We start from the raw sequence: 117,697 nt of genomic DNA, 5'->3' as shown, positions 1-117,697 counted from the left end.
TTTCGGGAAAATAATGATGGTGACCTAAATTTTGGTAGTCCGAAAATATGGTGTTTTTTTCGAAAAACCAGACTTTCGTACCATTTAAATGTATGTCTCGTAAGGTATTTGTTAAGATTAATAATGCCTGAACGAAAAATATGTCTGAGACTGGCCGCTAGGCCTAAAGCTGCCAAGGTGCACGGCCACAAAAATCAGGTATAGCGACGTAACGTCGCTATAATGTCGTAACCGTCACCAAAATTAGGTCTCACGCAGGATGAGGAATTAGTTATATCACATCGTGACCCCCACAGTCGTTTCACCCCTGTAGAGTTTCAACGATACAGGCGGGTCATACAACGTATGACAAGGAATTAGGTCTCAAGCAGGCGCGGCTTTTCATGTATTTATATAATACAATTATATCACGTGCCTGCGTATATATTTCTTCGTTCGACCTAGTTACATCTTGATTCTTGGTGACAGTTACAAACAAGTATGCCTAAACCTACAAGTTCAGTTCAGTTTGTGCACGACTGCACTATTGATAATAAAAATCATGGAGAAGCGAGCCAGCAAGTTTTGTAATTCCTAATTATATGTAACTAGAAAGCCCGTGGTAACAGGGACGAAGCTAGTAGTATTCTTTGAAAGAAAGTTTTAATCGCATCAAAAAATATCCAGCTCAACCGAAGATACAGCCGATTTAAATATAAAACACTTTAAACACAACATAATTACCACAAAACCGATCAAAATGACGTTAAAACATTAACAATCTTTGCACGTGCATGTGTGCATTAAAACACCGTTGCTATTATATGGAACCTTTTGGTTGTTACCTAAATTCCTATTTTTCATATAATTTGCACGTGGGCGGTCGTACAGACATACAGACAGAAACAATTCTTTGAATTATAGTAGAGACTAGAAAACCCGTGGTCACAGGGAGGAAACTAATAGTATTTTTTGTTAATCATAATGAGTTTAAATCGCGTCAAAATATCCTACACAACCGAAGATACAGCCGATTAAAATGTTGCTCGCACTAAATACAACGTAATATCAACAAAACCGATAAAAATGCCGTTTTAATAATCTTTGCACGTGCACGTGCGTGTAACGAAACCGTTACCATGGTTACTTTTCAACCTTTTGCTTTTTGCCGAATTTGCACGTGGGCGGTCGTACAGACATACAGACAGAAACAATTCTTTGAATTATAGTAGAGATGTTTGTTATTGTTGTAATACTGTCAATTAGACAATATCACAAACCGGCCAGTACAGTTCCTAGACTGACGTAAAATTCTTCCCCTCTATAATTTCTTTTGTTTCAGCTGTTATTTCAACATGTTTTCCCCTAATCCTATCCAGAGTGCAGAGATTTGGACTGTCTGTTGTCTCCACAGTCCACCCCCTTGTAGTTGTAATTGTATTAGTTAAGGACGCTTTTATACAGAACTAAACAGACTTCTTCATTCTTCACACTTAACGGGTGATACTCGTCAGGGAACCATTTTAACATGTTGGTTTTAACTGCCAGGGGCCCTTTCACTTGAAGTCCAGATTTTAGAAAAACCTCAAAGTTCACGTTTGATTGAAGTGATTAAGCACACTAGCATATTAAATTTTATAATTTATGATTGCTGATGATGTTGACTTCAATGATGAAGAGGAGACAACTTGAGAGCTATTTTGCCCCAGGCAACAGCTATACTCGAGAAATGGAACCTCTTTGTCAATGAAGACAAAACGGACTTCACTCATGTTTATTTAGCTAGTACGGGTGAAGTCGACAGTGATGGAAAATTAGTGTCGAGGAATGAAGCATGGAGGAAAAGTATCACTCTAGGGTCCGTCTTGTGTAGCAAAGCTGATATTCAGCGTCGCATAAACCTGGGATATGCTGCCTTTAACAATTACAAGAAGGCCTGGAGTGATAAACTGCCCCTAAACAAACGTCTAATACTGTATAATGCTTTAGTCGTATCGGTTCTTATGTACAACTCATCCTGTTGGGCCGTCCCCAAGATATTCCTTGAAAAACTAGATGTTGTTCACCGCAGACATCTTCGCACTATTTTGAATATAAAGTACCCAGGAGTCATCTCCAACAAAAACTTGTATAAACGCTGCAATGCTGAACCATTGTCAGAAAAAGTGGCCCGTAGTCGGTGGAGATTGTTAGGACATGTTTTGCGGGGTCCTATTGACGGACCAGCGTTTTCTTCCCTCATTTTTGCCATCAATACACTGGACTTACCAGGGAGAAGAGGAAGACCCCAAAGCAATCTATTCTCGCTGATTGTGCATGATTTATGTAAAAGAAATCTTTATTTGAATAATATCTTTGACCTGCATTATCTCCGTAATTTGAGTTATGACAAGAGATATTGGCGGAAATTGCAATGAAGTTTTTAATTTTTAGTTTTTGTTTTAGGGAAAGATTAGACTAGGGCGTTGTTTTTTAACTATCCCTTGTTTAGAACTTTGATTTAATAATTTATGATTATTTTATTCATACCCATCCATTAAGAAATAAGACGCCAATTTCTCAGTATTATGCTGTCCGAGGTACAGGATGTGAACTTTCCCCCGGACAAAAATATCGACAAACCTCTTTCCCAGACCGCAGTTCTGTGCTTTTTACGGTAGAAACTAAGTAAAAACACAATATTTCTGACAAGTAAATAATATAACTTAAAGAGTAATAATGGTCACTTGTAAATACAAGACGGTTGTGAGCTTTACAACTCGGTGCAAAACGGTCCAGCCGGGGATAAGTCCTGGAATCAGGACTCACTTCTCGACGGAGATTAGTCCCGGAGTCGGGACTCACTTATTGCTCTAATAATCTAGTTCTTGATATTATAGTCGATTACTGGGATTGAGGTGTTCTTACTAATTTTACAGCTCAAGGCAATACTTGATATTAGCCCGGATAGGTCAGGCACAACTCTTTAACATCCAATCTGGAAGTTTAGATAAGAATGACGGAGTTACTGCCGTCTTCAAATACCAAGCCTCGCCCAACAGAATACTCGTCAACATTACAATTTCCGGGGTGAGCTTTGTCCTAAGCAGGGAACTAATCAGAGAAAACATAATGGCGGCAAATTCAAACTGCACAGTTATGCGACGAGATCACCACTATTTATAGAGATGACCTCACTTACAAGTGCAATGGTTTCCGGACTGAGCGAAAGATAAATTAACGGGAGAACAGCTCGACAAGAGCACTGCTCGGCATGTTCAGGGTCACAGAGCAACTCCGGCCGGACTTGCACCAAGAGGATACTACTAAAATTATTCGGCATTCCAAAAGCTATAATTACTATTATAATGATCAATATATCTATATTAAACAATTTAAATGCTTAAGACATCGGTTTTACGGCATGATATATAATATTTGTAACAGCAAAAACTCCACGATTTCAAAGGGTTTGACTTTTCTGAGCAAATAGTTTGCAACACACATGATTTAGATCAGATGCTAGATATCCAGACAAAAAGTCCTCTAGCGGTGGTAGAGTTTTTGCTGTTGATACTTAAAGAGAATATAATATTTCTAACCCCATTTTTCGGAAAAGAAAATGGTGATTAGACCACTCTTAATCTCTCTATGTAGGTAACAGTATGAGGGCGTACTCTATCTGAAATTTCCACATTGACAAGTATTCTTAGGAAATTTCAAACCGACACAGTTTGCAGGATGAGAATGCTTTCTCTCTCTCGCTCCTCGCATTCAGATATCCTGATACATATCTAGATACATATCTAGATATGTATCAGCCATAATCACATCTTGTCCGGAACTCGATCAAACTGTGTCAGCTGGTACAAAATAAACAGGATAAACTGCTAAACATGTAGTTTGAGAGAATCTCTACCTATGGAACGTACATCGTGATCAGTTCATGAAACTAGAGCCAGACTCAACCCTCGAACTAAAACGGATCAGCACGCGGATACATTTCCTTGTGTTTGACATGAGATATGTTGTGTAATAGTACTTGACTTTCTTTCGAGGGTTGCGTCGGTGGGCTCGATTTTAGGATAAAATAAGGAAGGTAATTTTGAATTCTAGGTGACAACATGACATCAAGATAGGTAGTAAAAGTGTTAGGGATTGTCATGTTACGGTCTAAAAAGATTGAAAGGATTTCAGAACACCCATTCCCGGAACTTGGTAAAGTTTGCCATTAATTTTAGATTAAATCTAGGTGTGGTCTTTATGTTGATGTGATATCAGGAATTTATGATCAAATGATCGTTTCTTATGCAATGGCTATATTTAGGTATTAGTACTTTAACAAAAATTATGTGAATACATGATTGTACTTAAGAATGCATTAATACGTGATTCTAGTAATGGATGTTCTGAAAGGAAACTTGATGAAAATGCCCCACCTGCACAAGATTGCTTTTAACGGTATCGATTATTTAAAGATCTTAAAGATCTTAAAGAAATCGGTATATCTGAGAAATGTTTACTTTAAAGCGAGTACCCAGCTTGCCAGAAAGATGGTCAAGCTGAAACCTAGCGGTATGCACTTGTTGTGCAGCTTCAAAGAAAATGACATTTCATCAAATCACATCTTAGCCGAAATCATAAACGTTCTTCACCAGGGTCAAATAAAAGATATAAATAGAACTTGACCCGCCTACACTTCACTTTTCCACGGGAAAAACAACCATGTTATTGCTAAGCTTTCCACGGGAAATCCCCTTATAAGTTAAAACTTACGACACAGACACTACCGAGTAATGTCCCTGCTTGAAAGCCCGGTCCCTGCACAGCACCAGCTTGAGGCAAACAGCTGCAATTCTCGAGACCGGGGCTCATATAAAAGAGATTGTGAGCCCCGTGGAGCTCAAGACTTGGTACTCAGTATTGCAAAAGCTGAACTGCGCAGGAAATCGAGGTCAAAACCAGGGATTGACGAGGGATTTGCAAGCACACACGTTTCAGAAAATTCAGAGTTTTGTTCGTGTAGGAAGAAATGTTGCATGTTATTTTGGGAAGGTTCGTTGAAAATCCCTCGTCGATTAGGAACTTTAAAATATAGCTTTAAAGTGACGCTGCGGTGATCGGTGTAGCTAACATTCATTACATTCGAAAATTCAAATCCATATCATACGGTTCAAAATCATCCTTCATAGCGATCAATATAACTTGTTTAGGGATAAATGACTAATAAAAATCTCTGATAAATTTTTACTCTTGACAATGATATAGTTGTTTCAAAAGCATAAGATATGGACTGAATTAGAAAGAGACCTATGCTCTAATCTTCACGCTGAGAAAGAAGTCAGCTTAAAATAAATTGCGGGATCAAAACAGTGTAAATTTTCAAACAAAACGGGCGATCACCGGAAAATAGCAAACAAACTCAAAATACTCGTCTATTCACGATAAGAAAATAATCATCTTTCATCCATGCATAATTTTGTCAAATATATCAATAAGTACACTTATAAATATTTTTAAAGAGTAAAAATGTCGAGGAAATTTAACCTCCTAGATAAAGCGGTTTAAATCATAACATTTTACAATGAATCCATCTTATAAACAAAAGATCCCACAACCATAACTAAAAGTTCATTCTTTTCAAAATAAAAACAATAGTCCGCCAGCTGTGAAAAGACAGCATTGAAACACAGACCATACGAAAGGAATAAATACTGGATAAAACTTACTCTTTCACGCAAGATACGATCTCACCTAAGACCTGAGTCTTGCACGATTTGCTCTCAGCAGGGTTAATACTCTCCCTCAGCAGGATCTTTGTAGAATACTGGGGAGGTAGGCCCGGATGGCTCGTCAGTTATCGGGAACGTGCTGTACCCACCGGCACCGTTCTCTTCGTACCTACAAAACTCGTCTAAAATATCTCGAACTTGCTTCCAACCGCTTCTTGGGATGGTTATATTCTGTCTAAAGTTGTTCTTCGCCTGTAAATGTTATCAAAATTAATGAACAATCGATTGACAACTATTCTGGGCAAGAAAATACATGGGAACGATAATAACAAAACACGTTGCTGAAAAGTCTGTATTACCTCCGTCAGTCTTAAGAATACACCCCGATCATTTCTTCCAACATCAAAGTAAAACTTCTTCTGTTCGACTTTACACTCTCTGGATTGGGGCAAGGAGTTCTGTGCACCTTCTCCATCATCACCACCAAACTCTTCAATCACCTGTACAGTGCCGTGTAAGACGGAGCGATATTTGTAACTTTGGGCTGATTTGATAGCGTTTTTGAGGGGTGTTACGATTAAAATTGTATCCTATACTCGATAGGCAGAATTAGAAGTGCTGGATATTATCGGTAATCTAGAAAGATCATCAACAAAATTGGAACTGGTTAATCAAATTAGTAGATTACAACTGACCTCATTGATAGCGTTCCTCAGTTCAATGAGAAGAATAGCAGGGAAGGCAACATGTTGCCGAGTATATCTGACCACCTGACTAACCCTCAAAAATCTGCCTCGACTGTTCTCCTTCAGATCCAGGAAGTACCTCTTGTCGTCTTTCTTCATAAACTCACTGTCAGTGAGCCGTGTGTTAGTTGCTAGATCGGGTGAGGCGACAAAGTAATCGAAACTTGTGGAGCCAAAACGTGATATTCGTGACATCCTCAGTATTGTAAAACGTGATTTTCTTTGTAAATAACAACTTTACTAATCAGAACAATGAATATCCGTAATGTTGATGTGGTTTATAATGGCCATGACCCGTACGGAGTGGTACGTATGCAGTGTATGAAAGTTTACAATTGTTTAGGCACGTGAATTACTATCATCTATACTGACTCAAGTTGGTAATTTTGAATTTTCTATGTGGTTTAGAAAATACCATATTTTCTGGAAATCTAGAACCATCGAACTCCGTTTAAAACAAATTGCCACCTCACCTTTTCAACTTTCCATCTCGAGTTGTAATAGCCGGGGTTGGGCCTGAAATGAGAATATGTGTGTCAGAACTAATAACAAAGTGGTTGCAACTTGCAGTAACCAGAAAGTACACATTGCAAAGCAGACAACAAACTATACACATTCAGCGTGTAAACTGAAGGGATCCTTCATACAACACTTATTGCTGCGCGCGGCGCTAAAATGACTAAAAACGGTCCGAGAAATCGCATTTTACCATAAAAACATTACCGCGGCCGCCGTACATGCACATGAGATTCGTGGCGCGCACTGGTACAGAAACATGTAAAGTTCTCACCGCAGAGTTGCCTGTGACTATAAGTTGGTGTAAATTTGACCATAAAACTCGATAAAACTATAGAAATTGCAAGTAGTGCTGCACTTGTTTCCACACATTTCGGCAAATTAATGATTATACCACAAAGATACATTTTAGGGCGGGAAGATGGCTGATGGTGGCGTAGGTGTTAAAACACACGTTATCTATAACGGAAATGTCTGAGAGAGAGCGAGAAGTGAGAACTCCCTAAATGTATGGCCCCCATTCTCACCGTCAACACTTACCTATCCTAAAGACTTCTCACTCTCACAAGTTGTCACTTAAAATGACACGCCCATACTTCTACGAGGGCTGCTTTTCTTCGTTACAGCGGTCAGCAGTCAGCAGTCAGCAGTGTCATGAGCATAACTTTGATCACAAATCACATTAATACCTCTTTAAATGGAGAGAAATGTTGCTTTTATTTTATTGCATTCAAAAACGCCTATTAGCCTTGACTTGTCAATCTTGATGCAAGATATGTCGACATAGATCCTGATACAGTTAATACACAGATGAATTTCAGGGGCTTCGACACTCGACATATCCAAACAGTCGGTATAACTCAAAGCGGGGAGGCACATTTCTGCAGGAAGCGAGTCCGGCAACAGCTTGGAACCTAGGCTTGTTAGGCTTGGAAACTAGGAAATACAAATACCGAAATTCTGTAGGATCTACATCTTAGGTCGGCAATATAATTATAATACCACAGAAAATCGATTGGTCGAATAAGACCTAAAATATACGCTAAACGAATCGAAATTATCCCACATCGTACATTGAGCTGGCCACTGTAAATTGTTGTCGAGCGGCTCATAATCGATTGCGATAGGCTAGGCTGCACATCCTCTAAAGTTGGAACAGAATGAAATTACCGTTTGAGCGTTTGGAGATAATTCTAACGCTCTCATAGTGAAAATGAGCTTTTAAACCGTCTTAAAGAAAAAAAAATCGTTCAGTCTACTGCTTTAGTCAGTATAATTGGTATACAATTAACACGATCCATCATCTATAAGATTGACGGACCACATAAAGGAACTCCTCGCAGCAATCCCTTGTTATTTACTGCTTCCAAGTAAAGTTGGCATCAAAATTCTTAATGGTATCAAAAATAAAATGTAATTTTAACATAACCTTTTAGTTTGTAAATCTAGGTCGGTACGTTTTCTATCTGTAAAATGGGTAGTTTTGCACCGTGATACTGCTCATCATTGAATAGATTGGGCGACTCCTGTCCTACTCCGAAGATAGGTTTTTCGGACAATCGCTGTCGGACAGGAGTCGTGTTACCCATTAAATATGGATCTCTAGAAATATAAGCCTTGAATTTATAAGCCAGGTCTGACTAGAGGATCACCAGGGCGATTAATAATACCAATCACAGCTTTTAGATAAACTTGGTGGGTAAACTGCACAGGTTTCCACATTGTGATTCAGGAAATTGCGGTACCATCTGCCTAATACACTGATATTATTATACCACCTGAGGTACAATCTTTATTCTTTATGTTACATAATATTCTCCCCTTTATCTTTATGTTACATAATATTCTTCCCTTTATAATTTTCTAAAATATGTGATGTTTTACAGGGAGACATAATCTTTAATTTTACATATTGTATTATATATTATATAATTTTACATATTGTATATGTATTATATATATATACTGTATTCGCGATACTATTTATTGTTGCTGAGAAGATCCACGTTGAGCGTGATCTACATTTTAATGGCAATATTCAGTATAAACCTGCCCTTACATTCTTGTAATTTTTCAGAAGGTAATCGAGAAAAATCAAAAACCTTCCCTGCATGGCAAACTGTACACGTTATAATTTCAACACCGCAGAAAGTATCATCCTTGTTATTTTTCCAAAACTTCCACTCAATAAACACGAAAACCACTCCACAAAGTCACGAAGAAAGAAAAACAATCTAATCCGGACTTCTTAATCAGAATAATTATAAAACTTCCGGGTAGGAACCACTTGCAGCCACTGGTTAGATTGCCTGGGCTTAATCCCGGAAATCCTGAGGGGGGCTTAACATGCAATAAATAAAGAGCTGATGGGCAGGTAAACAGACCGCTGGACTCCTAATAGGACACTGTTTATAACCTCTACCAGACCTAGACGTCACTTAATTACCCTTATTAGGATAATTATGATGTAGACAAACTAAATTTTTAACTGTTGAAATTGTAAGCAAGGTACGATAGTTTGATAAGAGATCTTTAGAATTGAACGATCGGTGTACAATCAAATTGGAGTAGTGAAGTCGAAAACTTTCATATACATAAATAGATAAAAGTGTTTAAAGCCAGCATATCTAGTATTTACTACTATGACAAATATTAAATTGTCAATTTATTTTAGTTAGTTATTGACCAAGCCCACGTCTCAAAACAGAAACTGTATTATTAGCAGCACTAATATCAGATTCCACTTTTTTAATGCGGCAAGTTTAATGAGCTTCCACTTTTGTTTGTTGAACTAACTTTTGTCTATAGTAACTCATGGTAGGTGATGGTATCTTCCAAATCGCAATCCAAATTCAATATACTAATGAGAAATATGATTTTGAGCAGATTGTACATTATTAGAGAGTAATATGTGGATCTTTTTGACGTTATAAGTAATATAAGTGGAAATTCTTACGAATCATAAATATGTGCCCTTGAATATCACCTACAGGCCAAATTTGGGCAAAATCTTGATACATAACTCAAAGAATGAGAAATTAAGAATGAAGATGCCCACTGAATTAAATACTATGCGCACATGGGACACTTACTTAACTGATTTAATAGTTTATAGAACATAGGTATTTAAATTTGATCAAATAACATATGCTGAGTGTTTTATACAGGGATAATAGTCACATAATATCAGTAGGGGGGGGGGGGGGGGGGGGGCGGGGGTGATGAATTCTACAGATTCAGAAGCTCTGCAAGAAGGAACTAGCGGAGAGTAAGTGAAACTCATAATATATTCAATGTTCAGGTCTCAGGGCACAGGTCACATTACATTTGCTCTCCCAACTGCTGGTAATTGTAGCACCAGAGGTAGAGTTCGGAATAAGGCGGAATAAGGTGACACTGACACGTCACCATTACACATGTGCAGCGCGCACTGCACTTTTCATGTGCAAATCAAAAAATCGGGAAATCAGAAGAGTAATCTTGACCAGAAATGATATTCCGTTGAGTACGCGCGGTGCGCGCGCAAGTTCATTGCTCACCATACTATACCTGTCTTCTAGAACGTTCCATGACCAGATCTCTTATAATGTTGGTGGGACGGAACTTATTTACATTCACATATTATATAAGGTATAACATAATGTAATATATATATATTGAACATAATGTATTATTAGTATATATTTACCATAATATATCATTAATATGATATATTCCACTTAGTCAATGAGACAAAATTTCTCATGATCAAAACGGTAACGCACGCACAAAGACACAAAAGTGGGCACCATATTTCTGGGTCTAGGTGACATTGTCTGGCTGTCATGTGGTGTGTCACGTGCAAAAGTGACCCATTCCCTAGTGCATTGTGTGACCAGTCACGTGACTGAGCCACCATTTGCAATGGTAATTTGTCATGGCCAGGACAGGAAAAGGGAGTCAAAGCTAATGAGCACTAAAACTGACAAGGCAACTGATACCATTTGATGTTAACTTTAATTAATGTGAGTGTGAATTTAATATGAACATAATATATCAACTTTACAGTTGTCAGATAACCGATAAAGTTCACTAGGTTTCAATTATTGACTTGTACATATTATGAGAAAAAAAGGTATGAAAGATAACACGGCTCATCTTCGGTTCATCCATACTGGATAGATGACTTAATTTTTAAATATCATATGATTTTATTTTCTGCACGCTCGTGATACTGAAGTGTTAGGGTTTGGTTTGTGGGTTACATCCCTACAAAAAAAGTTCCAATTTGGGTCCCCTCGAGATGTTTAATTTTAAAAGCGATTTTGTCAAAGCTTTGATCGCGCCGCATGGGCTTGTGGGTAAAAAATATACATTTTTTGCTCGACATTTTGTATATCTTCATATAATTCGCTTTTGGCTGTGGTTTTAGGAATTATTATTCAATATTTTGTTGCAATTTTAAGTTACAGCACATAATTAGGATACAATGTTAAATTCGATGTTACAGCCAATGTTAATTACATCATTAAAAAGCGATGTTTGAGTTTTGGTTTCGGGTTTTGTCACTCATTTTCAGCTAGATGGTGGGCAAGTCCACAATATACCACACCTGTTATATTCTACATTCTACAGGTACATTCCACGAGCCTACCAGTCAAGATAATGTATCTAGGTTGAATGAGTTTTACAGAGAGTAAACCACTTCATCCAAAACACAAGTGGTACTCTCATGTACATTAGGTTTATCTAAACTTTCTGAATCCATATTATGCAGGAGTAATGAGTTAGTGTAATATATAACCAATGTGTCACGTACAGTGTCGAGAATAAAGGAAGGGGTAGGCAGTGATTCACAGTAGGGGTTGAGAGCGCGCGCGACGCTGAGTGAAGCAGGTGACGTGTCAAGTACGCTGCGGCGCGCAATGAGCCAGAGATCAGCAGGACCATCTGAGAAAATTTGCAGTGATAGCCTCTTTTAGGTGGTCTGAGAAATTTTTGAGGAATTCATGTTGCCATAATTTAATCTTAATGGTCGAAATTAAAAGATTTTCATCGAAATTCCCGACCCATCCTCATTGTCTATGCATCACCATATGCAAACCAGTCACCAGTATCCAGACTATGATAAGCTGGGAATTTGCCAAAATTGGACTGGTAAACATCAATTTTTTCAGTTTTTACATGATGATATTTGATAGAGCTGCTGGAGACGAACAAGTAGAAAAACCGGATCAAAATCCGACCTTGCGTTCCGGAAATGCTCTTTAAATAGTCTCGCTAAAAATGTTTTAAAACTGTTATCTGACATACTTACAGTATGTAACTTTTATAGGACGTATGAGATAAAAGAACCACGAAGATTTCATCCGAAATATTGTGTCTTACTGGCAATTCAACTTATTACATTATAATAGTAAAGATGGAACTTTAACAGCTCTAACTTGATTGACCTTAGTTGAGAAAATTATCCACCCCTGAACTTGAGGTTTGGTACAGTGGTTCCTTGAACAATTATCTAAAAAGGTGGAGTAGCGATTCACTATATTCGACTCGATCCTCGAATTATGAGGTTAAAACCATTTCAAAAAGTGCAAAAAATGCTAAATTTACATTTTTGAAATGGTTAACCTTATCTTTACTTTCTGAATCCATATTATATTATGCAGGAGTAATGAATTAGTGTAATATTACTAATATAACCAATGTGTCACGTACAGTGTCGAGAACAAAGGAGGGATTAGGCTGGTGGTGGTTGGGAGCGCGCAATGCTGAGTGAAGTAGGTGACGTGTCAAGTGCGCTGCGGCGCGCAATGTAATAGGTAACCTCCTCACCCTGTAAAGCTATGTGGAAATAAAGTAGAAAATTAATTAAGCTGATGAGAGCAGCATTCTTCAAGATGTACATCACGGTGAGTAAAAAAACATGATCTTCTCAATTTTTGGGGTAAAGAGAAAAAAGTACATACATAAAGCACTTATCTTATTGTATAGTCACAGCTTTATATCTTGGGATAGCTGATACAAAATATCAAGCTGAATGAAGGTTGTGATCATGTTATTCTAGAGGGTTCAAAATTTAATTTTTTTCGAAAAATCGTCCAATTCTTGCATGTTTCCCATTGAGGTTCTGGGGCTATGGCAATTTGGGCATCATGCAAAATAATCGCCTCCTCATGGAGCTGGAAAGCTTCAATGGGGTCTGAAAACTTTTACAAAATGTTCTGATTGGCTTTTAATTTTCCAGCATGAAATTATCTAATTGATTGAGAATGTCAAATACGGAAATTTAAATTCGTGCAAAGATTTTGTAATCGGTCTTCCAGGAATTTGCCTTTTGTGGGAAAAGACTAACTAGTTGGAGAGTTTCAGGAAGATCAGATATTTTTCTCATTTAAATTACTCTATAAAAAAATGTCATGTTTTTTTGGAGCATCCTGTATATAAAAATTCACCAAATTATCATAACTGGGTAACTGGAACAATAACACAGTTAGTTTCGATTAATCGTCAATCATTTGATAGTATAATATAATTATAATTTGATAATGTAATTCAAAGAGATTAATAATAATGTTGAAAACAAAAAGAATTCTACTTTAAATTAAAATCTTGGAGTTAATTAATTAGAATGGTGTGGATGGGACAATGTATTGCATTAGTTTTTTATCTCAAGGTGCGATTTGACTGAGCTAAAGTTTAAAAATTATGGAGTACAATGCCATAATATTATCTTAGGGTCGAAATTAGAAGATTTTCATCGAAATTCCAGACCCATCCTAGCCTTTCGTAGTCCCTGTATCACCATTCCAGTGTCCAGACTCCAACGATAAGCTGGGATATTGCCAAAATTGGACTGGTATTTTTAGTGTGTCCCCGTTGAGGATTAACGTTGGTAAATATTATCGAGTATGTTAATTTTGGAAAATGTCCAGCTGCCACTGCACAGTTCGGTTTTCAACCCATAGTTTCCAGGTTTTTAACTAATGGAAAGTATGAATTTTGTTATGTAGCTCGGAGAGGGGATTTCAAAGTTCTGCTTTCTGGTGCCCTTAAACTAATGGTGCACGTAAAGTGCGCTTTTAAAAGATTGTAAATTTGTACTTGCCACGAAACTCAACATAAGTTATTCCTACACAAAAGTGTTGAGTGCGTACTTTGAAATAAATACTGTGGAAATTAATTTCTGTCCAAGCGCAACTAAATGTCCACGGAAATTCGGGTGCCCTAAAGCTAAATTTTGCTTAAAGTCTATGTACTTCCCACAAGTAAATATTAATTATTTCCATACCAAAGTTAAGTTTGCACATGTTTAACTTTCGTGTAAAACAAATAATGTGAACGAAACTTAATAACCATACCTAAGCTAGATTAAACTTAAACGTTTAAGTTTGCACTTTGCAGTTGCAGTTATTGCCCGGCCTACAGACAGCGTATTGCTCTATCACATGACCAAGATTACGTAGGTAGCGTGTAGAGCACACTAGCCAATAACTGCGCGATATGTGGCCTGATTTAGTAGCCGAATACACTATAAAGCCTAGAACTGTTCAAATAAAACTTAATGCTAAAAATAGTATCATCTGAACACACAGTTATATAATAGCAGTAACTAAGTAACTAAGTAACAAATTAACACAAGGATACAATACAAAATCTGTGCAGTACGCACAATAAAAGGTGGAGTGAGAGGAACAGCTTCACCAAATTGAGTCCAATACCTGGTGCATTTTCAGAGCCACACAGTTATTGCTATTAATGGCCACCGAGATCGAGTTTGAATCTCACAGATTAGAATTTCTGTCGAAAATGTAATCAAGGTTGGAAGAATTTTAACCGTTTTACAGTAAATGTGGTCCACAATAACACTCGAGACACTCATCCCATGCCACGCCGCTACCTGTTTAGTATTTTACAACTTATGTCGGGCTCATTACCAAAGACTCCAATCAAAATTCGCAAAGTATAATCTTCACTGTAGCTTAGTCTTTTCTTGCGAGTGAAGATTTGGAAATTTGAAGAAATAAAAATCAGGTACGTTTTTCTCTTTTAAAGGGAGACAGTTAAACAACCCTAAAATGTCAACTTATAACGTGTGAATAATAACAAAATGTACAGACAGGCCTAATTTATCTTTTGTCACTATACTATTATTTGTGTTTTTTATTTTAAAAATTTAGTTTACTTGAATACAACAATATCAGTTCATAAAGGGTAAAAGTACATCAGAACTACGAATCACACCCTAAATTTTACCGTGCTAACGCACCCATAATGAAAGTGCTAAAAGAAGGTTGTCTAAGCATTAAAGAACTGTATGCGTCATTTCTTAATTTGCACCATATTCTTGGATCAAAATTATAACCTTTTCTGAAAAAAATGGCATCAAAGTTCATCTCTGTGAAAAAAAAAATGTGAAAAGAATTTAGGTCAAATTTTATTTTGTGACGATTTTGGTTGATTTTTGCAGCAAATTTTCGAATTTTCCCAGAACATTAAGGCAAACCTAACACTAGGTCAATAAAATAACATGCTGTAGTTAGATTATTAGTTTATAAACTAACATTGCTCAGAAAGAAATTTACAATGTAATTTTACACATTGTGCAATGATGTTTGTTAATGCATTTTTAGGGTATTTTTATAAAAAATCCATGAACTTTGTGGGTATATTTTCAGTGACCCTGTAGTAAACAAAGCCAACAGCACTCATTGACCTCCACCTATATGATAATTTGACTCCCTTTTTAGCCAAAATTGAATGTAAACAAATACGGTTTATGTATTACTAGTTTATGGAAAAACGAATCGATATGCCCCCATAACATGCATTTTGGTGGTCCAAAATGTCAAATAATTTGTTCCATGGTGGCGATAATAGCTACATTGTTTGCACTGTTAATTCATTACATGCCAACTATTAAACGAATATATGGAGAGTATGTTTCAGCATCGGTAGGCACAAGCCTGATATTGATGGTTAAAAACATTTGTAGGGGGGTAGATTAGAACAGTTTTACAGGTGATGTATTAACAACGGTTATATTAAATAAAATAATGTCCTTGAGTGACTAAAGTTTACTAATTGTGTACCATAGATTCTAAATATGACTGGGTTTAATAACGACTGGCTAACTCCAGTTTTATTGGTGCTTGTTTTCTCAAAGGCCCAGAACTCATGATTAATTGAGCTTTTAGGTGGCAGGCACAGGTGACATTTTGGCTAAATGGTGTGTATATAGTATTATATTTCAATCTCCCGCATAATATAATAAGTAATAAACATTGTAAATTCATCATATCCGCCAAAATATGTATTATATATATTGGATTCCAGTGAGTAGAGTCAAATTTTGGGCTGCTTTTATACGTAGACAAATCTGTAGCATCAGTGAAAAAATCCTTATGATCTGATTCAACTTCAGAATGTGAGGGTTGGATGTAAAATTTTTATTGTAAGTAAGAGTACAAAGGATTAGGTCAAGATAACGTCTAATGCAATTCTAGTTTTAACTTAGTTTTAAAAACTTGACTCAATATTCAACACTTAAGAGGGTGGTTCGTGGCCCGTAGGAGGTTAGACCTAAATATGATCTTAAGTCTCATTATATCATTATTATGTTTTTATGTATAGTTATAGTAAGACGTGGCGAAGAATTTATAACTATTTTTCTTATTCAAAGTGTACATATTAGTGAGAAATGTTTGAAGGTCAAAGTAAAAATACAAGAGTGACGGTTGATCGTCCAATCTATTTAAAAAAAGTAGTACAACTAAAAATGAAGCACAATTAGAACGGGAAGTAAGCTAGAACGCTGTGGCAGACCTCAAGTTTTGCACCTAATTTTAGTCTCTTTTTCATATTTGCACTAAAATTCAATTTGCACACAAAAAAACTGGCCGCTTAAGTTTGAGCTTTTGAAAAAATCTTTTGTTTAACTCTGATACAACAAATAATACAAAGAGTTGGACAATTTAGGGGCCTTATTTTTGTGTTTCGGTTAGATAAGATACATCTGAGAACTACGAAGTCTTAACACTCCATTTTAAATTGAACACGTATAGCTAACGGCTTACCTTCAATAATGCCAAAGCTGTAAACGGAGAAGGTGTTCTTAAAGATTATTATATGGAGCAGCTTTAAGTGTCGTCGGATGGTTCTTAAGTGTGGGGCACCATTATTTCTTGAGCTACACATAAATTATATTCCTGTACAGCAAACAAAAAGTGGCATCAAGTATCGGCAATAAAATACGGGAAATTTATACGTACAACAGATAGCTCCAGTTGGATCATTGGTATTCATAGTAGTTGACGTAGCTGTATAGATTGATTGATTTCTTGCAGCCATAATTTTAATCGATATTTTTCCAGCAACATTAAGGCAATCCTAAACCAAACTTTTAGATGACGGTCAAGTTAAAAAAAAATTGCTCGAGCCTTAAATAATGACGTTATATAACTCATTTATCAGTATAAGACAGTATTTTTAGACAGTTTGTAATTATGTACACAATATGAAGTTCAATGATCGTCCTCTGTTCAATAACGCATGTACTAAGCTAAGGTGCTACCTATTCTGTATAAAAAATCCCAGTGTAAAACTTGGTAGTGCAGTGTAGGTTACTTATACAGTGTAGTCCCTGTGCAGCTAAAGCAATATATGGAACAAGCACTGCCAATTACTCTCCAACACTACCTTTCATGTTTAACCTTTTGGGAGACCATCACGTACATAATTTTTACCAAGAAATGACATTGTATCCAAATGTTACGAGTCCTAATATCATTAGCTAGAGCACTTTATAGCGAAGAAGACGAATCAACTGCCACCGCGCATACACTGCATACATGTAGGTGGATCCACAATGGTCACAATAATTGTTACCTCCGCAGATATATTCCACTACATTGTTACATGACATGTCTGACAAATTTCCATTGTAGCCACCTGCCTGAAAATGTCTGTACAAACGAATATATGGAGAGAGTTTTTACTGTTTCACAATGCGGGGCCACCAGACTGTCACTCATTAGCGGGTGTATTGTTAACAACCTTCCGTACACGCCGCAGGGGGGTGGTATTTGGGAGATACTGGAGGTTTACCAGGTTAAAATATCATCTAACAACAGGGTTACTAGGTTAAAATGAGGCCATCCCGTCTCCTTGCTGTGCCACTCACAAATTTGTAAACATAAATGTGTGCTCCAGCATGAGTTCTATGAAAATATCCCAGATTCTAAGAAGCTAAATAACCGTAACGTGTATCCTAAGCCTAATAACACAGTGACACTAAAATATATCTAGGTGTTAATTTATCAGTGAAATACGGGTTGCCACACCGAAACCTGCGATGTATTTTCAAGCTGTTTCACAGGTAATGGCATGAGAAACAATCATCATCGGTTTGCGATAATAATAATCGGCTAACATTTGTGCTGTGCATACTACGTATTATATTTAAAATGAGGACTGCAGACTAATATAATAAGTAATAACACTGTGATATTCTGCATAATCCGCATAAATATGTAATTATATTATTTTGGATGTGACCAGTGAGTAGAGTCAGTAATGGTCACGTGACTGTATAACGTAGACTGCAATCTGGCAAGACATCACCCGAGAAAATCCTATTAATCTGATAAACTTCAGAAATTAGTTGGGGAGTAAAATTATTTCATTGCCTACAGTATACGAAGTACATCAGGGATTAGTGCGCAACGCGCAGTAAGCGCGTACACCTGGCATGGGGTTGACAGCACAGTGCTTACACTCATGTGCTCAGGAGGAAACTTTAGAGGAGCTGTAATACAATAGTTAGGTTACACATTCAAACTCAGATTCATGATTATCCTAGACCTAGGCTTCTTGACTTTCTAGGATATTCGAAGGGCAATTATAGTCGGGCGGCAGGAGTAGGCGCGTACGCTGGAGAACAAAGAAACCAGATTGCTTTGACCGATGGTCAAGCGCGCACTCATCATCTCATTCCACATTATTCCTTACCTGTGTAATTTAATATTGAACATTTGCCCCATCATTCTGAGGTCATTGTCGACATTAAGTTATAAAATAGCCCAGAAATACTCACCCAAGTTGTTGTAAAACTCGGCAAACATGTTGAGGAAATCCCTGAATTCTTCAACCGAACTAAGCGCAAGAGTAATCTTGTTCTTGGTTCGGGCTTGCGTGTTGACCTGGCGGGAACAAAATTAATTCAGCGACACTTCTCCGTTTTTAAAGGAGTTTATAAATACAAAATGTAAGTAAGATCGTCCTGACACACGGATTGTATAGTTAAGCACAAAATACTACGTGAGTGAATGTCATGATGTGAAGCATCTCTTAATGGTTAGAGTCGATCCAGAAGCAAGCAAGTTTGAGAAGCTTTTAAAGTGGCGTTATATTCATTAGCCTCATAGAATGCTTTTAGGCCAATGATGGTATGTTATGATGTGTCATGCTTGGTTGAACTTGGAGTACACTGGATTCCGTATGTTAAAAAACGCGTACTCAGAGGGAAATTTGAGTGATTAGTAACGCCAGAATATAGCAACATTAGCGGGGCCTTACTACTTCTTAGCCTTGCAACGTTTAGAGTTATCACCTGGTGTGTAACCCATAACATTGGGAAGGTTAGAATGAGGGTTACAGATCGCAAACATTGACCAAATGGAGGAGAGTAATGCCGCAGCTTGTTAATCTTTACATGCTAGCTCAACTTAGCATAATTCATACGTGATGGGGGTGGTTACCATCAAAACAGTGAAAACGGAACTCAGCAAGAACAAACCTCAGTTATCTTGAGGAACCTCCCCCGGTTGTTCTCCTTGACATCTAGGTAGAACCGCTTGTTCTCAGACTTCAAAACCTTCGTTTGCAAGTCTGATAATATAACGTTTTAGAAGAAATGAACGCCATTTTGTCGGCCATATTCGTATCAAGGATAACGACAACATTGCTGATTCGAATAACGAGCAAATGAGTGTTCCATGAGACTGCCAGTCAAATAGAACATTCCCGAAAGTAAAGCTTGGACAAACCCTGTGCGTTGAAGGAATCCTCGGCGCTCATATCTCCCGACCACCCTCAGTATGAGGACGTGAAATACAGACGCGAACCAAAGCAACCAGAGTTCACACGATCGTTATGCAATTCGCATATTACATTAATGCACTCCTTCACCAAATTTATTTAGCGCGCGGTCAGGATTTAAATTCTCAGATACAAAAGTTTCTTAGTGCGCGGCGCGAATTTGAATATAGGATTTTGATTGTGATATTTTTTATTAATTTTAAATGAAAATATTGTAAAACAATATGTATTGAATATCTTAGATAATTATATTTTTATGTATCATTTAATTAATATATGATCACCATTTGCTTGTTATCTTTAGACTGCATCCGTATTCCGCGCGGCTCTACTAAAAAGCGACTGCTTAGGTATTTATGGCTTGCCGCCTCGCTTCATCGATCCTCCGCAAAATATTTTGCGCATTTTCGCAGTGAAACACATGGTTTCGATTTGGTGGCAAGAAATTACACCTATTTGTTTTCTTTGGTTTTACTGTGTTTTATAGTGTTCATGCGCAGATGAGGCTTCAGCCCTTAGTTCGATATGTATCCTGAACTTGAACTGACTACATAAACACGCATTGGTGCGATTAAATGGTGAATGAAACTTTGTAGAAGGCAGATTCGTGTAGATTTGATTGATCGGAACGGATTTCATGATGACAGATGAAGGCACAGAGATCGAATCATCAAAAGATTGCTCCACTCAGACTTTCGGGCTGGATAAAGAATTTTTCTCATTCAACATTCCACCCAAACTGAAAAGGGTGGATGTGAGATGTGGGACAAGTTTGGTTGATGGGTTGAGGGAACATGTCCCGTCACCTCTGGCAACCACAGTCCAAGGACCAGGCCTAATCGGTCATGTATCATCTGGAATTGATCTACCTACAGATACTTCATGTTATCCAAACTATACTTTTGCTCACCCTGATCATGGTATGTTTCACTTTTTGTTTAAGAACTTTAAAGCTGGATTGCTGCTTGGGTTTTCTTGTGTGGAGTGTTGCTATTGTAATTATCCTCAACAGTCATCATGAACTTCTTTTAGGTTGTTACGAAACTGACTCCGACGCTCGCAGTAAATCTTTTATTAAGCAAGAAAATCAAGACTGGCTCGGAAATTGTCAAGGTGAGCAGCTACTATTTTCTATTGATTACCAAAACGTTTATCATTTTAAAAAGTTTACGTATAAAAACCTAAAATTATATTCTGAACTACCAATCTCTATATGTTCAGTGTTTTAAGCTAATTATTTATCTGTCCTCAGCGATAAACAACTTGGCGCTGATAAGAGAGCAGACCAGACTAGATTTGATTCCGTGCCAACAGTTTTCACAGTCTTTTAACTCACCACCGGTTACAATTCAGGTTATATATCTGCCTCATATCAATTTCATATGGTTTTGGCTGTCTCTAAAAATTTGAAATTCTGACCACAAATTTCACATTTAAATCAAGTGCTATGTAGTACTGTCTGTAATAGTAATAGTACTGACAACAATTTTAAATCTAAAAATATGAATTTCTAAACGTGAACGACCAGTTTTGATTTTTTGGAAACGCTCGTAGCTTTCACATAACACAAGTTTCATAAATTCAATAAACTGTAAAAACTTGTTATTTTAAAATTAGCTATTTTCTGTCGGATTTTATTAACTCCTCCCTCCAGGAGATGTATCCGGGACTACAAAAAGTTTTCCTAAAACCAGTGTTCTCCTACGCTTGTCTTATAGCTATGGCTCTTAAACATAGTTCAGACAACAGGCTGCCTGTAAACGAGATCTACAACTACATGCAGTGAGTTTACCTACTGATTTACTGATTATTTGTTACATTTATTTCATTTATTTACTCACGATTCTATTTATTTTTTCCAATTTACCTCCTGAGTCCCTCTTCTGTACGTCTATGCCAGTTAATCCACCAAAACAGATCCCTGAATCCTCTCCTTGCTATAATACGGAACATTTCACTTTGTTTATTTTACCGCCAGTTTCGCCCTGTTGTAGACAATATCAAAACCAAATCAGCTAATTCGATCTCGTCCACACGTACACCTACTACCCCAGGTACAATGGAATTTGTCAGAGAAGTGTGTGAATGTAGCGAGATTGTCATATTTTCAGAATGTGTCCCAGTTTGAGTGTACTTGTTCCCATTACCTTGAGAGTAGGAAGTGGAAGTGAGAATTTGGGCGCTGGCCCCGGCTCGGAACTAAAACAAGCAATTGTTACTCTCCGTAAACTTTGGAACGTTCAGATTTAGCCAACGAAACGTCTCTAGGATGGGAGTAATTGATGTTTTTAAAATATTTGAACTTTTGGAATTTGTCTCATCTGATAAATATTAAATCTTACGGATTTCCCTTATGGGCTATGCTAAGAAGTACCGTAAACTTCAGATGTGATATCTACTTATCAGAACTCCTCAACTCCGGGATAGGCTGTGAAAATTGTTCACGCTTCTTAAATGTCTTTTTTAGAGAACTGCGCTTGTGAAGGGACTCTGCTTAACTTTAAGAGGTAAAAGCTAGATACCTAATCATGATGACCTAACCATATGGTACCCATGTTAATAATTTATCACATGCATAAACCTGTTTACAGACTAGGTGACGCTTAGTAACACGTCAATACATTAGTATTTCAGTTTTAAAGTGGTGTTATTTTAGCGAGTATTCTAAACGAAGCTGTGACGCAATGTTACTCAAAACTATTTGATAAAGCAGAGATCAAGTTCGAAAGTTAGAAACACTCGGTGAACTGCTTGCTCAGAAACTATGCGCTCTTTCGTAATATCAGTAACATGTTTACCATGTTTGATGTTTTCCAAATTATGAAAAAGATCATCTCTACTTTTGCTACCTATGTTAGTTAACTGGCGGACAAGCCACTGAAATATTCTGAAAGATATCTCCCGCAAACATTAATTGTGTGGCCCACTTCTGTAGCTGCTTTCACATGTTATCTTATACCATTATAACTAAATGATTCGCACACAGCACTCCTTACTTTAAAACAGGTGGCAGGTAATTTCACGATATCTCTTTTTGATCTTTGGTTCCTCAAAGTAAATGAACTACTTATGCAATATGAAATTGATATGGCATCTAATTGTGATCTTTCCCGCAAGAAATCTGCAGTTATTCTTGGAGGTTAATGTCAAGTAGACATAAATCCTGGAGAAATGCATTATATCTTAAAGGCTTTGCAGCTCTGATATGATGCGTGATCCTTATTTAAGCCACATTTTTGCTCTTTCTTGACAACCACATGCCGATCTCCACTTAACACTTGGTGAGCAGATGCTAGTTGATTCTACACCTTGTTATCGTATTAACAGTACTTGGTTCACCAGTACTCCTCATTTAACAGGTTCCTCTACAGGATGTTTCTCAGATATATCACTGTAAGCTTTGAATTGGTTTTACAGTTTATTGAAAGCGTTAAAAAACTGTCCGTAGCAGGGAACTCACACAACATAAAAACATCTTATAACATCTTATGCAACAGTGTCCGCCTGTAAATTAATTTTCGCTCCGTAACCACATTGTGTTTACCCGTTTCAGTTAGTTCTATTAGGAAAATTATATAAACTGGAGAAATCATCAGTAGGCCAAGGCAGACTAATATACAAAATATTTTCTTTGTTTTATAACTATTTTTTGTTTCATATCAATTGTAGTTGCCAGATTGATGGTAACTGCCGAGTTGGTCTTACTGAAACTACAGTCCTTCTCTCTCTCGAGGCAACTTAGAAAAAGTTTACAATTGTATGGGAATTATGGGTGGATACAATTCTTAGCTAGCCTGTTTCAAATATATGATGGCCAAGAAACTAACTTTCCTTGTGTTTGCTATGAAACAGATGATACAGTACAATACAAGCTGGAGACTGTTATCGTAATGTTATCGGTATGTTACGTAATTCAAATGCGATTGGTCAGTGATGCCAAATGGCGTTTGCTTCTAAACAAAATGATTATTCTCTAATCAATCAGTAGAACTTTCAATTACCGAAATTTTACAATCTATTTCTTATTTTATTTTCCCTGATACAATTTGCACAAATATTTCGGGGTCAAAATTGTACATACCGGATATACGACCGATCTAGAAATGTTCCCAACCGTTGCCCATTTGTGTGCAAACCATAAATAATCGGATGTCTTTGAAAATGCCAGCTGTGTTATAAAATATCTCACCCTCCAAAACACTCTCTTTAATTAAGAAACTTAAAAAAATTAAAGTATTGATTAAATAAACAGCCAAAAGCGTTGATTGATTTTGATTGAGTGAGAGTAGATTAGGTGACAGCAAAGAAGATTCTCTAACCAACTCTACGATGGTAACTAAATGATGAATCCTCTTCTTGAATAGCGTAGATGTAATAATATAAATGCGATGAGAATGAATGAAAGTACGTATACAGGGTGTGACTTTAAAATGTAATTATTTATCTACAATTTAAAACAAAAATCGAACTGTTTGTCTTATTTGTTAGATTCTAAGAGCCATTAAAAATGTGGTCACGAGTCTTGAAACACCCTGTATATTGTAAAACAGGTTAGCATCGACTCATCAGTTTCGGCCATATCTATACATAGTGCGCAAATATTCTTACGGAAGTATTATCTACTCACAGAAATGTTTGGACTTAACAACCTTTACCACCTCCTTATTAGGAGATAAACATAACATTACAATCGAGCACCGTCATCACACACGTGAACTTCTGTAGCAATCATTCGGAAACCACTTATTATTGGGAAACATTTTAAAAAGGCGTGGCCGTTTTATTCGACTTTTCACACTCACTAGCTATCCTTCAATTTTCTGGATTACAACTGGACGAATGAGGAACACCAAATTCCTTAAAGCAAGAGTGGGCGTCTTTCTTCAGCTTCACCGACTGTTTCATGTTTACAACAAACCTTCACGAGAGGAGCTAACATCAACGTTATCCTGGATCTGAGGAACCCCCTAAAGCTTGCTAGAGTAAGCGTGTAGATATAGAAGTTGGCCAGGGCATTGACAAGGACTATGTATGTTGAGAACCGATAGAAGTCCACCTGCCAAAAGATGTACTGATTTTCAGCCATGAATTCACTGGCTAGCAAATAGACAACTGCTGGAAGAGTAGCTATAGTGTAGACTGCTACTGTAAGGAGCACGGTCACCAGTCCTCGCCACTGAAGTTTTCCCGGCCCTCTTTTAGTGCTTCTCTTGGCTATAACAATTATCATGATACTGCTGACAAGAGTAATCGTGATAGCAATGAGTCCGACTGACCCAACAAAAACAGTACATATGATCCAAACTGCATCTTGATGTGACCGACTGTAGTCACAATTGTAGTCAAGGAAACTGAAGTAAACACCATGCTTCTCCGTTACTACGAGTACCACCGCTGGGAACAAGGAACATAGCCACAGACACAGGGTGGTGAAATGTGCTGATTTAGTAGAAAATGTGCACGCTCTCAGAGGAGATCTGACTATCCGAAACTTTGTGATTGAGAGAACACTGATGAGGAGACAGAAGGTTCCCCCCACAGTAAAGGTGACACAGTACTCAACATAACAGAGGTACTCACCGAAGATCCAACTGTTTGCCACCAAAGAAACGGAGCCAGGCAAGACTCTGAAGATGACGAGTATTATATCAGTAAGTGCTATGTACCGGATGAAGACCACCATGACCTTGTGTAGTTTGATTGCTTTGTATCTGCTAAGGGATCCGATGAGTATGAGAATGTCTCCTATCAATGAGAATAGAAGTATGGTAGAGCAGTATGAAGTGAGGAGCAGTCTTTCTGTTTTGTCATGGATTCCAGAGATGGTGTAGTTGTCGTATTTAATCTGCAGGTTGTTTCGCATTTTGTCTTCTCACTGAATGAAGAGAAATGTTGATAGTAATGGATGATTTGGATATTAATATACATGTTAGAAGTAAGTAATATGAAACAGGTATATAAGTAGCACTGAAACACTTTCTTTAGTTTAAGAAATGATTAAATAGACAGACAGCCAAAAGCAATTAATTTAGCGTGAGTAGGTGGAGAGAGCAAAATAGATTCTCTAGGCAACTCCGAGATGGTAACTAAACGATGAATCCTCTTCTTGAATAGCGTAGCTCTAATAATATAAATGCGATGAGAATGAATGAAAGTACGTTTATATTGTAAATTGTAAAACAGGTTAGCATCAGGTGACTGTATCCCAAGTTTCTGCTGTATCTATGATGCGCAAATATTCTTACGGAAGTATTATCTACTCACAGAAATGTTTGAACTTACCAACTTTTTATCACCTCCTTATTTGGAGATAAACAAGGCATTACAATCGAGCACCATCTGTACCGCACGAACTTCATATATGGGCATCTGTTTGAAGCACGTGTCACAATAATTAATAATAATGGTAGATTGAAGTTTAATGACTCCTATTTTAGGTTATACTCTTCAGTGTTACGTCAGAGATCTTTAAATTGGGTGCAAACCTCAGAACAGGCAGGGTTATTTTGAAATAACGCTTTATGATACATTATAATAAAGTTACAGTGACTCAATAGGTGAAACAATTAGCTCGCTAGTACGAGTAAGAATAAATTTGGGGAGTCGTGAGTGGCCTACCAGTGCTTTATATTATATTGTCCCCGGCCCGCTCAATTTATCACCTGGCAATCAACAATTAAATTAAAATTACACACATTTTGATCGTTCCTAATGTTTGTTTTGTCTTTGTATAAACAAATATATGATTCATTTAAAGTTTTGTGTAGTTTGTGTTTATTGTGAAAGTTGTTCACATAGTCCACTATCGGTGCAACGTTATTGAAAGTTCAAGTCCAAGATATTCAAGAAGTACTTTACCTGTGTATTGCAGCATTTTGTTAAACTTTTCAGATTCCTTCTCTTTGATACACCCATTTTTATTTACCGAGCAACTTGCAAGGTGCAGCACCTTTTTATTCAGAATAAGCTCATTGAAGTCTGACAGTGTTATGCACTTTCGACTCCCTTCATAACTTCAACTCGCTCAATGTCACAACAACAAAAAATACTTCTGTTCCAGCGTTTGTACCAATGCACATGCGCCACATGGACACTATTCACTCGGGTCTCTAAGATTTTCGCTTAGCTCCTTCACATTCTCCTCCTCATCGGATGAATACTCTTCATAAGGGTCATTATCGCTGGGATGATCACTCATGTCGCTATACTTATGGTGTTTTTACACGTCATACCACCTAGGCACCTGTGGTCTGAACTCGTCAGTTTCCTCATGGGATGAGTCGTGGTCTGAACTTGAATCCTTAGAGTTAGAAAACTCAGATGAATCGCTGCCAGTGGATGATATAACGTTTTGTCAAGTGGTTGAACTTGCACCTTGAACAAATGGTTACTTACTTCGTTACTTCCATCACATCCAAACAATACCCCATCTCATCACTAGTATTCAAATAAATCTGTAATTTTCCGCTTTTTATGCTTTTTGAAAAGATTTCGAGCAAAAATAAAAACTTTTTGTAAACATTTTCTTTTAACTATATTTCTCTTGCTGCAGTTCATAACTTGGTGCACCAAATGTCTAACTGTTGTGTTGCACATTGCAACAAAAAGCAAGGTACTCTCAGCGGTGACAGTGATTTCAGGCGTTTTATTCGTTGGTACCGTTTTCCCAAGAAGAAAGCTATGCAAAAGAAGTGGGCTGCCCCGGGTATTACGCCGTATTTCAGATCTTAACCCTGAATCTATGTCCGTATGTAGCGAACATTTTGAGGACGACGACTTCGCGTACAGAAACCTACTTGAGGCCGACATGTTCAGTGATGAGTTCCTAATTGGTCACCATATCAAGCTGAAAGATGATGCTGTACCCAATACCGATAGAAAGACTGGACACTTGCGTGTAGGACGACCTATTGCCACAAAAGCTATAAAACGCACCCATGATGATCACATTTCCCAGAATTTGGCAGCTGAACAAGCTGAACCATCGCCCAGTTCATCGAGGGCAAACAAACGTGTGCGAAGATCTACTATGGATATGGAGGACATTGACAAAATTATTGATCAGAATCAATCGATAGTTGGAAAACTTTAAAATCGGGTATAGACTGTAAACATGAAATTTAAAAAATATTGGTATAACGAAATTTAAAAATATTGGGATTAATTGGCAGTCTCTACTTACTTGGGCTACTTGGGGTTGCTTCATAGATCCTCTATCGGGTCATCAGAACGGCTGACCACCCGTGCAGCGAAGTTGCTGTCTTTTCTGCGCTCCAGTTCAATAACGAATTCCCGTTCTGGCAACAATATCCAGTAACAGGAGGTTCGTCCGGAATAGATGTAACAAACTCCGTCAACAATGACTCTCTAGAAGCACCGCATATTATATTTTAGAGTTTTCAGGACTCTAGATCTCTATTCACTGCTAGCTACGCATTGGTTTTAACATTCAGCTCGCAAAACGTATTGAGATTATATAAAAGTATATAACAGTTCCGTTTTTAAATACATGTTTGCTACAAAGAAGCACTGTGTTTTGCTCTTTCTCTTCTGGCTTATAAAATTGTTATATTATAAAAAAAAATCACCAGGCCAAGCCATCGCCCATCAGACTTACAGAGCATACCATAACCTTTGTAAAATAATTATTTTATTTCATATCATTTGTAGTTGCCCAGACTTATAGTAACTGCCGAGTTGGTCTTACTGAAACTAAAGTCTCTTACGTACTGGGCAACTTATAAAAAGTTATTAAAAGGAAGGTAATTCGAAGTTAGTCTGTTTCAAATATATAATGATTGACAAACTAACTTTCCTTGTGTTTACCATGAACCAGGTGGTATAGCAGTGTGCATAGTATGTTGCTGTGTTTACCATGAACCAGGTGGTATAGCAGTGTGCATAGTATGTTGCTGTGTTTACCATGAACCAGGTGGTATAGCAGTGTGCATAGTATGTTGCTCGCTGGGACTATTGTCGTATATTAAGTTTCGTGTAGAAGTTGTGCCATATGTTAAAACAGCTGATACTGTCCTTATGAATCTCAGGATCATTCTATATTATGTATAATAAATCTGGTATGTGCGATATTAAATAGAATCATCGCTGTTCCAGCGGACTTATTTTAAACAGGGTACAAGATGTTTGTCATATGTTTATTGGAGTTGTGAGGACTCTGAATTGGTTTTATTTTAACTAAAAGCTGCCTGTACCGCACAATTCACAAAACATGTTATGATTTTATAAGAAAGGGTCCGTCGGAAAATTGATTTTTGCTTTCTAAATTGTGTTTTGCCCTCTCTCCAGTCTTCATTGACAGAAAATGTTGTTAACTATTAGAATATTCACTTCTTAAGGGGGGGGGGGGGGGGGGGGGGGACCCCAACCGCCAAACGGTGCCCGCGGGGCAGCCACGCCCATATTTGGTCCAAATTAGGCCCAATTTAGCCAAATACCCTGAGCATGCCCAAAAACCCAGATTTTAGGTGCTCTACTTGTAGCTAGTAGTCCCTTGAACTCGTTTACGAATTTTCATCAAGATTGGGAAAAAATGACTGAGTTATGAGCCAAAAACCATATGACCATATTTGGGCATACGCACCAAATTTGATCGATTTTGGCCCATAAATTGATTAAATATCAATATTTTTGAATGAAACCAACTTTATATGGAAGGTAAGCCTAAACTACACATTCTCTATGATTATCAACTCAGTATCTACCTAACTGTGGATTCTGTGTTCAAATAATCGCAAAAAATGAACAAAATCGCCCATATCTCAGTTCGCAATATTTGCGAAACTGATTTCGCTCAAAACAATAGAACTCAATAGGGTTTCAATATTTTAACATGAAATTTTCAGAATCAACGTAGAATCGCAAGTTTTGTATTGGAATTTTGAGTTAGGCCTTTAAAAAAATTTGGCGGCCAAATTCCAAAATTTGCATTGCAAAATTCAGAGTCCAGGTGTTAGAGTCCCAGAGTCCCCCCCCCCCCCTTAAGCACATGGTCATCAGACATACTTAGCATACCATTGTCTTCAGTCTTTGTTTTATAACTGTATTTTATTTCATATAAATTATAGTTGCCAGACTGAAGTAACTGCCGAGTTGGTCTTAATGAAACTTCAGTCCTTCTCTCTCTCTCGGGGCAACTCATAAAAATTAATAATATAGAATAATTAAAAGTTAGTCTGTTTCAAATATATGATGGTAGACGAACTAACTTTCCTTGTGTTTACTATGAAACAGGTGGCAGCATCATGGTGTTCAAGGTTACATTCATTTAGATTTTATTTGCCCTTATCTTTACATTTTACAGCACTGCGTGTAAGAAGGCGGAAATATAGGATTTTCTGTAGTCACGCGTAAATGAGTCACGCATTTCAACAGCCTATTTAAGGGCAGACTAGTTTAGTACCGGGGTCCCCTTTTAGTATATTTTTATGAAGTCTTGAGTACGTTTAATCAAGCAAGTATCGAGAATTTTGATTTATTGTTAAGTGATATTATTACGACATTACGTTTATTTGACCAGATAATTCAGACCATCTTTTCAATTCTATTTAGACATTTTCAGTGAGACACACTTCTCTCCTACACGTATTTATTGTTGAAGTTTAGTAAGGCACACTCCTTACTGTTGTATCAGACACGCTTCTGATACAACCAATTTGAATAGACACACTTCTCTCCTTTACGTATTTATTGTTGAAGTTTAGTAAGGCACACTCCTTACTGTTGTATCAGACACGCTTCTGATACAACCAATTTGAAGAGACACACTTCTCTCCTACACGTATTTATAGTTGAAGTTTAGTAAGGCACACTCCTTACTGTTGTATCAGACACGCTTCTGATACAACCAATTTGAAGAGACACACTTCTCTCCTACACGTATTTATAGTTGAAGTTTAGTAAGGCACACTCCTTACTGTTGTATCAGACACGCTTCTGATACAACCAATTTGAAGAGACACACTTCTCTCCTACACGTATTTATAGTTGAAGTTTAGTAAGGCACACTCCTTACTGTTGTATCAGACACGCTTCTGATACAACCAATTTGAAGAGACACACTTCTCTCCTACACGTATTTATTGTTGAAGTTTAGTAAGGCACACTCCTTACTGTTGTATCAGACACGCTTCTGATACAACCAATTTGAAGAGACACACTTCTCTCCTACACGTATTTATAGTTGAAGTTTAGTAAGGCACACTCCTTACTGTTGTATCAGACACGCTTCTGATACAACCAATTTGAAGAGACACACTTCTCTCCTACACGTATTTATAGTTGAAGTTTAGTAAGGCACACTCCTTACTGTTGTATCAGACACGCTTCTGATACAACCAATTTGAAGAGACACACTTCTCTCCTACACGTATTTATTGTTGAAGTTTAGTAAGGCACACTCCTTACTGTTGTATCAGACACGCTTCTGATACAACCAATTTGAAGAGACACACTTCTCTCCTACACGTATTTATTGTTGAAGTTTAGTAAGGCACACTCCTTACTGTTGTATCAGACACGCTTCTGATACAACCAATTTGAAGAGACACACTTCTCTCCTACACGTATTTATTGTTGAAGTTTAGTAAGGCACACTCCTTACTGTTGTATCAGACACGTTTCTGATACAACCAAATTGCAGAGACACACTTTTAACAGTTCCGTCTTTAAATACATGTTTACTACAAAGATGCATTGTGTTTTGCTCTTTCTCTTCTGATTTATAAAATTGTCATATTATAAAAAAATGAGAAAAAATTCACCAGGCCAGGGGGTCCTTCCGAAACGGTACTTTGGGAAATACATAAGAAGAGTTTCGGAAACACCGTTACGAATTCTACTTAAGTCGACCATACACAGAGCCACTTAAACGTGTTTTCGGAAAGGACCCCCTGGCCATCGTCATCAGACTTACAGAGCATACCATAACCTTTGTATAATAATTATTTTATTTCATATCATTTGTAGTTGCCCAGACTTATAGTAACTGCCGAGTTGGTCTTACTGAAACTAAAGTCTCTTACGTACTGGGCAACTTATAAAAAGTTAGATTAAGTGAGGTAATTCAAAGTTAGTCTGTTTCAAATATATAATGATTGACGAACTAACTTTCCTTGTGTTTACCATGAACCAGGTGGTATAGCAGTGTGCATAGTATGTTGCTGTGTTTACCATGAACCAGGTGGTATAGCAGTGTGCATAGTATGTTGCTGTGTTTACCATGAACCAGGTGGTATAGCAGTGTGCACAGTATGTTGCTGTGTTTACCATGAACCAGGTGGTATAGCAGTGTGCATAGTATGTTGCTCGCTGGGACTATTGTCTTATATTAGGTTTTGTCTTATACTTGTGTTTACCATGAACCAGGTGGTATAGCAGTGTGCATAGTATGTTGCTCGCTGGGACTATTGTTTTATATTACGTTTCGTGTAGAAGTTATGCCATATGTCTGTTCTTAAAACAGCTGATACTGTCGTAATGATCAGGATAATTCTATATAATGTATGATAAATCTGGTATGTGCGATATTTAATAGAATCATCTGTTCCAGCGGACTTATTTTAAACAGGGCACAAGATGTTTCTCATATGTTTATTGGAGTTGTGAGGACTCTGAATTGGTTTTATTTTTACTAAAAGCTGCCTCTACCGCACTATTAAAAAAAACATGTTATGATTTTATAAGAAAGTGTCCGTCGGTAAATTAATTTTTGCTTTCTAAATTGTGTTTTGCCCTCTCTCCAGTATCCATTGACAGAAAATGTTGTTAACTGTTAGAATATTGACTTCTTTAGCACATGGTCATCATACATACATAGCATACCATTGTCTTCAGTCTTTGTTTTATAGCTATTTTGTTTCATATCAATTATAGTTGCCAGACTGAAAGTAACTGCCGAGTTGGTCTTACTGAAACTACAGTCCTTCTCTCTCTCGAGGCAACTTATAAAAATTTGTTGTATTTGTAGGATAATTCAAAGCTAGTCTGTTTTAAATATATGATGGTAGATGAACTAACTTTCCTTGTGTTTACTATGAACCAGGTGGCCGCATCATGTTTTGTTTGGGGACCGGTTTTTGGTACACCGGCCAATGTTTACAAAATCATAGGATACATAACAATATAATTTTATCTAATATACGTGAATATGGAAATTAAAAATTATGATGTAACCTTATACGTTTATTCATTAAAAAAGACAAAAACTTTAAAAATTAAAACTTGCATTATCATGATTTATTAACATAGTGACAAATAATTTGATTTGATACGACAGATGATCACACACACTGTTTTATAAGCTATTTGTGTCAGATTACCGATCAGTGGGCAGTGCAGAGTCGATGGTATAGTACTCTGTATCAGTATAGTGCTCTTGATTGAAGTTAAAACAAATACGAATAACTGAGCCCATGTCTTATCAGCACCTGCTAGCGCTATCATTTATCAATATCAATCATCAGAATGTTGCTGGCCAGCAACATACTGATGTGGCTGCTTTACTGATGAACTGTTACTTTACTGATGTACAGGATGACTCTATGTAATAATTAAGGGGACATACACCAAAAGCTTTTATGCCCTGGCCCTGCTGTTAACGTCATATTAAGAAAGTATACATAAAAACAATAAGATTTGATACATTAAAAATTATTTTTGAGGACCCGCACTTTCGAAAAAATAAATATTTTCTTTTTTGAAAGTTTTGGAAATTTTGAGAAGTCTGTCACTGTAATACCGATATTTCAGTCATTTTAAACGTTTATTGACTGATTTTTTAACTGAACATTATTTACAATCCGTACAAGAAGCCCTTCAAAGGATTTTATAATTAAAATATAGATGACGAAGTTACAGGCCAAACAAGGTCGAGAGAAGCAAAATTGAAATTTTTGTAAAAATCAAAGTTGTACATTTTACCATTCACCCAGGTCATAAGATATCGCTTCAAAAATTCTTGTGAATGTAGCTGATGATCATATCCAACTTTTTGGGACAGTATTTCTCTCAATTTTGAGTTTTAAGGTATGAAATGTGGCCTCAAACGACTTAGTAAAATTAATCGTAAAAAGGGCCAAACATGGCCGATTTAAAGCTTTAAATGCCTATAACTCAAAAAGTATCAGTTTTTTTGAAATAATTTTTACAGAATCGTAATCAGCTTGAGAGGACAAATCTTTTAAAATAGGTGATTTTAGAAGACAAATTGTCTTAAATAATTTTCTAGCTCGAACACAAGGGTCCCCCCTTGTATAAATTTTGTACAATTGTACACATTTTTTTTCAAATTTTGTGTCTTTAACTATTATAAATTTGGTACTAAAAGATTCGTCTTACCAAGCTGATTACGATCCTGTAAAAATTATTTCAAAAAAACTGATACTTTTTGAGTTATAGGCATTTTAAGCCTTAAATCTGCCATGTTTGGCCCTTTTTACGATTAATTTTACTAAGTCGTTTGAGGCCACATTTCATACCTTAAAACTCAAAATTGAGAGAAATCCTGTTTCAAAAAGTTGGATATGATCATCATCTACACTCACAAGAATTTTTGAAGCGATATCTTATGACCTGGGTGAATGGTAAAATATACAACTTTGATTTTTACAAAAATTTCAATTTTGCTTCTCTCGACCTTGTTTGGCCTGTAACTTCGTCATCTATATTTTAATTATAAAATCCTTTGAAGGGCTTCTTGTACAGATTGTAAATAATATTCATTTAAAAAATCAGTCAATAAACGTTTAAAATGACTGAAATATCGGTATTACAGTGACAGACTTCTCAAAATTTCCAAAACTTTCAAAAAAGAAAATATTTATTTTTTCGAAAGTGCGGGTCCTCAAAAATAATTTTTAATGTATCAAATCTTATTGTTTTTATGTATACTTTCTTAATATGACGTTAACAGCAGGGCCATGGCAGTCTCTACTTACTTGGGTTACTTGGGGTTGCTTCATAGATCCTCTATCGGGTCATCAGAACGGCTGACCACCCGTGCAGCGAAGTTGCTGTCTTTTCTGCGCTCCAGTTCAATAACGAATTATCGTTCTGGCAACAATATCCAGTAACAGGAGGTTCGTCCGGAATAGATGTAACAAACTCCGTCAACAATGACTCTCTAGAAGCACCGCATATTATATTTTAGAGTTTTCAGGACTCTAGATCTCTATTCACTGCTAGCTACGCATTGGTTTTAACATTCAGCTCGCAAAACTTATTGAGATTAAATATAAAAGTATATAACAGTTCCGTTTTTAAATACATGTTTGCTACAAAGAAGCACTGTGTTTTGCTCTTTCTCTTCTGGCTTATAAAATTGTTATATTATAAAAAATGAGAATAAAATCACCAGGCCAGGCCATCAGACATACAGAGCATACCATAACCTTTATATATGTATTAACTGTTTTATTTCATATAAATTATAGTTGCCAGACTGAAAGTAACTGCCGAGTTGGTCTTACTGAAACCACAGTCCTTTTCTCTCTCTCGAGGCAACTTATAAAAATTTGTTGTGTATACGTAGAATAATTCAAAGCTAGTCTGTTTCAAATATATAATGGTCGACAAACTAACTTTCCTTGTGTTTACAATGAACCAGGTGGTGTAGCAGTGTGCATAGTATGTTGCTGTGTTTACCATGAACCAGGTGGTATAGCAGTGTGCATAGTATGTTGCTCGCTGGGACTATTGTCTTATATTACGTTTCTTGTAGAAGTTGTGCCAAATGTTAAAACTGCTGATATAACTGTCCTTATGATCAGGATAATTCTATATAATGTATGATAAATCTGGTATGTGCGATATTAAATAGAATCATCTGTTCCAGCGGACTTATTTTAAACAGGGCACAAGATGTTTTTGCATATGTTTATTGGAGTTGTGAGGACTCTGAATTGGTTTTATTTTAACTAAAAGCTGCCTGTACCGCACAATTCACAAAGCATGTTATGATTTTATAAGAAAGTGTCCGTCGGTAAATTAATTTTTGCTTTCTAAATTGTGTTTTGCCCTCTCTCCAGTCTCCATTGACAGAAAATGTTGTTAACTGTTAGAATATTCACTTGTTTAGCACATGGTCATCAGACATACTTAGCATACCATTGTCTTCAGTCTTTGTTTTATAGCTATTTTGTTTCATATCAATTGTAGTTGCCAGACTGAAAGTAACTGCCGAGTTGGTCTTACTGAAACTACAGTCCTTCTCTCTCTCGAGGCAACTCATAAAAATTTGTTTAAAGTATAATTCAAAGATGGTAGACGAACTAACTTTCCTTGTGTTTTCTATGAACCAGGTGGCCGCATCATGTTTTGTTTGGGGACCGGTTTTTGGTACACCGGCCAATGTTTACAAAATCATATGATACATAACAATATAATTTTATTTAATATACGTGAATATGAAAATTGAAAATTATGATGTAACCTTATACGTTTATTCATTAAAAAAAACAAAAACTTTGAAAATTAAAACTTGCATTATATCATGATTTATTAACATAGTGACAAATAATTTGATTTGATACAACAGATGATCACACGCACTGTTTTATAAGCTACTTGTGTCAGATTACCGATCAGTGGGTAGTGTAGAGTCGATGGTTTAGTACTCTGTATCAGTATAGTGCTCTTGATTGAAGTTAAAACAAATACGAATAACTGAGCCCATGTCTTATCAGCACCTGCTAGCGCTATCATCTATCAATATCAATCATCAGAATGTTGCTGGCCATCAACATTCTGATGTGGCTGCTTTACTGATGAACTGTTACTTTACTGATGTACAGGATGTAATGATTAATGAATTATATAAATCTAGCATATGTAATTTAATTGGATAATATAATCACCATTTAAAACACGAGAATTAGTAGAGATATTTGGTGTAGTACGGAATTTGTTAGATCAAGTAACCAAAGTCTCCTCAGGTGGGAGTTTCCTTACTTCAGAACCGCCCCTGAGGGCTGGAAGGTGAGATTAATAACAAATAATATTGTAACTACATGTTAAGTTCTTGATAATAACTGTAGAGCTTTTGGATCTAACAGAATGTTTCTTCGATGAATTAGTCAACGAAATATTCTCAGAATTCTGTTCGACACAACCTATCGCTGAATAAAGCGTTTTATAAAGTTGTCCGTACGCCGTCACGCCCCACGTCTCTCCGTCCCTTATCAATCACCGGAAAAGGTAACCATTGGTTGTTTGTTGTTTCAGTAACAAATTAACAGGATTATCCCTATCTGATGTAGTGGTATTTCAGAATAAACAAAAACCCAAGTTTGATCAGGAGCTTTCGTCTTCTGTAACATTCTATAAAGTACACTTTTCCTACATTGCCTACATACCGTTTGATTCTCCTGTTACAGGATGTTACTGGCTACTAGACCCTACCAAGGAGAATGGAATGAACGAGGAGATATTGAAGTGGAAGAGAAAACACCCCGAGGCAGTGCGGGCCAGCATGTCAAACCCTGCCAACTACTGGAACCCTCCAAATACAGGTAAAATTGAAAATGTTACTTCAAATGTTAATATTTTGAGTACAGTAAAGTTTTATATTATTATTGGTGTGCTTTTTTAACGTGAGGTTTACAAATTAAATGACAGTGAAATCAGATTTGATTGACTCTATTAAACAACAGATTTCACACCCACAGGACTAGGCTCACCTCCAGCACACCTGAAGAATGTTCTAGTTCCCTCCCGACCCCGGTACAACCCCTACCCCCGCACACTACGACCTGCTATCCCAGTGGGTGGTGACCCGGAGAGTTGTACTGGGATCACGTCTACTCAGCAGTCTCCGGTATCAGTCAGGGATCAGAGTTGTGGAAGTGAGGTGAGTGGAGAGGGTCTGGTTGGCATGGTGCCAAGACACTGTGCGGATATGGTGCCATGTAATGTGCCTGTTGAAGAGAAATGGGTTTCAAATGATGGAGTTCTCTTTCCTCCTCATTTCATTGGCTGATCAGATGATTGTCATTGTGAGAAATCGTAGAACGATATACTGGGGAGGGATTTGTATTTGCTTTATCAGACTTAACGAATAACGATAGATAATATTACGTTGGTTGTTTAACAAAGGAGTATGCTTGGAATCAGACAAGAACTTTTTATATGTTTTTATTGTTTTTATCGCACGCCAATGGACTAGCAGATAAACTATGATGAAGTGAATACATTGCTGGGGTCTTCCTGCATTACATGTTTTCATATAAAATAACCTGCCGATAGTCATATGAAGTAGATGTTATCACATTATGGGCATTATGATAAAGCAAAAAACGGTTCATGAATCGTTTTTATAGTAATCTGTGGGAAGTGGTCGGAAGTAGTATATGGTAAGAGTCAACATAGTATTTAGCTAACGTGGATAATTTATAGTAATAACGTGGATAATTTATTACTATAAATTATCCACGTTATTCCGGGCCAATGTTTTTAATTATATGCTCCTAAAAATGTAATTCGTTTTGCAGCTTATTTTGTATCACTTTCATAAATCCATTTTTAAAATCCAGACCTATATGTATGTTTGATTTATTAACCAGATTTAAAAATAAGTGACTAGAATACTGGTTAATAATCGGGAGCCACAAATAACAGATATGATCCTGTAGTTGCTTCGCTCCATAAGCTACAATTAGAAAACCTTACTTTGTTTGAGATGGCACGGTATCTACTATCTTGATATAATACATGTAACGCCAAATTTGGCACATAGAAACTCATTCAAACTCGCACAGATTATTCGTATTATTACCATATATCTGGAAAGTTTCTATCGGGCAGTTCTAGATAAAATCAAAAATATATTCTGAGTTATTTACTAAAACACTCGATTTTCAACGTTTTGATTTGGAACAGTTTTGACGAAAGTCCTTCTGCAAAATTGGAGTTGGACTTTCTGTTCCATTTGTTCCGCGGAACAATATTTGACGAAAGTCGATTATCTTGAGATCCTACTGATAAATTTTCTTTAAACTTTCCAGATAGTTGTATGGCTATGAGACGGATATTCTGTGCGATTTTGTGCGAATTTCTATGTGCCAAACCTGATATATGACTTCAAACACAAGAAAATATCTCAAAATGGCGGTTTGTAGCGGAACGCAGGCACATATTTCGAGATCCTACTGATAAATTTTCTTTAAACTTTCCAGATAGTTGTATGGCTGTGAGACGGATATTCTGTGCGATTTTGGGCGAATTTCTATGTGCCAAACCTGAGATATGACTTCAAACACAAGAAAATATCTCAAATTGGCGCGTTCTAGCGGAACGCAGGCACATATTTCGAGATCCTACTGATAAATATTCTTTAAACTTTCCAGATAGTTGTATAGCTATGAGACGGATATTCTGTGCGACTTTTGGTGAATTTCTATGTGCCAAACCTGAGATATGACTTCAAACACAAGAAAATATCTCAAAATGGGGGTTTCTAGCGGAACGCAGGCACATATTTCGAGATCCTACTGATAAATTTTTTTAAACTTTCCAGATAGTTGTATCGCTGTGAGACGGATATTCTGTGCGATTTTGGGCGAATTTCTATGTGCCAAACCTGAGATATGACTTCAAACACAAGAAAATATCTCAAATTGGCGCGTTCTAGCGGAACGCAGGCACATATTTCGAAATCCTACTGATAAATTTTCTTTAAACTTTCCAGATAGTTGTATGGCTATGAGACGGATATCCTGTGCGATTTTGGGCGAATTTCTATGTGCCAAACCTGAGATATGACTTCAAACACAAGAAAATATCTCAAATTGGCGCGTTCTAGCGGAACGCAGGCACATATTTCGAGATCCTACTGATAAATTTTCTTTAAACTTTCCAGATAGTTGTATGGCTATGAGACGGATATTCTGTGCGATTTTGGGCGAATTTCTATGTGCCAAACCTGAGATATGACTTCAAACACAAGAAAATATCTCAAATTGGCGCGTTCTAGCGGAACGCAGGCACATATTTCGAGATCCTACTGATAAATATTCTTTAAATTTTCCAGATAGTTGTATGGCTGTGAGACGGATATTCTGTGCGATTTTGTGCGAATTTCTATGTGCCAAACCTGATATATGACTTCAAACACAAGAAAATATCTCAAAATGGCGGTTTGTAGCGGAACGCAGGCACATATTTCGAGATCCTACTGATAAATTTTCTTTAAACTTTCCAGATAGTTGTATGGCTGTGAGACGGATATTCTGTGCGATTTTGGGCGAATTTCTATGTGCCAAACCTGAGATATGACTTCAAACACAAGAAAATATCTCAAATTGGCGCGTTCTAGCGGAACGCAGGCACATATTTCGAGATCCTACTGATAAATATTCTTTAAACTTTCCAGATAGTTGTATAGCTATGAGACGGATATTCTGTGCGACTTTTGGTGAATTTCTATGTGCCAAACCTGAGATATGACTTCAAACACAAGAAAATATCTCAAAATGGCGGTTTCTAGCGGAACGCAGGCACATATTTCGAGATTCTACTGATACATTTTTTAAAAACTTTCCAGATAGTTGTATGGCTGTGAGACGGATATTCTGTGCGATTTTGGGCGAATTTCTATGTGCCAAACCTGAGATATGACTTCAAACACAAGAAAATATCTCAAATTGGCGCGTTCTAGCGGAACGCAGGCACATATTTCGAGATCCTACTGATAAATTTTCTTTAAACTTTCCAGATAGTTGTATGGCTATGAGACGGATATTCTGTGCGATTTTGGGCGAATTTCTATGTGCCAAACCTGAGATATGACTTCAAACACAAGAAAATATCTCAAATTGGCGCGTTCTAGCGGAACGCAGGCACATATTTCGAGATCCTACTGATAAATTTTCTTTAAACTTTCCAGATAGTTGTATGGCTATGAGACGGATATTCTGTGCGATTTTGGGCGAATTTCTATGTGCCAAACCTGAGATATGACTTCAAACACAAGAAAATATCTCAAATTGGCGCGTTCTAGCGGAACGCAGGCACATATTTCGAGATCCTACTGATAAATTTTCTTTAAACTTTCCAGATAGTTGTATGGCTGTGAGACGGATATTCTGTGCGATTTTGGGCGAATTTCTATGTGCCAAACCTGAGATATGACTTCAAACACAAGAAAATATCTCAAAATGGCGGTTTCTAGCGGAACGCAGGCACATATTTCGAGATCCTACTGATAAATTTTCTTTAAACTTTCCAGATAGTTGTATGGCTGTGAGACGGATATTCTGTGCGATTTTGGGCGAATTTCTATGTGCCAAACCTGAGATATGACTTCAAACACAAGAAAATATCTCAAAATGGCGGTTTCTAGCGGAACGCAGGCACATATTTCGAGATCCTACTGATAAATTTTCTTTAAACTTTCCAGATAGTTGTATGGCTGTGAGACGGATATTCTGTGCGATTTTGGGCGAATTTCTATGTGCCAAACCTGAGATATGACTTCAAACACAAGAAAATATCTCAAATTGGCGCGTTCTAGCGGAACGCAGGCACATATTTCGAGATCCTACTGATAAATTTTCTTTAAATTTTCCAGATAGTTGTATGGCTATGAGACAGATAATCTGAGCAAGTTTGGGCGAATTTCTATGTGCCAAACTTGAGATATGACTTCAAACTCATGAAAACATCTCAAATTGGCGGTTTCGGAACGATATTTGACGAAAGTCGATTATTTTGAGATCCTACTGATAAATTTTCTTTAAACTTTCCAGATAGTTGTATGGCTATGAGACGGATATTCTGTGCGATTTTGGGCGAATTTCTATGTGCCAAACCTGAGATATGACTTCAAACACAAGAAAATATCTCAAAATGGCGGTTTCTAGCGGAACGCAGGCACATATTTCGAGATCCTACTGATAAATTTTCTTTAAACTTTCCAGATAGTTGTATGGCTGTGAGACGGATATTCTGTGCGATTTTGGGCGAATTTCTATGTGCCAAACCTGAGATATGACTTCAAACTCATGAAAACATCTCAAATTGGCGGTTTCGGAACGATATTTGACGAAAGTCGATTATTTTGAGATCCTACTGATACATTTTCTTTAAACTTTCCAGATAGTTGTATGGCTATGAGACGGATATTCTGTGCGATTTTGGGCGAATTTCTATGTGCCAAACCTGAGATATGACTTCAAACACAAGAAAATATCTCAAAATGGCGGTTTCTAGCGGAACGCAGGCACATATTTCGAGATCCTACTGATAAATTTTCTTTAAACTTTCCAGATAGTTGTATGGCTGTGAGACGGATATTCTGTGCGATTTTGGGCGAATTTCTATGTGCCAAACCTGAGATATGACTTCAAACACAAGAAAATATCTCAAATTGGCGCGTTCTAGCGGAACGCAGGCACATATTTCGAGATCCTACTGATAAATTTTCTTTAAACTTTCCAGATAGTTGTATGGCTATGAGACGGATATTCTGTGCGATTTTGGGCGAATTTCTATGTGCCAAACCTGAGATATGACTTCAAACACAAGAAAATATCTCAAATTGGCGGTTTCTAGCGGAACGCAGGCACATATTTCGAGATCCTACTGATAAATTTTCTTTAAACTTTCCAGATAGTTGTATGGCTATGAGACAGATATTCTGAGCAAGTTTGGGCGAATTTCTATGTGCCAAACTTGAGATATGACTTCAAACACAAGAAAATATCTCAAATTGGCGGTTTCTAGCGGAACGCAGGCACATATTTCGAGATCCTACTGATAAATTTTCTTTAAACTTTCCAGATAGTTGTATGGCTATGAGACGGATATTCTGTGCGATTTTGGGCGAATTTCTATGTGCCAAACCTGAGATATGACTTCAAACACAAGAAAATATCTCAAAATGGCGGTTTCTAGCGGAACGCAGGCACATATTTCGAGATCCTACTGATAAATTTTCTTTAAACTTTCCAGATAGTTGTATGGCTGTGAGACGGATATTCTGTGCGATTTTGGGCGAATTTCTATGTGCCAAACCTGAGATATGACTTCAAACACAAGAAAATATCTCAAATTGGCGCGTTCTAGCAGAACGCAGGCACATATTTCGAGATCCTACTGATAAATTTTCTTTAAACTTTCCAGATAGTTGTATGGCTATGAGACAGATAATCTGAGCAAGTTTGGGCGAATTTCTATGTGCCAAACTTGAGATATGACTTCAAACTCATGAAAACATCTCAAATTGGCGGTTTCGGAACGATATTTGACAAAAGTCGATTATTTTGAGATCCTACTGATAAATTTTCTTTAAACTTTCCAGATAGTTGTATGGCTATGTGATGGATAATCTGAGCAAGTTTGGGCGAATTTCTATGTACAAACTTGAGATATGACTTCAAACACAAGAAAATATCTCAAAATGGCGGTTTCTAGCGGAACGCAGGCACATATTTCGAGATCCTACTGATAAATTTTCTTTAAACTTTCCAGATAGTTGTATAGCTATGAGACGAATATTCTGTGTGATTTTGGGCGAATTTCTATTTGCCAAACCTGAGATATGACTTCAAACACAAGAAAATATCTCAAAATGGCGGTTTCTAGCGGAACGCAGGCACATATTTCGAGATCCTACTGATAAATTTTCTTTAAACTTTCCAGATAGTTGTATGGCTGTGAGACGGATATTCTGTGCGATTTTGGGCGAATTTCTATGTGCCAAACCTGAGATATGACTTCAAACACAAGAAAATATCTCAAATTGGCGCGTTCTAGCGGAACACAGGCACATATTTCGAGATCCTACTGATAAATTTTCTTTAAATTTTCCAGATAGTTGTATGGCTATGAGACAGATAATCTGAGCAAGTTTGGGCGAATTTCTATGTGCCAAACTTGAGATATGACTTCAAACTCATGAAAACATCTCAAATTGGCGGTTTCGGAACGATATTTGACAAAAGTCGATTATTTTGAGATCCTACTGATAAATTTTCTTTAAACTTTCCAGATAGTTGTATGGCTATGTGATGGATAATCTGAGCAAGTTTGGGTGAATTTCTATGTACAAAACTTGAGATATGACTTCAAACACAAGAAAATATCTCAAAATGGCGGTTTCTAGCGGAACGCAGGCACATATTTCGAGATCCTACTGATAAATTTTCTTTAAACTTTCCAGATAGTTGTATAGCTATGAGACGAATATTCTGTGTGATTTTGGGCGAATTTCTATTTGCCAAACCTGAGATATGACTTCAAACACAAGAAAATATCTCAAATTAACGCGTTTTAGTGGAACGCAGACACATATTTCGAGATCCTATGCTGATACATTTTCTTTAAACTTTCCAGATATTTGTATGGCTATAACAGTCCTCCATTCCTCTTCATCCTTCTCCTCCTCAGTCCTCCTCCTCCTTCTCCTCCTCAGTCTTCCTCTTCCTTCTCCTCCTCAGTCCTACTCCTCCTCCTCCTCCTCCTCCTCATTCTCCTCTTCAGTCCTCCTCATCCTCCTCTTCCTCTTGATTATCTGTCTAATAGCCCTCCTCTTCAGTCCTCCTCCTCCTCCTCTTCCTCCTCCTTCTCAGTCCTCCTCCTCAGTCTTCCTCCTCCTCAGTCATCATCCTCCTCCTCCTCCTCGGTCCTCCTCCTCCTCGTCAGTCCTTCTTCTCCTCATCAGTCTTCCTCCTTCTCTTTCTCCTCCTCCTCAGTCCTCCTCAGTCCTCCTTCTCCTCCTCCTCCTCTTCCTTCTCCTCCTCCTGTGTCCTCATCCTCCCCCTCCTTCTGAGTCTTCCTCCTGAGTCCTCCTGAGTCCTCCTCCATCTGAGTCCTCCTGATTCCTCCTCCTCCTGAGTCCACACCCTCCTGAGTCCTATTCCTCCTCCACCTCCTCCACTTCCTCGTCCTCTTCAGTCCTCCTCCTCCTTCTGAGTCTACCTTCTCCTACACTTCCTCCTCCTCCTCAGTCTTCCTCAGTCCTCCTCCTCCTCCTCCTCAGTCCTCCTCCTCCTCCTCCTCAGTCCTCCTCCTCCTCATTCATCATCCTCCTCCTCCTCAGTACGCCTCCTCCTCATCAGTCATTATCCTCCTCCTCCTCATCCTCCTCCTCCTCCTCCTCCTCTTCCTCCTCCACCTCAGTCCTCAGTCCTCCTCCTCTTCCTCCTTCTCCTCCTCAGTCCTCCTCCTCCTTCTCCTCCTCATCAGTACTCCTCCTAAGTCTTTCTCCTCATCCTCTGTCCTATTCCTCCTCCTCCTCCTCCTCCTCCTCCTCCTCCTCCACCTCAGTCCTCAGTCCTCAGTCCTCTTCCTCTTCCTCCTTCTCCTCCTCAGTCCTCCATCTCCTTCTCCTCCTCATCAGTACTCCTCCTAAGTCTTTCTCCTCATCCTCTGTCCTATTCCTCATCAGTCCTCCTCCTCCTCAGTCCTCCTCCTCAGTCCTCTTCCTCCTCATTCTCCTCTTCAGTCCTCCTCATCCTCATGCTCCTCTTCCTCTTGATTATCTGTCTCATAGCCATACAACTATCTGGAAAGGGGGATCATGTGTATTTTCAAAGTCTTCCTCCTCCTCAGTCATCATCCTCCTCCTCCTCAGTCCTCCTCCTCCTCGTCAATCCTTCTCCTCCTCCTCATCAGTCCTCCTCCTCCTCCTTCTCTTCTTCCTCCTCGTCAGTCCTCCTCAGTCTTCCTTCTCCTCCTCCTCCTCTTCCTCCTCCTCCTCCTCAGTCCTCCTCCTCATCGTCAGTCCTTCTCCTCCTCATCAGTCCTCCTCGTCAGTCCTCCTCCTCCTCCTCCTCCTCCTCCTCCTCCTCCTCAGTCCTCCTCATTCTCCTCGTCCTCCTCCTCTTCTTCAGTCCTCCTCTTCCTCCTCCTTCCCCTCCTCAGTCCTCCTCTTCCAGTTCTCCTCCTTCTCTCTCCCCTCCTTCTCATCAATCCTCCTCCTCAGTCCTCCTCAGTCCTACTCCTCTTCCTCCTCCCTCCTCAGTCCTCCTCAGTCCTCCTCCTCAGTCTTCCTCATCCTCATCCTCCTCTTCCTCCTCAGTCCTCCTCCTCCTCGTCAATCCTTCTCCTCCTCCTCATCAGTCCTCCTCCTCCTCCTTCTCTTCTTCCTCCTCGTCAGTCCTCCTCAGTCTTCCTTCTCCTCCTCCTCCTCTTCCTCCTCCTCCTCCTCAGTCCTCCTCCTCATCGTCAGTCCTTCTCCTCCTCATCAGTCCTCCTCGTCAGTCCTCCTCCTCCTCCTCCTCCTCCTCCTCCTCAGTCCTCCTCATTCTCCTCGTCCTCCTCCTCTTCTTCAGTCCTCCTCTTCCTCCTCCTTCCCCTCCTCAGTCCTCCTCTTCCAGTTCTCCTCCTTCTCTCTCCCCTCCTTCTCATCAATCCTCCTCCTCAGTCATCTTCAGTCCTACTCCTCTTCCTCCTCCCTCCTCAGTCCTCCTCAGTCCTCCTCCTCAGTCTTCCTCATCCTCTTCCTCCTCCTCCTCCTCAGTCCTCCTCCTCATCGTCAGTCCTTCTCCTCCTCATCAGTCCTCCTCGTCAGTCCTCCTCCACCTCCTCCTCCTCCTCCTCCTCAGTCCTCCTCATTCTCCTCGTCCTCCTCCTCTTCTTCAGTCCTCCTCTTCCTCCTCCTTCCCCTCCTCAGTCCTCCTCTTCCAGTTCTCCTCCTTCTCTCTCCCCTCCTTCTCATCAATCCTCCTCCTCAGTCCTCCTCAGTCCTACTCCTCTTCCTCCTCCCTCCTCAGTCCTCCTCAGTCCTCCTCCTCAGTCTTCCTCATCCTCCTCAGTCCTCCTCCTCCTCGTCAGTCCTCCTCCTCCTCCTCCTCCTCCTCCTCCTCAGTCCTCCTCATTCTCCTCGTCCTCCTCCTCTTCTTCAGTCCTCCTCTTCCTCCTCCTTCCCCTCCTCAGTCCTCCTCTTCCAGTTCTCCTCCTTCTCTCTCCCCTCCTTCTCATCAATCCTCCTCCTCAGTCCTCCTCAGTCCTACTCCTCTTCCTCCTCCCTCCTCAGTCCTCCTCAGTCCTCCTCCTCAGTCTTCCTCATCCTCCTGTGTTCTCATCCTCTTCCTCCTTCTGAGTCCTCCTCCTGATCCTCCTGAGTCCTCCCGAGTCCATCTCCTCCACATCCTCCACTTCCTCGTCCTCTTCAGTCCTCCTCCTCCTCCTTCTGAGTCCACCTCCTCCTACACCTCCTCCTCCTCCTCAGTCTTCCTCCTCCTCCTCCTCCTCCTATAGCCATGTAACTATCTGGAAAGTTTTAAAAAATTCTATCATTTAAATCTCCAAATATATGCCTTTGTTCCGCTAAAAACCGCCAATTCGGAGATATTTTCTTGTGTTTGAAGTCATATCTCAAGTTCGGCACATATAAATTCGCCCAAAATCACACAGATTATCCGTCTCATAGCCATACAACTATCTGGAAAGTTTAAAGAAAATGTATCAGTAGGATCTCGAAATATGTGCCTGCATTCCGCTAGAAACCGCCAATTTGGAGATATTTTCTTGTGTCTGAAGTCATATCTCAGGTTTGGCACATATAAGGTTGCCCAAAATCGCACAGATCATTCGTCTTATAGTCATACAACTATCTGGAAAGTTTAAAGAAAATTTATCAGTAGGATCTCGAAATATGTGCCTGCATTCCGCTAGAAACCGCTAATTTGGAGATATTTTCTTGTGTTTGAAGTCATATCTCAAGTTTAACATATAAAAATTCTCCCAAACTCTCACACATTATCCGTCATATAGCCATGTAACTATCTGGAAAGTTTAAAGAAAATCTATTTGTCAGATCTGGAGAAAATCAAAAATATATTCTAAGTTATTCACTAAAACATTAGATTTTCGAACTTTTTATTTGGAACAGATTTGTCGAAAGTCCTTCTGCAAAATTGTGTTGAGTGTGCATGTCAGTCGGACGCCAGTAATATTTAGTGGTCCCCGGCCCTCGCGCAATTGTTAAGCGCGCGCAATTAACACCGTACCATTGCATACCACGTGACTCCACAAACTGCATAGTGTGGGTTAAACTGCTGCATATGTACTGACTACTGAAGTACAGGACCTGGAGGTTGAAGGTGACACACTGGTCACTGACACGCTCAGTAGATGATCGGATCACTAGATAAGCTGATGCACCACTTAAAATACTGCAATAGTCGGACATAATGTCCTGCAAAAGTCACAAATTTGGTCATCGTCACGACATCCCGTCGAAATATTGTCCATGGGACATGTTCGCTTGACAACTGCTATCTCAGTGTGAAGTTTTTGTCTATTGATGGAAAATGTCATGTTAATATACGATTTTTGTAGGAAAACAAATTAAAAGCTTAGTTAAAAGGAAGTTAACATAGGATAAAGTGAAACAGTATGAGACCCTAATACGCGCACCAAAAGTCAACTTTAGACAGGACCCTTACGGACATGGTTTTTAAATACTATACAAATAAAGAGTAGCAAAGAAAGGTAGAGCACAGTGATACTAACACGGGGGGTTAAAGCGGATCATACTCGCTAGATATGTTCGTATTGATTACCAGTGACAGAACTATTCTCTGCTTGTACATATCACACATGTGGAACTTATAAAATCCCAGCCGAGCTTTCTCGCATATCAATGTGGAATGTAAACATCGTGTACATAGTACTCTATATCAACTATCCACCTCCCAGTCTCACAGTCACATACCACAAATATAGCCGAGTCTTATTTTCAGTTGATAAAAATCAAATAAATAAAGTAATTTAACACATATATATTGGAAAAGGATCTTTATAAATAAAAGTTCTAGCAAGTTCAGGAAAACAAAACTTATTTGCAATCCCTTTAAGATCAGTTAAAAAGCACAATCTATTAGTTACAGTTATCAAACTAGAAACCAAACAGTCCACTAAAGCCGAACTATCTCAAGATTATAATCTTGTAGACATTATAAAACACATTTTGGATTGTGGAACAAATAATAATACACATTTTGGATTTAAACGCTGGGTAACGAGCAAGCACTATTATATGATAAATCAAGGTATCGTTCACGTATATTACGTAAACCAGCCTATGTGACTATGTGAGGGGCTTGGAAATGCTTACTTTAGTATAATTTATACACAGTAGATGAGTGTAAAAAAGTGGTTTATGGAAAAGAAGGGGGTATAAAATGGGGAAGGGGGTATAAAATGCCCCTTGGCTTACGTAATATACGTAATATGTGAACGATTCCCAAAATAAAAGTAGTTGAGAGGTTCCAGACGTCTCTATATCTGATCAGACTGTCTTGAGTAAAGATGAACAGTCGTTATTATAAACTAAGGGGAACCTAAAAACTAGTCCAAACTATTCACTCTTCTCCATTCTCGCCCTTCGCAAAGCACTTCTGAGTTAACAAGAACACAGACTCAGGATCAGTACTACCATCTATATTCCGGAGGAGTCCCTTTCCTTTGAAACTGTTTACTATAGGCATGGTGGAGTTAAGATATGTTTGGATTCGTTTCCGGAAAGAGTCCACGTTGTCGTCGGAGCGTCCCTGGTTCCGGCTCAGAGCTCTTTTCAGACATTCCTCTTCGTTACACTCGTAGAACAGGACAAACTTCAGGTTTACCTAAAGATATGGGACTTACTTTTCAAATAAAAACAGAACGTTCAAAAACGGTATATCAAAATATGGATTTCTCAGATTATAAAACTGGTGTTTCAGATCAAACTACGACATCTGATCACAGACTATTTTAACCGACCTTATCGTGCATGAGACTGTTCCAGCCTGCCACATTGTCCTCATTCCTTGGGAAGCCATCAATCAGGAACTTTCCATCAGTGACCTTCATCATAGCGTTAGCGAGTAGTTTGACGGTGATAGCAACAGGAACAATGGTGCCGCCTCTGATGTGGGACTCAATAAGGTCACCGTCGGAGGAGCCGGACGCTCTCTCTGCTCGGAGTAGATCACCTGAGGTGGTCGTAAGGTTAAGGGCCAAGTAGGGGACAAGTAAAGTAGAGGACAAGTTTATATATCGCTTTGCCTTTAGTAAAAGGAAGAAATGATAACTTTTATGGATTGATAATTATTTAGATGTGGTGAGGTTGCAGGGTGATGAATCCCACCAATCATAAAGCAGCATGACCACCTTAAATAATAATCACAATAAAAGCTAAGCTATGTTACTTAAATTGAGATAATCAAAAACTAATTATAATACCAACCAGCAGAAAGATGAGTATAACCGTACTTCTGTACTATCATCTGACACTGAGTGCCCTTGCCAGCTCCAGGGGGCCCCAACACGAACACTACATCTGGTTTTGTGAGGGAGTCTCCACCTAACATTGCTACTAGTCTGCGTGGGGGTGTAATGAGGCGGGCTACTCGACAAGCTACATGACTCATCTGTCTTACCTTAGTACGTGATCACTAAGTTATCATTGAAATTATCACTCTAATCACCAATGAGATATAACTTATTTAAAGCTCTCTTTTTACTGTGAAAATAGTATTATCCTTAATTAATAGTCTTGATTGAAGCAGACTTGGTTGAAGCAGATTGAGCATAACATTAGATTTCACCTTAATTGCGTCATAAATTAGTTTAGACTGTTCTCAGGAATTTAGAAAATGAGGTTCCTAGCCAAACCACAAGAGTTTCAGCCATGACTTGATCTGATAATATTTTGAAGATGAGAATGTCTGAAAAGATGCGGTAAGAAATGTGCTTCTCTTTCAAAAAGGCTGCAAATAAAGAAATCCAACATAAAAATACCGTCGTGAGTCGTTTAAAGGCTTTAAATTCTGCGATTTAAAGTGCTTTTTACGACCAAGTAATGGTAAAATTAGAATTTTAGCAGCTTCTTTAGAAATCATTACGAGTTGGGCTCTTTCTCCAGAACATGATCGACTGTGTCGTGTGCTCTAAAATAGCTTTTCAAAGTGCTTGTTGGCGGCAGAGCCCCTGCGAGGAATCCGTCAGTGCTAAAATAGAGTCTGATCTATGCAGAAATTTACCACACGGCCAACATGGATTTTGACAAGCTGTTTCTTAGGAATGGTTTAAATATTAATCGTAGGAATCAGTAATATGCTGACAGCTCATGAAATGTTTTAAATAAAATGTTTATCTATATTGCAAATTTACTCATAGATGAAGTTTCGATACATTTAGCCCAGACATCAAATTCAAAAGAAATAATAATAACTTTAACATTTAACCCATTAAATTTAAGGCATAATTTAGACAATATTTACATTATTTAGCATAAATTTAAAATACTTAAGTTAAACCCGATAAGTCATACCCCAGTCAAATAGAAAAACGCCCCCGGAAATCCTCGCCTATCGGTCGATCGAAAAAACATAACTCGAAACCCTAGCCTCAAAATCTAAACTCAGTGACAAAGCAGCCAATTCGAAAACCTATAATATATTCAACGAGGGAAAAAATAGCTGACTACCAGATGAACACAGGCATCAAAATCAAAACAGACTAAAATAAAAGTCAGCTGATATTGGATGCACAATATCATGGTGGCGCCATTTTAATCTAAAATATATCTGGTTACAATAACAAACGCGGACCACTACAACCCGTATCAAATAACAACATTCACCACAACAAACTCCACAACAAGTGAGCTACAGAATATTACAGAGGCTGAGGATACCAGAATACTCCTCTTCCTCTTCCTCCTCTCCTTCCCCTTCTCCTAGACTCAACACCACACTTTCCTGCTCAGGACCACTAGGATCCACACTGAGGGACGCGTTGAAGAGGGGCAGAGCTGGAGCGGAGATCTCGTCGAGATTTGGGAGAGGTGTTGGAGTAGGGGCGGAGATTTCACCAATATTTGGGATGGGAGCCATGAAGTTGGCGAGCAGGGGCGTGTCTCCTTCAGTCTGTGAGGGTGTTTAGATAAGAGATGTTAGTAAAACACAGTTTTTAACACAGTAGGTACTAAATAGGTACTTATGAAATATTGGATAGTGAATGTGTTTGTCGTTATGTAGCGTGGTTATTGGTCGACATACTGTTACTACTACTTTAAGGTAGGCTTCCGAAACTAATAAGGTACGATCATTGATCATTGATCAATGATTTTATAGGGGGTGAAAATTAAGGTATTTACTCTCATCTTAAGCATGGATGATCATGCGATCCAATGAGGCTTCATTTTAGAACCCATCTATGAAATGAGTAGGCACTAAATAAGTGGTGAAAATTATGAGTTTGAAAAGAAATCAAGGAGTAATAGAAATTTAAAAATCCGATACTCACATAAAATGGACTATCAGGATTTGCAGGACCTTCCAGGGGTATCCTATAAGTTACTGAAAATAAAAGTAATAGCATCATGCACATAACTGCGAAAATTCATGCAGCAAAATATGTAAAATAACTAAACTTGAGCGTTAGCAAGAAAAGCGGCGAAAATTCTGATGCAAGCAGCCACTTAATTTTCCTTTCCTATGTTGGTGTCAGTACCTTAATTTCATCGTATGAGGCTCAAAGATATGACATTTACATGAATGGACGAGGTTGTTTAGTCGATTAGGTGTTGAAATTACCTAATTTTAACCACAACACTAACGTGTAAATAGAGTTACAAATACCAGGGATGAGGGACGCAAAATTTAGATGTTGTTCACACACCGAAATTGCGGACGCATTTCTGTTTCGTTAGGCAGTAGATTTTTTGGCATCATTTAAATATACCTCTTTTTGGTACACCGTACACACCATAGCAATAAGAAACTAATAAGACCACTAAACTAATTATACACCACATTATAATCTTCAGATCATATGCCACAGCTGCTGTTAGAGTGAAAACGGTATAATCGCACATTCACTACATCCTCTACAACAGATCCCACTTTACCATGTAAATCAATAATAACACGTGCCGATTCAAGGCCAACTGTGATCAGTTAACCGCATTTAAAGCCAATGAGGGAACCTGATGTTATTAGTGGTCTAGATTTTAGTGGCTGTTACCACTTTTACAGTTATCTAGCTCCGTTTGTTTGTGGTATTTTATCAATTTGATAACGCTATGTTAGGGAAACAAACTTCATCTATATGATATTCTTTATTAAAACTTGATTTACCTCCTACTACTGTACACATCGATTCAGCAGTTAAGTTATTCTAAAAGCTAGGTAAACTAATGTCTACAGTGCTGTTTTGTCTCCCTCTAGAAGTTGCATTTAGGTTTGTCATAACAGCGTGGCAGATCTGTAATCTGGATTTTTATAATTTGCCCATCTAGTAAATAAAATTTTTGGAAACATTAATTGTACGGTCTATGAAAATAGGGGAAGATACGAATTAAACTAACAAGATTAACAGTGATTCAGATCTCAAGAATATGACGACCCAGTCTGATGTTACTCAAGCTGACACATGGGATAATGAAGGGATGGAGAAGCTAGGGATTGAAACTACTGACCACATCCTTGCTTCAATGTTAATGTTAGGCAGTGTGGTCGGACTTTTGGGGAATTGTTCAGCAGGCTGCTACTTCTGGCCGAGGAGACAGAAAACAATACACGATATCCAGTACCTGTTGATAGCAGCAATTGATTTTATCACAGTATTCTCAGGTGTTCCACTCGTAGCGTCTCTATTAAATGACCGTCATGCCATGCTCTTCAACAATGACTTGTTCTGCACTGCGTGGACATTGACATTCTATTTTACTGCAAGGATGTCAATGTTTCTTGTTATGATGATCAGTGTAACTCGCACTATTTCCATAACGTTTCCTCACCACCTTATAAAGCGATCTGTGGTGATCGGTGCAATCGCTGGATACACTGCCTACATGATCGGGATATACTTGATCTACTTTACTCAAAGATGGAATTATAGTAGATACAGTCAAGAGATATCCTGTTGTACATTGTATCCTAACAAATTAGAAATGCCTGTCATTGCATATCATTTTTCAATTATTTCCATCCCCATAGAGCTTTTCTTACCTGCCTTGGCTACATTTGCCAGTTTTGTAGTCGGAACTTGGTTTTTAATGACTCGCCCAAGGGTAAGCAACAATAACGACGACAAATTCCACCAGGTTTCTGTCACCATCAGCATTTTCACGGCGGTGTTTCTGGTTTTCAACATCCCATGCTTTATTTATGAGATATGGAAAATTGTCCTACAGTCAAACCACATCGACAATCCCAAATTCGATCTTTATGGGCAACTCTTGACGCAGAACTTCTCGATGTTTCTGAATGCAGCGATTAACCCACTACTCTACCTATTAAGAATGCCAGGATACCAGAAGTTTATTTATCAAGCTCTAAAGAATACATTCAGAGTTTCTGAACCAGTTACTGTCAGCCAAAGCGGTTAACTGACTGACAATAATAGAAAGATACTGTTTACAGAAGAGACAAAGTTCGTACTTAAGGATTTTGTTGTCTTTTAATATCATTTTAACATACTTTATTTGTGAGTAAGACGTGAGATTTAATATTGTACATCGAAAGAATTTATCAACAATTTTAAAGTCTCAGTAGGAATATATGATACGTCGGAATGGTCTGCCTCAGTCTTCGCTGATAATACTGAGGGTTTCGCATGTGATTTGTATGATTTCATTGTCAATTTATCAGACACTAGCAGGAACCCGTATAACCCTAAAATAGTGTCAAGACTCAAGAGACTAATAATTAATACTTTCAACACTACTATATAACAAATAATTTGAGGACCCGAAACCGCTGAGCAGTCTCTATCTCGAACTTGCTCAACCCCATCTCACTTTGAGAATGGTGGAATCCGGTCAAACCGATCAACAGCCAGTGGGGCTGGGTACCTCAAATTATGTCTTTCAGGAAGATAACAAAGGAAATGACAATGAAAGGCATGATTTGGGGTCCCAGATTAAAGACAATCAGACATCAGCTGCCCCTGCTGCACCTGAATCCTCAGAAGCTGTTGCAGAGAACAGAACCCCTGAGGACTGTGAAGCAGACGTAAGCAGTTTTGTTTCATTTTGTACCAATGCTTCAACACCTTTTGATACAATTCTTTTGGCCCATTCAAAAAACCTACGATCTGAAGTAGACAATATCAAACTGAACTTTTGTAGTACTTTGAAAGTAGAAGTAGACCAATTTGCAACGTTGACCCCTACAATCATCAAAAACTGTTCAACACTTAACAAATATACCCTGGCAGACGGCCTTCTGTCCCTACTTTCTCTGTCAGAGAAAGTATGTGCAGTAATAGGGGGTAAAAGGTTGTCTATCGGTGACAACCCCATCGATGAAGCAGCAGTTGCTTCTTCCGTAGCTGCTGACTCCATTTCTGGAAATGCTACCCTCCATGAATCCCTTCAGGCTATTCAAAATAGCATTCTTAAGAGAGATAAGGTGCACAATGACACTCTCAAATCAATCAGTGGCCAGCTTAACACCCTGACTCTCTCCATTGATCAGTACATGAAACCATCAGATATGTCAACTCCAGATGTACCACGTAACACTGCATTTCCTTCTTTCCCAATAGGCCTTCCTAATATCAATATCGAAAAACCAGATCCTAAGATTGACTTACATACAGTGCAAAATCCTATAGACACCTCCATTGGTCACATTGAGTCATTCACACCAGATTTTGTTGCCCAAGAACTTTTGGATAAACTCACTGAATACCTTGACACATTCAGTGAACAGTTTGATGCAAACTAACTGAACTTGTTTCGCTCATCCAGGCCAAATTCCCTGAAAGTGTCATTAATCCCCTGAAAGTGTCATTAATCAGTGTTTAGTGAATCGCTACCTTGACGAGAAATCAGAGCTGCCGAAGCATTCGGACAACGAAGCCTCACTAATGTTTGATAGTAACATCTTCACTATATCACTAGGCAGTACCTGTGATGTTCTATTCAGTAAAATCGAAGGATCTGAAACCAAAACTGTATCAGCTACTGGAAAAAGTCTATATGTTATGAGTAAGCAATCTCAGTCTGTTTGGCAACATCAAATAGATCAATCTCCAACCACACGTGAGAAAAGATATAGTGTTACATTTCGTTATGTTACATCTAACAACGAAAATGCAACAATAATAATAGGAGACTCCAACACTAGATTCTTGAAATTCGGTAGTGGGAAAGGACGTTTTGGTCATAGAATGCCAGGGAAAAGGGTAGAATGTTTTACTATTGATATGATTAACCCAAGTTTGTGTGAAGGTTACAGAAATATTTTTATTCATTGTGGAGTAAATGATATTAAGAAACGGAGCTCAAATATCGAGCAGTGTGCCAGTGATCTCAAGGTAAAACTTGATGATATATGTCGTAAATGTCCATACTCCAAGGTTACCGTTTCGCCAGTACTACCCACTAAGTTTGGCTGGTTGAACGAGAAAGCATTATATTTTAACAAACTTATATTTCAATATGTTGACATGAACCCAAGGGTGGGAACTCTAGATTTTAATGAATTTGTTGGTGAAGATGGTAAACTAGCTGACCAGTTCGGTCGTTTCAAGGATAAAAGTGATGCCATCCATCTTGGGTCTACTGGTATCTTTAAGTTGTCTAGGCTAATAGTGGATAAAATACAGCGCAATCCAATAGATGGGCGCCAATTTAGTGATATTGCTAGGAGTAAAGTTGGGATGTTCAATTCACGTGTTCAAAGAGCTCCGAAACCATGAATAGAACAAATATATGTGAGAACTGTATCTGCTGCAGCAAACCTATTCGTGCTGGACACCCATTTATAAATTGCAATAAGTGTGATTGCATCATTCACAAGAGATGTAAAACACAGGAAAACATTGCCACTTTTAGAGAAAAAACTTACTGCTCAAATTGTATTCAAAATCATGATATAATTCGTTATAATCCATTCTATCAAGCACCTCACTTTTCAAACAACGAACTACTTGACAATGAACCTCACGACTATATAGACTCAATAAGTACAATCTCAAAAACTCTTGAGAACTGTCAATCATATTCTACTAAAAACTTCAACAACCTCATAAAGCAGATTCCTCAAACAACATCAAAGCGCATATTCTCACACTACTTTCGAAATATTGATGGAAATGGTACTAACTTTGACAAATTGGCCTTAGAATTAGCCTGCATAGACCACAAATTTTCTGTGATAGGTTTAGCAGAAACAAACATTGATCCCTGTAATAGTCAGCTGTACCAAATTAAAGACTATACTTCATGTTACCAAAAACGCTTCGTTTCTAATAAGACAAAACAGGTAAAAAGTAAAGGAAGTGGAGTTTCTCTCTACATTCACAACTCCTTTAACTTTAGTGTGATTGAAAAGTTATCTGTTTGTACAGAGCAATTTGAGTCCCTATTCATAACAATAAGTAATGCTCCAGAACCAGTAACAGTTGGAGTTGTATACCGCTCACCAAGCAATCCACTTGCTAACTTCAATGCACAGTATAAAGAAGTTCTTACTGCACTGAAAGGACATAAAGCATACATATTAGGGGACTTCAATGTTAACATAACCAATTTATCAGGCCCAGATGAAGATATATTCGAAGAAGTTATTTATAGTCACGGGTTCACGCCCACAATATCCATTCCCACACACCAAATGCCCCACTGCTCAAAAACGTGCATTGATAACATACACACTAATGACATTCACTCATCAACTATATCTGGAGTAATTCAGGATAGTGCTTCACATCACCAGCCCATTTTCTGCCTTCAAGTAATGAATTCTGATACTAGTTCGGAACAGAATAAATCACCTGAAAAAACAACCATTTATTATAACTATAGTAATGCAAACCTTGATAAGCTCTGTGAAGAAATTGAAAACGACATAGATACATTTTACCACAGATGTGACTCTTTTGAATCCTTCATGGATCTGTTTCAAGAAAAGATAGATATATCTTGCAAATTGGCTTCACCAAAAACCACCAAACGAAATAATATAACAAATCCATGGATCACAAACGGCCTTATCAACTCTGTGGAGAAAAAAGCCAGACTTTATTTTGAATGGAAAAAAACAAAAACATTGTTAATTCCAGATGGGGATCTGGAAAGACATAATGTTTACAAGGACTACTCAAAATATCTTAAAATTGCCATAAAAACTGCCAAAACCAGGTATTATGCTGAAAAGTTTGAGAAAAATAGCCATAACTCCAAAAAAACCTGGCAAATAATTAACGAGCTTCGTGGCAAAAAGAAGAATCAGCTAAAAGATGACTTCATTATAGATGGAACTAGAGTAATTTGTAGGCGGACTATTGCAAACAAATTCAATAGTTACTTTACATCTTTAGCTAGTAATTTAAATGAGAAGGTTTTGTCCGAGAACCAACTGTCTATCCAACCAATGCAATCATTTGTTGAGTTTATGTCGAAATCAGTCAACAGTTCAATACATCTAGAAGAAACTCATCCTGAGGAGATTCTTGAAATAATTCAAGAATTCGTTAACGGAAAAGCCAGTGATATACCAATAGCAGTTATCAAGAAACCGGCTCATCTCTTATCCAACATATTAGCAAATTTGTATAATACATGTATTCAAAAAGGCACGTTCCCATCCATATTCAAAATAGGCAAAGTAACTCCTATCCATAAAAAAGATAATAAAGAAAATATTGAAAATTATAGACCTGTGTCAATATTGCCAATCTTTGGTAAAATATTTGAAAAAATAATATACAAACGGCTTTATACCTTTTTCACTGCTAATGACATTCTCAGTAATGAACAATTTGGTTTTCGAAAAGGCCACTCAACCTCACATGCACTCCACAAATCAGTTCATTCAATCACAACATCAACATCCAGTGGTAATCATGTTCTAGGAATCTTTATTGACCTAAGCAAAGCTTTTGATACTCTTGACCATGGCATTCTCCTGAGGAAACTGGAAAATTATGGGGTTAGAGGTCTAGCTCTAGGACTTCTAAAAAGCTATTTATCCGATAGATCACAGTATGTTTCATTTCTCAACACTACATCAGAGACTATGAATGTAAAATATGGAGTTCCCCAAGGTTCCATACTAGGCCCTCTACTTTTCTTATTATATATGAACGACATAATAAACTGTTACAAAGGCGATGAATGCAAATTTGTGCTCTATGCTGATGACACAAATATATTTATCACTGGACCGTCCAAAGAAGCAACATACTTGAAGGCCAATAAAGTTCTTGATTTCGTATGCAAATTCATGAGAAGTAATCTCTTACATATAAATATGTCTAAATGCTGCTACATACATTTTCTACCTGCATACGAATCTGATGAAACCTGCGCCAGGGTTAGGCCGTATGCCAATGAACATGACAAATCACAAGGAATATTTATAAATGGACACAAAATTGTCAAGGTTAGCAACACCAAATTTCTTGGTGTAGTAATTGATGAAAAACTTAGCTGGGGCCCACATATAGAATATCTAAGAAAAAAAATTAGATCCACTACAGGAGCACTTAACAGGATTAAACATTCAGTTCCAGGGGAACACTACCAAAAAATATACTCTGCATTATTGGAATCACATCTTGCTTACGGAATAAGTGTTTGGGGCTCAGCTCTCAAAGACCAACCAAACGATAAGCTGTTCATAACTCAGAAACGTTGTATAAGAATCCTTTTTGGAGACCTAAATGCATACCTCGACAAACATGCCACTTGTGCACGAGCCAGACCTTATACAAAACAGAGGTTAGGAGCTGCTTTTTTCGAAAAAGAGCACACCAAGCCCATTTTTAATCGACTAAAATTGCTTACTGTTCAAAACTTGTACAAATACCACTGTATATCTGAGATATTTCGAATTATGAAATTTCGCACTCCATACTCGTTGTATTGTACTATAGACTCATCAAAACGTGATACAAGCAATGTCATAATCCTCCCAAGAAAAACCAACACTTTTCTTTATATAGCCTCCAAATTGTGGAATAGCATACATAAACGGATTCTAAATGAGAATGGGGAAATCCTCACTACTTCTGTATCTTTGGTTAAATTACGCTGTAAAAGTATCATCCTGGGATCTCAATCCATCAACAATAATAACACCTGGACTTACCACAACTTTCACATCGCCCCTCACTCAATCACAGACCTAACCATCTCATCACTCACTCACCAAATTGCCGACCAAATATCTATTGAAGTGGCGAAAATTTTCTAGACAAATGATATTTCGATATTATTGCTGCAGCAGATACAAATACCAACATTATTATATTCCCAAACGTTTGAACCTTTAAATTAACTAGGAAAGTCAATCCTCAACTTGACTTTTACTGTTTTAAACAGATATGATGATATTAACTTAATTTATAATTATTATTTTTTTTTTTACATACTCCTTCTTAGTGTGGTGACTTGGGGTCCATAAATATAACAATACAAGCTGATAAACCAAAAAGAACAACTGGGGTAGGTAGGTAGCCCTGGTGGGTGCGTAAACTTTACGGTCTGCTCTCTCCAAGATCAGCCTGCTTCTCCATTTTACCGTGAAGCCTAATTTCTAGTTTTTATAAAATATACAATGCAAGTGCAGGTTTACTAATCTTAATCTACTTAACAACTCAATAGCCCAAGTCACCATACCCGTAGTATATTCCATGGTGATAGAAGAGCTTTAAAGTTTTTCAAATTGTTGCTATAATTGATTTAAATAAAAATTTGTTGTTTTCAAAAAAAAAAAAAAAAAAAAAAAAAAAAAAAAAAAAAAAAAATTGTTACCTATTTAATTCGCGTTTTTGACACCACTTTGGGCTCTAAAACTCCTATTCCTTGGCCAATTTTTATTTTTTCATGCTGATTTGGAGGCCATTAAAGCATTTGACCCAGTCAAAAAGGTTTTATTTGTATATCTTTTACAGTTTTTGCGGAAAGTCGCGTTAAAGTTGATGCCGTGGTGTGAGTAAAATGGTACGGCTATATATATATATATATCGTCTGGCTTTATATATAGTAAGATAGTCGTATTACCTATTTTGAACAGTCGTTAAATAGAAAATGTTGAGTTAGTTATGATAACATGATTAAGTAATCAGTATAATTTATCCGCTCACATCAATCCAAGCGGACAGCAGCATTCAGCTGTTAACACAGCGCTGCAGATAAAATCCAATTCTTACCAGAAACAACTGTCGAGTAAGGTCCCACACTTGATCGGGAGAACCATTAGCGTCCACCTTCCTCAGGAGACCCCGAGTGTTGAACTCCTCCAGAACCAGGACTGTGGAGGAGGTGTAGGTCGCTATGCGCTTCTTGAACGACTCAACATTGTCGTCAGCTCTGCGGAAAGACGTGGCTTGTTTTAACTCAAATAATAATAAAACAGAATCTAAAAATCTATCGTAATCTTCAAGAGAGTATTCCAGTGTTGTTTATAAAATCAGGGAACAAGAGATGAAAAAGAACCTATTTTGGTTGCGTCCCATAGCTCGGCTCAAACACTCCTCCTCAGCGCACTCGAAGTACAACATGAACTTGGTGTGCATTTTCCCAGTCTCCACCATCTCCTTCTCCCAGCCGTCCAGATTCTCCTTGTTTCTTGGGAACCCGTCTATTAGCACTTTAGTGGCTCCAGCACTGGATTAATATATTATTAGTATAGTAGTAATCATTAGGGACATATTAGTAGTAATAATCATATCAGGGGAATCTAATCATAACAGAACGCAATATCATTCAAACGTTTCTACTTTCTAGTAACTGTTTTGCTTGGGGAAGTGAGGATGACTTGGCTATATTTAGTAATCTGAAGCAAACTGACCTTACAACTGCTTTCTCAAGGAGCCTGATGGTAATCTCAATCGGGACAATCTTGCCCTCTTTAATAAAGTCTTTGATCAGTTCTCCATCTTCAGACCCCGCCTTCTGTTCCGCTCTCAGCAGATCACCTGGCAGGAATGATATTGTCTTTATTAATTAGTAATGGTTTTAAAAGGGATCGAGCAGCATATCCTGTTACTTATACTGGATAGTCTAGTGTATAAGTGTTAAAGTCTATTCTTAAACATGAAAGTCTGGAAAATAGAACATCAATAATGGGTGCAGGTTGAAATTTTAGTGAAAGTTGGCCCTTGTTTTTGGGGAGAAGTAAAAATGTTATGACACGTGACAGCGATTACCCGGTCAGGTTACGGCATCGGAAATCACTCTCGAGAATCACGTCAACTGGCTAAGTTATAAAAAGAGAAACAGATTCGCTTACAGTTACACGCGTTAAAAAGAGAAGCTACCTGCTGAGAGATGGATGTAACCAAAGCTGTCTTTGATTCTGGTGCACTGTGTCCCTTTACCAGCCCCAGGAGGTCCTAAAACAAACACTACTTCGGCTATTGACATCCTATAAAAGTGAAATCCAGAGTTAAATGCAGATAAAATCTCGATAAAAATCGTATGACTGTAGACGGAGTATAAACAAAATAAGATTCTATGAACAGTTTCAAAAACATAAAAGTTTTCGTTTACTCACGAAAGAACGTGTAGTGTGTTGTGTTTTGTTTTCAGATTCGATTAAACGGAAGAAAATTAAATGATTCAAATCTATTACATCAGTCACATTGATCAAAATACAATAAACATCATCGTAACATAAACAAACCTCAACAAAATATCAACTAATCTAAGTAAATACGCTGATACACGCAGTTCTCAGCAGTGAAACCTGCACAAGATATAAATAGTCCAGTTGCAGTATACACCTCGGACATCATGAAATGGTGGCTCTATTCACAGCTGTACACTTCTAGTGTTATGCACAAATTATATCGACCGTAATTACTAAAATCTTACCTTAGAGGCTACGTCACAAGTTCATGTTTTGAATCCGAGGAAAACTTCTACTTATTAACATTTATAATCAATATTTTCATAATTACTTCAATGTGGAAAATCAGTTCTTAGTGACAAGCGGTGAGATTCAGAGACAATCATAGGAAGATGAAGACTATTACATAGTAACCACGACAGCAGAAATCAAAGCCATAGTGATACGATCGCTCAGGTCATCGAACAAGTCCGACTTGTCAAGTCGCAAGGGTACGATCGTTCGATCGATAGATTAATTCAATTAAATCGATCATACTCAACCTATATAATATGTAATATAATAACCAAATCAAAAAAGCGTGGACTGTTCGCGCAAAAATAGAGTTGCTTTGATAACAATTTTGGAGTAGCGCGTGCGCACACCATCTAAATGAAGACCCTTTCAGCGAAAACAACATCATCTGACATCTAAATTGAAGAACAGATTGGGGTAACTTGTCAGCTGATCCCCTGTATAGATATCTGAAACTTGCATGTAGGACTGACGTTCACCTGAAAAAGTGAGAGGGTCGTTCAAAAAACCTACCTATATTTAAATTTTGAATCAAAACAAGAATCAAGGGATAAAATATATTGAGTATTTAATGTCAGACATCAAATTTAGAAACAAAAAAAACGGCCACCAATAAATCTTACCTCCGAGGTGACGGTACAGGGCATACCAAAGTTAGTAAGGGCACCTCTAACTACACCACACGTGAAGGCTGCGTACTGCTGCCCTCTGTCCAAGTACTGCTTAGACTGAGGGTTATTTGATATTAGGATGCAGTGAAACTATCGGACTACGATGAATGGGGACTTGCCAGCCCATGGCTGATGGCAACATTAAAGTATGTCGACTCTCTTACATCGCTTCCTCCATAAAAGCATAAATGTATTATATCTGTAGTGTTGTAATTAGTTTAAAGTTTCAATAAAATCACGCAATTTCATTTGTTATTGGATAATGATTACCGCGAGTCACTAACCTGGCTGACTCTGTTGAGAAACCTAAATCTGTTGTCCTGTATCACAAATGTTCCTGTGTGATTTGTCTTAAGATTGTCTGCTTGTTTTCTGAACAACATCTGCCACAAATCCTGAACAAATGAGTGGGTTAGATAACGTATTTCTATATTTATAATCTGAAAGCCGTACAACATGAAATCTCAAATCACCACGAAAGGAATATCAAGTTTAATCTTTCCAATATGATTATAATCCAAGCAGTTAATCACCAAACAAGACCGTAATTCACCTTGCAAATATACTTCACAATCTCTACATTTTCCTTGAACCTAGCCTCTTCCTTTGTCGCTTTTTCAACTAAGCTAAACCCAACTCTGTAACCTATTTTTTCCATATTGTATTGTATTTGCTCTTCACCGAATGTTTCCTGAGGACAAGTTTTATCAAGGTTTATGCAATAATTTGAAAACTTAATGGCGGACACAGCGGCGTAACCTACTTAATACTTATGTGCTGCTAAGTTTAGAGTAAATGAAATGAAAGAGGCAAAATAACGATTACAATGTAGGCATTACAATCAAATTACCTCGAAGTAGAGTATCATTTGGGAGTGAAAGAACTCAAATAAACTGTCAGCCATCGACCCCATCCTTTAATAATAAAGTTTCCTTAGAGAAAGGTTTTAAGATGTGGTTAGAACTAACTTCATAAGATTTTAAGGGTCTCAAGGGTGTACAAAGAAATATGGAAATAAACAGTAAGATAGAGGGGGTATAGAGGTTTATCAGTTATCACTAGTTTCTAATAGATTTAAATATTTATAGATAAATTAATAAATATATGAAATTAAAACGTGTTGTGGCAAATCCACCTTCCAGAAAATGAGAAAATTACTCATGCAAGATATGTTGGACATCTCCAGAATACAAGGATACAAAATTGGTAATGTATAGAAATTTCAATAAACTTTCTATAAAATTTCTATAAAACTAATAAACCTATTTATTCATTTTGCACTCAGACTAGATGATATCACATAGGTAGTTTAGATATTTAAATGTTCTATGACAAGGTATGGTAATCACGTTGACAAATGATAAATAATGCCATATATTATTATATTACTATTAATTCCAATTATAGCCTCTTATCTATTGTTCAACAACAATTTATAATCAATCGTCATGGTAAATAAAATAACTTTAAATACAAAAACTTTTAGCGCAAATATCAAAAAATAATAAATGTATAATGCCATAAAATACTGATTAAATTGATTATTTAAATGAATCAACAAAAAATGGATCATTCATACGCTGTGTAGATACACTGATGTGTTTTTAGTTTCGAACTCTGAGAAAAAGACAGGGAGCATTCACTACACTTGAACTGTTTCTCTCCTGTATGAATACGCTGGTGTGCTCTGAGATTAGATTTCTGAGAGAAAGATGAAGGGCATTCATTACATTTAAACGGTTTCTCTCCTGTGTGAATGCGCTGCTGTTGTCTCAGAGTAGATTTCTGAGAGAAAGATGAGGAGCATTCACTACACTTGTGAGGTTTCTCTCCTGTGTGAATACTTTGGTGTGCTCTGAGATGACATTTCAGAGTGAAAGTTGAGGAGCATTCGCTACACTTGAACGGTTTCTCTCCTGTGTGTACACGCTGGTGTGCACTGAGACTAAATTTCTGAGAGAAAGATGATGAGCATTCATTACACTTGAAGGATTTCTCTACTGTGTGAATACGCTGGTGTGTTCTGAGATTAGATTTCTGAGAAAAAGACAAGGAGCATTCATTACACTTGAAAGGTTTCTCTCCTGTGTGTACACGCTGATGTGCTCTGAGATTATATTTCTGAGAAAAAGACAAGGAGCATTCATTACACTTGAACGGTTTCTCTCCTGTGTGAATACGCTGGTGTGTTCTGAGATTAGATTTCTGAGAGAAAGATAAGGAGCAATCATTACACTTGAAAGGTTTATCTCCTGTGTGAATACGCTGGTGTCTTCTGAGATTAGATTTCTGAGAGTAAGATGAGGAGCATTCACTGCACTTGAACGGTTTCTCTCCTGTATGAATACGCTGATGTGCTCTGAGATTATATTTCTGAGAAAAAGACAAGGAGCATTCATTACACTTGAACGGCTTCTCTCCTGTATGAATACGCTGATGTGCTCTGAGATTATATTTCTGAGAAAAAGACAAGGAGCATTCATTACACTTGAACGGTTTCTCTCCTGTGTGAATACGCTGGTGTGCTATGAGATTAGATTTCTGAGAGAAATATAAGGAGCATTCATTACACTTGAAAGGTGTATCTCCTGTGTGAATACGCTGGTGTCTTCTGAGATTAGATTTCTGAGAGTAAGATGAGGAGCATTCATTACACTTGAACGGTTTCTCTCCAGTGTGAATACGCTGGTGTGCTATGAGATTAGATTTATAAGAGAAAGATGTGGAGCATTCATTACACTTGAAAGGTTTCTCTCTTGTGTGATCTTCTGATTCAGCACTTATTAATTTATCAGAGTTCAAATTTGTACTGATACTGTTTTCATGGTGTTCTCTCATATGTTCAAAGAAGCGATGATTATTTAGGACATAGGCTTCACATTTTGGGCAAATTAAACCGTTCAAGTTTTCTTCCTGCTCAGTTTTAACTGCCTGATTTATCGTAGTTAAATTATCTGAATCCTGCTCAGTTTCAATCTCCTGTTTTATCTGAACTACATTGTCAGAATTCTGCTCAGTTTTTATCTCATGCTTTATTTGAGTTGAAATGTCACAATACTGAGCATCATTTATAGACTCCTGTTTTATCTGAGTTGAATTGTCAAAGTCCTGATAACACATTTCTTCAGCTGCAGTTGGGGATATGTTACTATGCTCTGACATGGCAATCCTGCAATAGTTTTATTGTAAAGAAGTATTCAGTATTAACATAGACGAATGATGAATAATGCCAATCTTATTATTAATTCAAATTGACACCCTTTATTGTTCAACAAAAATCTATAATCAATCGTCATGTTGAAAGAAATAACATAAAATACGAAAACTTTTAATAAAATGCCATAAAATGCAGATTAAATTAATTATCTAAATAAATCAACAAAAATGGATCATTCATATGCTGTGTAGATACACTGATGCAGATATGTTTTTAGATTTGAACTCTGAGAAAAAGTTAAGGTGCATTTACTAAACTTAGTCAAGGGTTTCCCGTTTCTCTCCAGTGTGGATACGCTGGTGTGTTCTGAGATGAGATTTCTGAGAGAAAGACAAGGAGCATTCACTACACTTGAACGGTTTCTCTCCTGTATGAATACGCTGGTGTGCTCTGAGATCATATTTCTGAGAGAAAGATGAGGAGCATTCATTACACTTGAAAGGTTTCTCTCCTGTGTGTACACGCTGGTGTTTTCTGAGAGTACATTTCCGAGAGAAAGATGAGGAGCATTCATTACACTTGAAAGGTTTCTCTCCTGTATGAATACGCTGGTGTGCTATGAGATTAGATTTATAAGAGAAAGATGAGGAGCATTCATTACACTTGAAAGGTTCCTCTCCAGTGTGACAACGATAATGTGAGACGAGATTAGATTTCTGAGAGAAAGATGAGGAGCATTCATTACACTTGAAAGGTTTCTCTCCTGTGTGAATAAGCTGATGTTTTCTGAGATGAGATTTCTGAGAGAAAGATGAGGAGCATTCACTGCACTTGAACGGTTTCTCTCCTGTATGATGTGCTCTGAGTTCAGATTTCTGAGAGTAAGATGAGGAGCATTCATTACATTTAAAGGGTTTTACTTCTGTATGAAGACAATTATGTCTTGTGAGAGAAGATTTCTCAGCAAAAGATGATGAGCATCCATTACAAGGTTTGTCTTCCATGTGGATATGTTGATGTGCAATAAGTTAAGATTTGCACGAGCAACAATAGGAGCAAACATTACATTGAAAAGGCTTTTCCACATTTGTTGTTGTTCTTGGATGATTAACCATTTCTTCTGATTCAGCACTTATTAATTTATCAGAGTTCAAATTTGTACTGATATTGTTTTCATGGTGTTCTCTCACATGTTCAAAGAAGTGGTGATTATTTAGAACATAGGCTTCACATTTCGGGCAAATTAAACCGTTCAAGTTTTCTTCCTGCTCAGTTTTAACTGCCTGATTTATCGTAGTTAAATTATCTGAATCCTGCTCAGTTTCAATCTCCTATTTTATCTGAACTACATTGTAAGAATTCTGCTCAGTTTTTATCTCATGCTTTATTTGAGTTGAAATGTCACAATACTGAGCATCAGTTATAGACTCCTGTTTTATCTGAGTTGAATTGTCAAAGTCCTGATAACACATTTCTTCAGCTGCAGTTGGGGATATGTTACTATGCTCTGACATGATAATCCTGCAATAGTTTTATTGTTTAGAAGTATTCAGTACTCACATAGACAAATGATAAATAATGCCAATCTTATTATTAATTCAAATTGATACCCTTTATTGTTCAACAACAATTTATAATCAATCGTCATGGTAAATGAAAAAACTTTCAATAAGAAAACGCATGAATATCAAAAATAATAAATGAAATGCCATAAAATGTAGATTAGGTTAATTATAAATAAATCAAAAATAAATGGATCATTCAATGCTATGTAAATACATTGATGTGTTTTTAGATTTAAACTCTGAGAAAAAGTTAAGGTGCATTTACTACACTTGAAGGTTTTCCCGTTTCTCTCCTGTGTGGATACGCTGATGTGTTGTGAGATTAGATTTCCAAGAGAAAGATAAGGAGCATTCTCTACACTTGAAAGGTTTCTCTTTTGTGTGACAACGATTATGTCTTGTGAGAGTAGATTTCTGAGAGAAAGATACGGAGCATTCGCTACACATGAACGGTTTCTCTCGAGTGTGAATACGCTGGTGTGCTCTGAGATTAGATTTCTGAGAGAAGGATGAGGAGCATTCATTACACTTGAAAGGTTTCTCTCCTGTGTGAATAAGCTGATGTGTTCTGAGATGAGATTTCCGAGAGAAAGTTGAGGAGCATTCACTACACTTGAACGGTTTCTCTCCTGTATGAATACACTGGTGTGTTCTGAGATTAGATTTCTGAGTGAAAGATGAGGAGCATTCATTACACTTAAGCGGTTTCTCTCCTGTGTGAATACGCTGGTGTGCTCTGAGATTAGATTTCTGAGAGAAGGATGAGGAGCATTCATTACACTTGAAAGGTTTCTCTCCTGTGTGAATAAGCTGATGTGTTCTGAGATGAGATTTCCGAGAGAAAGTTGAGGAGCATTCACTACACTTGAACGGTTTCTCTCCTGTATGAATACGCTGGTGTGTTCTGAGATTAGATTTCTGAGAGAAAGTCAAGGAGCATTCATTACACTTGAACGGTTTCTCTCCAGTGTGAATACGCTGGTGTGCTATGAGATTAGATTTATAAGAGAAAGATGAGGAGCATTCATTACACTTGAACGGTTTCTCTCTTGTGTGATCTTCTGATTCAGCACTTATTAATTTATCAGAGTTCAAATTTGTACTGATACTGTTTTCATGGTGCTCTCTCATATGTTCAAAGAAGCGATGATTATTTAAGACATAGGCTTCACATTTCGGGCAAATTAAACCGTTCAAGTTTTCTTCCTGCTCAGTTTTAACTGCCTGATTTATCATAGTTAAATTATCAGAATCCTGCTCAGTTTCAATTTCCTGTTTTATTTGAACTACATTGTCAGAATTCTGCTCAGTTTTTATCTCATGCTTTATTCGAGTTGAAATGTCACAATACTGAGCATCAGTTATAGACTCCTGTTTTATCTGAGTTGAATTGTCAAAGTCCTGATAACACATTTCTTCAGCTGCAGTTGGGGATATTATGTTACTTTGCTCTGACATGATAATCCTGCAATAGTTTTATTGTTTAGAAGTATTCAGTACTCACATAGACAAATGATAAATAATGCCAATCTTATTATTAATTCAAATTGATACCCTTTATTGTTCAACAACAATTTATAATCAATCGTCATGGTAAATGAAATAACTTTCAATAAGAAAACGCATGAATATCAAAAATAATAAATGAAATGCCATAAAATGTAGATTAGGTTAATTATAAATAAATGAAAAATAAATGGATCATTCAATGTGTAAATACATTGATGAGTTTTTAGATTTGAACTCTGAGAAAAAGTTAAGGTGCATTTACTACACTTGAAGGTTTTCCCGTTTCTCTCCTGTGTGGATACGCTGATGTGTTGCGAGATTAGATTTCCGAGAGAAAGATGAGGAGCATTCATTACACTTGAACGGTTTCTCTCCAGTGTGAATACGCTGGTGTGCTCTGAGATTAGATTTCTGAGAGAAGGATGAGGAGTATTCACTACACTTGAACGATTTCTCTCCTGTATGAATACGCTGGTGTGCTCTGAGATTAGATTTCTGAGAGAAGGATGAGGAGCATTCATTACACTTGAACGGTTTCTCTCCTGTATGAATACGCTGATGTGTTGCGAGATTAGATTTCCGAGAGAAAGATGAGGAGCATTCACTACACTTGAACGGTTTCTCTCCTGTATGAATACGCTGGTGTGCTCTGAGATTAGATTTCTGAGAGAAAGATGAGGAGCATTCATTACACTTAAAGGATTTCTCTCCAGTGTGTACACGCTGGTGTCTTCTGAGTGTACATTTCTGAGAGAAAGATGAGGAGCATTCATTACACTTGAACGGTTTCTCTCCTGTGTGGATACTCTGGTGTGCTCTGAGACTACATTTCTGAGAAAAAGACAAAGAGCATTCATTACACTTGAAAGATTTCTCTCCTGTGTGGATACGCTGGTGTGTTCTGAGATGAGATTTCTGAGAGAAAGATGAGGAGCATTCACTACACTTGAACGGTTTCTCTCCTGTGTGTACACGCTGGTGTGCTCTGAGTTCAGATTTATAAGAGAAAGATGAGGAGCATTCATTACACTTGAAGGGTTTTTCTCCCATATGAAGACAATTATGTTTTGTGATAGAAGAATTCTGAGCAAAAGATGATGAGCTTCCATTACAAGGTTTGTCTCCCATGTGGATACGTTGATGTGTAAAAAGTTTGGATCTGCACGAACAACAATAAGAGCAAACATTACATTGAAAAGGCTTTTCCACATTTGTTGTTGTTCTTGAATGATTAAACATTTCTTCTGATTCAGCACTCATTAACTTATCAGAGTTAAAATTTGTACTGATATTGTTTTCATGGTGTGCTCTTATATGTTTAACAAAGCGATGAATATTGAGGAAATATGCTTCACATTTCGGGCAAATTAAACTGTTCAAGTTTTCTTCCTGCTCAGTTTTAACTGCCTGATTTATTGTAGTTAAATTATCTGAATCCTGCTCAGTTTCAATGTCCTGTTTTATCTGAACTACATTGTCAGAATTCTGCTCAGTTTTTATCTCATACTTTATTTGAGTTGAAATGTCACAATACTGAGTATCAGTTATAGACTCCTGTTTTATCTGAGTTGAATTGTCAAAGTCCTGATAACACATTTCTTCAGCTGCAGTTGGGGATATGTTACTATGCTCTGACATGACAATCCTACAATAGTTTTATTGTAAAGAAGTATTCAGTACTCAATGAAATAATAAGTTTTCAATGAGACAATAAGTTTTATTTTAAGTTCCCTTAATCATAAATCAAGAAGACAACAAATTTTTTCAAGAAAACAACAGAACTTTTTGTACACCTCTACGAAAATTTGGAATGATCTCATCCCCTATGTATTCAAAATAAGTGATGCTAATGAAGATGGATAATAATCCCGGGTTCTTCCAAAAATTCAGACTTATCAGCCTCGTCAGGTATTATTAAATCTAACCTTAAAAAGCACTTGCTATCCCTTCAAAATCGAGATAAAAAATAATAATAATTTAAACTTATAGATTATAGTGGCACAACAACTTAAAATGCACAGGTGTGCCACGAAAACAAGTCAGGGTACAAGAAAACCTGAAAAGCAATCCACATTTAGGTTCCAAACCATAGAAAATTGTAAAGACTTGATACACTAAATTACAAGGTTAAGGGTATGCACTTAACAGTAGAAACGTTGAAAAAATAGTAAATTAATTAATATCATAGTTGTGGAACACAACAAGAAAATTGAGAATAATCTTGTGTTTAAAAAGAAACGTTTTCAGATAAATAATAATAATAATAAATTAATGTTATTTTTATACAGCACCAAAAGGTTAAATAATTTAAATTTAACCCTTATGCACAGCTGTAAATGATACTTAAATTAACGAGAGTGTGCATCTTTGCCTTAGACGGTGGTGGAACAAGAAACTGTTCAGAAAACAGGCGATAAAAACTGTAAAATATAACGTGAGTAAGTAAGGCAGATGTACCTAACAAGCAGATATCCAAGAAGGGTTAGCAGGTTTTCTAACAGAGGACTAGAGGAAAGGATAATGACTACAAGAAATCGCAGTATGAAACTTAACAGCCTAACAAATTTAAAAATCAGGTTTATAAAAATGAAATTCCCTGATATATTAAAAATTCTATAAAAACTCAATAAAAATTCCTTAAAAAATCCATAGAAATTCTATAGACTCCAAATATACAAACAATCTGAAGTTTCCAATATACTATAAAAATTGATTGAAGAAGTTTACTGCAGAACAGTAACTGATGATAAAGATTATATCTGAAAATCCAATACAGTCATACCAAACAATCTGGGCAACATAAAAGTAGAGACAGTAAAAAAGAGAAGAAAAAGATGCTCTAGTACTTGAGACAAAATACAAAGAATAAGGTAGCTTTCTCCCGGGTGCCAACCCAAAAAATGTTGGTGTCCCAGGATAGAGCCTCCTTTTCCGACCTGCACTACAATTTTGTTGGCAGACACAGTGAAACGCAAAAAAAAGATTATTGTCTTAAATGTTGCCCAAAACTCCTTGAAAACTAATGGCCTAAAATAATTTAATTTAAAGCGTGAAATTGACCTGCTATAAGATAAACAATAAACATTTTAATTAAATTTTAACCTTCAATAAAGGATTAGTTACTCAGTACAAATCAAAGGACTTTCTAAACAGGTGAGCTTTAAGTTTTCCCTTAAAGTCCTTGATGTTTACACATTTCGTGATTTCTTGAGGAAGATTGTTCCATAATCTTGGAGCAGATAATGAGAAGGCTCTGGGTGGACTGTTTATGGGGCAATGAAGAGATCCATCTCTTCCACCACTGGAATTGTACTTAACAAGGTTTGACAGGTATGAAGGTGCTAGCCCATGGAGCAGTTTGAAAGTTAACAGGAGTATTTTAAATTCAATACGTTCTTGTACCTTGAGCCAATGAAGTTCTTTTATGTAGGGATCAACTTCTTCTCTCTTCTTTAGACCTTTGACTAAGCGGCATGCTCTGTTTAGCAGAGATTGTAGCTGTTTCAAAACAGAATGATTAGCTCCAAAGTAAAGTGCATTACAGTAGTCAAGGGAACTGATGATAAGAGATTGCACGATGATTTGCATTTGAGTTTCAGAGAGGAATGGTTTCATTTTTGCACTTTAAAAGATTCCAGTGACATGCAGTTCTTAATTTCAAGAGGCAGCTCATTCCATAATTTAGGGCCAACTTTCTGAAACGATCTTTCTCCATACTGTGAATATACTCTAGGTTCAGTCAAATAGATAAGATGATTATAATTGGCATATTTAAACATGTTACTTAAATAATCTGGTCCCATACCATTAATACATTTATAGACGAGAAGCAATAACTTCTATTGAATTCTGTAACTAATAGGCAGCCAATGAAGGTCTTTCAGAGTGTCTCCTAGATGATCATATTTATATAGTCCTACTATAGCTTTAGCAGCTGCATTCTGAACGAGTTGGAGTTGGTGACCCTAATACATGGTAACTAATCTATATTATATCTCAAATTCTACATCCAGTACGGCTCTGCACACATGATATCTCTCTCTGCCATGAAACATGGCTAACCTTTTAAAATATGATTTAAAACCAAAACCGAAACTAAAACTCAAATGGGCTCTCCTGTGTCACCAAACTAGACCAATAAGCAATTTTAGATAATTATATTTTTCTATATTTGTATAATAAGTATATTGACGTAGTGGATGGTTGAGGGGGTTTCAAGCACAGGTCACTCTCAAATCCTAAAGATAAGCAGTGGCCTTCGGCACTTCAAACATCTTCAAACCTCGGCCTCCCCTGATTTATTTATTATTGATATTGTTTGATTGTGCCGTAAAAATAAATATTTGTTTTATTATTAATATACTCTACAAGTATGATCACACTTATTTTAATGAACAAGAAACCCATAATCAAAACAATCAGATACTCGTCAACTCAGTAGCAGCTTCCGTCCGTATATAATGTCCGTCCGTAATAATGTGTACTGTCCTTATCCTTTCTGCGTCCCCGTCGTTTTGTTTTGTGAAATGTAGTCGTGTTTAAATTCATATAGCCATGTGTATACGCGTACTGCCTTCGGCGGTCGCGCGCTACTGCAAGCGAGAGGGCTCTGGTTAGAGCAAGTGTTTAAATATTTTAATTAAACGTAACTCAATAGTTAATAATAACAAACACAAATACTATTTTAAATAATTGATTAATATCGATTACAAACAGCATTAGTTATTCTTTTGATTCATAATGTCAATCCTTCCTAGCTCGGCAAGGCCCAGTGGTGCATCTCGCCGATCTGTGGTTGCGAGAATATGCGCGGCGCGGCCCAGTAGTGCATCGCGCTACAAGTTATTCTCTAATAACCTTTTTATATGTGTTAAACGATCCATGGCCTATATGAAATTCAATAATGAACTTTATATTATTAGTGCCGCGTGCTGATAAATAACTAGAAATCAATCAACCCAATTGTGGCGATAACAAATTTTTGTGCTTGGCCGGTTTTAGGTTTGAGTTTGTGCTTCAAAAGTGGTAAATCGGGTGCTAGTAAAGCTTTTGCAGGCAATTGGCTCCTTTTGCCAACTGCTTTTGTGTTTTGGTTTAAGCGTTGACTGATGTTACCCGTCTAAATTTCTTCGAAGTAATGCGCGCTGCTTTCTTCTCGCGCGCCGGGCCAGACCATTAAAAATGGTCAAGTTTAAGCGCTGACTCACATTTGGAACTGGCACGGGTATAATTTTAATATCCTACGAAGTCTCGAAAAACTCGTTTAATATCTTAACAATATTTAAAGTTTATGGTTTTAGGTTTAAGCGCGGCGCACCGCTTATATATTATAGCTTCTTCTTACTGGGCCAAGCTCAGCCTGTCATTCCGCCGAATCTCGTTGTTTATGAACATGATAGCCTGAGGTCCCCAGGTAAAGTTGATTATATGACGATTTCAATCCGTCGAGATCGTTGTAGCGCGATGCGTTACTGTGCCGCGCCGCGTACTCAATGAGGCTTCTCACAGCGACACTGGCTAGATCGGCGAAATGCACTACTGAGCTGTGCCGCGCCGATCTGCCATGAATTGACATCGTCAATTAATCAAGATCGTTGCTCTGCAAAGCAAGAATGCTAGTTTGCGCGGCGCGTCGAAGCGGCGAAGTCCTCCAACAGGTAAAGCTTTTTCATTTTTTTGTTTTCAGCGCTGTGTTGCTAGACGCTGTATTATATAGCATGTGGGTCAAGCGCGGTGCCGCGCCTAAGCATTTCACATAGCCATGTGTCTACGCATACTGTGAGACGCGCTTGTTTCACAAGTAGGTTGGGCGCTACTGCAAGCGAGAAAGCTCTGGTTTGAGAAACCTAAGCAGCAAAAGAGTTATTTATTTTAAAATTTATTTTTGTATCTCAAAAATGATGTAAAGTTTTTAATATAACGTAGAATTAAAGCTATTTCCGTACAGCATAATTATTTGATTGACGATGTCAAGCCTTTCTAGCTTGGCGGGACCCAGTGGTGCATTTTGCCGATGTACGAAAGTTGTAGGTTTACAACCTACCAGGACGCGCGCCGAGTTTGACTCGTCGAGTTTGACTCGCCGAGTTTGACTCGTCGACGGTCCCAATATATGGAACAGATATTTTACGAGTATCACCCGTTAACGAAAGCATTGTTGGATGCGCGCGCGACACAGTAGTGCATTGCGCGACCCAATAGTGCATCATGCTACAATCTACGTATGCTCGTTAGAAAAACTATGAACATGCTAGCTTTTTTTATTTTTGTTAGTCGGCTGACATCTAGTCTTGGGTTGTACTGGATGTAACAAGTTTATTATCGGATGTCTACTTATATTTATTATGATATCATTATTCATTGTATTCTGCGTAAAATTATTTTTATCCCGGTTGTTGCGACAAATGAAAATGCTCTCAAATAAATTAATGTACACAAATTTTGCCTCAGATATTAGGGCCTGTCGTGATATCATGGATCGCTTAGGTTCCACCAGGATCTGGTAGTCCTCATAATTCTGCGGCCTCTATGTGTCGCTATCTCGCACAACTCTTTAAGAATCTTGTGGATTTGGCATGTGAAAATTTGCAGCCTTCCAGACATTGATTGGGTTAACGAGGTGTCGTACGTCACCTCAAGATCGGGTGACAGGGGGCTGACCAGGCCAGAACCCAATTGATTGGGCCTGAGGTCACGTGATTATGAGCCTGAGGTCACGTGACTATGACGTCACCAGACCTTCCTCTCCGTTTCCCGCTCATTGGACCAGGTGAGCTTGCATGCATGTGAATGTGGGTGTAAGTATAGCTGTACTGTAGTTTATACCTAATTAAACCCCTATAGAAACCGACAATTTATTTTCTGGCAGAAAGCTAGAAATTTACCAAAATATCGTCATTGTTTTAAATTTATTTTGATGACCATTCCTGACCTAAAATCGCACGAGAAATCGATTAAACTTGGTTTCAGAACTCAACAATGCTTCCTTATGCCTCAAAATCCATGTTTTATCGATACAATCAACATATCGATCCTGTAGTTCAACTTATTACTTAAAGGGTTCAAGTATAGTTACGCGGTAGACAAACTAAAACAAAATTGTAGGTTTATAACCTACCAGGACGTGTGCCGAGTTAAGCTCGAGTCGAAGGTAATATTTGGAACAAATATTTTACGAGTATCACCCGTTAAATAAACTTATATGTATAAAAACCTTGTGTTATGTGGCAGTTGTATTGCAATTTGTGCAATTTCAGTTGGGCAGCTTTTTTAAAGTGTCTGTTATTTCAATTTTCGTAAACCTACTACCTGGGAATGTAATGAAATAAAAAGGTGACCATCTTTGGTTATTACTAGCACTTTGCTAATCCAGCAGATCTACTTTCGTAAAATATTTTGTTATTATTATATTATTATAAAACAGGATCTTACCGACAAAAATGATTCTTAAAAATACCTTAATGCGGTAAACTGTACCCTTGAAAAAGATTTTCCCAACATCTGTTGCATGCAGCTATATCTCTAATTTCGTTCAATTCATGCAAGTTGTCCATTTGCAAATTTCTACTACTTAAATCACTTCTTAAAACCGATAACAAGTTCATTCTAGGTCTCCCCAATCTACCAATGAATAAATTATCTGATTCAATAGCAAAAGAGAGAGCCGTTTGGGCTGGGGTGTTCTCCATACTCCTGAGAATGTGTCCAAACATCTTCCACCGCTGGTGTTCAATACGCTTGGATAACTTTTCAACTTTGCACCTTTCATACAATGCTTTGTTGCTTATCATACCTTTAGGCCATTTGATGTTTAAAATGGACCTGAGGTGTCTACGATGGAGTGTGTCCATTTTCTCCATGGTTGCTTTCTTAGGACTCCAACTATTTGAGTTGTAAATCAATACAGATACAACTTGAGCATCATATAACCTCAGCTTTCTTTCAAGGGAAATTTTCTTACCGGACAACCATACTTTTCCAAAGTTCTTAAAAGCAATCTCAGCTAGGATTCTCCTTCTTTGAATGTCCTTCTCAGTACAGAGTAAGGAACCTAGTGACTTGTTACTTCGCCATGGTTCGTTATTAGCTAATGGCTGACCGTTTGTGTCTTTATCAGATTTTTTCGCCAGGTAGAAGGTACTGAATTCAGTTTTACTTTCATTTACTTGGAGGTTCCAGTCTTTGAGAATCTCCTTCACTGTAGGAAGGAAAATTCTCAGTTTCTCGATGTCCTCGTCAGCAAAGTCACAATTGTCTGAATATTCCCACTCAGTTGGAAAACCTAGTTCTGATACTGGTGGGTTTGGTCTCCCAGATACAGCTCTGAGGTGGTGTAAGGCTGCTGCAAGAATAAGTGTGAATAGCTTTCCAGATAAACTGTCACCTTGAAAGGCTCCGAGTAAACTTTCAAACTCTTCCGACAGTGAGGAGTTAACACGAACTCTAAGGAGAGTATTCGATAGAAGGTATTGAACTAAGCGAATGTCGTCGTCCGAACAACCAGCATCCTTCAAAACATTGATGATAGTGTCCCTTTTCACGGTATCAAAAGCTCTACTCATATCAATACCCATTTTGCTAAATGTCCATTTCTTCCTCATCACAACAGATATTAGCATTCTCTGAGCCCACACAATGTCAGAGCAGCTCCTACCTCTCTTGTAAGCACTCTGCCATGGCATGGTGTAGTTGTCAATTCTACTCTCAACCCGTTTTAAGGCAATTTGAGTGAGCATCTTCCTTGATCCGTTTAACAGTGTAAGTGGTCTAAGGCTTGTGAGGGGACCTTTAGGTTTACCGGGCTTCTGTAGAGGAGTCACAATACCTTGTCCTATTGAACTTATGTATTTGTTCCCACTAAATGACTCGTTAATTGCCTCAGCATACTTCTCAAAAGTGATATATTTTGTTAACGATTTCTAATATAATTCAAGTTGCGCTGGTGAGGCTCAATGTGGTAAGAAGGTGGTAGGGGAGGATAGGAAATCTGGGCAACAAATTGCTGTCGCAGAGCACAGACAGCAAACGAAAAAGCAGAAGAAGTGAAGGTACAATAAATCAGATATATTGTATTTCCTAAGTGGCTCACAAGTAGGAGCTCATCCATTATTTCTTGTATTGTCACAAAAAACGTCTGTAGCTTAACTTAATTTCAGATCACATCATTGTAATGGATTATAAATAATGCTAAACATTAGCCATATTAAGTGAAGAGTATTATGTAGGCTTTTAACAACCATATACCTTACTCGGGATTATTACGACGGGTTTATTAACGACCGGTTAAAATATGGTTCAGGAAAAATATGGCGAAATTGCTCAAAACCCACCACATTTTCCCAGTCGCCATTTTACCGGTGTCCATTCTTTCAATTTTAGATTCAAAAATTTTGTCTCAGATGTAATTGATAGTGAGATTGTTGTTACTTATAGGAATTTTTTGTGATCCCCTTTCTGCTGGTAGTAACGTGTTGGTAGTCTAGCACTCTAGCAAATTCGTTGTTTTGAATTAGCATTAAATGTTTACGTGTATCAAATAACCATTATGACTCAATTTGTAGAAAATCTTCGAAAGAATGCATCGTTCACATTGTTTAGAATTATGAATAAATGACTGATGAAACTGATTCATGTTATTGACAGTTTTAATTAATTCAAGTTTTAATTTAACTGTTACTTTTACTTTGAGTCCTATTTCATTATGTAGAGTTAGTCGATACGTAAGAAATTAAAAATTGGCCTATTTAAATCAACTTTGACAATAAGGATATATGACAAGAATTGGGCAAAAAGGTGAATTTTTTGCAATTTTAGCCAAATAAAGTCGAAAAACGTACAACAAGTGTCCCAATAGTCTTCTTTAGTGAATATAAGACAACGATTAAAATATGAGCACCCATAACCCTTGGGAACCCTAAAAGCTGAGACGGCGGGTTTATTAACGACCGGTGAAAATGTGGTTCGGGTAAAATATGGCGAAATTACCCTAAACCCGCCACTTTATCCCGGTCATAATAATCCCGAGTAAGGTAATGCTTTATATCCCACACCCAAGTAACAGAAATGCAATTGATTTTAACCTGTCGACAATATTTCAGAAAAGATTCCCGCAAGCAAGCATGTTCCTTCGTTCTGCTCTGATCTCTACTCTGTTATTAACTGATGATGGACTTTGATACGATTTGTTGATATGATTTTTTGACGTATTGTATACAGCTAACACTTAACCATATGGTTCAGACAAAAGGACAATTAAACTGGTGTTTTGTTTTTAACGGGTGATACTCGTAAAATATTTGTTCCAAATATTACCTTCGACTCTATACAAGTAACTATACTTGAACCCTTTAAGTAATAAGTTGAACTACAGGATCGATATGTTGATTGTATCGATAAAACATGGATTTTGAGGCATAAGGAAGCATTGTTGAGTTCTGAAACCAAGTTTAATCGATTTCTCGTGCGATTTTAGGTCAGGAATGGTCATCAAAATAAATTTAAAACAATGACGATATTTTGGTAAATTTCTAGCTTTCTGCCAGAAAATAAATTGTCGGTTTCTATAGGGGTTTAATTAGGTATAAACTACAGTACAGCTATACTTACACCCACATTCACATGCATGCAAGCTCACCTGGTCCAATGAGCGGGAAACGGAGAGGAAGGTCTGGTGACGTCATAGTCACGTGACCTCAGGCTCATAATCACGTGTGACCTCAGGCCCAATCAATTGGGTTCTGGCCTGGTCAGCCCCCTGTCACCCGATCTTGAGGTGACGTACGACACCTCGTTAACCCAATCAATGTCTGGAAGGCTGCAAATTTTCACATGCCAAATCCACAAGATTCTTAAAGAGTTGTGCGAGATGACGACACATAGAGGCCGCAGAATTATGAGGACTACCAGATCCTGGTGGAACCTAAGCGATCCATGATATCACGACAGGCCCTACTCAGATATATGTTTTTTACGTTTTGAATTTTTAACACTTGTTTTTAGATCATGACTATATACAAATAATACGATGTAGTTACATTGAAACGTCGAGTAAACTCCTTTCCCTAATAAGAGCATTTTCACCTGTCGCAACAACTGGGATAAAGACAATTTTACACAGAATACATTAAGACAATGCGACTCATAAATAATACTCCATTATTCATTGAAATGGCAATAAAATTTTGTTTTACTTACACTGTTCACTTCCCATTCTTGCGGGAAGTGAAGCTATCTTTCTGATCTGATCAGGCACAAAACTTTTGCCCATAATAGCTGCTATAAAGTCTTCCTTGACACAATATTCCAAGAGTTTTAGGTGATTAGAAATCCCTGGGGTGGTACGGCAAACAAAGTTCCACCTTTTGGAGGTTCCGTAAATGAAAGCGGAGTATGCTAGCTGGGGTTCGTTTGCAGTTACATCGACAAGCCCTAGAATGTCTGCTTTCCAACTTTCTGTCTCCTTTAAAATGAACTCTTTTACCCCTTCTTGTGATCAAATATATGACCCAAGATAACGGTGGCCTTTGGTAGTAATTTGTACATCTGAAAAGAGCTCCTTAGCTTTGGTAGCATGCTCTGGTTTCACTATCAACCATGTCTTGCTGGGCTTTGGGTAATACCCATACATGGGACCGTGATCTTTTAGGTCCTCCCAAGTCTACACTATGATATTGTATAGTCGAGGATACAAAATGCAACTTCAGGGTGGATATTATCTATTGAAGAGCTGGCTCGAAAGATTTTGGCCTTTGTATCAATGGTTATAATAAGCTATAAATATCTTAAACTTAACAGTGCTAATCTGTACAGGAAAAAGACTTGGGAGTTATAACCCATAATTCTCTGCTTTGGAATGAACAGATTCAGTGGCGTAACTTTGCCTGTTGGCGCCCCCCCGCTCAGTGACAAAAAGCGCCCCCTAAAATTTTTTGTGTCCCTAAAAAAAAAGAAAAAAAAAAAAGAAAAAAAAAAAAAAAAAAAAAGGTCGGGTACTTTTTTCTTGCCCCCCTTAAGGCTTTTTGCGCCCCCCTGAAGTAAAAAAGGGTACCCCAAATATTTTTTTCGCGTCGACGGAACGCTAAATTGGACAGGGAAATACACAAACAAGGCGTTTTTTCAGTGAAAGGGCCTAAAATTCAGGAAAATTGCGCCCCCCTTACACGGCGCCCCCCCGCACAGCGGGATCTGCGGGGCCCTAAGTTACGCCACTGAACAGATTAAGGCTTCAATATCTAAAGCCAACAGAATGATATGTTGGATTGTTAGAAATCTGATTATCAGGGAAAAATCTGTGATGATATCCATTTACAAAGCTTTGATAAGACCCCATTTAGAGTATTGTGTTGAATTGTGGAGTCCAGTTGCAGCTCATGGAAGCTGGGGGATCACCTTGGAGCTGGAGAGCGTCCAGAGGCGGTTTACCCGTCTGATTTAATAAAACAAAAGTTAATAAAACAAAAGTTAAATTTATTACCAATTATTCAATCAATACATATCATAAATTCTAATATTGGAAACACAATGCAGAATGGATGTCTTAAACTATAATTTTGTTGTCACTAATAATCTATTTACTTTCAAAGTTGAAATTTAGTTAAGTATGAAATGCCACCACATCATAGTTAGGGTAAAATATAATTCTTAAAAATTTTAAAATTGAGAAGATTGCTCTATGACTTAAAATTTAAAATTTAGCAAAAGATACCTAATTTTTAAATAGTTGGTTACAGTTTATGACAGTACTGGCATGATCAATTTTATTGTGGCTGGTAAAAGGACCCAGTTGCCTGTAAGGGCTTTACCGAACCCCTGGGGACCACAATGTGATAGGATCAGGCCAGATGTTTCTATGTAGAGCAATTTATTTATTTCGGAGCTATGGTTACGTGGTATAGCTGGTGGTCATGTTTAAAGGTCAGTTTATCTTTGTGTGCTAATTATCCATCCAGATGCTTAGTGATGTGAGTAAATCATGCCCTTCTACAATATATAACGTTTAACTATAAATTTGTTTTTACCACAGAAACTGTGGCACTAAGGTCAAGAATTAAAAATTTGTACTCTCATTGATACATGATAGTTAAAGCGTTTTTTTTTTCCCAGCACTACTACACAACAAAAACCTGTCGGCCCACCGAGGAAACACAGTCGCAGAACAAGGAACCCAATTGTGCTCCTCTATTCTGCGATCGTGTGTATTTACTATAAACTAGCTAAATGCAGTTAGTAAAATTTTCTGGAATCATTAAAGTCGTTTGATTAGTTTATGTGTCAAAGTAATGTCCATGATAATCATATATTTGGATCCCCGGTGGGCAAACACTCGTCCCAAAGGCTAAGGCAAACCTTTCAATGTTTCACCATACGAAGTAAGGAGATTTGAACACATACTCAGCCTACAACTCCACCCATGGGACGAGACGTCGTGAGCCTCAAAATATATAGCATATACCCAGTCAGCAAACACTATACACAACATACATACGATAACAAACAATGTATAATGCCATTACTTCATTTAAATGAAAATATATCTGCTATCTAATTTTAAAAAAATTGAAGAATAAACCTGAAGAGAGGAGAAGGAGAGAGGGGTTTGGGAGAGGTAGAGTAGGAAAACAACAGGATCCTGTGCCGCAGGATTTTAAAATTTGTTGTATGATGATTCGTTTTGTGTCGTCTCTTAGATTAATATAGACCTCTGATACCCTTGTCATGGTTTTTTGCAATAACACCGTGGTTTACTCATATGATTATGTTTACTAAATCAACCTATTTCAATGATAATTCATTTGCATCAAAGTTGTAACTGCACCAAAGTTGTCGGTCATATTTAGATTGTAGTTCTAACAAAGATTTCTTAAGATTATTCTTGAATATACTGATGGGAGTGGAGAAGTCTATTTCACTTGTTGACTTACGGCAGTGATTCCAAATACTAGTTGATTGATAGATGAATAGTGAGGATGGAGTGGGTGGGATGAAGTAGTTGTCTCGTCTTGGTGACCTGTTGAATAAAGAGAACATTGAGACTGGTGATTGGAACTTATTAATTTTAAACATTTCCAGTAAACAGTGCAACTTATGAAGATTGTGGACAGTCAGGAAGTTATACTCGTTACAGATTGGTTTACTGTGTTCTAGTTCAAAGAAATCTTTGCCTAACATCTGCTTGATAACTTTACCGGTCTTATCCCTAGTGATAGGCCTTACTCTGGCACATGTTTTGAACTTATTGAAGTATGCATCATTATCACCAAAGAGAATTCTTATGCATTTCTTTTGTGTTTTAAATATGGCTTCTAGTTTATTATTTGATACACCTCCCCAAACAGATATTCCATAACATAGGTGTGATTCAAAAAGGGTGTGGTACAGGTCCTTATATAGTTTTTTAGGTACACAGCGTCTAATTCCACATAGTCTACCTATCTCACATTTCAATTTACGGTTTAACGCTCTTAAGTGAGCATCCCAGTTCAGTTTTTGGTCAATAATGACTCCAAGAAACTTAGTTTCCTCCACCTTTTTAATTACTATATTATTTAGTGTCAGTTCTAATTCATTGGTGTTTGAATCTGGTTCATTTCTACAGTTCGGCTTAAAGTGGATATAACAACATTTCTTTATGTTGATATGCAGCAAGTTACTCTTCATATACTGATGAACAAGTTTAAGAATTTTATTAGCTTTGCAGTAAAGTGTTTTTATACATTTATCTACAACAAATATGTTGGTGTCATCGGCAAAAAGTATAAACTTACCTAGGTCTGATACTCTATATATTTCATTGATGTAGATAATGAAAAGCAAGGGACCTAATACTGACCCCTGAGGAACACCAAATATTACAGACAGTTTTTCGGATTCTTCTCCAAGTACTGAAACATATTGCTGTCTATTAGAAAGGTAACTGGCTATCAATTTATTTGCAGTCCCTCGAATTCCATAATCATTCAGTTTTTTAAGCAGTTTATCATGACAGATTGTGTCAAAAGCTTTACTTAAATCAATGAAGATGCCTAGTACGTGATTTTTATCTCTTAAAGATTTTTCAATGTAGTCGACAGAGAAGTTGAGTGCATGGCTTGTCGAGTGATTTTTTCTAAAGCCATATTGATTTTCATATAATAATCCTTGCGACTGAAAGAAACTGTAAAGCCTGGAGAATATGATTTTTTCAAGTATTTTACCGAATATCGCTAAGGTTGAGATAGGCCTGTAATTTTCAAGAAGCTCAGCATTTTCTTTCTTATATATTGGACTTATTTTACCTACTTTTAGGTCGTCTGGAAAAAATCCCTGTTGCATACATTCGTTGTACAATACCGATAGTAGTGGGCTAATTTTGCCTGATACTGCCTTTACTATATGTACTGGTATGTCGCTAGCCTTGCCATTCTTAAGTTCCGATATGATCTTAGCCACCTCCTCAGGTGAGCAGTCATGTAGATATATATTAGCTGTATTCGATTTAGGTAAGAAGTCACAGAAACTTGGAAGCTGATTTATTTGTATCTCTCCTAGTTCTGTGTAGGCTGCATTAAGGTTAGATGCTAGGGATACAAAATACTTATTGAATTCATTAGCTATAACTCTGCGATCAGTTATCTTTTCATTGTCTATGGTAAATATAGGTCTGATATCACGTTTCTGTTTGCCACGAATTTTATTTATCAGTTCCCAGGTTTTCTTGGAATTTCCCTGAGTTTCAAGAAACTTGTCAGAATAATATTCAGATACAGCTTTTTTACGAACCTTTTTTAGAGCCTTTCTATATTCTTTGTAGTCATCATAACGGTTTCTTTTATTACAGCAGATAGAACACAGGCATGTGCCCCCTTTTGTGTCAGTTTCGCCTTGTTTACACTTAACTTTCCTGACTTTCGCCCAGTCATCATACAGCCCATGGCAGTGGTTTACTGAGGCTATAATCCCGCCAGTAATCCATGGGTTGTTCTGGATAGTGCGCTTAGTGGTTTTGGGTACAGCTAGTTTGCAGGTTTCGTCAATGCTGTTTTTAAAGATATCATGAAAGTTAGTAAAATCTATAATTGGTTCATTGTCTAGTTTGTTACCCAAGACTTCAGCAAATTTATCAGTGTTTGATTTACAATAGTCATAATATTGAGTGTGCTTGTGAATATTTTTGGTCTTGCTAATTTCCCAGTCAAATATTGTAAATATAGGGAGGTGATGAGATATGTGATCAGTTATGACTCCAGAGGCAGTAACAGAGTCTAGGTCATTTGTAATGATGTTGTCGATGCACGAGGCATTACATCCAGGCTTTTCATGAGTTGCTAATGATATCAATGGAAAGAAGCCTCTACTAAATAGGACATCTTCATACTGTGCAATAATGCTACTGTGGTTACTATGGAGATTAATGTTAAAATCACCTGCAATGTGTGTATGTTTTGGTGCTTTATCAAGTATTGACGACAGTTCTTGGAGAGCTTGCTCAGCATTGCCACTTGGAGGGCGGTATATTACTCCTATAGAAGTAGAATTTCCTAGACTACCTATAGTTACAAAGAGGGTTTCTAGATTTTCTGTTACTTGTGAAAGGTTGTTATTTTTGACAGCATTGAAGGAGTTCAGGACATATAGAGCTACTCCTGAGCCTTTTACTTTCGAGTCGAAGGTATCTTGATAGAAGCTCTCATAGCCTGTGAGTTCGTACAAGTTTTTCATTTCAGGGCCTACATTCGTTTCAGCAAGACCAATTACAGAGAATTTGTTAGTAAACCTAGCTATTTCAATTGCCAGCGAGTCAAAGTTTGATTTGTTGCCATCAAGATTTTGAAATATTAGTGAGTTTTGCACTTGTAATTCGTTAGCAAAGGTGCGGTTTATGTCTTTTACAGAATATGAGTCACAGCTTTCAAGTACCTCAGAGATTTTACGTATTACATCATCTGCATCAGTGTTGTCATCATTGTCATCATTCAGAAGCTTAAATGGGTTATAACGGTTTACTGCTAGGTGGATACAATTATTGCAGTACAAGTCAACTTTTTTATTTTGTTTGTCACTGGTGTTAAAACATCTAGAGTGAATGGGACAATTACAGTGGTAGCATTCAATTATAGATTGACCTAAGTAAATACTTTTTAGACAGTGGGCACAGACCTCTTTTTTAAGAACATTCATGTTGGAGGCTGATAGCCTTCAACACGAGGCTGTCCTCCGGCGGCATGAGAATAAAGTGTTGAACCAACCTTACCGTCCCTCCTCCCCCTCTTCCTCCTATCAGTCCCTCCATGCATCCTAACAAGGACAGTATTACGGATTAAAGTAGCAAGTTTGGCCACTCCCTTCCAATTAAGGTGCAGGTAATCCGTTCGGCCATATCTGTCAAACTCCCTGGACAAGGTTAGGCAAAGTAAGCCAGTGTTATTGTCAAGGAAGTCATCAAAGCCATCAACGAACTGGACACCAAAGTTTTTGGGGAGTAGCTCACGACGAATAAGTTCTATAAAGTAAAGAACTTTCCTATTTAAATCAGCATTTCGAGTTGGTAAAAGAGGACAAAGAAATACTTGGGCAGTTGGATTGGCCTCTTGAATTTGCTCAATCTTGAATTCTAGATGACTAAATATAGCAAAAATTTCACGCTGAGATTTAACAGATGGTCTTCTAACATCATTTATACCACACATAATAACAATGTTCTTGTATCCACATGCAAGATATGGGTTAATGTCATCTATTGTAGGAGTCCAAACATTCCGACCAGGCAGCCACTTACCAAAGCTCCTTTTGTGATCCTCTCCAAATTTCATACCTGCTCCATTTGAATCAGAGAAGATACAAGTACTGGCACGATTCTTTCCATCTATTGATCTGAAGGTGAAACTATATCGTACTGCACCAGTGACTGACCCCTTCTGGATAGAGTGCTTGTAGTGAGCCTGACTCCTTCTGGTCATCCTGTAAACTGATCTTGGAGTACACTTGTGCGTGTGAACTGGGTTGTTCATTTCAGTGAAGAGGACTTTGCATTCACCTCCAATGGAAAGAGTCAATATGCTAGACTCTGGATGTATCACCGGTTCATTGTCTGAATGTTCAGGCAGATAACCCTCGCCTTCTTCATAGCGGTTGATCAACACGCTATTCATTACAGGGTTTCCTTCTGCACAGAACTCCTCATTGATTTTCAGGACAAGTGCAGCAATTTTATCAGGGATCTCCACGGTTTTCTTATTCTCATCTCTGGATCCGCTATACTTGTACTTCTCTCCAAAAGAACATACTGAATGCCCATTCTCCTGACTGAACTGAAGAGATTCGCAGTATTGGAGAAGGTCTGATTCAGCATCACTGTCGATGAATTCTTCCACGGTGTCTACCACAGGTTTTTCCTCATGTTTAAAGGTGGTCTTTGATAGAAGGTGCTTATCATTTAATGCAGAACCAGATGATGGCTGATCATGAGGAATTGTCGTCTGTTGGGAAGATAGTTGGTCTAGAGACTGCTTGATTCCTTCAGTTCAAGAGAAATATGCGGTTCCTGCCGAGTATGTTCATCAAGCTGGTCTATGATATCATGTATCAATTTCTCAGTGTCAAGCTTGGGAGCAGTAGATGAGACAAGACCTTTGGTGGAAAGATCTGTGATTTGTTTCTGAAGGTCTTTAATAGCCTTTTTGACACCACTTACATCTTCACTTAGTTCTCCTTTACAATGGTCTTCTATGTTTTTGACTCGGTTTTGATGGTCTTTCAAACCATGTTCATTGGTTAGCAGGTGTTGCATGTGAAGGTCGAGGTTTTGGATCACCTGGATCGACTCTTTCATTTTATCAACATCAATTGTTGATAGTGATTTCGTCAAGGTTTCTATGTCCTTGAGATTCTGACAGGCAGAGTGCACCTCATAATCACTATTGGACTGTTGTAGACTCAAGGTGTTCCGACATTTGTAGCAGAAGTTGTCGTATGAGATATCTTTGATGGTGGTTGGTACGGGTGCAACGTAGCAAAATGGACATAACCACTTTTCCAGCTTCATTATTGACGGCTTCGTGATACCCTTTAGTCCCAGACAATCTGCATGCCAGTTCTGTTTGCATCCTGTGCATATTAGCTTGAAGCTTCCAGCATTCGATTGGCTGCATGGGCATTTATCAACATTATGATGCTCTTTTTTAGCGGTTGGCCCTGTTCCTGTCACAGAGCCACGTCTATTTCCGGTAGATGGTGTTTTTATACCTGTACCTGACATCGCACAGCCAAGCAACACACAGCTAATAAAGACAGCACAGCAAACAAATCAAGCAACAAATAACTCACGTCTCCCCTTTGGGGGTACTAGTACATGCTATCCCTGAACTCAAATTATTTGTTATATAGCAGCGCTGAAAGTATTAAAAAAATTGACGAGGTGGGTACTCTTCCATACAGTCGTTGACTGGAAATCCTCAATTTAACAACGCTGGCAGAGCGGCGAATACGTGGGGACCTCATTGAATCTTTTAAAATGATAAGTGGTTTGGCCAATTACGGAGCTGGTTTGTTCAGTATGAGCAGATCTGGTCTTAATGTGGTATCAAACAGTAGATGCAGTAAAAGTAGCAGTAAAATGAAGAAAGCCCACAGTTCTTTTCTTCCGGAGAGGGTGAGACCATATTGGAACAAACTCCCCTCGGATGTCAAGAATTGTGGGACTGTGTTAAGTTTTAAAATAAGATTAGAGGCTTTCAAAAAAGAGACTATTTTAAACGGATCTGTAAATGATAGTCATTTTTGGTATGTTTCGGACGAAGTATTAGGAAAGATTGAGGGATTAAATTATGCTACTAATAAAGAGAAGCACAATGAATATCTAGTGTGTAATCCTCATGTTGCTAAAAAACGCTTTATCAACTTATATAGTAGTGGAAAGTATGCAAATTAGATTCATTTTAACTTGGTTGTCTAGGCCAATAGATTTAAGATCATTTTAAAACTTTAGTAGATATATTTTTGATGATGATGATGAAAATCTAAAATATATGGCTACAATGAGCATTTTAATAACAATATTAATTCATTCCTATAATGTGTCATGTAATGATATTAAAACCGTTGTATGTATCTACTTAACAAACTTCTTATCGGTCATGTAATCCAGAAAATGTGTTGCTGTTAATAGATAAGCAGTGTTATCACTTAGAAATCAACCCAGTTATAATAACAAATTTGAACAAGGGGGGCCCAAAATTTTTGATGATATGGACATCTTCAACAAGACGTTGTCTCACGTTTTGACTGCCACATGCTCGAATTTTGACTGCCAAATCATGTGATAGTTATTACTCGGCCAATTTTAAACCAATTACCACAAAAATTTGTAGTTTGGTCAAGAAGGATACAATAATCACTCATTCATCAACATGAAACAGCTAAATTTGTTATTTGTACACTTTATGATAAGAATATCACAGGGAAACTTGTTTATGGCTGTGTAAAATCGAATTTACATGATTTGAGTGAGTTATCGTGATAGATGTGACCATCAAACCTTTCTGAAGCATGTGGGTGTTATATGTACCGCGATTAATGGTTAAATGTACGAAATATGGTACGATTATCACACATCACTTAGGGTAGGCTATAATGAGAACCAGTGAGGACTATTTTGATTTTTTGAATGCTATTCAAGGTGCTTTAGGCTGTAAAATAATGTTGTAATGATTGACATTCAATAAATGACCTGTAAATGATACAAATATCACATTAAATTCAATATTTTTCACGAATCAATGTCAATAATGTGTGAATGTTGTTTTTAAAGATCAATTCATCCAATATTATTAAACATAGTCAATAAGTAATAGGCATTTCATTAAATAAGCACTTTTCAGATACAAATATCACTTGATTAAAAAAAATTTAAAAAAATAAAAAATAATTTAAATTGAAATTGTGATATTCGTATCCTATTTTGGTTCCTAGATGTGCTGTGTAAGATGTTCAGGGAGCAATAATGTTTATTGTACATGTATCAAAAAGAATCTCGTTCTATAGACCCATATTGATACATTTATCACGAATGTTACACTTGTAAAATTTGGTTCACAAAAAATGTGATATTTGTATCCTTCAAGTGGTTGGAACAATTTTTCATCCTTGTATCCATACTGAGTTACCATTTTTGTAGGTGTGAATGAAGTTTCATCTTTATTAATGAATTATGTACCCTTCAAACAGCCACCCAGAGAACTGGACCCGAAAAATAGCTATATTTCGTTGTTTTAAAATACAATGTGATAATTGTAGTACATCTAACGGGAGGTTGATTTTTGTATCATACTTTTTACTAATTCTGTTTGGAATTGCCTCTGGTACAGTTTGAGTTCAAAGAAACAGAAAAAAGAGGTCAAGGGGATTCAATAATCACATCATAAAACGGACAATTTTGAAACGAAAATGTGTGATATTTGTATCATAATGAGCCTAAATAACGATTTCCTTTTGTACACTGCTTCCTTAGGAGACAGGCATCATGTTAAGAAATTTTCATAAAAAACTGATAACATTCGGTCTCTCCAGACCCATTTGTATCATTATCACATCTCAGAAAATGTGATATTTGTATCATTCGACTTTAACGTGGTCTAGCTCTGTCAATTTATGTGATAGCATGATTTTGATTTCATAGTCATAAAGCTATGAAGATTCTGCAACCAATCAATCGAGTCTATCATAGCCAATAGACTATATGAGACTCTAAAAATCAATTTAGAAAAAGTCAAAACGTGAGACAACGTCTTGTTGAAGGTGTCCATATGTGATGATGTTTATGAAATGAAATGAAATGAAATGAAATGAAATGAAATGAAATGAAATGAAATGAAATGAAATGAAATGAAATGAAATGAAATGAAATGAAATGAAATGAAATGAAATGAAATGAAATGAAATGAAATGAAATGAAATGAAATGAAATGAAATGAAATGAAATGAAATGAAATGAAATGAAATGAAATGAAATGAAATGAAATGAAATGAAATGAAATGAAATGAAATGAAATGAAATGAAATGAAATGAAATGAAATGAAATGAAATGAAATGATATGATATGATATGATATGATATGATATGATATGATATGATATGATATGATATGATATGATATGATATGATATGATATGATATGATATGATATGATATGATATGATATGATATGATATGATATGATATGATATGATATGATATGATATGATATGATATGATATGATATGAAATGAAATGAAATGAAATGAAATGAAATGAAATGAAATGAAATGAAATGAAATGAAATGAAATGAAATGAAATGAAATGAAATGAAATGAAATGAAATGAAATGAAATGAAATGAAATGAAATGAAATGAAATGAAATGAAATGATGTGCTTGTATACCGCCCATATGGTTAGCAACTGAAACAAGTGCCAGGTACTAACCATGTCAGAGCGGTTCTTAAGGGTGAGGTGAAAATATCCAGCAACAAACAACTAAATAATCTCAAAAACAAATCTATTTAGGAAAAATTAAAACTTTAAATATATCATATAGTAATCATAGGAAGATTTATTGATATTATATACCACACTATGATTAACAATAAACCCCCAGAAAACTCTTCAAAAGTAACATAATATACTTACAGGAATCAAAAGAAGGATTATTAATATGTTAATACACATTGCACTAATAAATAAAGATACACCCTACGACAAATCGCATTTATATTAGCAAAATAAATTCAACGAATTTCTGTTGATATCCCACGAGATAGATTTTATTTCTTTTTCAAAACTTATAAATAAGCGCTAACTGAGACAAGCTTGAATGCAGCTGGTGAAAGGATATAGTCGCAATTAGGCTTTTATATCCTGCTAGTACTGCCAAGACTTGTATTGGCCAGCACCTGTGTAGTGTGTATATTCACATCCAGTTGAGCTTGCAGCGCGAACCACTTTTTGGCTACGCTGCGCATCAAATAATGTTACTTGCAACCACAGCTATGAGCTAAACCAACGACAACTTTAATTAAATTATTTCATGGGATATCAAACACTGAAGTATTGACGTAATATACCGAAACTTGTCAAGAACTTTAACAATTAGCAGTCCTAGAGCTGACTTAAATGCTGAGAGATTTTCGATAATGTTGACAGATCTTCACAGTAGGTTTTATAATTTTTCATATTTGATAGAGAAAGAGTAAGAAGGGCAGTTTTCAGCAAGTGGCATTGGGTGCTATTCTTATTTTTACTCTTGTAACTGGCTTGGTAGCTTCAGAAATTGTTCAAGGTGATTTGAATTTAAATTTCATCACTACCACTTTAAATTATGCAACTGTTCCGATTTTACAGAACATCTATCAATTGTAATTATTGTATAATTTGATATAGGCACAATGGAAGAAATACATGCCGTGAACACAGAGTTAAGGTCAAGATACCTTAACATGCTGTTAAAAATGCAAGGTAAGAAATGCTTTCTTAACTGTCACGAGAGGACCAATCTAACAGGAACATTCCAGTCCATTTCACCGACATCAGATTATGTAATATTGTCACAAGTGAAGACTCCTACAGATTCCATCGATCAATGTGCTATTAGGCAGTCTGATATTTTAAAGCTGTCGTGGAAACATGCTATCTTATGATATTCCTAATAGTATAATTATCATGAACATATTCAATAAATTAATGAAGTCTGATTTTACTATTAATTGTTTGTAACTACACAATAACTTCCTGTAAGAAAGGTGTTATGTTGAAAATCATGCTTTTTATTAATATTCTATAATTATTATTATTTTTTAAAATTTTCCTGATGAGATACCTATCTGCCCATTCTTAGCAACCCGGACAAATTTACGGCATATTTAAGTTCCACAATATTTATTTGATTGGGATACAGACTGATTTCATATTAACATAACTTCTTTCAAACGTCAAATTGTCAAATCTTATGCATTGTCTTTAGAATAACTCCGGGCCTATTGAAGTAAAATACTATTAAGTAGTCTCCTAATGACGACCATTATGATGTTGCAAGAAAAACACTAATTAATCTACAAAACATGTTTCTAATACATGGCTAAATTTTAGTAGTTCTATGAATCTTTATTAAATATGCAACAATTAGGTTCGTGCAGTTAATCTTGAATAATTTTAGCCCTATTTTTGGGTAGATTTCCCTTTTATTTGCAATTTTTACGTTAAACGTTTCGTCACTTTTAAATTATATAAGGATTTGGATCATTATGATGGTCACATTATTATATAATATGCTATATAATATTAACAAAGCAATGACATATATATTATGACATATTATATCATTCATTTAAATTTCGATATTTCCATATCTTAAGAGACTTAAAAGTGTCTTTTGTGGGTACATTTTTAATGTTGAAGTGTGTAATAAATGTTCGAATATATTTATTCATATTTATACAAAAAAGTGCCTTATTATGAATTCTGATCATTCAAATTTTGTGTAATATTTTTTTCTCCTGATCCTTCCTACCCACTATGTATCTTTAATATTGCTTCAAATCTTACTTATATTTATATTTTTGAATATCATCATGTTACAAATTAACCAATTTCAGATAGGCAGTTAAATGATTTGGCCATGTCAAGAAAATTTAACCACTGGTTCTTACTTCTCTCTGTAGTGTGAGTAATAGCTTTGATTTTGTTTCACTGTGTTCAGCTCAGTGTTTTGCAGCTCATAAATAAATGTGCTGGGACCATGCTTTTCAAGATAACATTTTATCAAAGTATGATTTTAAATTTGGAAAATGATTTCTAACCCGATTCTGATACTGAAGCTCCAGTTTTGGTCATAGATCCAACCTGGAATTGTTCTTATTTCACTAAAAAAATCGAATGTTTGTCATAAGTATATTATTATTATAGCAAGGATACAAGGCTCAATATAGCAAGGAGTTTAAATCTTGATTAGTCTCTTGATAACTGAGCAACTCTGAGCAACATGGGAACCTCACCGACCTGCAAGAGTGTTGCAACCTACCTAGCATCCGCATTCTTTTTCTGTGGAATGTTAATAAGTTGATATGTCTGTGAGTTCTGAGCGTTAGTTACCCGCTGTAACAAAGTTCGGGGGTTATACATCATAATTTGGATCGTGTCAAGAGCATGCCTCCTAAATCTTGACATTAACCAGTGGATTTAACCGTATAGCTAGAGAGCTTATGGATAATTTAAATTTAAAAGGACTTCATGAGGGTTATGTTTTTAAATGACATATTTTAATTTCTAGTCCATATGAACAGCTATCTGATACTGGTATTTATAAACCGTTCACTTTGCTTGATTTGATTTGAAACTTTTACAAAATAGCAAATATACAAATGTACAGCAAGTCGAACAAACATATAAAATGGGCCGAAATGTATAAATGCTATAAAGCGTGGGTCAGTGAAACAAGTACAGAGGACAACTTTCAAAACAGGAGTTTTATGGCCGCCCAAAGTCTCAATAACATCACCTCCACCTAGTAAAAAAATTATGAAATATGAAAAGTGTGAAACGGTGTTCCGTTAAGATTGCATGTCCAGGTTTCACTAAACGTTATGATAGCACATTCTGATTGGTTTGTATATAGACGTACCTTGGTGCTATGTAAGTCAGTAAGTGGCTGCACTTAATAATTGCGGCCGCGATTGCAAGACAGTGCACTTGCTCTTCATCACTGATATTTTATAAGGTGCATCTTAAAAAATGTTTTTAAAGGAACTCTTTTTCTATTATTATAGATACTGCTATCGAATTGGTGATTAGATATACAACCTTTAAGTTTCTATTGTATACGTAATTATGCTTGTAATTCATACTAATGAGACTCCAGATTGTTTGAAAACCCTATTACATCATTAGTTCATCGTCGTTATATTGGAAAACTGAGCTGTCATTATGTTACAAATATCAATCCATAATTGTGGCTCTAAATGATGGAAGAATTGTGGCAGGGACTGCTTGGGGCCGCAATTCAATCGATTTAAGGAAAATTCTTTCGACGACTGTAAATAGATCTGATAATTCCATCTAGCATAATTATGTCTAGAATATACTGCATACCTTACGATATATAATAAAGCATAAGATCAAAGTTACATCTTTATCTTATTGGGAGGGTAATTCGCTTGTTTGTCATTAGGTTATTCCGTTAATGATAACGAAATATAGGTCTTACTTTCCCATCTGAGGTATGTGACTGCCACGTCAAAGGTTTTTTACAGAACCCCATACAAGACAATTCCTCAGTTCACCAAGATGCCCATTCACACTGTAAGTTACACACTTGTGTTGTTGAGAGTTGTATATTCGCTAAAAGCTAGCCTTCAATAGCAATAGTTGGAAACGTTCTCTTGGTGTTGCATATAATCGCGTTACACCATGTACCATTATGCCGAATTCATGCTAATTATGCAATATGCATGTACTCTACTCGCATATATAATGTAATATCGGCAGTGCCACATTCGTTATACCTAATGTGGGTGCTCAGACTTACTAGGAAACTAAGTTACCAGGTTACTAGGCGTGATACTGACAACTCTCACTTATTTGCACGTGTTGTGGTGGTTGCACGTGGTTGTAATGGCCAGTGTTACCATCCAATGGGAGATGCGTTGAAGAGAGATGAGCAAGCAGTTGCCGTGTTAAGTGCGCATTTATATTATATATATTTAGCTACCCTTACGTAATCGTTATTTATGTTATCATAAAGTGAGATCTCCTGGTTGACCTGGTCACGTGCAAATCAGAAGGGAGCTTTGGCGGCTTTCTCTGTGGAGTAGGTTCATTGTTATCAACCGGGGTAGTTCTGAAAATTGTCTTGTGCCTCCTAGACAGTTTAGTGTTACAGGCTGCGCCGCTTCAAGACATTGTCCTGTACCTACTAGACAGTTTAGTGTTATAGGCTGCGCTGCTTCCAGACATTGTCCTGTATCTCCTAGACAGTTTAGTGTTATAGGCTGCGCCGCTTCAAGACATTGTCCTGTACCTCCTAGACAGTTTAGTGTTATAGGCTGTGCTGTTTCAAGACATTGTCCTGTACCTCCTAGACAGTTTAGTGTTGTAGGCTGCGCTGCTTCAAGACATTGTCCTGTATCTCCTAGACAGTTTTGAGTTTAGTGTTATAAGCCGCTGCCTTTGTGCAGACTGCCCTATTTCAAAAGACAGTCTTATTTCTACTAAACATTGGAAGGTATTAGGCCGTGCACCTTCTTGTATCAGCGAGAAGTTATCTACTAGAGTCTAGTTAGTGTTACGGACCACTTTTTATGGCCGTTTCGCCTCTTCCCGATCGTGAAAAAGCTTTTTATTTAAGATGTTATCACTCATAGAGCTCTTCACCGTTTAAGGTTGCGCTCAATAGTTTTTGGCACCTGATTAAACTGTTATAATACCTTCCGGGAATTATATCCACTAAAACTCGGGGACACCGAGAGCAGATAATTTGCACATTTTTCCCGCAAGGGAAGCGAAGGTATTATCAGCATAGACTCAGACTGGCTGGCGGCAAGTATTAAAACAAATAACACTGGCGTTCTATATATAAGACACTATATTGTATCATACGCACGTATCGGATTACACCCCTTCCAATCGGAACCGGAACGTATTATAAGAAATAATACCTCCGCTAAAATTGTATTTTAACCATTCCTCTAACATTGTGTAAGATAGCGAAAAAAATATTTACCAAAACTTACACAGAAACACCTAACTACGGACCTCTAAGATCATCTTCCCTCCAGAGATTTGCATCTGTTGAATATACATCCAGTCAATATCATTGACAGAGAAATGTCTCGAGACCAACTTACTTCTGAAGATTTGCATCTATTGAATATACATCGGGTCAATGTCATTGACATGAAAACGTTTCCGGACATACCTTAATTCCCAAAAATTTGGGCGACAAAAAATTTGAGCGGGCCTCTCGCCCAAATTTTTTGCAGACCAAATTAATTGCATAAATCTTTTCCGTCTGCTAAATTTTTTGCTAACCAAACTTTTGGCATTTGGCCTGTGGCCCTGAAATCTATAGAAAGATGGCTTTTTCTTCATATCCAAGTGAAATAATATTTGAAATTTTAGTTTTCTAATCTGTCATTCATGGCTTGACCAAGTAAAAAGGCTTATATTTTAAATGAATAGAAATAACTGGAATAACTAACAGCTACCAATAAAACAAATGGCTAGAGGTACGGATGGCTAGAGATTTAAACAATATCTGCAAATGGATTATCATCCACCGTAAAGTCTGATCTACAAGCATCAGTTATACCCGACCTCTCAAAGCCTTTCCTTATGTCATCTGGCCTCCCTTTTAAATATACAAAAAGTTCGTTGATCCAACGAGCGTGTACTTCACGGATCACTGTCAAGCAGGTATCAATTTTCACATTGTCTGATGAAACTCCTCCATTGAGCTGACACACTATGTTTTTCGCGTACCAATCTACGTACTTATTGCGCATGAATTTCTTAGCCAGTCCATTGATAGATATGTCCAGGGGCTGTAGATGATGGGTCATATTAGCTGGAACTTTCTGTAGGATGCAGTTGTTGGCTGTCATCAGATCTTTTAGTGTCTGTGTGTGTTGGGCCCGAAACACATCTGATATCAGTAGCGCTTTCTGCTCAGGGTTGTTGATGGAGGCTCGAACTGATTCTATGTGGGGAAGAAGGATTTTCTCCAAGAACTGGACACTGGTTAGGGTATTAGACTAATGGTTGTGGGTATGGGTAACCTGGAAGCTGGATGGGAACTTGAATTTGGGCTCACAACGCTTTGTTTTACCCTGATAGATTATCTGAACAGGCAAGAATTCTCCCGACAACGGGGCAGATCGTAAATTTCATAATGTGAAACAACTCAGACTACCACCTACATGCTTAAAATTGAAAGCAAAATGACTGGAATAATAAGGAATAATAATGAACTAAGGCAAATATCTAACTGAAATTTTAGTGGAAAATCGTTCATTTTTCGAAGAATTTGTGCCCAAATTTTCGGTCGCCCAAATGAGTTCAAATTTTCTGCCCAAATTTTTCGGGCTCAAATAAATTGTGCTCAATATAATGGCACACAAATTTTTGGGAACTAAGGTACTCGCTTCCGAAAATTTGCAGCTAGTTCTCATACATATAATATATTCAAATTTGTTGATAAAAATTGTAGATGTTAAACCACTTACTATTCCATGACGATCATTTTCAGTCGAACTTTCTCGTTGAACTGCTAATGGTTTTTTCTTCAGAAAAGAATTTAAAGCAGGATAAAGAATACGTATCACAGATACGACCACTTAAGAAACTTCAATTTCATTGGATATATCCAATAAAATTGATAAATATATACATATATTATATATATCGGATGGTTTAGTTTACGTATCAAGGTTATGTCCACTAAACTTACCCTAAACTCCTTGACTATTCATCGGATACATATAAAAGTTAACATATCAAAGTCAGGTCCACTTAAAATAACCTCAATTTCACCTGATATTCATCAGGCTAGGATATTTACTCGATACTCCTTAGACATATACCAAACGTTCACTTGATATTCTTTAGATATTCATGAGCTAGTAATGGGGCTCACTAAACTTCGGACTCCTCCTCATGCCTCATTAACATGATCTTCCTCCACTATCTACTCACCGGATCGCTTGTCATTGTGCTCCAATTATCATGGAAATTCGGGCTCCGACCAGCAAGACAAATGTAACCAAACCGGCGCCCAAAACATGTTTACTGTACTTCAAAACTGGGTACTGTAACTCGGTGCTGTAACTCAATTACAATGTTTATGAGCATGGTATTTTTTGCCCGCAGTTTCCATTTTATTTACATAATATTTATATTGGTCTTCCTCCAGACTTTACTAGGAGTAGATTACAGATTCCTATGATTTTAAACAGTCAAGTTTAGGTATGTTACTGATAATGACTTTTAAAATGGTTAAATTACACCCCAGCTCACCGTTTACCAGCTTCAACCTGTTCGGTTCAACAAGATTCAATTATACTTTGTTCACTGTTTTAACAATGTCGAAAGCCAAAAGTAAAAATGATTGCCATTGTACCAGGGTCGGCTAGATGTATAGGCCACAACTTAGTGGTAACTACTCATAGTAAGAGTTTGTAGTAATTATGTGGAATGTGGATTATAAGGCTATTTATCTGTTTACAGCCATGAACCTGGCATCAAATTTCTCTAAAATCGATATTTACGGGCACGGATCCGTTAAATTTAGCAGTAGAATACGTAAGCACAATTAATTTTGTATTTAACCTTGCTTCTAGAACGGGCTCACCAAGGAATTCCGACGCCGGTTTGGTGCCAAACTGGCGCTAGACCGGCGCCGAACCAGTGCCAAACTTGTGTCAAACCAGCGGACTCCCGTTTTCGAACTTGGGGGATCATGGCCAAGCGAAGCGATGCCGGCTGCGGTTTCAGGTTTGCCAACTGGAGCGCGTGAAGCGCGGGTCAGGGTATGCATTTTTAGCATTTAGGAATCATTTTGTACTTTTGTATGAAATTCCCGTGGAATTATTTGACACCGCTGCGCATGTTGATTAAGCATCTTTACGTTTACACTGTATCTCGTTGTGGGACCATCTCCTATGCATTTTCTAACCAACGATCTTAATTATAGTTTATCATTTGTAGCAAACTGCAAAGAAAATTTAAATTTTTGGCCAAAAATATTGGAGTATTGGGGGGATCGACCCCCTCAATCCCTCTACAGCCCTGCTCCAGCTCACCTTAACCTTCACCGTGTAAGTGTAAAAATAAACTCTTGGATCAAACATTAACCTTTTCATTGAATTCATCGTTTTTAAGTTTTGTGCATCGGATGTTTTATCCATAACCTTGGGTACGAATAAGAGGATGTACCAATGATTCTGAATACTAGACAGTGCATGTGTAAGTTAGACGTGTTAATTGACCTAGATTTCACTACACAAGATTACTGACTCTTTTACCCACATCCTCAAGGTTTTTAATTTCCTCGCAGTCCAATGTCTCCACCCTACACATTTTCTTATGGCCTTTAGAAACAATTCATTATTTGAACCAATCAGAAATAATTCTGGTAGTAAGACTGCCAGACTGCCGTGTTTTCTGGATGTGGGCTCATTTAATCATCACGCATAGTTCCGTTTCCAGTCACGCTCAGGAGCGACATGTAGCCCCACCGGAGCCCCTAACCGGCCACCACAACGTGTCTCAATTCAAACTGTCAGTGATCTAGCCCCCGAGCTATCCCCCCGGAAAATGATGTTATTATCACGCTGTTATTAACACAGTTTCACCGTCACGCACACTTTCGTTTCTTATCACGTATATTTCAGTCGCGTGAAACCTCTAATCTTCCATTTCACGTGGCTGGTAATATCAGAACATGTTTAGTGTTGAAACACATTTATTAGGTCATATCAACTCAACCTGCCCCGTTTGCTGCTACACCCAGACGCTCAGCCTCATTTTCCTCTAATCGATATTCAATATTAAAACTTGATTTACAAGGTGTTTTTATGTTGAGGACTTTAAAAGCCCGTACTTTGTTTTTCCAAGAACTCGCTACGTTGTACCTGGTATACAAATCAATAAAATTAACAAATGTTAATGAATTAATGTTATATAATTTGCGTGACTTTTTAAAGAGAAATGCTTGTATCACACATACAATATGCATGGCTTGAAAGCAGGTAGAGATATTAAAGTTTAAATGTTGAAATAAGTCTGAAGGTTTTAATTTGTAACTGTTACTTGTTAAAGAGGTTTACCCTCTCCCAAACTCTGCTAATTCTAGACCGAGGTTTATCCTCTCCCAAACTCTGCTAATTCTAGACTGAGGTTTACCCTCTCCCAACCTCTGCTAATCCTAGACTGAGGTTTATCCTCTCCCAAACTCTGCTAATTCTAGACTGAGGTCTACCCTCTTCCAACCTCTGCTAATTCTAGACTGAGATTTATCCTCTCCCAACCTCTGCTAATTCTAGACTGAGGTTTACCCTCTCCCAAACTCTGCTAATTCTAGACTGAGGTTTACCCTCTCCCAACCTCTGCTAATTCTAGACTGAGGTTTACCCTCTCCCAACCTCTGTTAATCCTAGACTGAGGTTTACCCTCTCCCAAACTCTGCTAATTCTAGACTGAGGTTTACCCTCTCCCAAACTCTGCTAATTCTAGACTGAGGTTTACCCTCTCCCAAACTCTGCTAATTCTAGACTGAGGTTTACCCTCTCCCAACCTCTGCTAATTCTAGACTGAGGTTTAACCTGTTCCAATTTTTGCTAATCCTAGAATTAAGTGTAACATGTCTCAACCTCTGCAAAACTGCCAACTTAAAAATTTACCCAACTCGTTAGTTAATAAATCTAATATTTTACGATAATCTCGGCGAGGGTATTACAGTGTGATACTACGATATTAAATTGAGTTTGTAAGTTTCTTAGTTTGTGTCGGGTGTTCGTTCTCTTTAGCTTCCACTCTGTTTTACCTCCATTCTTCGATATAATATTCTTGTTTTAGTGTGTCAACCGGGATGAAACTGTCTCTTTTTTTAAAACTGTAAACCCCGATTTACCGAAGCTAGTTCCCTCCCCAAATGAGGGCTTAACATACCTAAGTCAAGATTTACCGCGAACCTCTCTACTTTACATAAACTTAAAGACCAGGTATCAATATTTTAACACATCCTTGCGTTTTTGCCACCGGGGTTGATACTCAGATATTGCTTCGATATTTCTCTTTCACTGATACTATATATGGTTGGTTTATCATACTACTTCTATAACCTTCCATTGGCATAGAATCTATGGTTAATCTTTGATTAAAATGTTGGAAAATATGCAACCATGGTATTAGGAATTCCAAATATAGTCTGCCTTCCCGGGTGATATTCTTTTGACATTTAATTCTCAAACCCAACAACTATTGCTCTTTCTTTTGAGTTGTGAAATGTGAAGCCAGGTGATACGGTGAGGTTATATTATAAGAGAAGCGAGTTAACTTAAATGCAGCTGCTATTTGGCAAGCTCCCACATCTCCCCAGTTTAGTTTCAAACACCGTTACGCTGCGTTGTGCTAGCGGTTCGAAAAAGCTCAATATTTATTTCATTTTCATTATACGTAACCAACAATTATATTTATTGAATTATTATTCTTTGGCCGTCTAGAAAACGTTCAGAACTCCTACAGCTTAATATTTACATGAGTTACTACGAGATCTTTATTAACACTATTGTACGTACACTATAATTTTACATAATATTTCATGGAAAGTATGTTAAACATTTCTGTAAAGATTTGTTGTAGTTACACTTACAGTTACAGTGACCTCCTCATAAAGCCGGATGCTAAATTCAGCGAATATCAGTTCTAGTGAATATTATTCACTTACTAAAATTACCAGTATTAACTTAAATTCACTCAAATTTATGCTGAAAACATGAAAACAATATTACCGCTTCGAAGTGCGGACATTTACAGTAGCTTGGACAGTTTCCCGCTTTTATTCAAATCTGCTAAGTGTTTTACGCTGTTGTGAGAAACATTTGAACACAGCTTACTTAGTCACGTGGTTCACTGTGTGAACAGGCTCAAGATAATTCAATTTGACTTTAACCTCAAAAACACAACTTTGTTTATGTCCGTTACATTAAAAGATTTGTCAAGTGACGTCGCAGTTCGCACAACATGCTAGTAGCCTCAGATGATTGCCATTGCCTGGAAAATCTGCCGAATATATCACACCATTATCCTGTTACTGGTCATGCACGAACAAACCTTTAAAATAGATTTTCACGCTTTCTTTTGCCGCGACTCCAGAAGGGCACCCAATTGGATGTGAAACACGGCACCAACACGGCACCACACTGCTCCGACACGGCACTAACACGGCACCACACTGCTCCGACATGGAACCACCCTAGCAGTAACAAGTACGATAGTTCAGCAACATGTAGTAACTTACCTAGCTCGGTCAGGTCACTCAGAGGATGATAATAATGTGTTAAGTAAGCTAATATAAGATATTATTTAAAATATAACTTAGACTTACACTTGATTGTAATTACATGAATAGCTTGTCTGTTGTTCCCAGGTGTTTCTCTAATCTCTACTGTAATTATGTCCGAGGTTTTATTCGTATTTTGATTTGTTTATCCTATACTACATCCAATACTACATCCTATACTACATCCAATAGACTTGGCTAAAAGGTGGGACACATTTGTTTTGACACGTGACTGGCTATTTTGGACACGTGACTGGCTATTTTTGACACGTGACTGGCTATTTTGTCACGTGGTTAGGTGGTTTGTGCGAGTTGATCGGGTTGGTTGCAGCTGTAAGCGCTGTTAGAATGATCCTAGTTGGAGCGGGGGTAGATGGCGTGTATTATGGCTAGAAAGTGGGGCCAGAGCTGGACCAGGCGCCCATTTTGCCAGTGGCTGATTGGTTAGTTTTATAGCGTAGTCACTGGGTAGTGTTAAGTCTTATAGTAAAACTGTAGAATAATTACCGATCTGGTTGTTGGATGAAGGCTTCATAGTTCTGTAGGGCGCGGTAGGGCGAGGTGGGTGGTCGGGGTAATCCACATCCTGTTTTGACAGTGAGGAGTTACGACGAGGGTGGAACCCATTTCGGCCGTGGTTGAATAGTTACTCTTCAAATCCTATGTCTGAGTTCTACCGAAGGTGAATGAAGCAGCTGCTTGGTGGCCCGAGAAATACTTTTTCCGGTTCTGGAAAACCAAACTTTGGGACGAACACAGGAATTGTAGCCGCTCCCTTGGAATAGAACTAGAAATACGGCACACCATGACATGACCGTTTCCCCGGAATTGTTTCTTTACAAGATTGAATGAGCACTAGGAAGGACCTTTTAGCATGCCCTGCCCTGTTCCAGGATTAAGAAGCAGTTTAACCCAGGTTTAACCGGCCAATATCCAGGCAATAATCAAGGAATGCTAACACGGGGAGAACTGACTTACTGACTTAAGTCGGCTTCTTGGTCCGAGCAACTACAATTCCTCGCCACACGTCGCGGTCAAGCATAACAGATCTTATCTCTTCAACACAGGAAAGGCTGGTGTCCTTCTTTAGCATGTCCAGAAACGTAAGGTGGGGCCTCCCCGGTCTCCTGTATCCATGCTGAGGGTCCCAGAACAGAAGTTGGTTTGCCAGAAGGTCGTCATGCCTGGCTACATGTCCAGCCAGTCTCATTCTTCTGGAGGCTATCATCGCTGATGGCTTGGGGATGTTGCCGTATAAATCACTGTTGTTGATGATTTGTGGCCAACGTATGTTCAAGGCCATCCGGAGCATTCTAGTGTAGCATCCATTGATCCGCTTAGTCATGGATTGGCTTATCGTCCAAGCTTCAGAGCCGTACAGGAGTACGGGCTCAACCGTTGCTCGAAAGACACGGATCTTTAAGTCCCTGCGCATTCCAGACTTCCAGGTTGTCTTTAACTGATGACAGGCCCCCCATGCCTTTGCTTTCCTAACATCAAAGTCCTTCTCCGCACTCATTATTCTGCTTCCAAGGTAGACGAAGTCATCTACTTGCTCTATCTCCTGCCCACTTGCTGCTTTAATGACGGTAGAGTCAGACTCAGAGAGATTGACTCTGATGTACTTCGTCTTACTCTCGTTGAGGTGGAGTCCAACGGAGTTAGCAGCCAGCTCCACACTGAGGAGAAGATCTTGCGCTTGCTCTGCGGTGTCTGTTGTCAGTGCAAGATCGTCAGCAAAGTCGACATCTGTCACCTTAACTGCTGGGTATCTCCTGCTTCTTCTGGGGTTGACAGTGAAGCCCAGTTCTTTGCCTCTAAGTGCTGTTGTCATCACATAGTCAATGACAATCACGAAGAGGTAGGGCGCCAGTGTATCTCCCTGCATAACTCCAGCAAGTATAAGGAAAGCTTCAGTCAGACCATCCTCCGTGATGACTCGTGCCATGGTGTCCTTGTACATAGCATCTATCAGCCTAACAATGGGCTCTGGTATCCCATATGCCAGGAGTATCTTCATCAATATACCCCTATGAATGCTATCAAAGGCCTTCTTAAAATCGATGAACAAGAGAAGGGCGGTCAGGTTTTTGTCTCTAGCCCCCTCCAAGATCCTCCTTAGACACAGAATGTGGCTGGTGGTACTGCGTCCTTCCCGAAATCCGTTTTGGTTGATCCTCAGGATTTTCTCCATCGCTGGTTTGATTCTGTTAAGGATCATACGATTCAGGGTCTTACTAACAATGGACGTAAGAGCGATTCCTCTGTAGTTATCCACTTTAGTTAGATTTCCTTTCTTTGGCACAGGCACGATGTTGAGTTGCCGCCATTGATCAGGGATTTTTCCATCAACCAGAGCGCTGTTACAGAACTCTAGAATCAGGTCGTCCATGTCCACTCTTTTGAGAATCTCTGGAGCTATGCCATCATCACCATAGGCCTTACCCTCCTTGATCTGCTTCCTCGCCTCCGCTAACTCCTCCCTGCAAAACAGACCAGTCTCTATATCCTGCTGGGGGTGGATGGTTTGGATAACTATTTCCTGGTCAGGTACAGATGGTGGTTGACCCAGGAGCTTAGTGAAGTGGTCCTTCCAGCTCTTCAATCTCCCCTCTGCACTACCTCCATCAACCAGGCTGCATGGCTTGCTTTTCCTGCCATTTATGTCATTAATAAGGTCCCAACTTTCCTTATTCTTACACCTGTCAGCAGCATCCTCAGCCCGCCTGATCCGAGAAACAAGAGTCTCCTCCTCAACCTCTTTGTAGCTCACTGCAAGTGCATCCTTACACTCCTTAACTACCTCTCTACTCTCCTCTGTAGGATTCTCATGATATGCGTCTTTGGCCTGAAACAGAGTTCTCCTCCTCTCCGATACCCTAGGATCTTGGGAGGGGTTGTTACGTTGTCTTCTTGGGATGGGCTTAAGCAACTTATGATTGGTTGCTTTCACGGCATCCATAAGCTTTCCGTACTGAATCGTGGGATCGTTCTGCTCACTAGATTCTTCCTCCAGTAGCATAGAGAATCTGTTTTTCACCTCCACAGAATACAAGGCTTGCAACTCCTTATTCTCTTTGAGCAGTCTGTAGTCATATCTTACTACTCTAGGTGCATTCTGGCACTTTCGCAGGCTGAGTTTGACTGAACTAACTACTAGACGGTGGTCCGACCCAAGAGAGTTAAAAGAATTGGAGACAACAGTGTCCTTGACTGAGTTACGCCACTTCTTCCTTATCAGGATGTAATCAATCTGACTCTTGCTCAGTGTTCCGTCAGAGAGATACGTCCATAGTTTACCGGGACGTTTCTGGAATCGGTGGTTAGTTGCCTCAAGGTTTCCCTCCAACAAAGTATCCCTGAGAAGCGATCCGTTTCTGTTGGATACTCGATGCCAGTACCAACCTGAATCCTCCTCATTCAATCTGCTAAGATGGGCGTTAAGATCACCAACAACCATTAGCAGATGATGGGCTGGTACCTCTCCTAATGCAGATCTTAGTCCCTCGTGAAAGTCCTCTGCCTCTTCATTTGATGCTGCTTCAGTGGGACTGTACACCGTTATTACTGTAAGCCGTGGGTTTCCATCAAAGGATATGAGAAAAATTCGCTTCCCAAACGATTTCATGAGACTCACTGCTTTGTAGGCCTGCTTGGTCAGCATAAACCCAACTCCGCCAGTAGCAGCTTGTCGGGTGTTTCTCCAAGCAGGTGTGGTCACCAGGTGCACACCCTTCTCAAAACTCTGGATCTTGATCTCCTCCTCATGCACAATCCGGTGCTCTTGTACCCCTAAAACTGCAACTCTACTCTCAAGGAAGAGCGATGCTAACTCTATCCTCTTATACTGTTCCCTAACAGTACGAACGTTCAGTGTCCCGATGAACGTTTTCCTACTACACGACACAACGCTGCCACTATTACTGCTCTTCTTTTCCGGTTCTGTACTTATCCTGTTGTGTTGTGTTGGGTACGACAGTACATCATCGCCTGGCCCTCCCAGATTGGGTTTTAAGCCAACCAAGTCATAAAACTGCCGACCCTCCACAAGATTCGTGTTAGGGGCTTTAACCCTAGTGCTGTTTAAATTCATCATAGTTGTTTTTCAAATAGCTAAATGACCCCATGGAGTCCCCTCCATGGTGGCAAATGGTCATTTCCCAAAGCCACGCTACCGGAACATTTGGGTTTGAACCGCAGGAACATCAACTTGAGTTGAACTTTTTATCAGACTTTAACCAATCGAACTGTCTGCTCAGGGTAAATGATGTGGTGAGTTCTTCTTCTTCTTCTTCTTCTTCACCGACACTACCCGAAGGTAGCCACTCCTGTCCCTGAGCTAGGGGGGCTAGGGTGTCAGCATAAGCTAAACTTTTGCAGGAGCTAGCCCTCTCCCTGACTGCCCGTTACCCCGGGTATGGGGGGTCATCCTTTCCACCAGAGCGTGGTCCAATCATTTGGGTCGTAGTGGAAAGTCAGAGGATATAATGACCAACACCTCCGGCTGATTCTCCGCACCTCTCTTCTTCAGAGGCTAGGAGTTCGAGAGACAACTGGCGTTCCTATCTTGTCTCTCCGGGGGTCAGCTATCTACCCGTCGCCCATCCTGATTCTTGCCTGGAGTTCACCACCATCCATCGTCCAGTATCCAGTCTTCACCACGTGGAGGCATCAGGAGGACTTGTTGCAGAGAGGCTAAGGTCGACTTATTCGACTAGGTACTGACAGGGGGCACTAGCGGGGTACCTCCGATTCACAGCCCTGGCTTTTATAGTGAGAGCACAGAACTGCTAGTCAGCGGTGATCTTTTTGATCACCTACGCATCTACAACCATTGGAGAAGCCAAGGGGTATTTTGTGATATTTTGGGAATGCCTTAATGAATTTTGGAATTTCCCCCATAAAAAGGTCCCACATAATATCAAAAAATACCACAAAATACCCCTTGGCTTCCCCCCAGACACGTTCTTGTATCGTCCAACTAATGAAGATTGGCTGAGCGTGACGTTATCCGCTGAAATGGTCTGCGTAGATCACAAACGTGGAGACTCGGATGTCCCCTAGCTAGATAGTCCCTATAGTTCTGAAGTTTGTTGTAGAACCTGCTGGAAGGTTTAGAAGTAGTGTAGTTCGTGATTTTTATGACACCATTATACCACCAGATGGCCATCTGTATTCTTCTTCAATCTGACTGGAACCAACTGGAATCTAGATGGAATGTGAAAATAAATAGTCATAAAATGTAATAGTACAATTATTCTTGTTGCTGGAAACGCACGATTTGCAGGTAGCGTAGGAATAAGTTTAAACTTATTTCTCGTTCATTCGTCTCCTTTTTAAAAATTATTCTAACTTATTTTAAGGGGGCTCGCATTACTACGTATTACTAGTATCCTGTATCGCTGTATCGCTGTATAAGTCAGACTTGATTGAATAACGAATATTAAGATTATCTTCAATAGAGTTACATATATTTTTCAATTTCCTCGGAAACGCGTCAGTAAATACTACCAGCTGCACATCACCCACATCATCTAATTTCTCTCATTAAAACGATACGACATTAGTCAAATTATTTAACCACAAAAGAATGACACTGCATATTACATACAATGGCAATTATTCTCCAACTCTCTCCCCGACAATATGCTACATAGAATGACTTACCCTCATGTTCCTTGCTTTGTGGCCTAATAAACTGGGTTTATGGCCAACCTCCCAATCTATTGTATCAGAAGGTGTAGAAGAACAAGTCCATTGTCATTCTTATTCGTAGTTCGTATCACGTATGTCATGGATGTGTGTAGCTGGTAGAATTAGTATTATCGTATCAATATAAGTTATGATCAACCTTTTATAATTATTATAAGTGCTTCTTAAGTTCTTATAAGTCAGGGAGACTCACCATTTTGGTTATCGGGTCTGGTAGAGTTCACACATATTTTTGTTTGGTGATATTAGTGTAATATTAGTGTTTTATATATATGTTTTGTGTTTTAAATAAACTACCTTTAAATCATCTACTAAACTTTTAAGGGTCCTATTATGTATTATACACATTAATGTTGTAGCTTATTCTGGGCCAAGCTGTATTTGTCCTAAACAATATCAGAAATCCAATGACCTAAAATGGCATTTATGTCAATTTACTCAAAGCTTTTTTCTCGAAAGAAATTTATGCCATTGTATGCCATAGAAATATATGTCACTTTATGCTATGTTATGCCAATTGACACTTTATGCCATTTTATGCCACTTTATACCATTTTATGATATTATATTACATTTTGGAATTTAGAATTTAGAAAAATCAATCTTTTACAAAGGTTCAACTTTCAGCCTTAAAGAACGATTACATGAGTTAAATTTCTGCCCTTTTTAATGTATATTTTGGACCAACAATTTTCTAGTTGCACGGGCATAATAATATAGCTCAAAAATATAGTGTCAATAAAGAGCCACGTGTGAGTCACAAGAACGAATCATCTTGACAGAACGCAGGTCACGTCGCAAAGTATTCCTTCTCTGAGACTCTAAGACTCTGAGAGCCTATGAGGCTTAGTGTGACCATACAGTTTGATTCGCGTATTATATGGTATTATTTATAACAGCTGCGGCTGTTTTTTCTTTTGGTACGTATTCACCCTGTGCAGGTATGTGCACTGTGCAGGTGATGGTGGTACAGTTAAACCCCGGTTTACCGCGGCCATTTCCTTTCCCCCAAGTAGGGCTTAACATTCATAATGTAAACAAACAAAATCCCGATTTACCGCGAACCCCGATTTACCACGGATGTTACCTTTCCCCAAACTCCGCGGTAAATTGGGGTTTCACTGTATTTAGTTACTAAATAATAGTTAATAAATATTTTAGTACTAGTCTGTATGTGGTTGTGCTGAACTAAACATCTCAATATCCCCGCAAACACTATAAACCTAGTACTGGTTATGAAACAGATTATGTGCACTACACGCAGGATTAGCATCACTTTATGTTAAGATTTGAGAATCCCGTCCAAAATAAGAAGGTTGTTTGTTGAATTATTATAATATATAATACGATATAATATGTGCAATATTATACACACATGCCATGTAGCAGCCACGATACGTGTGGAAGTGCAGGTGCCGGTGGTACAACAGAGTACGTGGTTGTGTATTTTAAACTTCCTGGAACTCTGACCTGCACTGCAACACTTGTACCGTGTGTATAATGCTGTGTGTGTTTTGTATATTATGTGCGTGTTGTTGCGAGTATGTAAATTACTTTATCCTGCTTAATGCTATGCTGCTTCCTTTCGTCTGCACTCAACAGCCAATCAAAGAGCTGCTCTGTTTCCAGCAGCCAATCACGGCGCTGGTCACTTTCAACCAGCCAATCAGCGAGCTTGTTTGTCCTATGAACTTCCGAGCTAAGGCGGACTGCTTGCCTGTTCTTGCCGAGAAGTGCTCGCAATGTTCGAGTTAATGATGTGTTCCAGTCAAGTGTAACCCGTACGTGGTAGGTATATAATCGAATTAGTTTTTGATTTGTCATAATTCGAAGTGCGAAATTGTATCCTTATTTTAATTTTAATTTTAATATTTACGTATTATTTAATAGCGAGCATATTTGTTGTTGTTACACCACCTGGATGATTTGCTGAACTCATTTTTGGGTTTGCCGTTTTTAGTTGTGCCAAAGATTGATTATTTCTTGTACATTGGACCATAACTATCAGTTTGGGTTGAGGTCTCGTCCGATTGTTTGATCAACATTTCTGAACTTTATTTTTAACAACTGCAAGTCAAACTTGTCATTCATGTCTGTAACCTCACTTGGAGTATCCGTGTCACCTTTTCATTGACGTATCTTCATTTCTGAGGAAAATTTCTGATTTTTTATGAATAGACCCAATAATGTTTAATGTTATGATATGTTTTGTCTTAGAAAGGAGTCGCTTTGGTGGTGACCATGACTATTGACTAACTGACCAAGTCATTTGTTCACACGTTCATTGAACCAGATTCTTGTAAATTTATATCTTATTGTTAAGAAGTATGTCCGACTCCTACTAGTCAATACCTGTGTTTATCCTCAGAACGGTTTTTCTGTATCGATATCCTATCCCGTGATACCTTTTAGAAATATGCTATTTAGTTATTAAACCTTTTATTTAATTCTCCGTCGAGAGGAATTATTTACTGTTTTGGTTTAATATTGTCGCTTGAGATAATATGTAGTAGTAGTAGTAGTAGTAGTAAATCTTTCAAAGTACGAAATATCTCTTGAAAAGAGCATCCTAGGCACCTTATAGATATCAAAACGCATAAAAAAGAAAACAAAAACATCAACCATCTTCTAACTTCTTCCACTCCTCCCTATCTAAAGCTAAAAATCTAAGGTCTTCGAAATCAGTCAAATTCTTAAGTCTAATATCAAGATTTCTACTAGTCAAGTCTTTTCTAATAACATCTAATAAGTTTAAACATGGTCTACCCCGTCTCCCTTCCATAAAAATATCAGAATTTATAGCAAATAACATAGAGGTGTATGCTGGTGAGTCTTCCTGTCCTCTTAAGATATGTCCTAACATTCTCCATCGAAACTTAGAGACCCTCACAGACAAGGGAGTGACATAACAACGAGCATAGAGTGCCTCATTAGAAATAACCCCAGTAGGCCATCTGATGTTGAGGATTCTTCGGAGGTGTTTGCGATGAGCAATATCAAGTTCATTCAACGAAGCTAGTGGTGCAGCCCAGGAGTTGCAGTTGTAGAGTAGAATAGAGACTACTTGTGCCTCGTAGATTTTGATCTTCCTTTGGACTGAAATCTTGCTCTTCATCCAAACTTTCTGAAATTTACTAAAGGCAACATTACCAAGGAATATTCGATTCTTGATATCCTTAACAGTGCACATCAACGATCCTAAAGTTTTGTTAGAGCGCCACTCTTCATCACCTCTATACACTTTTCCAACAATCACCTTGCGTTTAACAGTGGGTTTAGGATCTGCTAAATAAAAATGGACAAATTCAGTCTTGGAAGAATTGATATGAAGGTCCCACTGCTGGAATATATCTTTAGCGATAGGAAGCATTTCTTTGAGTGGAGCAAGTTCAGTGTTATTAAAGTCAATATCATCAGAGTATCCTGTTTCGAGTGGCATGAATTCTTCTGAGATAGGAGGATTAGGGATTGGATGATTCACTGGGTAAGGTGTTGATGATACTTGGGAGAGTACAGATCTGAGGTGAATAAGTGCAGCGGCTTCAACAACAGTAAATAGATTACCTGATAGTGCATCTCCTTGAAATGCTCCAGTTGTGCTTTGGAACTCAATTGATACAGTATTATTGACTTTTACTTTCAACACTGTGTTTGATAGTAGGAGCCGTACCATCCTAATTTCATCACTAGTACAGCCAGCATCTTCAAGAACATTGAGTACTGTTTCTCTGCTGATGGTGTCAAAGGCACTTGACATGTCTATACTCATTCTGTGGTAGCTCCAATGCTTTCTAAGTACCACTGATAATATGTATATAATGTAAATTTACCTAAAATGTACGTTTAACTTCATCGAAAAGATATTGAACATATTATCTCAAATTATTTGTTATGAAACTCACCAGTTCTGTAGATATTGAAACTTACTTAGTTTTGTTCTAGTGTTACAACTGCAAGTGTGTTAAAACTTACGAAGTTTGTACTATTATATTGTGTTTATTATATAACTTTATTTAAATAAAAAAAATATAACATAAAGGAACATAATATTAGGGCCAGAGTGCGTTTTACTCCCACGAGAGGGGGGGGGGGGGGGGGGGGGGGGGGGGGGTGGGGTTGAGGTTAACCGGTTCTTACAAAATTGACTATACAACATTGAGGTTGATAAAATTGAGGTAAGATTTTATTGCACTCCAAGATTTTTGTTATTTCGGTCAGTAAACGTTAACTCTAAATTCTAGATTAATAATTATCAGTAAAAATGATATTTGAACGTTTATAAATGAGGTTAACCTCTTAATTTAGATATAGCGAAAATAATTTAAATGATAGAGTTGTTATTTTCATCGTAAGATTACGACATACAAATTTCTAAATAGATTGAGTATTTATTTACTTCATTTTATCTCGAGAAAGTGTAGAAAATGACCATTAACCCCCCCCCCCCCCTCTGGCCTTAACGATCTGATAAGTAGCCAGAAAAAAAAGTAATATGGATACACAAATTTTAAGTCTGGTCTTAAGAGGTATGCGTTTACCTTGTTTCCAAATTTTCTTGTAGTTTTGAACAGCAAGGTTTGCTAGGATACAGTGCCTTTTTATGTCCTCATTGCTGCACAATTTGGAGCCAAGTGAAATAGACGGTCTATATCAAGTTATTTAAAACATTTAGGCTACTAATGACGTATTTGACGTATTCATGCTACATAATATGTTGTATATTTTGTATATTTTGTAGGCAGGTTTCAATGAATCTAACCAAGATGCGAAAAGGATCGTTCTACGATGCTCACGATGAAAACTCCCCCTGAAAAAAAGCAAACATAACAATGGTACCCGCTGCTACGTGCTAGAGGTCCTTTTCATTAAATGCTCCTGTTTTAAGATTATTCTGCTCGCTTTAACCGGACCGTTGGTACTCTTCATTAAATACCTGAAATGGCGTAAATCTGGTAACTTTTAAACTGCATCACAACTAGCAACCCGAAACATAACTACATGCATATGTACTATATAATATGCAACTTCAATCAACCAGCTTTCCAATATCCCATTACTAGTTTTGTAGCGAAATTATGTTGAAAGAATTCATAAATTAAAGATGGTTGGTCGCCATGGCTGGTGTTTGCTGTGACTAAGTCTAGGTTAAGTAACTGACGCAATGTTCATTGTTCCTCGGACTGCACTGAGTGCATAATTATTCCTATATTATGCCATTATTACTATATCGTGCCTGATCGATAGTGCTGGCTCCCACCATATTTATTCCAGTCTCCAGGTCAGACTGCTATTGTTTAAGACCTGGCCTGAAAGTAAGACGGTTGACCGAAAAATTGGAGCCCTTAATCGATATTTTGATTAGCTTTTGAGTTGATTTTGATTAATTATCTTAACCTTTTTCGGGACACCCTGGATAATTAAGACCCCGCAGTTCTGCTCCAATTCGTTCTGGTAGACCAATTAGGTCGTTTGGAGTTGATGTGAGGCAAAGCTTTCCACAGGATAGTTATTTTGAGATAGGGTTATAAAGTTATAAGGTATCTGAACTCTGAATTCTAAAAGTTATAAATGGTTAAAACGCGGATTTTATAGTTGAGCTAAGGACTATTTGATTTGAAAATTTATGGGTCAGAAAGTAGTGAAAAAGAAAAAAGTTACCAGAGGCCAGGGGGTGGGGGGGGGGTGAAAACTGAAAAAATATTTTTACCCCCCTCTGGCCTTTACTGATTTACTTAACTATTAAAGATAACACTTAATTTAAACGTAACTATTAAAGATAACACTTAATTTAAACGTAACTATTAAAGATACCACTTTATATGCCTAGATAATGAATTGATTTGCAGTTGAGATAAAAGTAAATAAATTACTTCAATAATAACATTAGAGTAATATAATATAAATTTGTTATCTTACCCCCATGCCAGTCATGGTTTCAATTAAATATTAAGTGCATCAAGTTTTGAGTAGAATTCTAGAAGTCTAGAACATTATTTTATTTTAAGGTAAGTTTTAGGACAATAATAGTAATATTGTACAGTATGTACTAAAGGGGTATCCTAGGAAGTTTCTTGAAATCGCATAGATCCAATGGATCGTTAGCTACTCCCTAGACTAGGTGACAGTGGTCGGGTAAAGATCAAACAGTCCTACTAAACCAGAAATCACCGTAAGCTGCACCATAGTTGTCACATTTGGTTACATAATATAAAGTGGATGAGAATGTCTGCCATGTTTCGGAGCAGTTTTACAGCAGGTTGTGTCTTTGAAGCAGGGGGAGCTTTCCTCAGAAAGTCAGAACACCTTGACCTTAAACTCTGAATCGTGGTATATATTTGGGTAGCAGTAATATATTTGGTTAGCAGTAAAATATACTGACATTTGCATATTTTTTACTGCTTACTAATTATTTGGTTGTGGTACTCTCTACTCTCACGCTGTGAAGGTGTTGAGCCTCGCCTGCAAGTTCACCTTGGCTCCAACCTCAGAACGATTAACCGGTTAATCTAAGTAGAGGTGATTAACCCCTCTTCATTAATCCTTCTTCATTAGTGGACTGTCGGGACCTCTCTACCCAATATCACTGTCTCCTCCCAGTTAATAAAGTAATAATGATTAAAGACTAATTATGAGTTATCGAGTTAGTTGCGGTTCAGCCGCAGTTTAGAGTCTCGTTACATCATTGAACTCCACAGTTTAACAGGACTATTTAATACCCTCCACCTCACTCCTCTCCACCATTCTTGATCGTAGTGACCACTAAGATGGTCATTGGAATCTCGACTCAAGTGTGCTAATCACGCTAACGCGTGAGACACCTCGCTAACGCGTTTATTCTATTATAAACGTAAAACCATCGAAAAATTCCTCCTCTATTCTTGGAAAGACCGGAAATCTGTGCCTGGTTTGGGCGTTTTTGTGAGTCGAAATTTATAGTGGCTGCACAATTTCAAGTCTATGCATAGTTAATGATACTACTGATATCCGGTTAAAGTAGACTGAAATATTTTTGGTTTGACAAATTTATTCTTGATACTGACAACAATTTTTTACTTTTTTATGACGATGGTGTTCTGTAGAATTCATCCTATATATTATCCTGAATCTAGGATTCTAGATGTTGCTTGAGTTGAATGTTTGAATATAATTTGAAAATGTTCACTCTCTGCACATGGCTTCAAGTATATCTTTTGAATATTCACGATTCGCCCTTCAACTCTTGAAGAGTTGAATTGTTAAACAAAAGATAATTTAAAGAAATTCTACGAATCGCATCTATTGTTTTAAGAAGAACCGATTCACTTCCTAGAAGAATTGCACCGCTAGGTCCAAATCGTCTCTAATTTCCCGCTTCATTCGAAAATACCCCTTCTCTCCCTCTCTTTTCTTACACTACTTCCTACATGTTCACATTGGCGCGGGAATATTATGTCGAATATAATATGTAATATTACTGATATCCGGGCAGTTCCTCTGAAGTCCGTCTACTCTGCATCCCTGTCTTGGCACTTCACGTTTAGTTTCCCCACTTAACTGTGACTTAGTGACGGTAGTAATCCACCGTCATGCGATACTATGAATCGTGGAATGAAAATTTAGGAAGTCGATATATTGAGTTCTCACTGATACGTTTGTCGGTTTGTACCCCTCGGCCCTCAGTGTGTTTGATGATCCCCGGGGCTGCGCGGGAATGTTCAAGTTCTGCACTCTCCTTCTGGTGGTTTGTGTCCTAATTTTCTAGTTCGTGATTATTGAGCTTGCTACATGAACTTCCCCACCGCCATTACAGTCTTGCTGAAAAAAGGGGGGCCTGGTAATCCAGCCTTTCACCTCTGTTAATATAGACTCTGGGCCCCCCTGGCCCCTTCTCAGTTCGCACTCTCAACTCGTCGGAACAGTGTGGTGCACTTCACTCGACACCTCACGTATCAAATGTTAGCTAATCCTTTTGTTGGGCTCCCTAACCGTGGAAGTTACCGTTCAGTTTTATGCTAGGGAACTAGAGGTTCTCTTTGGGCCAGCTTCTGTTAATGAGGCCGCGACTTTCATCTGTTAATTGTTTAATTGTGTAATTACTGCTTGCTAATTTGATGCATAGTGCCCCACTAAACTGTAGCTAGGAGCATGAAATAACGGTAGTGTCCAAATTTAATATTTTAACAGTCCCCCT

The 117,697-nt window shown here is 37.8% G+C and overlaps 8 protein-coding genes across 9 annotated transcripts; 1 reads left to right on the top strand and 7 right to left on the bottom strand.

Annotated features, from left to right (window-relative positions):
* Nucleotides 1–2,660: 2,660 nt before the first annotated feature.
* Nucleotides 2,661–20,093, bottom strand: LOC134819728 (transcriptional activator protein Pur-beta-A-like). Its single transcript, XM_063829828.1, has 7 exons — nucleotides 19,978–20,093; nucleotides 19,728–19,819; nucleotides 19,026–19,131; nucleotides 6,910–6,952; nucleotides 6,386–6,542; nucleotides 6,050–6,190; nucleotides 2,661–5,942 (listed from the first exon to the last, which is right to left on the bottom strand). The coding sequence occupies exons 1-7, from the start codon at nucleotides 20,006–20,008 to the stop codon at nucleotides 5,751–5,753; spliced, it is 762 nt and encodes a 253-aa protein (XP_063685898.1). The 5' UTR covers nucleotides 20,009–20,093; the 3' UTR covers nucleotides 2,661–5,750.
* Nucleotides 20,094–20,432: 339 nt separating this feature from the next.
* On the top strand, nucleotides 20,433–38,941 carry LOC134819215 (forkhead box protein I2-A-like). The gene is made up of 8 exons (XM_063829026.1): nucleotides 20,433–20,949; nucleotides 21,062–21,142; nucleotides 21,282–21,382; nucleotides 21,684–21,811; nucleotides 36,979–37,021; nucleotides 37,138–37,240; nucleotides 37,420–37,554; nucleotides 37,711–38,941. Exons 1-8 carry the CDS (start codon nucleotides 20,667–20,669, stop codon nucleotides 38,019–38,021), a joined length of 1,185 nt encoding a protein of 394 aa, XP_063685096.1. The 5' UTR covers nucleotides 20,433–20,666; the 3' UTR covers nucleotides 38,022–38,941.
* A 9,511-nt stretch (nucleotides 38,942–48,452) lies between these two features.
* On the bottom strand, nucleotides 48,453–89,111 carry LOC134819178 (UMP-CMP kinase-like). 2 transcript variants are annotated; one of them, XM_063828968.1, is made up of 6 exons: nucleotides 89,099–89,111; nucleotides 62,252–62,360; nucleotides 61,783–61,909; nucleotides 61,428–61,598; nucleotides 61,142–61,301; nucleotides 51,095–51,900 (listed from the first exon to the last, which is right to left on the bottom strand). In XM_063828968.1, exons 2-6 carry the CDS (start codon nucleotides 62,355–62,357, stop codon nucleotides 51,640–51,642), a joined length of 825 nt encoding a protein of 274 aa, XP_063685038.1. In that variant the 5' UTR covers nucleotides 62,358–62,360; nucleotides 89,099–89,111; the 3' UTR covers nucleotides 51,095–51,639. The 2 variants fall into 2 exon arrangements, with proteins under 2 accessions (XP_063685039.1, XP_063685038.1); XM_063828969.1 differs by lacking the exons at nucleotides 51,095–51,900; nucleotides 61,142–61,301; nucleotides 61,428–61,598; nucleotides 61,783–61,909; nucleotides 62,252–62,360 and adding exons at nucleotides 48,453–49,614; nucleotides 49,751–49,962; nucleotides 50,217–50,352.
* LOC134819885 (trafficking protein particle complex subunit 6b-like) lies at nucleotides 63,282–64,440 on the bottom strand. Its single transcript, XM_063830038.1, has 5 exons — nucleotides 64,378–64,440; nucleotides 64,081–64,218; nucleotides 63,812–63,922; nucleotides 63,480–63,584; nucleotides 63,282–63,335 (listed from the first exon to the last, which is right to left on the bottom strand). The coding sequence occupies exons 1-5, from the start codon at nucleotides 64,438–64,440 to the stop codon at nucleotides 63,282–63,284; spliced, it is 471 nt and encodes a 156-aa protein (XP_063686108.1).
* Nucleotides 65,097–68,198, bottom strand: LOC134819884 (zinc finger protein OZF-like). Its single transcript, XM_063830037.1, has 3 exons — nucleotides 68,034–68,198; nucleotides 67,021–67,559; nucleotides 65,097–66,108 (listed from the first exon to the last, which is right to left on the bottom strand). The coding sequence occupies exons 1-3, from the start codon at nucleotides 68,196–68,198 to the stop codon at nucleotides 65,097–65,099; spliced, it is 1,716 nt and encodes a 571-aa protein (XP_063686107.1).
* Nucleotides 68,408–69,675, bottom strand: LOC134819708 (zinc finger protein 239-like). The gene has a single exon (XM_063829799.1). The coding sequence runs from the start codon at nucleotides 69,660–69,662 to the stop codon at nucleotides 68,514–68,516; it is 1,149 nt and encodes a 382-aa protein (XP_063685869.1). The 5' UTR covers nucleotides 69,663–69,675; the 3' UTR covers nucleotides 68,408–68,513.
* Nucleotides 69,984–70,808, bottom strand: LOC134819709 (zinc finger protein 510-like). Its single transcript, XM_063829800.1, has one exon. The coding sequence runs from the start codon at nucleotides 70,806–70,808 to the stop codon at nucleotides 70,020–70,022; it is 789 nt and encodes a 262-aa protein (XP_063685870.1). The 3' UTR covers nucleotides 69,984–70,019.
* A 15,686-nt stretch (nucleotides 89,112–104,797) lies between the features above and the next one.
* Nucleotides 104,798–107,908, bottom strand: LOC134819883 (uncharacterized). Its single transcript, XM_063830036.1, has one exon. It carries the CDS (start codon nucleotides 107,906–107,908, stop codon nucleotides 104,798–104,800), a length of 3,111 nt encoding a protein of 1,036 aa, XP_063686106.1.
* Between the last annotated feature and the right edge of the window lie 9,789 nt (nucleotides 107,909–117,697).

The sequence above is a fragment of the Bolinopsis microptera genome, chromosome 8 (assembly GCF_026151205.1).
Source record: "Bolinopsis microptera isolate Bmic1 chromosome 8, MBARI_Bmic_1.0, whole genome shotgun sequence".
Lineage (NCBI taxonomy): Eukaryota > Metazoa > Ctenophora > Tentaculata > Lobata > Bolinopsidae > Bolinopsis > Bolinopsis microptera.
The sequence above is the reverse complement of the archived record's forward strand: the minus strand, read 5'-3'. Positions and strand labels throughout refer to the sequence as shown.

Bases quoted from the DNA above. Each gene is read 5' to 3' on its own strand.
- LOC134819728 (XM_063829828.1), bottom strand. From the start codon at position 20,008: ATGAGCGCCGAGGATTCCTTCAACGCACAGG. The intron at 19,132-19,727 runs GTTTGTTCTTGC...TGTTCCCGCCAG, and splicing joins GGTTCCTCAAGATAACTGAG to GTCAACACGCAAGCCCGAAC. The intron at 5,943-6,049 runs GTAATACAGACT...TAACATTTACAG, and splicing joins TATTCTTAAGACTGACGGAG to GCGAAGAACAACTTTAGACA.
- LOC134819215 (XM_063829026.1), top strand. From the start codon at position 20,667: ATGATGACAGATGAAGGCACAGAGATCGAATCATCAAAAGATTGCTCC. The intron at 21,812-36,978 runs GTGAGTTTACCT...AAGTCTCCTCAG, and splicing joins GAGATCTACAACTACATGCA to GTGGGAGTTTCCTTACTTCA. The intron at 37,022-37,137 runs GTGAGATTAATA...AAATATTCTCAG, and splicing joins CCGCCCCTGAGGGCTGGAAG to AATTCTGTTCGACACAACCT.
- LOC134819178 (XM_063828968.1), bottom strand. From the start codon at position 62,357: ATGTCAATAGCCGAAGTAGTGTTTGTTTTAGGACCTCCTGGGGCTGGT. The intron at 61,599-61,782 runs GTCAGTTTGCTT...ATATTAATCCAG, and splicing joins CTTGAGAAAGCAGTTGTAAG to TGCTGGAGCCACTAAAGTGC. The intron at 51,901-61,141 runs GTAAGAATTGGA...ACACCCTCACAG, and splicing joins TTACTCGACAGTTGTTTCTG to ACTGAAGGAGACACGCCCCT.
- LOC134819885 (XM_063830038.1), bottom strand. From the start codon at position 64,440: ATGGGGTCGATGGCTGACAGTTTATTTGAGTTCTTTCACTCCCAAATG. The intron at 63,585-63,811 runs GTTAGTGACTCG...AATAACCCTCAG, and splicing joins TTCTCAACAGAGTCAGCCAG to TCTAAGCAGTACTTGGACAG. The intron at 63,336-63,479 runs GTAAGATTTATT...TCACTTTTTCAG, and splicing joins CCTGTACCGTCACCTCGGAG to GTGAACGTCAGTCCTACATG.
- LOC134819884 (XM_063830037.1), bottom strand. From the start codon at position 68,198: ATGTCAGAGCATAGTAACATATCCCCAACTGCAGCTGAAGAAATGTGT. The intron at 67,560-68,033 runs GTAGTTCAGATA...TCTTACTCTCAG, and splicing joins CTGAGCAGAATTCTTACAAT to AAATCTGAACTCAGAGCACA. The intron at 66,109-67,020 runs ACGGGAAACCCT...CACAGGAGATAC, and splicing joins CGTATCCACACTGGAGAGAA to ACCTTTCAAGTGTAATGAAT.
- LOC134819708 (XM_063829799.1), bottom strand. From the start codon at position 69,662: ATGTGTTATCAGGACTTTGACAATTCAACTCAGATAAAACAGGAGTCT.
- LOC134819709 (XM_063829800.1), bottom strand. From the start codon at position 70,808: ATGGGAGAAAAACCCTTCAAGTGTAATGAATGCTCCTCATCTTTCTCT.
- LOC134819883 (XM_063830036.1), bottom strand. From the start codon at position 107,908: ATGAATTTAAACAGCACTAGGGTTAAAGCCCCTAACACGAATCTTGTG.